The sequence below is a fragment of the Phlebotomus papatasi genome, chromosome 1 (genome assembly GCF_024763615.1).
Source record: "Phlebotomus papatasi isolate M1 chromosome 1, Ppap_2.1, whole genome shotgun sequence".
Taxonomy (NCBI): Eukaryota; Metazoa; Arthropoda; class Insecta; order Diptera; family Psychodidae; genus Phlebotomus; species Phlebotomus papatasi.
Window position 1 is genome coordinate 26,289,726 of NC_077222.1, and position 114,147 is coordinate 26,403,872.

General features: G+C 32.9%; 3 protein-coding genes across 3 annotated transcripts; 1 reads left to right on the plus strand and 2 right to left on the minus strand.

The window, feature by feature from the left end:
- The first annotated feature begins 645 nt into the window (after nucleotides 1–645).
- On the plus strand, nucleotides 646–2,998 carry LOC129798330 (hexamerin-1.1-like). Its single transcript, XM_055841437.1, has one exon. The coding sequence runs from the start codon at nucleotides 678–680 to the stop codon at nucleotides 2,826–2,828; it is 2,151 nt and encodes a 716-aa protein (XP_055697412.1). The 5' UTR covers nucleotides 646–677; the 3' UTR covers nucleotides 2,829–2,998.
- A 5,744-nt stretch (nucleotides 2,999–8,742) lies between these two features.
- LOC129798348 (uncharacterized) lies at nucleotides 8,743–107,973 on the minus strand. Its single transcript, XM_055841465.1, has 6 exons — nucleotides 107,438–107,973; nucleotides 30,175–30,255; nucleotides 16,033–16,124; nucleotides 13,430–13,540; nucleotides 12,991–13,260; nucleotides 8,743–9,717 (listed from the first exon to the last, which is right to left on the minus strand). The coding sequence occupies exons 2-6, from the start codon at nucleotides 30,239–30,241 to the stop codon at nucleotides 9,340–9,342; spliced, it is 918 nt and encodes a 305-aa protein (XP_055697440.1). The 5' UTR covers nucleotides 30,242–30,255; nucleotides 107,438–107,973; the 3' UTR covers nucleotides 8,743–9,339.
- LOC129798334 (hexamerin-1.1-like) lies at nucleotides 24,522–26,888 on the minus strand. Its single transcript, XM_055841443.1, has one exon. The coding sequence runs from the start codon at nucleotides 26,846–26,848 to the stop codon at nucleotides 24,716–24,718; it is 2,133 nt and encodes a 710-aa protein (XP_055697418.1). The 5' UTR covers nucleotides 26,849–26,888; the 3' UTR covers nucleotides 24,522–24,715.
- Nucleotides 107,974–114,147: the final 6,174 nt, after the last annotated feature.

The window sequence follows — 114,147 nt, forward strand, 5'->3', positions numbered from 1 at the left end:
TTTCTGAGAAAATAAAATGATATGTAAAAAAAGAAATTTGAACACACATTTAATTAAAAAGCATAAAATAGATCACTTATGGCCTCTATATACTAGGAGAAATTTCTGTTAAAAATGGTTTTTTAAAGAAAATATTCCCTATCCTTGTAGGCAGAAACGTCAGAATTTTTTTAAAAAAAAAGGCAATTTTTGATAATTAACATTTTGAAAATAATGTAAAACATAGTTATAATATTTTCTAATCAAAGCTACGAAATTGAAATAATCAGCAAGTGTAACATTTGCTAATTAACATGACGATTTATGCAAAATTCATCTTTCATCTTTAACTTATTTGACCCCTAAAAGTGTGTGTCATTTAATTTAAACACGCGAGAGAAAAGGTCACTGATTGCATTTTATTGGATATGGTTCATATTCCACGCAATCTCCTCCACCCTCCTTTAAATTGCACGGTTGTCGTGTAAAACTCTCCAGTGATATTGTAATCTGAATTTTTGCCGGCAAAATGTTCACAGAGAAATAGCATGGAATGTATACATAAATGATAACCTTTTTTCTGGCAATCAACACGTTCGATTTTTGCCACGGAGTAAGTAAATGATAAAAATGTCCAAAAGCAATTGGATGGGAATATCTGGGTGATTTTGTGGGTATAAAAGGTTGTGGATGTTGGGATGGATCGTCAGTCAGTCAAGATGAGAGCCATAGCGGTGATCTTCGCGTGTTGTGCTATTGCACTCGCAAGTGGTTATTATATGGTGAAAGATGTGAAGTACGCCGATAAAGATTTCCTGTACAAGCAGAAGGCCATCCTCGAGGTGCTGCAGCATGTCCATCAACATGAAGTTCATACTCAGCTGTGGGAAGACTCCAAGCAATACGTCATCAGCGAACACTTCAATGACTACACCAATATGACGGCCGTTAAAGAGTTCTGGACGATGTACGAAGTTGGTATGCTGCCATTTGATGACATCTTCAGCATCTTCAGCGAGATTCACAGAACACAGGTGATCAGCCTGTTCAATCTGTTCTACTACGCTAAGGACTGGGATGTCTTCTACAAGTCCATGGTATGGGCTCGTTTCCACATGAACGAAGGCATGTTCGTCTACGCCTTGACCGCTGCCGTACTCCATCGCAAGGACATGAGTGGAATCATCCTCCCAGCTCCATATGAAATCTACCCCTACTACTTCTTCAACAGCGAAGTCATCACATTGGCTCAGCAGTATAAGATGCAAGGCTTCTACGGCATGAAGAAATACGGTGACATCTACACCGTCACCATCCCATCCAACTACACCGGCTGGTACAAACACTCAAATCCCGAACAGAAGATCTCCTACTTCACCGAAGATATCGGCCTCAACAGCTACTACTACTACTTCCAAATGGACTATCCCTTCTGGTTGGGAGGCAAGGAATTCGGTCTCTATGCCGATCGCCGTGGTGAATTCTACCTGTACCAGTATCAGCAATTCTTGGCCCGTTACTACCTGGAACGTCTATCCAATGACATGGGCATCATTCCCGAATTCAGTTGGTATGAACCCATCAAGACTGGCTACTATCCCGACCTTCGCTACTACAACGGTGTCTACTTCCCAACCCGTGAAAACTACTACAACTTGTACACTGAGTACAACTACTACTACATTCAGATGATTGAGATGTACGAGCAGCGCATCATGGATGCCATTGATCTTGGCTTCTTCTACCTGTCTGATGGAACCCGCATTGATCTCACCAAGCCCGAGTCCATTGAATACCTTGGCAATCTCTTCCAGTCCAACCCTGATAGCAAAAACACCCGCATGTACGGATACATGGAACTGTACGCCAAGATGCTCCTATCTGCCTCACCTGAGCACTTCGAAACCTACAAGATGATCCCTGGTGTTATGGAACAATTCGAAACTGCCATGCGTGACCCTGTCTTCTACCAATTGTACAAGAGATTCATCAAGATCTACTGGCAATTCAAGGATCACCTCCCATCCTACACCTACGATGAAATCTACTTCCCAGGTGTTAAGATTGACAACATCGAGGTTGACAAGCTCGTGACCTACTTCGACAAATTCGAAGCTGACATCACCAACGCCGTTGATATTGAGGTTTACGATGAGAAAATGCCCATGTCTGAAATGAAGAAGTTCGGAAAGATCGCTCACTACCAGGGTGAGGACTTTGTCATCAAGGCCAGCCAGTACCGTCTCAACCACCTGCCATTCACACTCAAATTGGACGTCACATCCCAGAAGGCCATGAAGGCTTTGGTAAAGGTCTTCCTTGGACCCAAATACGACACCTACGGCAACCTGTACACCATCAGTGAGAACCGTGAAAACTTCTGGGAATTGGACAGCTGGATTGTGGACCTCAAGGTTGGCATGAACAAAATTGTGCACCAATCAAGCGACTTCACATGGTTCGTCAAGGATCGCACCACCTACTACGAACTCTACAAGTACGTAATGATGGCCCTCAAGGGTGACTACAAATTCCCTCTGGACATGAGCGAGGCCCACTGTGGTTTCCCAAGCCGACTGATGCTACCCAAGGGCAAGAAGGGTGGTATGCCATACCAACTCTTCTTCTACGTCGCCCCATACGTTGCACCAAAGGTTGAGCAATTCACTTCCTACGATGAAATGCTAAGCTGTGGTGTTGGCTCTGGTGCTCGCTACAACTCCGCCTATCCATTCGGCTATCCACTTGACCGCGAGATCAACGAAGTGTACTGGAACACACCCAACATGATGTACTACGATGTGTTGATCTTCCACAAGACTGACACGGAAATCAATGCTGTGTACTAAAAATCTCATTCAACACCTGATACTCCATTTATCTCCCATCTGTGGAGAAAAATTGACGTGTGACCCCCATTATAGTAGTTTTAGTTCTCATTAAGTGTGCAAGATGATGCAATGAAAAAATCTACAAAAAAAGTCGCAGGAGAAGAATACGAAATAAAATGTAAAATATATTTTTGAGTCTTTTTGAAAAGTTGGACCTTCTTGGGGTTATTGGGTTTCTCTTGTTGTCATGATATCAGATCAGCAATATTTTAATTGATCTTTGAAGAATTCTCAAAGTAGGTGTATCGGCCTCATTAAACTGAGTCTAATTTTTTTTAAAGAATTAAGGACGCGACAGAAATTCCAACAGGACATACTGAAATGCCCTTTATAGCCTGTATAAGGCTTTGTTCTGTATAAGGCTCATTCGCCATTCCCACAAAGAAAGTAACCAAGAATCCTCTTAGCATTAGGATCATCAATTAGCGGTCTTTTACATCAATTTCCTTTCCCTAATCCTTCAATCTGAATCCTGTTTGGCAATATGTGATTGAGCTGTGGGGTTTTGCTGCAAAAACTAACATTGATCTAGATCTAGAGATTCCTGTCAAAGGTGTTAACTACGTTACGAATGCTACCCTTCACATTGACCTTAAGATACCCTTCGTCAAAACCGCAAGATCAAGAATCAGTTAGAGATACATAAGTAGCTTGGAAACTCACCCAAACCAATTAGTGGTAAAGCTTCGCCCTGAAGTGTTGTGAGATTAAGAAGAGGTCCTTAGGATCTTTGGCAGGCAGAGTTCGCATTGGCGAACCTGAGATTGATAAAATGAAATTATGTGACAAATTGTAATAATTACGGGAGTAAATAAAAAAATCTTTACTGCTAAATCTTACAGGCTCAATATTCTCAAGGATCAGTCTAAATCTGTTTTTGTGCTCTTTCTTTAGGAGCAGAAACATAAGTTGCATCATTCTAAGTTGAATATTGTCAAGAACCATTTTCTTACAAAATATTTTGTACTACAAAGGACAAATGTTATTCTTCAAATATACCCTTATAAGGGCTTCAGACCTAAGGTTTAGCCATATGGCTTAATCTCCTTAATTTCTTATCAGTCAGGATTTTCCAGAAATTTTGAAATTTTGAAATTTTAAAATTCTTTTTCTTATTTCTTTTTTTTATTTCCAAAATCCGAGGTAGGATCAATAATCCTGGACATTAACCTTTAGAACCCTTCCAACGCCTATTCCGGTGTAAACGTTTTATAATAATTCCAACTCTATAAATCCAATTCATTTTAAATTAGGGTTTAGACATACTAATTGTTTCAATTACAATTTCTTACTAACAATAAGATAAAACAAAAACCTTTTAAAAAATATAGAAAGAATACAAACAAAAAAATTAAGTAAGATTCATAAAACAAAAAAATCATTTTATACCACAGACTTACTTTGCATTCTGGGTTCTGTCTCAGCTTACTTATAAATTTAGGTTTTTATAAATAATAGTCATTTTCTAAAAATTCTATTATTAAAGTTATTCAAAAATTAAGTTAAAAAAAATCAAGAATAATATATTTTTTATGTATGGAATGCAACGTAGGTACACTTTTAAATTGTTAATTAATTTTAAGGGAAACGGGGTGGCAAAGTGTCCGAAGTTTTCCGAAGTGCTCGAACTCGAGACTTGGATGCTATACCTCAAAAGATTTCCGGCATTTTTTACCGTTTACTGGTTCACAACCGATTTAAACTGATTTATAAGTCACTCAAAACATTGTCCAAAATATCTGAGAAGTAATATAATTGAATTTTGTTATCCGTTAGGAACCGGTTTATTACCGATTCATATAATTTTATGATATCTCCAATATCTAAATATCGAACGAAAATGTAAAATTTTGTGAGAACGGTCTTTACCAATTAGATTTAACAGATTTTTTTAAACTAGCTTCAGTGCTAATATTAAAAAAAAAACAGTAACTATATACCAATAAAGGTTACAATTTTACAAAGGATTCTTTTATATCTTTAAAAAATATAACTAAAATGTGAAAATTTAGTAAAGACAGCAAAAAATCAGTTAAAGGGATAGAATTTAATCTAGATTTTGGTATACATATTTAATTGGAAGATTATGAAAATCCATATAATTTAAAGGAAAAATATTCAGCTGATTTTTTCTAAATAATAAAAAAATCAAAAAATTGAAGAAAAATAATTTGAAACATAAGATTTACAGAGTTAAAGGTAATATTCAATGAATATATGAATTAATTTTCGATGAAATTCATACAAAATTTTAAAATGGTGGTAATTAAACATTTCAAACATCTCTTATTCAAAAACATTTAAACGAATGAAATTAGAATGAAAATATTTTCCAATATTAACCTTTATTAATTTTAAGGAATTTTATGTTCTTAATTTTTTTTTGAAATCATTTACTATTTCAATTTTTAAAATCATTCCTATATTCCTGGATTTTCTTTTGACCAATATGCTGCGGCCTTAATTCTACTATAAAAAAAATGATTTTTTTTTACAGGAAAAAAATTTATCTTAGTCAAATATTATCAAATGAATGTTAATAACCAATTTAACAAAACTATTTCTTACTTTTTATACAGAAGAATATCCTTTTGATAAATTTTTCTTGTAAATTTGACAAAGATTTTTTCAGTACACTGTATCTACTTACGTTTACCATCTTTTGTCGAGATTCCTTGATGCCAAAGATGCTGAAAATGAACACTATTCAGTCAGATTGAAAATTCAACATAAATTTTATTTTAACTTATTTCTTTAATAATTTCATATTGTTTAATATATATTCATCATCATTTTCATCGATCTCCATGACAACAATATTTAATCTCACATCGCTTAATGACTAGGCAAAAAATTTACACAAAAGTCATTTCATCTTTCATAGTTTATTAAATTATCTTCCTCCAATGTCATCTGGCTTTCAACTATTACGGCAAATTAATTTACACCTGATTGAGTTTAATTTTACCATAAGATTAAAATGGGATTCTCTCTGATTAATTCACTCTCTCATAACTCGAAATCTCTGTACAGATTTTGATCGGATCTACCATCGATGGAGATTCCGAGATTTATTCAAAGTGCGATTGTATCACATTCGTACCATTCTACCCCCATTAATTCCCGCATTTAACTACAGTTCCTTACAATCAATTAATGAGACTTCTTGCAACTTTACCATAATACTATAATACGTATTTTGAATATCATTTGCTTTATTTACATTTACTATAGAATTTATCAAATCATCTCAACACACTTTACAGATACAATTTTTTTTTTGGACTGAATGTGGTATCCACAAAAATATATATTACACATCTTTATTTAATAACTTTATCAGTGTTTTTTTCCATGTCTTTCATTTGATTTTTTTCTCTTCATTTTGACTTAATTTGTCGCAATTTATATCGCAAATTGGCAAATTGAGATTTGATAGATTCTTCCGGTCTTTTGGGCTGCATATCAAAATCAATTGAGTGAAATGGATGGGAAAATTTATCAAGATCTTCTCCATGGCTCCATAGCACAATCTCTTCAAGAATCTTCCATTCTTCCCCCATATAACATTATCATTTTCATATAACATAACATTAAAGAAAATGGGATTTTTCATCCACAATTATTATAAATTTTTTCAATTCATGGCTCTATTCTGAAAATAAATATTGAAAAATTGCTTAATTCTTCGCAAAAAGAATTGAAGTACTTAAGGCAGTAAAATTACACTGACCGTCAAATCCTTACGGTTGCTGCGTATCATCGTTTATTACGAATTGTATACTTTCTTTTAATAATTTATAGCCAAATTCGCAAATATTAAAATTGTTTATTACATTAGTTTGTTGACAATAAAAAACAAAAAAATCTTCATACTTTGAATCTGCAACTTAGCAAGGGCGCGAACCTCATTGACCATTTATTAGTGATAAAATAAATCCAAACACAAGTATATTTTGATTCTCCAATACTGTCTTGGATAAAAGGTAAATGGAACTCTATTTGCACAAAAAGTCGTTGAAGTTCGAGAATTCAAATTCAATTTCGAATTTTCATACTAAATTTTCGAACAAGATGGGGAAAATTTATCAAATATCACACTAAAAATCTGACAAAAGAGTTACTCAGTGATTATGGAGTGATTGAGTAATGGGACAAGAACAGTAAGCGTCGTTGTTCTGTTTTATTCCTTACAATAATATGAAGACCGTCACATTTTGACACTTGAGCACTTCGAAATTCGAACAGGATGTATCTCAGCCACCTTGCGGTATTATCAAGAAGTAAGAAAGTCTCTTTTTTGGCTTTTCAAATAGATTTTCGAATTTTTCAAGATCTACTTGTGGATGGTAAGATTCTTTCCGTACAGAAGTAGATTTTGAAAAATTCGAAAATCTACTTCAAGATCCAAAAAGAGACTTTCTTACTTCTTGATAATTCCGCAAGATGGCTAAAGTATATCCTGTTAGAATTTCGAAGTGTTCAAGTGTCAAAATGTGGCAGTCTTTACATTTTTGTCAGGAAAAAAACAGAACAACGACGTTTACTATTCTCACCCCAGTATTTAATCACTCCATAATCACTGAGTAACTCTTTTGCAAGCTTTTTAGTGTCATATTTGATAAATTTTCCCCACCTTGTTCGAAAATCTAGTATGAAAACTCGAAATTAAATTTGAATTCTTCGAACCTCAACGACTTTTTGTGCAAATAGAGTTCCATTTACCTTTTATCCAAGACACTATTGGAGAATCAAAATCTACTTCTGTTTGAGCCTAATAAGTTCCAAACCTAAATTCAATGGAAAATTAAAGATTTCTTTGACTACAAAATAATCCAGTAATTTAAAAAAAATAGCTGACTTCCATTAGCTTTTTAGCTAACACAAGTCTACAAATTCCATTTGACAGATCTCCAAAGTGAATTTGACGGATTGTTCCCAAAACGTTAGAGTAAAGAAAATGATCTACTCAAAAGAAATTATAGTTATTAAATAACTTCCGTTAAATAACCGTTAAATAACTTCCCTGAATGCTTTTATTGATGATAATAGCACCGAGATCTCTTTAATCGACTGAGCACGATAAGGGTTTAAGTAGAATCAGGCTTATCCTTGAAGATATTTAGCTTCCAAAATTTAACAGTAAATATTTTTCCTGAATTGTCATACAGTAAGGGCTTAAAATCATCGACTTGAGGTCCGTCCATAGAAATTCCTTTATATAATCCGTTACCACAAAATTTTACAGGATCAGTCTCAGTCTATTTGGCCCCTTAAGTCGGTCGGCTTGTGTTAGCTGAATTGCATAACTTCCAAATTAATCAGCTTTGCCAGTGAAAAGTTAGTCACCCTAAGACGAAAACACTTTTTTTTTATTTTGCCCAGAGTTTTCGATGCCCTTCCAGCCACTGAAGAAGACTCCCATCAGGATCGAAAGCTCTGGGAAAAACCAAAAAAAGTGTTTTCATTTTAGAGTAACGACCTTTTCACTAGCAATCATCGGAGATATCCCTCTGGAATTTGCTTTGTATTCTGCAATTCAATTGATTGTTTTAATTAAGGTTGATTATGTGAGAATTCTGGAAATGTTATCCGAATACATTCTCTGGGGATTTATTCTGGATCGAAGTGGAAATTATCATTGAGCCAAATTCAGTGAGAAAAGTCACAAATCGTAACATAACGTCGCAGATTTTGAAATACATCACTGTATTTCTATGGCATTAGGTTTAGGTAACGTTAGCTTACCTAAAGTCGTTTATTTGAAAGATTTCAGCCCTATTAAAAAGACTTCTCGTATGACAATTCTCATAAGTTTGAAGAATCCGCCCCTGGGCAAGCCTTCAGCATAGTCAGTATGAGAAGTTTGCTTAGCATAGTCGTTTATTTGAAAGCTTTCAGACCTAATCTCAATAAAAGTTCTCTTATGACAATTCTCGTAAGCTAACAGAATCCTCCCCTAGAGCAAGGTTTCAGTGTGAAAAAATCATGAAAGCAATTCTATTTAGAATTGTCAGTAAAATTGTCAAAAATATGATTCAGTTGTACATGACAAATGTCATGACAAAACTCATCAGCGAGAAAAGTCATTGACTTCAAAAGATGTAAGAACAGAGTCTCTGTATCCACAGGAATAATGCATAATTTAATAGATGATTTTCTCTCACATGACTTTTCTCATTTTGAAACTCATCAGTTACAATTCTCATGAATTTGTCGAATTCGCCCCCTGAATATAAAAACCACAGAAGACTCACACGTCTTATTTACCATATTTTATTTTATTAATATCACAAATTAGAATAATAAACAATTTTAATAATTACATTTATTAATCATTGATTTAGAATTTGAAAGCAACGTTTAAGATTCAACGGTCAATGTTATTTTGCCTTAAATATCTAAGGTTGCATGGATATTAATTTTCCTTTAATTTTCCATTGTCCTTGTCATATTTGTCCTAGTTGTATCATAATGCTAGAAATTGATGAAGCAAAATAACGAGGACAAAGAGACAAATTGGCGGTTGCAATTTGAAGTCATGTCCAGTGAGGGGTGAATTGTCTGGATCCCGAGGATGACGCGGTGCCTCCAGGCCCAGAAGATTTGGTGAGATTGTTGTCATTGATTTAGTTGTTATAGCAATTTTCTCCTGTACGCTCTTGTGGTAAACATTGAGGATGGAAACTTCGCACAGTAGACTTACAACTGTGACGGGTTGAAATTGTGGATTTGATTTGTATATTGCTTGTAACACTTGACTATGAGGATAGATTTCTAATGTGGAAAATGTACCAGAACTCTCATATGCACGATACGTTACTCGTTGGGATGAAGTTTTATATATCTGAAATCATCAGGAAGGGAATATTATGGCTTCAAATTCAGTGAGACGGCTTCTATAATGCTCAAAAGTATCTATTTTTTTCTTCTTCTACACACGCCAACACCCACAATTTACGTGTGGCATAGAGAAATTTGTCAGGGAAAATACATTCTAGAAAAATCACAGTACATTTTCATCTCAATTTTCCTAAAACTCTTACACTTCCCTGAAAATCTGTTGATCCACTTTGCTTAATTTTGAAGAAAAATCTCAAAGGCAAATTTTGGCTTATCAAATACTTGACCTAACTCAACCCGCAATAATACTTATGCTTATCTTTATGTTTGAATTCATGGTTAATACTTATTTGAATGCCTCTCAATGCGATTAATTTTGTAATCCACATAAATATTGACCTAAGAGTTCGTTTGATTTTTGGGAAAAATGATTAACACTCCACCTTCAAGTAAAGTTCAAGCAATGACAATACTCTAAATTACTGTAAGGGGAGGTGGGGCTACTTCGAGCTGTGGGATTACATTGTTATACGATTTTTCGCATATTCCTAAAGGAAACTGGGTTTTAACATTATGTAATTTGGATAGACAAAACAATTGTGGATCTGAATAAAATAAATATAAGGACTAACTTCATTTAGAAAAAGGCGAAAAAATTATATATCAATGTAGCTGAAAGTAGACCCACCTCCCCTTGTTTTTTTAATTGTTCAATAAATAATTTTCAGACTATATTTAAGTATTATTAATCGTGTCGAGGCATAAAATTTACACATGTCTTGCCCAAAAACGGGCCACGTCAATGGCAAGCGAACTTGCCGACATCAAATCTCCTACTCCACATGGGGCAGGGGACATTGGACAAACACACAAGTGGGGGGTGGTTTGGATCACCCCACAGTCACACTATATTTAATGAGCTCCACCCATAAATTCCTTAAGATTACATAGTATTCATAAATTTTAGGTAAGTAGTAATTTTGGATAATTTTGAGTTCTTATTTCACGATATTTATTATAGATCAGAAATGAATTTTATCTTTGCATTTTAGAAGGAAGTTTAAAAGATTCTGCATATGACACAATAGGCCACACCCCTAAAACACTTAATTGACTAGCAATATCTTCGCTAAGATCAGAAATTGTCGTAACTTATTTGCCACTTAAATCAGCAACTCAATTGAATTTGAAGAATTGATCAACAAAAATTGCTGATTTCCAGGCCGAGTACACCAATTGCTTATCTAAACGACGATATTCTAACACTTTCCCCTTTTTAAAATTCTACAAATTCTTTAATCAAAAACTCTAAGCCACGACCTTAAAAAAATTAAAAATATTTTGACGCTCTCAATTAGAATCGAACCGAGGATCCTTAAAATCGAGTGGAATAATAATAAGGGTCTAGCCATGACTTTAGTAAGACGGTGTCCAAATTTTAAATTAAGCTAACTGCTACAAAGATCAATAATTCTCTCGAAAAACCCCGAAAAAATAATTCTAATGTAATCATTACTTCATCTAACGTCAAATTATGGGTTAAATGTCTTGAACGAATCTCCAGGAGAGTAACATTAGACTTGAGTAAGTTGGAAAAAAAAATTTATAAAAAGTATGAATAAAGAATGGCTCTCTCTTTTGCTCCAGTCACTGATGAAGGCTCGGAGCCTGAGCCGAAAGCTTTGAGAAAAGTTGATGAGTTTTCCTTGAGAGATCCCATTTCCCGACGATTTCCGGTTTCCACATCAATATAGTTATCTTCACGTCGGTTTTTGCTTCAGAACAATTTAACAAAATATTTTTTTCTGTGTTGGACTTACAAAAGACTTGTAAATCGTAGAACTCGCTAAAAAGTTCATAAAACTTTCCACTTTTTATCAAGTTATACCGATATACTAGATTTTTGTAAGTTCCCAATAAGATTTAACAAACATTCACAGACCATTTTACTATATATTCTTTTTCATGTAGTTTTTCTTAAAGGAAATTGCCTTTTAAAGTTGACAATAAATATCCCAAAGGAAACGCTTTTAGATTAAATGGACCTTAGGCTCTAAATCGTTGGGATAGCAATTAAAATCTTTAAGTAATTTTACAAAGAGTGCATATTAGCTTTTCTTAAGGAAAAAGAATCATTTAGCTTGAAGTTTCTTTTCAAACTTCCTGATTTCTACAAAATTTTTCTTGAATTCATTTCCTCATCAATTTTTAGACAATTTTTTTTAAGACTTTTCCTTGAATAAAATGCCGAGTTACGGATCAAAAATAGAATGGAAAGCTATCTACTGGTTCTTAAAAGCTTTTCCGAACAGTTTTCTTAAAAGTTCTGATTTTGAATATTCAAAATTCACAAAATTCGAACACAAGAATAAGCGGAACTATAAATAAAATAACTGCGAATAACAATATACCGTGTATCGTTCTAAGAATCACACATTTAGAATACATGAGGATCACATTGAATAATGGTGTAATAACTGAAATTTTAGATCTTGGTTTTCTACAATTCAGGTTCAATTAGGCCCCACCCATTATTAAATTTGTAAAGTCTAGAGGAATGTAGGTAAGGTTCGCATACAGTGAACCTTAAAATGATGTGAATTTTCTCTTTGTTTGCAAAGATCTGGTTTATTATTTAGCTCTTTACACACAAAGATAAAATTCGCACCGTTTGAATGTTCATCATGTGCGAACCATGCTTACATTCCTCTATTCGTCCTTCGAAGTAACCCTTGAGGGACTTTGAACTATTACCTTTAAGGATTTTTCAAGGACAAATATTAAACAGCCCTAGAGAGCATATTTCTCAACCTATTGAAGTCATTTTAAAGGTGTTTAAAATTAGCATCACAATTCACAACAAGTAGGGGGAGGTTTCCAGGCTTCGCGGTTCGGAATTCGAGCACTTCATATTTTTCCCGTATTCCTGTAATGAATCTCGCCAATCTATGACAATATATTTTAATAGCTACTCATAAGTCTCACATTTCCGGGAAAATTAGGTCAAAATTATTAAAGGTACTATACAGGAAAAATATCGAGTGCTCGAAGCCAGAGTGTGTGCGAAGGCTCAAAGCCTTCCCCCTAGTTAATTTGTTAGAAAAAAAACCATTCTTTTTTTTTTAAATAAGAATAAAGTTCTTGTCTTTTAGCTTCACAAGGTTTTAATCATACGCCTCAAGTGTGGATATATTCTTCTCTATGCCACTGTACTTCACTCACAATTCTTCTCATCTGACACCGCAACATAGGAGCGAAAAGTAATTTTGAAACTTACTCGTCTACCATTCATGTACCATGTGATATTGGCAGGTGGAAAAGACACCCCGATAGAGCAATGTGCTTTGAAATTTCCACTGGGTGCCACAGTTTTCTTATCAATTTGCATTATTGGCTCCTCCTTAGGAAGTTCAATCACCATCATCCTTGCACTCTTCATGGCTGTATGGAAGAGTGGTGCATCTTCTGAGACTTCACATTCAAATTGACCCGTTAAATCACGCGTAACACTACGCAATGTTACAGAATGTTTGTCTGACATGTTGAGCTGTATGGATTATACAAGAATTGTCTGCCATTAGACATCAAACATGACGACAAATTGGAATGTTTGCAAAGGGAGAGCAAATTACTTGTGATTTAATTCTATCTATGTATCAATTTTAGATATTGGAGTTTGGGGAAAAATAGATTGAGAGATAGTAAAGTGAATTTACATCAACAGAAATTCCAGACACGGGAAATACTCGTTCCGGTGGAGATTCCTTGGGGACATAGCTATAGAATTCCTCCTTCTCGAAGTACCATCGTACAGAGTAGAGGGATGCCTGGGAGTAGAAAAAAAAGACAGAGTACCATGGTAAAATATAATTGCAGTTTGTATGCAATCTATCTATTTTTCAATGCCCAGGAAATACATATAGTGAAAAGTATTGAAAAATCATAGCAATAATTTTTGCTCTTTTTTTCTTTTTTTTTGCTCCAATCCAATTTTCTAGCAATTTTCCTTATCCACTCAGAAATGGATGTGAGTGAATAGATTTCAGTGAAAATAAATTTAAAAGCTTTCGCATGGAATTTATCAAGATTTATTTCCAGACAAATTACAACTAAATCAACTGATAAATTGCCTTCATGAAGGAATAAATTATTTAGAAGCTTTCGAACAATAATTTATTTATACTTTTATTTATAGATTTTTTCTATTTGTTGTTTCAAACGTTTTTATTTTTAATCCAATACACATTGAGAATAATTTTACGGAATTTTGACGTATAAAAGAAAATTGCCCTCAATGTGTGAAGACCTTTTTTTCGGAATTTTTAAGTGACATTTGCTCAAGACTAAATTTTAGCCACGCCCTTTTAGTAGGGGAGGCGGGGCTACATTGAGTTGGGCATATATTAAAAACAGTTTTTTCGAATATTTTTAAAGTAAGCTGAAGCTTCCCATAATTTATTTTAGAACTACAATTGTCCTGTCGATATCTAAATTAAGGTAAAGTGTCCTCGCTCGACCGGTTTCCCCGACTCGACCAGTGGGTCAATTTTTGAATGTTTGATCGGTTTGATGGTCAATTTCTATGAAATTGTCACTGATTCGTATTATTTATGTTATAATTGTCCTATTACTGTTAGATCATACGCTAAATATTACAGAAAATATAAATAAATTGAATAAATAACTCTGACGGTCGAGACGAGGAACTCGTCGAGTGAGGGTACTTTAGATGGTTCGTACATAGTAAACCTTCAAACGATGCGAATTTTCTCTTTGTTTGCAAAGAATTGGTTCACCATTTCTCATGTCGTCTCATGAGGTTAATAATTATCCATAATATAGCTGAGGAATGACGAACTACATATGTCTCTTCACCCAAAGAGAAAATTCGAATCGTTTGAAGGTTCACTGTATGCGAACCATGCCTACAGTCCATTAAGGTTTTATCTTAGAGTTGAGAGACTAATGATGCTATTCTAACGTAAAATCAACCTGCTTCTTAGCACTTTACTGCTTGGAAAGGCTTCTACATAATCAACATTTAAAACAGCCGCGATGAAAATCAACACAAAAAAGTCGATAATACAGGAGGATTTGAGAACAGTAAAGTTTTAAAAAACATGTACATTTTTCATTGGAATTGCACCATAATACTAACGACCGGAACTGTTCTGATAATATCTTACGCAATATAGGGTAAAGGTACCGGCAATCGAAAGTGCTCCTTCGATCGTCAGATTATACCCGAAATATTGCTCTAAAATAAAATGAACTTTTAAAAATTATTTGCAACTTTTCACAATTGAACCCAAGTGCTTTTGCGTTATCGACTTTTCCTTTCATTGGTTCCTGTCCCGACTGTTTACCCCAGCCTTCGCCGTGTTCCAAGAGTCCCAAGGAGTCGTGACAGGCACCAACACAAAGAAAAATTGGTAAGGCAGAAGCACTTAAGAACAGTAAATATTTTAATTCAAATAGCACCATTAGTTCACATTTCATTTTCAAAACTAATTTATTCATGAGAAACATGATAAAATTTGTGGCAATCCGAGGTAAAAATGCATGCTCGCAATTTTACCTATCTCTTACTATTTTTTTAATAACTAAATATAGAAATTTGCAAACATAGTTAAATGGATTATTAATATATACTAATTAACTTATACAAAAATATAAAAAAAATGTTCTGGAGTATTTTTAACTAAATATGTAGCCTCTGTTTTGGCATTCCAATCCGTAGTAGTGCTCTTCAGTTTATTATATTTGAGACTAAACTATGTCAAAATTCAAATTGGCATATTTAAACAGTTTACAATCTGGAAAAGTTATAGTATTTGTTTATCCCCTTTTAGTTTTACAAGCTAATTATATTAAATTATCTCTTATATTACTCTCAAGCCCTCAATAAAGATTAACTTTACTAGTAAAAACGAAATACCTTCCAATTAACGCTAAATTAAGTGGTTTCGGGAGAATTGCAAATACCTATGTAAGGTAATTCAGGAACACGACTAAATCCTCCGCAGTGACATTTATACTATTAGTTTAAAGGTTTAAACCCAACTGAAATGTGCAATAAAAGGTGCCAAAGCTTCAACACGACGAGCAAATGGAGATGAAATGGAGCTTTCAATAATAAAAGTTTAGAGTTCTCGTGAGGGAAAGGCTATTGGACGAAAACAGTGCATTATTTTCAATTTTCGTTTCAAACAATTCCAATAGCAAAAGTAGAATTTCCCAGAAGGGTTGGACAGGAGCAAAAGAGCAGAATCGATTTATTGCAGACATACGCATTATTTTTTCTTGCTTTAAAACCTACCTTTTCCAAGTCGTACTGACATGAAAGAGTAACAGCATTGCCCATTATGACGGCATCTGGTACAAATATTTTTAAGTCTTTTAAGCAAAATACTGTGAAAAAAGCAGAAATAGAAAAGAAAAATTATTAATATTACTGCCCTGTCTTCGGTTCATTTTTCAATAAAAAAAAAAACAATACACAATAAACCTTTCTTTTTCTCGCTGACGCATGAAAAGCTGGAAAAGTCTTATAGGGGCAAGGAAAAAAATATCAATAGGGAGGAAAGGTCGATTTGGTGAATTTATTGAGGAGTTATGGAGATAAAATGAGGCAAAAGATAAAATTGTGTGAATGTTAGAAATAGAAATATGATTACATTTTCTTATTTGGCTTTTCTGTCTAGCAAAACACTGCCAAAAGATCATGTCTGTGAAATTTCTTTTTCTCCCCAGGACAAAATCATCACAAATAATATTTTTGTGAAAATAAATTCACTTTTTTTTCTCCATCTAGTTTCTTTCATTGCAGACCAAAATCGAATCAATCAGAATGAGATTGAAATCACTAGCCAATAATTACACTTCATGGTGACTTTTCACATTTTGCTTGCTTTTGCCAATAACGAGTCTGGGAAAAGTTCACGTGGAAATTCATTGGCATGGAATTGGTCTTGCGTGCGACCAAGGCTTAAACTATAAGATTGTTAATCAAAAGATTTAATTTTCGGATGAATAGCAAGTTTTATTTAAAAAAAAAAATAGTTGCCATTCAACTGATATTTCGCAAGCTCCTAGAAAACATAGAAAAACATCGAATATGAGTTACGCCTATTGAATTTTGAGAGAAAACTTTTGGCAATCAATCATAACATTAGATATCATATTATTTTGAAGTCTTACGTTATTTAATTATTGACTAAATCTTACACTATTTTTGTTGTAAACATTGATTTTTACATCCAACACTACTTGGACTTATGTCCACCATTTCTTTAGTTGACAAAGATCCCTATCGTTCATATAGGTCACGTTCTCTGAAGTCTAATATCTAATAAAAAAATTTCAGTGTTTATAACTACGCCATGTTTATTACTGCCCCAGTTTCCCCTAAATTTGAATGTATTAAAACTTAATTACTTTTATTCTACGATACTATGTTTTCCAAGATATCACATTTTAAGTCAATTGGGAAGACATCGCCTTATAAATCTTCGTAAAATATCGGAAATTACCTTGACATCAAATATTCATTACAATCTACCTGTAACTTCTTAACTACCAATCCAATATCAAAAAAAATATCTAAATAAAATTCTAGAAAAAACATCTTATCAATAATAATAAACCTTTCATATTTCGATTCATTTGACGAATGACATATTAAATAAAAACAGAACAATACAATAAAATTGCATTAAAATCGAGAATTAGTCAGCTAAGGGTTGTAATAAGTACAATTATGAAAAGCTCCCCTAAAGTTCTAAATTTGTTAACATTAAAAAACATCGAAATTAATCCTTGCCCAGTACTTAAATAAAAACATCGAAAAATATCGTCAAATTCTTGGTGGAAACGGACATTATTCTTTCTTTTTTACTAAATTAATGTTAGAACAACTGAAGAATAAAAGAATAGCATAGGAGAAAGTGGAGCTCTTTAACAAAGGGGTAGTCTCAATTTTTTGCAAGGAATGGAAAAAACGGACAAAATCTCTATGTTATTAAAGGGTAGGCGAGTCTTATAATTCTCTTTTTTGCAACTTGTCACCGCTTTACAGCTTAAACGGTAAAAGATATTAACTTCCGGTCTTCGGTGACCCCCAAAAAATTATTACATTCAGACTTTTTTTTTTCTTTTTTCCTAACTCCCCTCCATCCCATCCTTAATCCCGTCCAAAGTTTTTTGGTTTAGGGGAAAGTGTCCATGCTTGATATCATTTGAAGCTTCGTAATGACTAAATTTTTCCTATGTTTCTCAATAAACGTGACTCCGCAATATATTTTAAAAACTGGTCACTTTTCCATAGTTTTTAAAATATGGTTGCGATGAGTCACATACATATTGTGAAACATAGAAAATTTAGGGATCTGGAATTTTTTACACTTTTGTTTTTCCCAGTTTGTCTTTGGAATGTTTGTCTTCGGTAATTTTTGTTTTTTGGAAACTTTGTCTTTAGAAATCTTGTCTTTCATATATTTTAAACAAATATTTATTTTTTACGCTAGTAAACCTGTAACCACCAAAAGACTATTCCAAAAAAAAATAATTCAGGGAGATCTTTATCTCGTGAGTTCGAGCATTCGGCAAAGATGGGGCGCTTTTCCATAAATTTTTATTCACGCATTTTATTGACGGACTTCGATCAATACTGAGACAACGGATGATGGATTTCAATATCGATTTTTTCATTTTGACATTAATTTCCTGCAAACTTCGCTTTGCCAACCAAAATACGTTAAATTCAAAATCGAAATGACATTTAACAGACATTTTAAACAGAATTCAATATTTTCCTATCTTGATTTTTACTTATACGAAAGTTTTTTCTTCAATTTAGAATAAAAGGTGAATGAATGACAACCAAAATTATCATTTTGGAAAGGTAAAGTCGTCTCTTTCAAGTTAGAAAAAAAGACAGAAAATGGAAAATTTACGTCAGTTTGTGTTTTTCATTTTATTTTCATTTTCACTCAGTCGTGGCCCCTTTTATGATCTTCATTCCCAAAGACAGCGAAAGAAAGATGATTGTTCTGCACATTTCAAAGGAAGAACTGAACAAGAAGAATTGAAATAAAAGGGAAAATGTGGAGTGAATTCCCTGTTTTTCCCTTCAGAATTTTTCTCTTTGCAGTTTCTTCTTGTTCCTTATGATGATGCCATAATGTTGGGAGGCAAATTTATACACCTACCACTGTATAAGAGCCAAAAAAAAAGAAGGAAGAAGAGACGAGAGATGGTAGCAAAAAGGAAGGTACACTTTTACCTTATATTTTATACTTCTCAAGTATGTAATATCCCTGTAGAAATATCTACATATGTACATAAGTTGTGTCTGCTGAATGGCGAATTGATTGACTCCGTGTGTGCGAAAATACTTTGGAATATGAACACAGATGGAAATTGAATTCATGTTAAATAAATAAAGTGGGAAATTTATAGAAAATCACGTTGAACTTAGCATTTTTCTATGCCATGAACCTCACCCAACTAAAGTCAAACCATTTACTCAACCGAATGTTATGTATGCATAATGGTAAGAACCCCATTCAAGAAGAGGAGCATATTGTTTCTTCTCTGGCAAGAATGTCTGCTCTTCCCAGTATCTACCCTCCAAAACGTATATATTTTAAGTAATTTCTGAGCACTTTTCTTCTTGCTTTGTCATCCAAAAAAGACACATTTTCCCTTGATGTGGTTTGAGGAAGACAGCAAGAAAAGCCGCCACGGATGAATCAATCTCGCAGTAAAACTTTTTGATCACTCTGATGAGTTTTTGTCCACAACACTGTTTCTCAATTTCAATCCAGCAAAAAAAATGCTGGATTATTTTCAAATATTTTATCATAAGGATTTTATTCTCCCAAAGACAAATCTTCCACTCCGATAACCTCATTTTTCTTCCCACTCGATGGATACTTTTGCGGAGTATTTCAACGAGAAAAGCTTCCCTGTTGGATGCTCAAAAATCCACAAGGAGAGCTTCTGGTAGAATATCAGTATACTCCCATTCTTAGTGTGAAATCCACTCCTTGAGGTTTCCATTTCTCAAACTCGAGAAGATGTTCTTGGTACTGCAACATGATTTGCATCAAGTTGGAATGCACGGGAGAGCAGGGCTACTTAATACAGGCGAATATTTAAGATCAAGAAATTTTCATGATACCCAAAATTTTCATCTTTTTTCTCTCAAATATTTTACATATATCTTTCTCATCCTATCTGAAACTATGATCAGAAGATGAGTGATGTCATCGTCAACCTAAATTAAATTTGGATTTAAATCAGAAAGAGTACAATTGGGATAAACATATGAATTACTTTTGAGAAAGAAAAGTAAGAAAATTTCTATTTCATGAATTTTTCCTATCCGAATGCCTCCAGCACACCTTTATTTAAAACATTTAAGGAAAAATGGAATATGAATTTAGATTTCGTGAAATTTTCTTTTAATGCTCAGCTTCGAAGATAAGCATTTAAAGAGCTTCAGATTTGAGGTTTAGCTACGTGACTTAACTTCAACAATTTCAATACAGACAAAGGACAAGTTTTTAGAGAAATTTTGACTTATCATATCAGTACACAAGTAGGGGAAATTGCCCATGCATGATACCATTAGAGGCTTCGTAATGACTAAATTTTCTATGGTTTACAATATACATGTGACTCATGGCAACCATATTTTAAAAACTATGGGAAAGTGGCCAGTTTTTAAAATATATTGCGGCGTCATGTTTATTGAGAAACATATGAAAAATTCAGTCATTACGAATCTTCCAATGATATCAAGCATGGGTACTTCCCCTACCTTAGTTGCAGGTGACTTTACCTCCTTTGCCTAGCATTTAAGAATAGCCTTCATCGAAATAGCCGTAAATCGAATCGGGGACAACCAACCTGAAGTATCCACATCTACGGCAATTAATCTTTGAGGCCCTTAGAATTCATTCCCCCTTAATTAGTAAGGGAGACTGGGGTAAAAAGTCACAAATCTAAAATTTCAAAACTCAATATCTTCCAAGATAAAAAAAAATAGCGGCTATTTTTTTCCATTGATGGCCAGCATAGACCTTCTTCAATGTCGTAAACTTCTTAAATTTGAACAAGGAATTTAGAAAATAAAAAAAAATTGAAAATTTTAGTCCTACTTTTGAAATATTTTCCTTACAGCATGTATGAATTTTTACCTACTTATTTTCCAAAATTGATGCACCGGTCCTAAAATAATCATAAATGATTTGGATTCTTTGAATACGAAGCCGCTATCCGTTTTAGCATTTTCCAAGGATTCATTTCACCAGAAATACTTTTATTAAAAATGACCACTGAGGGTAAAAATTAATAAAAGGCATGGGGCAAAAAGTAACAATAATCGAAGCAGAGCGCGTAATAAAGCAAACCAAAATGTAATGATTTTACCCCATGACTGATACAATTTGCCACACCATTTTTAAGAATGGTCACAGAATTACCTTTTAGAAAACGGCTCGACAAAAGTATTTCCTTACAAAGTAAAGGAAAATTACTTTCACAAAGTTGTAGAGCGGTAAATTTCCTATAAAACTGCGCTAATTAGAAATTTCTGGGGCATACGGGTAGCTCGTTAAAAAAAATAAAATCGATCACTCAGAATAAGAAACGAATAACTCGCATTTTACATGCAGACTATAGGTTTTTTGAGATCTATAATCCATGTAACTTTGAAAATAATTATCTTTCAAGTATAACATCGCTCCTTGGAAATTACAAGGGGTCAACTCACTTTTTTGCGATTTTGAGATTCTAATGCACTTAGAAAGACAATTTAATACATTTTTAGATGATAAAAGTCATTAAATTTCGTTATTAGAAAAGTTTTTCAAAATTTTAATCTTTTTGATTAGTTGCATAATTTTGTTTGAAGTAAAGAGGCACAAAATATATTCATCGTTCAAATTTTTGTTAAACAGGGGACTAACTCAAGCAAGTTGATCCCTTGTCGTTCTAATTTCAGCAAAATTTATAATTTAGAACGACAAGGAGCTAACTCATTAAAAACATATTTTGAAAGGTAAAAATATAAAAGTTTTGATGCTTATATTAGTGCTCATATGTACAAGTAGAAAGGAAATAAATTATTTTTGTTCAGTCATTAAATTGAGATACTTATTTACACAAAGTTGAATCTTTCGTGCTGTCTCCTGAAAAATTGCCGAAAATTAGATGGCCCCTTGTAATAACCAAGGAGCGATGTTCCCAGGGAAGTTAAGGGATATAAAGAAGTATCCAAAAAGCGAATAAAACGATTTTTGTAAAAAATCGAGTTGTTCGACTTATATTCTGAGTGGTCGGAATATCCATTTTGTGACTTTTTGCCCCAAATTCCCATATAGAGACACTTTCATGAGTGACATTATACACCCAACGAAACTTAATTAAGAGGGTAGCATGACACGGATGAGATGTATATCCGATCATCTTAGAATTTTTACTACAAAATAAGTCTGTATACCAGAAATTGTTCTTGTATATTTTGTGCAAAAAAACTAGGCTGATCGGATCTACACACCACCCACTTCATGCAAACCTTTTAATTGAATATCGTTAGGTGCACTCTTGTAGACCGTTTTGAACTATTTAACCCTTTTAGGACGATTGGAAAACCGGTGTCCCATAAAGAAAATAATTTTTCCTGACTACCTAAAGTTTTTTCTTTCTCAAGTTTGTACGTAATTGCAAAGTACAAGGTTGAATGAATCTAGGATATTTTTTTCAAATCTCCAGCTATTTGCTATAAAGTAAATATTTAAGCTTAAAAATGGCGAATTTTTAAATTCTCATATTGAAAAATTATTTTATTCCAATTTTTTCAAGCAAAACCGTTTTGGAAAAAGAAACCATAATACTTAGGGTAAGTGTGCCAAATTTCGGCATAGTTGAATGCAAGCGCCAAGGTCTCAAGTTTGAAATGTAATATCTTTAATGTCATCTCGTTTGTCGAAGCTACATTTTTTGTTATTCTTTTGCATTGTATAATCTCTAGAGTATGTAAAAACTAAAAAATCATGGAAATTCAAGGAACAAAAAAGTTGGCCGGAATTGCAAGCTGTCCGGAATTTGGCACACTTACTTATACATAATATTTTTCATTAGACTGAAAATTATTATTCATTGGTATAGTCAGAAAAATCACTTAAATTTTTAGGCTATTTTTGTCCCTATCACTCGTAGAGGTAAAAAATGCACCGAATCAGACTCTGTTGGATTTTCCAAAGTGAGATATAAGACGTTTCCTTGATTTTGTTTATCGGTTAAATTTTTATTGTTGATTTTCGGTCCGTAAAAAGTGTCTCGTCGTTAAAGGGTTAAGGCTTTCATCTTAGCGAAGGCGGTTCATGAGAGTGTTTCAGAAAGAAAACTTACAGAACCTTCTTCCGGAAACGAAGAATTGGTACAAACTGCGCCCTTTAATTTTTCTTTTAAAATTGATTTGCTCGCTCAACTGTGCTTTTTGCACTTTTTTCGCCAGTCAGTGTAATCATTAAATTCAATAAACTTAAAAAAATCAAAAACATATTTTAGATTTCCAGAATTACCGTACTGTTGTAGTGTATAATATTTTTAGCATATGCTTGATGTAAATTCAATCTTGTTGTGAGTACCTGTGAGACCATGGAAAATTCAAATTGAATAGTTTTCCCCTGAGTAATTCTTAACTGTAAGACACAGAAAAGTTTTCCCGCTCCATAACTTGGAAAATAGTCTCACTTCAGACTCGACATGAAAATGACTTGGTACAGAAAGCACAATTGGCATTGTATTGAGGAAGAACAATATAGATGTGAGGTCTAAGTTCAATTATTTGATACACAATCTTTTGCTGTTTTGCTGGGGAAAAACAAGAAATTTAGGTTATGCGAAAATCTTCCAACTCGAAAATCCAATTGTTCAATTACATCTTAATTAAATCACCGACTTTTCCGCACATTTGAGAAAGGCTGCGTGATTGAAGTCGATGTGCGGCAACAAAATTGAATTAAGAACTAATTTTGGAGTTCATCATTGGAGGCCCTCCAAAACTACTGGGACGCATTTTGGCTGATTGAATATTCCCCTAATCAAAGTATCGACATACTATAATTCCTGGATCTACGGATGTGTTAATGGTGTATATCCCATCAATTTGGATTAGCAAATTCTCCGAAACCCGCCCATTGTGTGCATACCAAAATATTCCCATAGCGGGATTTCGTTATTTAAATTTTAGAAGTATATCAAATTATTTGTCGAAATTATTCAAGCAATGCATTTGATACTTCAGAGAAAATTGTGTTTGTACAATAAATCAAATAAATGCAATGCTTAATAATACTTTAAATAATAGTGCATTGAATTCTACTTAGAATACTCGTAGTGAAATTGAATTTCGCAAGTTTTTTCTTTTATTTATTTTATCTATCGGAAAACTGAATAACGGAAAGACTTGCTAATATTAAATTTTCTTTTTTGGAAAAGAAAACTAATTATACAGTGAATTTAATTTAAATTCAAGCATTCAAAATCTTTTAAATCGTTAAATTTAAACACAAACTGCGAATGTTTAAAAAGAATTTTGAAATGAAATCAATAAATATTATAAACAACTGTTACGGTTTTGTGGAATATTCGGGAAGAGTGCCAAAAAATTTTGCTTTAATACGCGATATATAAAAAACACATCTGTTTATAAATAGCTTTTCCATCTCTTTTGTTGAGGTTGATAGAAAAATTCAAAAAATCAACGATGCAGAATTGAATTAAAACCACATACAATTGAAATTAAATTCTTTTATTATTTTCTTCTTGTGCTTTCTCACCACCCATTTGGATGACTTCATGCACAGCGATATAATTTACTGACCAGCACTTCTAATTCATTTTTCACTAATTGCGACAATTTTTTTTTTGGATTTTTCGTCTATGATTGCTTTTCTTGTATGATGTGGCGTTGGTAGAGTTGATCGTATTTAGTAGACGGTGTTGACGTCAGCCTCCTTCTTGTGGAAAATGAGGACATCCTGGTAATACATGTTAGGTGTGTACCACACGTACTCGTTGATTTTCCTGTCGAAGGGATAGCCGAATGGCAGGGAGTCCACATAGCGAGCACCGGAGCCAACTCCAGCTGTGATGGTGTGGTCATATCCGGTGTACTGGGGTACACTGGGTGGGTGGTAGGGGGATACAATGAAGTAGAACTGGAATGGCATACCACCCTTCTTGCCCTTGGGGAGCATCAGACGGCTGGGGAAGCCATTGTGAGCCTCAGTCATGTCCAGAGGGAATTTAGTCTCGCCAGAGTAGGCAGTCATCACCCATTTGTAGAGTTCGAAGTAGGTGGTGCGGTCCTTTACGAACTGGCTGAAGTACATGGAGTCACGGACGATGACGTTCTTACCAACAACGAGATCGTATGGGAAGACATCCAAGAGGACGAAGTTCTCACGGTTTTCATTGACGTCGTACACAACACCGAACTCATCAACCTTGGGACCAAGGTAGACACGAACCACAGACTTGACAGCCTTGTCAGACTGTACGGTCAGTTTGACAGTGAAGGGCAGGTGGTTGAGACGGGTCTGGCGAGCCTTGATGACAAAGTCCTCACCCTGGTAGTGAGCCATCTTTCCGAACTTCTTCATTTCAGACATGGGCATCTTCTCATCGTAGACCTCAACATCGACGGCGTTGGTGATATCAGCATCGAACTTGTCGAAGTAAGTTACGAGCTTGTCAACCTCGACATTCTCAACCTTGACACCGGGGAAGTTGATCTCATCGACTGTGTAGGATGGCAGCTTGTCCTTGAATTGCCAGTAGAACTTGATGATTTTCTTGTACAGCTGGTAGAAGAGTGGGTCACGCATGGCAGTTTCGTATTGTTCCAGTACACTTGGCACAACATCATAGTGACCGAAGTAGTCGACGGTGCTACCGAGGAGCATCTTGGCAAAACGCACGACGTACTTGTAGTAGCGGGTGTTGACAGAGTCAGGGTTGGACTGGATCAGGTTGCCAAGGTATTCAATGGAATCGGGCTTGGTGAGGTCAACATGGGTACCGTCAGGTAGGTAGATGAAACCAAGATCAATGGCATCACGGATACGCTGTTCATAGGTCCAGAGGGTGTCAACATCGAAGTAGTTCTCCTCGGTGTAGAAGTTGTAGTAGTTGGGGCGGGATGGGAAGTAGACACCGTTGTAGTAGCGAAGGTTGGGGTAGTAACCAGTGTAGATAGGTTCGTACCAGCTGAATTCGGGGATGTGGCCCAAGTCGTTGGACAGACGCTCAAGATAGTAACGGGCGAGGATTTGCTGGTGCAAGAAGAGGTATTGCTCACCACGACGGTCCTTGTACAGTCCATATTCCTTGCCGCCCATCCAGAAGGGATAGTCCATGTGGTAGTAGTAGTAGTAGGCGTTAAGGCCAACATCCTCAGTGAAGTAGGAGACCTTCTGATCAGGAGTGGTGTGAACGTACCAGCCGGTGTAGTTGGATGGGATGATGACGGTGTAGACATCTTCGACCTTCTTCATGCCATAGAATCCTTGCATCTTGTACTGCTGAGCCAGGGCGATGACATCGCTGTTGAAGAAGTAATAGGGGTAGATTTCGTAGATGGCAGGGAGTTCAAGACCAGCAAAGTCGGGACGATGGAGGACGGCAGCGGTCAAGGCGTAGATGAACATGCCTTCGTTGACGTGGAAACGGGCCCAGACAACGCTCTTGTAGAATGTGTCCCAGTCTTTGGCATAGTAGAAGACATTGAAGAGCGACACAACCTGGTATTGGTGAGTATCTTCGAGCACAGAGAACACTTCATCGAAAGGAAGCATTCCGTGCTTGTAGATGCTGTAGAATTCCTTAACAGCCGTCACATTGGAATAGTGGTCGAAGTAGTTCTCGAAGCTGAATGTCTTGGCCTCATCCCAGAGTGTTGTGTGAATCTCGTGTTGATGAACATGTTGTAGGACTTCAAAGAGAGCCTTCTGCTTGTACAGGAAATCTTTGTCGGCGTATTTCACTTGACCACCCGGCGGCACAACGTAACCCAGGGCCAATGTGGCACAGGCCAGCACAAAAATTGTGATGGATCTCATTCTGGATTCAACACAAAAATCACTCTGATACCCAAACCCAGCCTCCACCTCAGTATTTATACTCTGCCCAATGTAATGACAATCGAAGGTTATCGCAAAATTCTCCTTCTTAATCACTTTCTCACTCTCTCTCTGTTTCCCCTCTTCACTTTACAATTACCTTATCACCCCGCAAACATTTTCATGCGGTGCAAGATGATATTTTCGCCAGACACAATTAATGTTGGGGAGATGTCACAAACATACCCAGATGCTCTGCTCCTTTTTTTTAGCTCCATTTTGGGTCGATGGTGAAAGAGCAAAGTTACTGAGAAAGTTACTTATGTATAATTTAATTATCATACTCCACAATTGCGATTTATGCCAACAAAGAGAGAAAGACTCACGCACAAAAAAGCTCATCATTTTTAGTCCAACATAGTACAGGGCGCTACTTTATTTTTGGCTTGGTTTAAAATGTAGGTTCGTCTATTAGCTTAAATGTTTGCATTGCAATTAAAGAATTCTAAGAAATCAAAAAACAGCTAAGAAGATATAATTGAACTTAATTTAAATTATAAATTGCTAACTTTTCAAGATTGTCAATTTTTATAATGTACAATCCAGTACATCACAGAATCTATTTACTAAATTTATAATACCCTGAATTTAAAATTTTCTTATTTAGACCTTGAAGTTTTCAGTTTGATCCTCTTCAAAAACCTTAAGTACCTCATTTTAACTCAAAAATGCCGCACTAAACGTTTATTTAAATTTAATGCATCCTAAGTAAAATATTTCACTGGTCTTCTAGTTCAACGGCCACGTAATATCAACTATTCTAATCAAATATTCTAAATGTTATTATATTACTGCTCGAACTCTAATAGAGAGCAGTTATATAATCAACTTTTTTTCAACTTGTGACTCGCGAAACGGTAAGAGATATCAACTTCCGGTCTTAGACGTAAATCCCCATTAGTCAACATTATCTAGGACTGTCTTTTATCTTTTTCCCCCTACCCCTCTCCTTCCTATAAAAAACCGTGTTTTTGGTTTATTTCGAAAACAGATCCTACGATTTCTTTTATTTTCGAATATGTTTTCGAGGTAGCCCAAGGTGAAAATTTCGTCCTTGGATACCTATGTTCGAAAACAATTTCGATATTTAATTTTCGAATATCAAAGTTTAACTACTTTGAAGCGCCTATTTTTCAACAGATTTGCTTAAATTTGGATTTTTTTGAAAGATCTTGAAATTTTCAATCCGACTGCATCGGATTTAATCAATAAGTGAATCGATAATAATATCGGTAAATTGGTACCTACTTTTCTTAGAGAATTTCCTATTTTGAAATGTTTTTTTTTCTAAAATTTGTCAATCAATGTAATCGGTATTAAAGCGGTATCTACTCAAAAAGCATTCGAAAAGATAATACACGAATAGCTCTTTCTCATAAGTTCGAGCACTTCGCAAAGCTCGGGTGCTTTTTTTTATTTAAGAATTAAACTTTTAGTTCCTATACGAAAAATGTAAATGTTATACGATTTTTTAACGTACCTCTTTTTAAAATAAAATAGGGGAAACTGGGGCGCCACCAGACATTGCATAGTACTAAAGTAACACTAATTTTTATTTCTAAACTGCTTAGACTATATTGACTATTTCTTCAGTGAACAATCATCTCCATAATGCCTATAAATTTCTATAAGTCTTGTCCTCTGAAGTCGAATATCCGATTACAAAATCGCACTGTTTGGTGGTACCCCGTGTTTGGTGATGCCCCAGTTTTCCCTATACTGTAAGGTGTCAAAAGTTTGTTGCCTCAGGTATATTCGAAAAACCAAGCGGAAAAATAGAAAAAATACTTTAAACATTTATCTTTTGTAATTTGCTTTCCTATAATCCATAGACCTTATTTGCATATTAAAAAAAAAACATTTTATTTCATTTAAAAAACAAATAATTGATTGCTAAAAGTTGAGCGCTTTCCATGCGCCAAAAGTTTGTTGCCTCATTTGGAAAAGTAACTAAAAATATTGAAATACGTGCAATTAAGTTCTTTTAATCCGGGTATGTTAAATGGATGTTTATTCATATAAAATGTGAGAAAAGTTTTGTCAAATTGGTAAATAAGATCTTTTTGACAAAATTTTAGCAAGATCCATTTGTGTGCTCAGCAAAACATTTTTTTCTGAGTAGGGGAAAGTAATCACCCTTCGAACGTTCATGCCTTCGAATAATGTGAATTTCTTTTGTTTTTCGTAAGAGATTTACACTAAATTATCACGGAATTATCAACAATTGATGATAAGCCAAGTAATATTTAATAGAAATGTGTAAGTCTCTTAGGAAAACTAAAAGAAAATTCACTTTATTCGAAGGCATGAACGTTCGATGGGAGAGTACTTTCCCCTAGTAGGGGTAAGCTTTCAGTCTTCTGATTCGGATTCATTAAACAAAGATAGGAAAACTATGAAGAATTCGAAGCCAGAGTGTGTGCGAAATCTCAGAACCGCTCCCTATTGATCAGTCAACACCTGGGAAACCTCGGATATAGGCTGTGCAGTGAAAGCTAGCGACAGTTTCAATGTAATTCTGAAATTCGATCCCGAGACACATGCATCATTGATCGAGTGTTCTGCCTATCTCTTCCCCTTTAATAAATTCTGTAAAAGCCAACGTGTTTTTTAACATTCATATTTTTTTATGTAATGCCATCATTATCTCAACTTTTATCCTTGGGACAGAATACCCGAAGCACACTGCAGCATCCGCCAACACAGAATAGCCGCTTCTGATATGATGTATTGTATTAAGCAGGGAAGATTTATTCCTATTTTTGGCTATAAATTTAATTCAGCCATGTCAGAGGGTTGCAAAAAATATGAATATTTAGTAGGGAACTAATTAAAACATTATGGTGATTGGAAAATCATAGTAAATCCCCATGGGAAATAACATCAAAGGATATTGTTAGTGGTGTGATTTCCATACAAAAGCCTACACGTGCTTCCACCAAGCTTCATCTGTTCGTTTTATGAGGTCAACAACCGCAAGAGCACTTTTTATGCTGCCTTATCGTCTATGCTCCATAGTTTCAAAGTCATGTAATGTTCAAATTTCAGACATAAAGGCATCACGAGATATTCACACAATTTTTTCTTGCCTCATACCACATAAGAAAAACAACATTAACGATAAGGAATCGCAATTTTTTCTCTCCTTTCTCTAAAAAAAAAAACAAACAGAAAATTATTGTTTCGGGGGAGATGCAAAAAAAAGGTGGTGTAAGTTAGAATCAAAAAAAAAATAATAATATGTGAGATTGTCCAAATTAACTCACCATTAAGTATCACGTCTGATAGAATTGCCCAATAGAATATGAAGAGATATTTCTTCTTCCTTATCATTGTTGAGACGGAGTCTGCAAATACAAAACAGTAAAAAAAAAAAGAGTGAAAAAATGTTACTGATATGCAATTATCAATTGTTTGTTGTTCCAATGCTAACAAAAATCCTCTTGGTTACATAATTTGAATGCATTCCATGAAATTCACACAATAATCATCGCATGATTCTTTAATTTCATTTTCAATCATATTTCTCCATTCACTGGGCATATTTTTGCCATTTTAAACAGAACTGATTATTCTGTTGAACCAGGATCAGCTTAATCAGGGAATTTTTGCCAACAACATAAAATTGGGTTAATCTTGTTTGTCCGGTTGTTCTGTTTTCTCCCCTCGATTGCATGGCAGAAAACCCTTACCGCAACCTTTGACAAAGATATCTCAAAAAATATGCTTTCCTTTACATATTCCCATACAATTTATACTTCAAAGGCATTTGAATGATAAATTTGTAGAGCTCTCCATTCAATTGCATATTTTTATGAGGTAGCTTAATCTCTCTGACCCTGCTGCAATCAATGCCAATGTTAGACAATATTATCACTGAAGCTATTTTTATTCTGGATGAATAAGACAATTATTTCAAAGTTCGTTGATGTTTCACTTCAAGATCACATAGAATGCGTAAGACGATAAGAATATCAGAAGGTAATTATTTAAAAAAAAATCAATATTTTAAGAGTAAGACAATCAAACTCGATTAATAGGGGCCGCTAAAGGGCGTAGCTTTAAGGGACGAAAATGTATTTTACTTTAATTAAATTTAAATCGTAACGGCAAGAATAATATTTTACAATTAAGGACCTAAATAAATAAATCTTTAATAAGACAATTCCTTAATTTATTTCCAGTTTATTTTGTTTTTCTTCTCAATGAACCAAAATTAAATTGTTAAATAAAAAATAAAAAAAAGTTAAATAAAAAACCTAAATAAAAAAATACTTCAAAGGAAAGACAGTCTAAAATTTCTTCACTAATACAGATTTAGAACATTACCAAATTTCACAATAATTAAACTAAAAAATTGTTATATACCTTTTTTTTTAATAAATTATGAAAATTAAGAAAAAACACCAGAAATTGAGAATTAAATAATTAAAGAAGAAGGACGACAATAGACTAACCAAAATCCCGAAAAGCCACAATCCCAAAAAGACAAAATCCCCAAAATCCCGAAAACCAAAGTCTCGTGAAAACAAAATGCCGAAAAATGCGAAACTTCAAAATTTCAGAAAATTAAAATCCCGAAAATCAAACGAACCAAAACCCTGACGAAAAACCAAAATCCTGACAGCCAAAAATCCAAAAAAGCAAAAAAATCACGAAAAGGTAAAGTTTCAAAATCTGAAATCCTAAAAAAGCAGAAATCCCGAAAAGCAAAAATTCCAAAAGCCAAAATCCCCAAAAACCCAAATCCTGAAAAACCAAAATCTCGAAAGCCGAAATCTTAAAAAAGCCAGAATCCCAGAAAGCCAAAATCCCGAAAAGTCAAAGTTTCAAAATCTGAAATCCTGAAAAATTGAAATCTCGAAAAGTGAAATCTCGAAAACCAAAATCCCGTAGAGCTTAAATCTAAATTATTCAAAATTCTATAATTATACGGAAAATATAGAATTCGGAATTTTAGGTTTCATAATTTTGGCTTACGGAATTTTAACGTTCAAAATTTTGGCATTCAGGATTTCGGCGTTCGGAATTTTGGTTTCAGAGATTTTCACTTTTCGGAATTTTAACCAGGGCTACTAAAAAAGAAAAGCCATATAGCTAATCCAAAAGTCCAAAGACCGTTTTAGGGTATTAGATAGTCTAGGCTGTCTCTCATTAGAATTTTGCCTATAGCGATCTCAGAGTTATCATTTCTGAAATTTTTGTCTTAACAAACGTCCCCTCTTTTATTCCAGTTATCCTTTAAAGCCTCTACACACTAGGAGCAATTTCTTTTAAAAAATACCTTTTTAAAGAAAATTTCCCCTATCCTTGTAGGCAGAAATGTCAGATTTTTTTAAAAAAAAAGGCAATTTTTGACGAAAATTGCTTCTAGTGTGTAGACACCATTAGAATTTAGAAATTTTTGATAAAGCTTACCGGCTTATTAACCTGGAACTACAATAAGTAACTTATGAATGTTGTTTAAGCATTTTTTGTAACTTGAGAAACCAATTTAAATTTAGTACAAGAAATTTAGTACCTAATAAAATATCGACCTGCTCTATGGGAAGTCACTGAAAATCGGTGGTGATATGTCTTACCACTTGACCGCTAGACCAGTCTCACGAAAGTTCGGGATTCAAAACTTAATTGAAAATACGTAGCAATAGGAATTTTGACATTTTAGAAATTGCTAAATTTTAAAAAGATAGAGATATTCTGAAAAGGGATTAGACCTGTAGTTTTAGAACTGTATAAGGTCAAGGATAACTATTCTGAAACGGTCTTATGCATTGAATGTTAATTCTCTATTGAACTGAAATTACTATCTGAAATAGCCCCACTGGCTTTACAAATGTTAAATGTTATCTATCAGTTATCAGTATTCGTTAAGTATTGAATTATTTCCAGTATGGGCTTAGTGAGTCTAAACGACAATTTCATTCTTAAACAAATCTATTAAAAAATATATTTAAAATAAAATAATGGGGCAGTTTCGAACGTCTTAGTCAGTCATGTTATTCTCCATAATCTTTAGATTTTTTCCTAATAAATTAGGAATATATCACTACGACTTGTCCAAAATAACGTAAGAATTTTAAAAATATTTTTAAAACATTATTACAAATATTTGGCAGATCGATTAAAAATGTATCAATTTTGTCCTAGTTATGTACCCCTCGATAACAAATATCCCGCAGAATTAAAATTGACAAATCAATAAATTTACATCAAAGAAACGAATATCGAGAGGAAAAAAAAGAAACAAATAACTTGTACAATATTTCTCGAGGCGCTCCTTGGTAATTTCATTTATTACTCAATACAGAAGCTTATTGATTCTGTAATTCTGAGCTGCGTTACGACAATGGGAATAAGTTCTCGTAAGACTTCCACCAAATTTATAACTCATCTCAACAGTTAATGGGTACTTTTAATTTAAATACCAAATACAGAAAATTCACGTTCTCTCCCTTCAGTGTAAATATTTCCTTACAAATTGCTTGGTCTTTTACAACCACCGAATAAAACTATAACGATTGTTGGAAATGGAAGCGAAATCGTGAATCATATTTGATAGAATGAGATGATAAAGCACCTCAATTGCACATTTTGATATTTTATTGAGAATTATCAAGTTGAATCACACAAGAGCCATAAACAAGTAATCTTGCACGAAAAGATGAAAATCAATATGAAGAATTATAGATGTAGATCGAGAATAAGAAAATGAGAAAAAATATTTATTCTTAGATCATAAATTATTTACGGTGATGATAAAAACATTAATTACCCTCTCTGTTTGTTCCGGGGAAAAAATTAATCAAGATGTTGTGCATTTTATTGGACGCATTCATGAGGAAAGAGTGATTGGAAGTCTTGGTGATTTTATTACAAATTTACGGATATAAATTGGATTTTTTTTTCCTTGTTGATTTCTCAACTGAAAAAATATCGCTTGAATTGAAGAAGAAAATTCTCAGAGGATTGAATTGTTGGAGTATGGGACAATTGGTTGGGAAATTGTGAGTAGAAATGTCGAACTTCTATTTTATATTAGATGCGATAAGAGAGGCTAAATGCCAGTTTTTGATGCCAAAATGTGTACTAATTCATATTTATGCGGTTTGTCTGTTGACTATTTCAGCCGTAGCAACATAATATAAACCAATAACCACATTTAGGGAATTGCCTCATTGAGTAATCGAAAATTATTGCCAGTGTCTCTCTCATGAAATTGATTAATCAAGTGAAAATTGAGTAAAGATATTTCATCTTCATGCTCTCACATCCGACAAGACCGCAGAAAAATCTCTCTATTCCAAATAGCGTCCCATCATACTACACATGCCCCTGTAAAAAATGAGTCCGCGTCGTCCCACATAGTTCCTATGGAAGTGAGTGCGAATGTTCCAAATATTTGCTCAGAAAATTCCACGTGAAACGTTGCCTTCATACGTTTTCTTATCATTTCACCTCATTGAAAAATTTCATTATTCTAATTACGGTCTGAGGTCCACGCTGTTTCGCGGAATTTCTACGGAAATGAGTTGGAATTTCCTTCGATTCTCGTGGGATAATTCTACGTAACACGTTAATTTTGGGCGTTAACTTGTTATTCCTCTTCGTCGGAAAAAATCCTATTCCAAATAACGGCCAATCATCCTACATATACCCCTGTAAAAATAAGTCCACGGCGTTCTGCCACATTCCAAGGAAATATGTTGGAATTTTCCAAGATGCTGGTGGAACAATTCCGCGTCACATGTTGCATTCGCACTTTTTCTAGTCGATTTTCTTCTTCGAAAAATTCCGCATTCCAAATAACTTCTCAGCATACTACACATATCCTTGTGAAAAATAAGTCCGAGACCTTCGTCGGAATTTCCATTGAAATGGTCTAGAATTTCCTAAGATTCTATAGTGAAACAATATCTCATCAGATGCTCTCTTTACAAGTTGTCATCACATTTTTCCTCGTCAAAATATTTCCTATTCCAAATAATATCCCATCATACTACATATATCCCAGTAAAAAAGAAGTCACCACATCTATACAGATTTTCAGTGGAAATGGACTGGAATTTTCCAAGATTCTCCTGACACAATTCCGCATCAGGTATTCCATTCGCATGTTCTCTTGTCATTTTTCCTCGTCAAAATATTTCCATTTGCAAATAACGTCCTATCATACAACACATACCCCTATAAAATTTAAGTCGCCGCTGTTCCATAGAGTTTCTATGGAAGTGGTTGCAATTTTTCGATATCTTATATAGAATTCTTTGTGAAATGTTCCATTTACACGTTTTCTTGTCATTTTTCCTTGTCGAAAAATTTTCCTATTCCAAATAACATCCCATCATACTACACATACCCCAATAAATTCTTTCTGTTCCGCGGAGTTTCCATTGATGTGAGTAAGAATTTTCCGATTTTTTCCACGGAACTATTCCACATGAGACGTTTCATTTGCATACTTTCTTATCGTTTTTATCTCAGCGAAATACGAATTTGACATTGCAAATTACCAAAAAGTTTTAAAAGACATTCCTCAGTTCTGAAATGGAAATGTCTTGAAAAGTACATGGAATTTTCTATTCAGTCGCTCGGAAATTTTAATATACTTTTAAAATTCTTTTTTTTTTAAATCATTTTGATAAATCCCATAAGAATATCAATATCAATTTCTATTTCTTAATTCAGTGCGTGAATGGAAAGAGTCAATAATATTTTCAAGAAATATCATTCGATACGATACATTTTTTACAGGGGCATTTATATGCTTCCTCGAAGAGGCTGATGGATGATCGTCAAAGTGGAAGTATCAATCTATAGATCATCCTATCTTTTCAACTTATATCCACCAAAGTCTTCCCCAGGCAGCGACTCTGAGCTTTTACGGCGAATTCATAACCCAGCGACACTGCTGCTTCAATAGCATCCCTCCCCAGAAGCACAAAAGAATAGAGAGAAAAAGGCGCAAAAATATATGACTAATGTATGTATTACATAATATCGCCTAATACGAAAGGGAGGGAGTGGGGTATGTATGAAAGTACATTGAAGAAAATATATGGAATATAGGATTTTATGGGGTGTCCTCCCATCCCCTCGAGGTGGGCACGTAAACCTATAACAATTCATAGACTCACCATTTCATTGGCAAAACCACTCTCTCTCGCCATCCCCTAAACCCAATCGGCCAAGCCGTTGATTACTTCTTCATTCGCACCCATATATTGGGCAGTTTTTGGGCCAGAAAATGTTATAAGAGCCTTGTGAAGTGAGCCCCATGCAATGCATGGTGAAAAAGGAAAAGAGAAAAAGATGGAATATGAATTTTGCGGACGTGAAAATAATACATAAAAATTATATTAAAGGTGATGTCTTCAATCATAATAAAATCGAAAGGACTTCTCACGCAGAATGAGAAATGATTGGATCAGAAGACACAAGAGAAACCCACAATTACTAAGCTAAAAGTTCATTCTCTGTGGCATTTATGCCACAAGAAGAATAATGAAAGTTGAAGAGAAATCACATTACGAATCAGAAAATAGTTCTCGTTTTTCGGGAAGAGTGCTAAGAGATTTCTGAACGTACAAAATTTGGTGTGATTGAACGTGTAAGTATTTCAGGTTACCCGAAGTTCTTGAGAAAGAGAATTCGCACAGGAATTTCATAGACGAATATTGTTTGACCGATTTAGTTGTAGCAGTTAAGAATTTAAATTTGATTAATGATACTTGAAGATCAGTCCTCTAGCGGGTAATAATCAACTATCTCTGATACTTTCATAAAATATCTAATAGGTTAAGGGGGGAGTCTGAATTAGAAAAGAAAAAAGGGTGGCAAAGCGTCACAGGCTTTGCGAAGTGCTCGAACTCGTGACTTACTTCAGAAATACTTTCGCATAATCTACCATTTACCGGTTCTCAACCGATTTGAACCGATTCCAATATCATTCAAAAGATCTTCCAAAATTGTTTGAAAAGTATCGATTTTCGGATAAAAATTAGTTATCAGCTATGAACCGTTCATCACCGGTTCAAAACCGATTGGGACCGGTTCAGTTTTGTAGGTAATTCTAAAACCTTTCCAGCGAGCCCAAACATTACTCCATTCGCGTGATAAATGCGCTCTCTAGAGCCTTTTTAATCTTTGACCTTGAAAAACCGTTATTAGGAATGATTCAATGCTATTTTCGTGTAAGGACGAAATGTTGGCTTGGGTAATCTCTAAAAAATATCTAAAAATGAAAAAAATCGCACGACGCGTTTTCGAACAATCCCAAAAAACATTGTTTTGTAGGGGATGGGAAGGGGTGGAGGGAAAATGAGGGGCATGTTAACGATCCTTGTATCGACTTATGCGGGAGTCCCCCTTAGGTCTCAAGCCGCTATCTCTTACCGTTTGGCCTCTAGAGCTGGAGACAGCCGAACGAACAGACAGACAGAAGTACAGACGGACAGACGGACAAACAGCGTGACGACATTTCTCAGAAATCGTCTGAAACGTGAAAATTCGTTGACAAGAGTGGTCTCCGGGGGGTGGAAGGTGAAAATTTTGAGGGGGTGAAAAAATCGAGGGATTATATATACTGTTCTCTCCGTGAAGTTCGAGAAGTAATTAACTGTTTTTTGTGACTTTTTTAAAGAAAAAGGAAATGACTTAGGTAGAGTAAAGTGATACAAGTTGGACATAGTGTTACAAGTTGGACAATTCGCCGGTACAAGTTGGACATGGCCTTTTTCTTGATAAATACAGTACAAAATTTGTTTTTAAGCACAAGGAACCAAATTATAAAACTAAAGCATTAAAAATATACAAATAAAAATGAAGTACTAAATTTATCAAGAAAAAAGCCCTGCCCAAATTGTACCATTGTTCAATTTGTAGCACTTTACCCTATATGATATATTTGGTGTAAGCTTATATTTCAAGGATCTCATTTTTTTTTTCGAAAAAAAACTGTAACGAAATAACGAACCAATAAGGAAAGTTCACTGAAACATCTCGTTACAATAGTCGCTAATGTGCAGCTCATAAATCTTTTAAAAAAGATCAATTTTACAAGCATATCTTCATACTTAAATCAGGAAAAACCGGAGAAAATTGTGAAACCAAAACTTTTTAATTATTTCAAAAAAAAAATGTTTTTTTTTAAATAAAATTTTCATTTTAACACGCCTTAAAAAACGAGAAATATTTTTGTCAAACACCTTTAAGATTCAACTGAAAGAAAATTTAATTCTGAAGAGAATAAACCTTAATTTCCTTCGGTTCATAATTTTTTTTAGAAGTGCAGAAAATGCAATTGAAAGTTTTGGAGGAGTTAATGGACGGAAAAATAGTGGACGGAAATCTCTTGATTTTTGCTCTTTAATTTTTCACCTTCTTCACTATGTTTCCAGAATGGATGTCTTTTCCATCGGGATTCAAAATAAAATCAAGAGATTTATTTTTTGTCCACTAGGGTAAATGTCCTAATTTAAAACCATTTCCAGACGCTTTATCTTTGACAGAAGATTCAACACTTTAAGTTCAATTTTTTTCTGAACAGAATTATACATAAATTTGTTCTTTGACTCTTCTAGAATGTTACTGTTTAGTGAAAATTCTTAAAATATAATTAGAAAACTTCTTAAATACAAGGAAAACACACAAGTGCAGAATGCTTCTATTGGAAACAAATTAATCCAAATGGAGACAAGGGAAAGTTTCTAATTGGAGACAAACAGTGTAAGTGAAATCGTGACGAAAGGCTTCCAAAACCTTATTGAGTTGCTCTTGAGTGCACGTTTGTTTGTCTGGCAAAAATTTACGAACAAATGACAACATTTTACGAACATTTTTTGTATGTTTACGAATAATTACGAACAAATGTTTGTAAAAGTACAAAAAATGTTCGTCAAATGATCATTTTACAAACAATGTTTGTGAAAAAGGTACAAAATTTTGCGAACTTGTTTGTGAGTTACATGATTCACGAGCATTTCGTAAGTCCTCCATAGGATTTCACAAACATTTACGAACAATTTTACAAAATATTTTTTTTCTGTGTAGTTCTAATACTGATTTATTAACATAAAATGTAATATTTACGTAAGAAGTTCAAAGATGTATAAATAATGTTTTTATTACTTAATTTTTAGATTTTTTCTATTCAAATAGATTTTATAAGTTTACTTACTGACGTAAATCTTACCTCGAGAAAATTTCGTAAGTCTTATTGGGAAAACATTAAAAAAAAATGGAATTATCTTTTGGACCAATTGAGGTAAGAATAATTTCAATTATTAACAACGTTCTCATGACCTAACTTGTACAAACACTATAGGAACATTTTGCTACTTGGGTATCTTCTCTTCCTTGGTTATGACTCTTAAGTGGGAATTTGTGCAAGTTTGTTTCTGATTAATGTGGATATAAATTGCCACTCGAATTGATCTGAATGGTGTTATGGGTTAGATATGGTAGACAAAAGGATAATATTTGCATGTAATTTATGAATATAGAGCCTGTAATGCCTTGTTTTGCCGCTGTAAATCATGCTTAAGAATTTAAGGACAATAAATTGAGAGAGAAACTAATTTTCTCAACCAAAGACTTAAAAGGAAGCCACAGATTAAAAGTTTTCTTGAAAAAGCAAAGATTTCTGGGAATTAATCCTAACTTTAATTGACTGAAACATGATTACCTCTACCTGAAAGAATTAGAGAGGTTATTAGGTGGGTATTAAGTGAGATTTCTAAAGGACAGTCTCATCTCTTTTTTCGAATACATTTTCTTCCTCAAAGGATTCCTAACTAATTTTATTTAACAGTCCAGCCTATGGTGAAAGTTGATCTCAGAGGACACTTTTCTATTCACTTTGATTTTATGTGTTTGTCCGAAATGCTTTCATTAAATCCATGTAAAATATTTACATCAAGAGAGAGAAATAGGGGAGATCGGAGACAATGGGAAAATCTCATGGTTGTGATGAGGTTTTTTGGGTGAGAGAAAATGGCACAAAGTGAGATATATGAGTAATTTAATATTCACGAAACATTTTGCGAAACTTTGTTTAGTTTATTTTTCATGCAACATGGAGAAATACAGGGATAGTAAATGCAAATGAATTACAATTTTAAAACAAATAGCATTTGATATATGTATTAACATGGCTTTAATTCACCACACAACGGAAATTTTCTTGCTGTGTAACAAGAGTTGGGGAGAAGTTGCATTAGCTGGGGGAATATGGTGAGTGTACTCACAAAACTCCAAGAAAACCAATCAACGAAATTTAATTTTCACTTCATATTTGAACAAGTTGTATTTGAATTATTTCTATATGGAAAATATTTTATATACTGCATTTTCGTGTGGTCTCGAATCCCTCCAATCAGATAAATTTATGCATGGATAATATTAGGAACATCGCACTTCCAATTCATGTTTTATGGAAATTATTATCACAAATAGGGCAATTCAAATAATTGAGTTGAGACTCTGAGACCAAATACCAAAATCATACGAGCAGACAGCAATACTCTCAATAATATTTAATGAGATACACATTCCTGAAGCATTGGCATTATAAATATATTAGAAATATCTCTTGGACTGTGAAGCTTTGAAAAATAAATAAACGTGCTCAAAAGCGTTCTTCATAACTGCTTTGGCTAGGCGCATCTAATACGTAGCAAAACAATTCAAAAAATATACCTGATTTGCTTCTTTCATCATTATTTAATTAATTAGTCTTTTAGATGAAGTAAAATATTGTTTTTTAAGAACAAACATAAATCCTTTAATATTTTTCTTGATAGAAGAAAGTTTCATTAAGAAATTGAAAAATTATTATGATACTAAATATGGATAACAAAATTACGATTTACTGTTGATTTATGTTTAAGTGTGACTTTTTGGTAAGTATCAGCAATAAAATTTAGCAAAAGCAAAATAAAGAATTTATCAAGGAATTTATTGTTTTCCATTTGTCGTACAAATATTTTAAACTCGTACTTGAATGGCACATTTTTTTTAGGTGCAATTTGGATTTCTGGTAGAACTTTATAAAAAAAAATACAATTTTCGGAGTATTTTACACCACGTTTTATCTTGTAAAATATCGAAGTAAAAAAAAACTCTACCGTTCAAGTATAAGATAGAGTTTAACTCATCACTTAACAGGAAATATTTATTTTTTGACGTCAAATGAATAGACTCTGAGAAATATTGCCCACCGAAAAGTATGTTTTTTTTGGTCAATAACCTTTTCCAAAAATCAGCACGGAAAAGCAGAATTTTCAATATTTTGAAATGAAAATTTCACAAAATATAACTAATGTGTTCTACTTTTATATGCCTAACTGTGTTATCACACTTGCACATTAAAATTTTAATATGTTTCACATTAATTGTCGCTGGTGAGAGTTCAAATGTATAAGTTGTGTGTTTGAATCATTTTATATTCAAAATTTGGTCTATTTGTTGATAAAAAGGTAGACTTGACCGGCAACATTTGATATAAATTGATTTATAGAATTAATGCGAAAAATTAATGCGATTTTCTCTTTAATTTTTTAATGTGAAAAATATTTATGTTTTAGGTAAACTTAAACTTATTTTTGCAGGCCAAGTCCACTTCTTAATCAATAAATAAAAAAAACCCAAATATTAAGTGCCTCAAGACACAAATAACATTTTTGAACGCTCACAAGCGACAATTAATGTGAATCACATTAAAATTTTAATATGCAAGTGTGATAACACCGTAAGACAGTTGAGGGATCCTAAGGTACTAAGAACATCCTAGATGTCCTACTAAAAAAAAGGTTCTGCAGTTTCTGACTAAAGCAAACTTCATGTTGTCTAGCAATTGTATCTTTCGAATAAAATGCAACTTTTCAGCACTATCTAATACTCAATCTGTAAGGTACCTTTCTTCCTGTTTTGAGAAGTATTAAGTGTTCCTCTCTGTCTTGTTCCAGAGAGTCTTTATCAAGGACATCCCCTGCTCATCAATTACCATTGCAATTGCAACGGTTTCTCCGGATAATCAAGGATCTTTTTCTTTCTCCCTGACATTATTTTAATACACAAAAGTGCCAAATTACATTCACAGAAAAAATTTGTGAGATATTTCTTAAAACTTTCTTTGAATACAACACCAAATTAAATCACTTTTCTCTCCTTTTGTTTTGAATATTTTATAAGATTTTTCACATATATTTTTTATTCACCTAAAGCCCATAAAGCGATGTGTATTCTTTGATTTGCACTCCGCACTTATTAATAATTCACAAATTATACCGAAAATTCAAATAAAATACTTTGAGGTTTTCATAGTAACTTCCATAAGAAACAGATAAAAATAACATTATGTTGATTTCATTTGGCTACTTGGGATTAGTTTGTTTTACCTCTTAGGAATCTGAGATTCTTTCAATAGAATTATTCAGTTCAGCATAATCAATAAATTCGTTATCAAATTTCGAAAACTTCTTATATATCTTTAAGTTTAGTAATACTTTGGATTAGATTCGAATTTCAGTACTCAAACTAGAATAAAATCAATAAAATTGAATAGAAAACTTAATATGCTTATCCTATCTTAGTACAGTAGACTCTCTCAAATTCGGACATTTCGGACCGAAATGTCACCCGAATTAGAGAGAAATTCGGGCATCAAATTGTTTGAAATGCAACGATTTTTTGTTCTTCCGCATACTCATACTAAGTTTACATACTATGGTAAATTTCATGAAACCCCCCTTATAATGCAAAATCACATCATAACTAAGACGAAACGTGCCAAATTTCAGAATATAGTAAAGAGAGGTAATCCGGATACTTTTCATTGAGTGCGACTTTAATGCTTGTTTTTGGACTGATGAAATATTTTTTTCCCCATTCCAAATCAATAGAATTATTCTTTGTTTAATTTAGAATCATAATAGAAATAGAATTTTAGCAATAATATTGACGAAAATTAATAAAATTACGATAATATTAGTATATGCGCAAGAATGTTACTGCGACGCTTTTATGTAACTCCGTTGAATTCGATCAAACTCGGATGCTCATTTTAAGGAAAAGTTTAATGCATAAAAATGAGAAGATATTATTTCAAAAACATTTTTTAGAGTTTTATTCCATCAATTCATTTCATTAATTTATTATTTAATTATATATATTTTTATTTATTTTAAGATTGCACTCAATTCTTTGATTTTTCCTCGGTTTTCTTGGCTGACTTCCTTCCACGTTTTTTCTTTTCAGCTTCAATTGGCATTTGAGCCTTTTCCTTTACCATGTGTTTCTCCTTTAGTTTTATCTCCTTTTCTTCTGCCCTTATATTTTTGTTCCTCTCTCTGGTCAACTTCCGTTCAGCAATTTCTTTCTTTTTTTGTAAATCCTGCCTCAATTTTTCCTCCTGTTCCGCGATAATTTCCTCGGAAGATACAATATACTGGTGTTTCACATTGCTGGCTTTGACCCTCTTCTTCTGACGACGTTTTGGAATTTCTCCTGGCCAGAAATAGCATTGTTTTAGTGTGTCGAAGATCGGTTGAGTCTCAGAAGTTGCAGAGAGTTGGTTTCCAGGGATGACTGGATCATTTGAAGGATTATTGTCGGTGGCCTGATCGTGCTGGTTATTGATAATGGACTCCTCTGAATGTTGGAAAACATTTTTCGGGAAATAAAGACCAGCATAGAAAAGTGGCCCATCCATCCAGCCACTCTGTGGTGACGTTCCCATTTTCCATCCTTCTGCGTTGTGAATGGCAATTTTTGGAGTAATGTCAGTTTTATGAACAGCCATTGGAGGAGCAAGTTCGCCAGTAGCTGACACCCTGAGGAGTACTGTGATACATTGCTTCGGTCCTGAATTTTTAAGAGATGGAACTACACGTGAACCTCTCCTGAACAGTACATTTCCATCTTCCGGTGTCAAAAAGAAGGCACTTTCGTCGCAATTAAAAACACGGTCTGGTGAAATGCTCAGAAGGTTGTGTTCTGTGAAATATTTAAGACAATTCTGAAACCATTCCGTGAGGTCTTCAGCAGTAACAGTAGCTCTTTCCAATGAGAAGGATTTTGGCTTGCGCATGCTGAGCTCTGGATGACGCTTAAGAAAATTCCTGAACTAAACGTCTCCGGGTCTTCCAGCTGTAAAATGGTTTGGAATTTTGTAGACCTCACAGATGAGTTTAACGCTGTCCAGAACTTGTTCCTTCCCGATGGGATGCCAGCCATCCGCACATCCCAGGATCCATTTGACAAGTTCTTTTTCCTGTTCTTTTGAAAGAATTGTTGGCCTTCCATTGGGGCACTCCTCTGGGTATTTGCCGGTCAATTTGTTGTGCAGTGTTGTTCTTGGGACATTAAATGTTTTGGATGCATATGCTATGGTAGAACCATCTCGTACACACTGCAAGGCATTCCTAATACCTTCCTTAGAGTCGGGCTTGTCCTTATAGGTCTTTTCTTTTGTTCCCTTTGGCATCTGAAACAGAAAAAGAGTCCTGAACAATGCAAATTCTGAACCAAAACATTGACTTTCACCGCATCCGACATGCATCGAAATGTAAACATTCACAAAAATCACTTATTTCTGTATGAATTATTTATATTATCAATAAACTCTTACTCACCTTGTAGATCAATAACTACACTAACTTTTATTAATAATTTTGATTGCAAATAATGTTTTATTATATAGAAAAAACACTAAACTTTTTCCAGCGACGAGCTGTCAACAGCAAAATTTTCTCAGAAATTAAATTTTTAGTACACAACCCAGCTGACCCGAGCTTAAAAAATATTTCTCTTACCCACTTATTAAACCGATAAAAATATAATTTTTGGTTTTTCTTAAAGTAGATAAGTTATAATATGATACTTCAGTAATTAATTACAGAAATATAAATATAAATTATATTTTAAGTGGATGTATCGGAGTTAAATCGGTCGCGGCATCCGAGTTTTGCAATCGTCGGAGTTACATGGCCTTACTATATTATCTTCAATTGAAAACTTAAAAAATGTCGATAAACTTTTTTTCAAATTTAACTGATGCCCGAATTAAAGAGTAGCCCGATCTTAAAAGATCCGAATTATCGAGAGTCTACTGTATGCTATCCGTGCAGTCCAGGCACATTGTAAGTAATCGAAAAAATCGGTCTGTAAAAACGGAAATGGATTTATTTCAAAACCATTAAGAACTGGGTTTGAAATATTTTAAATTTGTACGAAATCCCGTAATTTACCCAGAGTAATCTAGTCTCAGCTCTATGATATTCGGATTTCGGGTATCCGGCACTCCGATATAAATAGAAATGACAGATGTCAGACACCCAGTACTGTCATTTATACCCCGGACCCAGACATCTGGATAACGGAGAGTAGACTGCAATAGACCAAAATTTTATAAACTAACCTTAAAATATATCTTTCTAAACTGCAATCTAATTGTACTAGGGGAAGGCTTTCAGGCTTCGCACACAATCTGGATTTTATCACATCATATTTATCCCATATTCCATTAATGAATATGACCTATTTATGGCGTTGTATTCTCTTAGTTTTAAGACACATTTCCCGAAAAAAAATCATCAGATTCATTAAAGGAATGTGGTAAAAATTTAAAGAGTTTGAAGTATGCGAAGCCTCAAAGCTCTCCCTTCAAGCACGGAAACCTTACAAAATTTTAACTACTGAGAATTTTCTGAATTCAGGATATTCGAAAAATCATGCCCTATTAAGTATGAGGACGATCGTAGATGGTTGACAAAGTAGCAGCTTGACAGTAGCTGTAATTAGGATAGAATCACAGCTAAATCATCAAACTGATATAAGAAGCTACAAGAGTTTTCCGCATCTTGCGCAACATCCAACATTCCATGATGATTTATCTAATTGTAGTCTATTGAAAAGCTTCTTTCTAGAGGAAAAAATTACATAATCCCTTGTCCAAAGTGGAAGAGAGAAATAAAATATCGGAAATGATTCCGAGTAATCAACAACAATATGTTATGGTTGATAGTAAATTGGTGCGATTAGGGGATTCTCCAGCTCATGCCATCTAACTTGAAGAGATTTTTGGGGTTTGAGAAGAAGGGAATCGGAAGTACCATTTTATAAGATAGCACTGTGGCAGAAAAGGGTCTGTCTGTGTGGGAAATTCAGTGTAGGACGATAGAGGGAAAATCTAACTTCCTGCCTTTTTGCATTGAAAGTGATTGGAGATCTCTAGACGAGAGTTTTCAACTTGACCTATCCTCTCGAGACACGTCTAGCTATATGATGATCAAATGTCTCCTGAAAGTGCCAGGTGAGTTTTCAAGGAGCTACACAAGAAATCAATATATGAAAAGTTTCATTTCCGGAATGCTCTTGTTGATTGCCCTATTTTCACTCAAAATTCTTCACAACATTTCTACCGTTTTGCACACTTTCCTCAAAATGCAATACCACCTATATCACATTCTTGTCACTCAAATTCAAATATGTACATATGTGCAGGAAAAACAATATTTACATACAACTTAACTTCAAGATTTCACATTCAACAATTTATTTTCGCTGAAATTTATGCAAAGATTTTGTTGGTTTTGTAATTAATGAAGATGTTTTCTATACAACAAGCTTTCACCAGGCGCCTGCATATTTAATGTGCTTTTTCTACATTTAAATTTCTTCAAAGTAATCTTACAGTTGAATCTGTTTTTAAATTAAAGAATATTATCTTGGAAAATGTTTTTCCTAAAAATATTGCATACCCTAGTTTTTCTTTTGAATAGCTTAGTACTGCAGTTTCTCTAAGAAAAATTTTATAATTTATAGTTTCCCTTAATCCACAGAAATGGGCTAAAGAAAGCCCTAAAGCCCATTCTGTTTACAATCTTAATTCTTTTGTTTTTGTTTAGATGATTTAATAAAAAAGGTATACCATCAAGAACTTTGAATTTTTATCCACTTCTCATTTTTACGATTTTGTTGAATTGACGGGAATGATAACCAAAAAAAGTTATCGACCGAATAAAACGGATAAACGGAGGAATAAAATTTTATTCTCCTAATGCCTTCGGCAAACCTTTTAGATCAGGAAAATTTCATGAAGTCGAAATTGGAAACTCTTTCTTTCTTACACGTTTTGCGTATGTGTGTCTCATTCTTTCGCTCTCGAAATTAGATTGAGGTAAATTGACTTTGGCGTGATGTTCAAAAGAAGAAGAAGAGTGCGAAAGAATGAGATAGTCATATGCAAAACGTTTGAGAAAGAAAGTGGTTCGAATTTCAACTTCATGAAATTTTCCTGACCTAAAAGGTGTACCGGAGCCATAAGGATTGATTTTTTTTCTATTTGAACTAAACCAGTTCCTTTAAATTCATTTCTTTATATTTTCTAGTATGTAAGGGCTTTGACAGACCTGAGGATTAGCCGAGAGGTGGCTTAGCGTAAATATATTCGAAATAATAATTAAATTAAATTTCCATCATTTACCGCTAAATCGTGTCGCGGCTTAAGTCGTAAATGTGTCTAGGGCATAAGAGTCGAAATTTTATACAAAAAAAGTTTTTTTTTATTAATTCCAATTTATTGGTTTATGAAAATTTATTTATTTTTTATTTTTTTCCAAACAAGAATTACGTGATGCACACTTTCTTTGACAAAGCGGTCCACTATACCACTCATTAGTCCGCCATTTTGTAAAATTTTATTTCGTAAAAAAAATATTCAAGCACTTCATTTATTTAAAGCAAAATATACCAAAACTGTCAAGCTTTGTCTTTTCTTTGAATTCTGAAAAAATCGCAGAAAACAGTTAATTTTGGCTTCCTAATGAGGGTAACACCCTTAAGCAATTTTTCTAAATTAAAATAATTTTGAAATAAAATAGAAGTTTAGATGAAGAAATAGTAGAAAAATCAAGATTAAGATTAGGGAAGACTGAGGCAAAAAGTCACAAATCGAAAAATTCAAAATTCAGTATCTTCCAAGGTAAGAAAGATAGCGGCTCATTTTTTTTTCTATAGATAGCCTCCATAGATCTTCTTCAATGTCGTAAGTTTTTTTAGAATTCGAACAAGGAATTTAGAAAATAAAAATATCGAAATTTCAGCCCTATTTTTGAAATATTTTCCTTGCAGAAGATAACAATTATTACCTACTTATTTTCCAAAATTGATGCACTGGTGAATATTTTCTAAATAATTTGGATTTTTTGAATACGAATCCGCTATCTATTTTAGAATATCACAAAGGTTCCAGAAATTATTTTATTAAAAATGGCCACTTGGGGTAAGATAAGATAAGATTTTGCCAGGGGTCAGTTCTCCATTTCGGATATTCCGATGCATCCAGGCCACCAATTGGGCCCCTTATGCTTCCCCACTCCTATTCTATCTTATCCCCCGATACGGGTACCCGCTCTATATCGCAGCTCTGTGTGGACAATCAGTGCCGTTACTATATCACAGCATCCCTTCTCGGTGTGTGTTTGGGATCAGTGACAGCGAATATTTGTATCGACTGAAGTACCACTTTCATGTCGAAACTCGTTTTCGTACCAGCCTCTATTGTTTTAGGCGGTTCACTTTTTTGCCAATATGCACCATTGACATTACTATTTATTCATTCACTGGACGAATTCAAAGCCGATATGGCATGAGAAATCTTTTTCTGCTGCTGCTCAGCTTTGAACCCCAGACCTCGCAGTCATAGAGCTACTACTCTATCCACTGACCCACTCGAGGCCCTAGCTACTTTACTCTATACTTTTGTTACTTTTTACTTGGGGTAAAAAGTAAGAAAAAGTATAGAGCAAAAAGTAACAAAAAAGTGAAGCAATTTCTGATGTCTCACGGCGAAAAGAAACGTCATTATCATGTCTCGCCGCTTGTTGCTTTCATTGGTCAAACGATTTGCAGTCTTTTGTGTGTTTTTTTCTAAAATAGCTTGAAAAGCGCTTTTCTCTTTTTCTCACTTTTCTCGCAGAGAAAACAGTGTTTTACAAAAACGTAAATGAATAAATTTTCTATGAAAATATGTCCTCTAGGTATTTTTTCAAATTTACAGAAGTTCGTAATGAAACGAATCAAAATATGATAATACCCCATGTCTGGTACTATTTGCCCCAGCATTTTTGAGAATGGTCACAAAATTACCTTTTAGAAAATGGCTCGATAAACGTATTTCCTTACGAAATAGAGGAAAATGACTTTCACAAAGTTACAGAGCGGTAAATTTCCTATAAAACTGCGCTAATTAGAAATTTTTGAAGAGCTCGAGTAGCTTGTAAAAAAATAAAATATCCGTTTTGTGACTTTTTGCCCCAGTCTCCCCTAAGGTTTGTCTATATGTCGGTTATTCCTTTAGGAACCGCTATATTCTAGTCACTTATTTAGACAATTTAGAGCCATTTTTTAACTTACACTCAAAGCGGTGAACCCGCTCTATGTCACAGTGCTTTGTATGCGTTCTGATATACACAGAACAGTACTGCTTTATATCATGATAGACCAGCCACGGATTGGGGATCTGGACAGTAACTTGTATCCAATGGAACTCTGTAATTACTTTTCCATTCAGTCACTGGACGAATTCAAGACAAATGCTAAAGCTGAAAAATTTGCAGCTACCTAGTCTAGAACCCGAGCCCTTACAGTTATAGAAACACTACTCTATCCAGTGATCCACTGAGGCCCAAGAAAAATCTTAAATTAAAATTAATTCTGAAATATAATTAAAGAATATGAAAATTTTACAAAAAATGAAGTTTCTGTTAATGGTCCTTGGGTCCACTTATAGCCGATCCCTCAAAGCCGAAGGTCCCAAAACACTATCTCTAACCATTTAGCTTTTTGGTTCGCTAACATCCAGCCAAATGAACGGAAGCTTTGGACAGAACTTCTGACGAATATCTCGGTTGAAAATCACATTCCCCCTACGTTTTTTTTTATAAATATTTTAAAACTTGTTAAAATTTCATAGAGATATTATTTTATAATTTTTTTCTGGATTACCTTAAATGTTTTAGTTTAGTTGTTAGATGGGATAATCACAATTATCGTTTACATCTTGAACTTGGCTTAGAAACTAGAAAAAATTGTATCTATGTACAATACAGTAATACAAATTTTACAATGAAAATTTCCAGTGTTTTGAGAAGGAAGTCGTTCTTGTATTCAACGCTGATTGTTAAGTTTAATGGTTCACACCTTAATTGTTCATTTGAACAAGTTCTACTGTGAAAATTAAACTATGGAAAGAAAGTTTGTGACTTATTCAAGACCCCTCATTGTCACTGCGAAAGGTGAATTCAGTGGTAAAGCGCTTTGAAGGCAAATAACAAGGAATTCCTTGTGATTTTCTCAAGTGAAATAATGGAAATAAATATCTGTAAAACCATTTTCTTCTGCAGCATCTCTTCCCAATATTCCGACATGAAAGAGAAAAAAAAGTTCAAAGGTTTGCAGTGCTTTTGAAGGGAAGTGCTTTTGCACAAAAAGGAGTCATTCGTTCGGTAAGGATGCCCGCCCTATTCAACACTTGTGTCTCTGTTTCACTTATATGTGTTTAGTTTTCCTTAGCCATTCCTCCTTCTTTGTTTATAAGTCAGGGCATTTGGGTGTTTGGGGAAGGGCAGCATGGAAGTTTGCTGGTTATACCAGAACCATATCAAATGAATGGGTGGATGGATATCAATAAACGGCAGGAGACATATTGTCTGACTCACGGACTAGACAAATAACTGTTGTCGATTTGGCGCTTTAGCACAAGAGAGATCCTTTTTGCCATATCCAATCCCAAACTACCCCCCCCCCCCCCCCTCATCCATGTGAATTGTGCCTCCCGTCAGCCATGAGATATATAAATTTTTCTTTCGCCTTTAGCCCCCCTCAGTCCTAAAACTTACGACGATAGCCTCCAATGCTATATTTACTACTTCACACAGATTGCCGGAGATTCTCGAATCGGCAAAAATAATAAAATCCAGCAAAACTCCCCTTTAATATATTTGTTTTCTATTAGAATCATCCGACCGTTGAGAGAAGAGAACTCAATGGACCATCAATAAATAAATGTCGTTTTTCCTCATTCATCCAAACTCAACGGATGAGAAGTGATTCATCCCACCTAATGCCCCCGAAATTTCAAAAAAAAAGGGGAGAAAAGGATGTTTTTGTGGGCGGAAGCGGAAAACTGAGGATGTAAATTTACCCTCCTAATTCCGCCACTAATTAAATAATATTGATGATAGAGAAATCAACTAGAATGATAATTAATTTCAGGCCTCTTTTTTTATATTCAATCTCCATCATTCGTGCCTTTTTGGTTATTCACGCAGATTTTTTCCCATTAAAAATTTTTTTCTCACCTTCAGCAGAAAAAACGACAAACAAACCCATTGAAGAAACATCCCCTTAGGCTTTACAACATCCCTTTAAAAAAGCAGATAGCAAAATATGCCGAGGTTTGACAAAAAAAAGGTATATTAAAGAATTATTCCATACCCAATATACCCGACCGTTGGAAATTTCTGCATTTTTTGCACAAAACTTCGCAGCTCCAGAGGAAAAACGGTGACCTTTCACCCCAATTGCCATATTCTTCCATTTCGCAACATACCGAAAAAACAACCACTCACAATCTCCATTCTTGCGCTGCTCCAAATCGACGGTTAAGCAAAATGGAAATTTAGTCGTATTGCCTTTCTGTTTTCATTTCGTGGAAACAAACACTGAATTCCAACTAAAAGTGGAAAGTGCAAGATCGAGGACATTTTCAGAATTTTTCCATTCATTCTTGATTGGAAAATTTAAGAAAAGCAATGATAAGCTTACGAGATATGTGATTCATTGCAAAAAATCCTAGAGCATTTTAAATAGAAATGGATACCAAACTAATTATAAACCGAATTTCGAAAACCAAAAGGGAGGATATTTTAATTCTAAGTCTCCTTTTTGGAACGAAAATCCCCCAGCGAGCCTTACGTTGGTTAATTTGTGTTTATTTTTCTTTCAGTGTATTATCTCTGAACTTTAAAAAACCTCCCTCTTCAAAAGCTTTGATTAATGATGTTCGAATATTTCGGACATTACAGAAAATCGGAAAATGCTGATTGTTGCAGTATGTTGAAGTTTCCCAAACTTCTTAAGAAACTTGTTTAATTGCTTAATGTTATCATCTTCTTTCCGATTACCACCCTAAATAGAAAGTCTGCAAAATTTTCTGTTTTACCCGGATCACACTTGAATAGATTCCTTACGTTCAGAAATAAACTTTCCGTTCTGAGAACGCCCTCCGCTTGAGATTTGTATTGTACGAATTCAAAGGTATAAGAGAAACCTGCTTAAAAACCCGTTGGACGTTCAAAAATTTAAAGCTCGAAATTGCACAAAAGTGAATAAAGTCCATGTAAAGGATATTTATTTTAATGAAATTAAATTTCAAAGGACATTTAACGCTAAATGATCGAATATGCGATCTTACACTTTAGTCTTTCGATCGATTTTCGAATAGATTTGGCTTTGAAGTTTGAAGACAGAGTGTATGTGAAGACTGAAAGCTTTCCCCTAATACAGGGTGGATAAAATTAGTCTGCACCATGGATAGTTTTCTCAGACTCACCGATGCTTAACTCAATCGTGTTCATTTCGTAATAACCTCGTATAGAAAAAACCAACAGAAATTTTCGAAAGTGTGATACATTTCGATTTCTGAGAAATGGCATCACGCTGTTTGTGCATCTGTCCATATGATTCGCTCGGCTGTCGCCAACTCTAGAGACCAAACGGTAAGAAATAGCAGGGAGGCTTCAGTGGACCTCCATAAGGTAATCCAAAGATCGTCAACATGCTCCTCATATTTCCTTACCCCTCCCCCTTACCCTCCAAAACCATGTTTTTTGGGATTGCTCAAAAACACGTCGTTTGTTTTTTCTTTTTCATTTTTCTAGTGTTCTAGAAAGTGAATTCCTTAACTGAATGAAGTTATGTTAAGGCTTGTTGGAAAGGTCTTGGAATTACCGATATGATTGAACTACTTCCAATTGGTAATGAACCGGTAATGGTCCGATTCATAATCGATAAGTAATTTTTATCATAAAATAAATTGTATTACTCCTAAGCTATTTTGGGTGACCTTTTGAGTGATTCAATTTGTTTAATAATTCGATTATGAATCGGTATATAGTGCATTATACGAAATACTTTAGAGTCACGAATTCTGGCATTTTGCAAAGTCTGTTTTTTGTAGTATTAGAATAAAAAAATTAAAGAAAGAATAAATAAACACATAAAATTATTAGAAAATTAATTAGGCAGAAACTTTCATGAAGATATAATATTTTCCTAATTAATCCGAACCAAATAAAAGTGCGGGCAATGTATTACAACTGATTCCAATTGTAATTGTTTAATCATTTCAATAAAAGAGCTGCAAATGGAAGAATAGTGATAAACAGAATAGAAACAAGGGTCGAGGTAAAACTTTTAAGATGACGTAACTTTAAATAGCAACGAAATTAAGACCGTTTTATAATATTTCAAAACTTTCTCTACATCTCATATTGGATATCAAATTCAATTACAGAAGCAGGAATTTAAAAGAATATAAAAACTTTCGAGCGATTTTGTTCACGGATATAGGGGAAATTGAACAAGTTTGATCAATAAACGTCTTTTTAATTTTACAGGGAACAAAAGTGACTAAACGACCTTTACTGAAGGGGTAATTGCAAATCACGGAAGAGGTTTGAAAACCCAGTAATAAAATTTAGTGACTCTTTGTAAACAAAGCTTTCTTGTTTTCCTACATTTTTAACAATTTATTGAATTTTAACCTAATTAATTAATAATAACGTAATTAAACTTTATGATATTATAAATAATTAATAACTTTGGTGGTAAAAAACAAATAAAAAAGAAACATTCATAAAATTCTAAGAATTTCCATTAAAATGAAAGTTAGTATATGTTGTGTACTAAAGTTAGCTTATATGCTACTGAAATTACCACAATTTTAAAGTTATGATAACTAGTTCTTATTCTCAAAACTTTAATCATTAAGTCAAGTCAAATGTGTTGTACTTTTACTATAGACCACTTTATAAAGTTTGCAAGATAAACTTAAAATTTGCATGGTAATATATATTTTTTATTTCTTAAATAAATTATCAATAATTTTACTATAAAAAGAATATTTTTAGTAAATAAATTAAGCTCTCCATTTGATTAGAAACTTCTCATCCAAAATTAGAATCACTCACTGAAATTTTACCTCTCAGACAGTTTATTTTTGCGTGAACCTTTCGAAACATTCCTTTTAAAGTGGCAATGACCAAAATATTTTCGAAAATCTCTGCCCTTCATAATTAACTGTTTTATGCTGTGAAATGAATGCTTTTCAATGAAATAACTGGAGCATTCCCAACGTCGTGCGAATGATTTCTCAACGAGTTGATTAGTATTTGATGTTTTAGGGGAAAATGGAGCAGTTTCATACATAGCTGTCAAAAATAAAGAATTTTAAAATGACAATGTAATTCTTGAGTAATGTTGTAGCAGGACTGTTGAGCCTAGAGAAGTTAGAGGGAGAAAGCCCGTCCTGACGAAGACTCTTCTAAGCCAACGGTACCAATCACTGTTCAGCTTGGGTAGTAACATTGAGGGGTGATATAACGGCGGCTAACTTCAACTTACGATATCGCTATAGTTCCGCTAGATGGGGTTGAAAGTGCTCGACGAGTTATTCCGAAGGGCACAATCGAATCGGTTCCTCACTCGGTCTTCACCAGTGAAGCGAGGAGGATGCTAGATTCGTTACTGTCTTAGAATGGGCAAAGGGGCTCAATTCTGGGAAGTTAGCGATGAAGGGTGCTCCATAAGGTTCTGGTGTGGGACCTGTAGCATTCGTACTACAATGTATTGTATATTTTCAAACATCCAATATCAAAGAGAAACTTTTTAACACTGAACCTACCAAGACTAGTCAAATTGACCGGTTTATTTAAAACTTTTTAAAATTAAAACATATTTAAATGATACAATTTCGTTATCAGACTCTACAAATTTCCTTAAATATCCAAGATTCTAATATTTGCCAATATTTGCCCCATATGTAATATATTTTTCTGTGTTTAAATTTTATTTTTTTCGTCTTTTTCAATAAAAATTTTTTGGGTATTCTACCTACCGCAGTTTGTCATTTTCCCGAGGGCGCTAGCAAAAACGAGGAAAAACGATCGGTAGCTTTAGTGTTAAACTTAAAACTTCAGCCGCTTTAAACTGCCCCACCATCCCATACATTGTTTATCTCTTTCGAAGCTGCGTTTCCTATTATTTCTGCGAGTATGCGATGATAAAGTTTAAATAGAGAATATCAAGTCGGGAATTCGATCGATTTGATGATTGTAGTTTGTGATGACCTCAAGAATTCAACAGAACTTTCGCCAATTGAAATACTTCTCTCGCTCTACACACGATGTTTCCAACATTTAATAAGTGTCCTCTATCTCATAATTTTTATTACACTCGAGAAAGTAAGAATTTGTGAACTAGTTTGAGATACAGAGGGAAAATAAATATATAAAAAAAGGATAATACCTTAAGTTAGTATCTTGAAAAATATAATATTACCATAAAGTGAAAAGAGTTTCGTGCAACAGATACAGATGAAATCTTTTCTTTCTTCTAAAGTTTTTTGAGAGAAAAACTCTATAACAGTACAACGAGTATAACAATGCCATATGACAAAATTTTACGACTTGAGAAGAATAAAATTGAAGAAATACAAAATAAAAAAAGTGAGGAGAACTTTTCGAAGTTAAAACGAAAAATGTACCATTCAGTTCATTAAAAAAAGATACAGGATCCATTGAATTCGGATACGATAACGTCCATCGCCAAGCTATACCATTGATCCGTCGTCGGAGTTTTCGTTATCGATAAGTGTAAGGACGGTCGTGAGTATAGCAACCGATAGTTGCTGTTATCCAGCACCTGCTAAAGATAATGGTCAAATAAACTGCAAAAGTCGAGGATTCATCAGTAGCTCGCGAGGCTCGCAATGATGATCCAGAAATCCATAGTGTTATTGGATCACTTAAGGGGTCTGCGAAGTTTGATGATCCAGGCTGTAATAAGGTAGAAAGACTTTGTCCCTGTCGACAACTGCAGCAATCTGCATTTTTATCATCTTATCCCTGTTTCTTAAATAAACAAGTGAACAGAAACGGAACATTCCATAGATATGGATTGGTTTTCAAGCTCTTTGACAGTGTTAACTTGTAGCATTTCGTCTTTGATGACCCTCAGCGCCCAATCCCAGTCAGCGTTACTCCTGATATTGCTTTTAATTGATTTATTATTGATTGCTTCCTGACCTTTAGGACAAACCGGAGTGGATCTTTCAGATATCACCAACAAATGAACTGGGGCACATCTTCAAGGTTTTGGCTTTGCAAACTGCAACTCTCCTAAAACCTGAATGTCTTTTCGTGTTCTTTTCCTCGCCCTAAATTAAGGCTGTGCTCAAAATTGTACCTATAGACCCGTTATTTAGTAGCCCTATCGCGGCCGAAGTTGTATATAGGTCTCCGAAGATCTGAAAGTAGACGATTATCTGACCCCTTTCAATTGCTAATTTAGTTTAAGGTTGCTAGAACCTCAAAGTCTTCAGGATTTTTTCGATAAACTGGATGGTTAATTCCCAGTCTAAGAAAAAGATTACTTATTAATCATGTTTGTGGAATATCCACGGCTGTAACAGACCTGGAAGAGGCTTGTCCATTTCTGGAGCAAATTTTTGTAGCTGGAGCTGGGGCTGAGATAAACTTCTATTGGTGTCCGACATAGCGGTTCTCTTAGTACTCTGAATCATTTTCTTACGACTAGCCTTGTGTTGCTTATATTTAGAGGATCTCTTGTAGTTGGTAGCATTATCTCCCTCACAGCTTACTCATTTTGCAGTAACCTCACGGGGCGTTCTGGAGCACTCACCACGAAAATGATCTTCGAAGCACTTGACACATCTAGATTTGTGTAAACATCTTGACGAAGCATGACCAAATTTCTAGCAGTTGAAGCACTGCGTCAGGTTATCCTTCTTCTTACGGGATCGTCACAAAGACTCTTTCTCACAGAAATAGGATATTGTCTCAGTAATTATTTGCAAGACACGTCCGAACTGACTAAATGCTTCATTTGTAATAAATCTTTCAATTTTCTGGAATTTTTCTGTAGTTGCAATTGTACATGAGTAGCTTGCAATAATTATAGGCTATAAAGCGAACAATAGCATTTTGCCGAAAATCACATATAAAATTGCGGCAATATAGAGTATGAAAATCTTTCTATTTTAGCCGAGACACACTCAAAGGAGATTATAACAGATGGCAAGGAGATTTTATCTCTGGAACGAACCACTAGAGGATATTTTCTATGTTGCATTTGGAATTGTACATTCTTCTGGAGTTCATGATATACTAATTATCCAGTTTATCTTCAAAATAAAATTACTTTAAAGCTTCCTATTTTCTCTCAAGGATCACTTAAAACATTCAATGACTCTTATAGCATTGCGTTCTTTTAAATTAAACCAGTTCATCTGAATGAGGATAGAATGTGAAGAGGTAGCAAAGAGATCAAAAATTCTATACACATTGACTAAATTGTAGTAAGAGCAGTAAGAGCAATTTTTGATGTTGAATTCTTTTCTTGCATTGCAACTCTGAGCATTTTGTGATTGTAGCCACTCTGCCACAAAATTACCCATTTTCTTGCGGTGTCACTGGAATTAGAAAGGAAAGATTGGATGGATGCAGTGAGGGAGGATGGAAGCATTGAAAGCACTTTAGAGATATAGAGTCGCTTCTTGAATGAGGGACCAAAGTGCAAATATAAATAACACGATGTTAGACACTATTTGGAGCTTAATGTACCATTTTCTTCTTCAGTGTATAAATTCTTATGTAAGGGAAACTGAAGGTAAGGAGCACTGTATGGGGCAGGATAACAACTTGAGTGGCGGAAATTGGGGGGTTGGAAAGTGGAAATAGATGCTCCATCCGTATGTAATTAAATAAAATGTAAGTGAGTAAGAATTGTGCACTTTGGTGAGCTTTTCACTCTGTCCCCAAAAAAAACTTGTGTTTTTGGGGCGGTAAAAACGAAGAAGAAAAAAAATGTAGTCCACATTGAGATGTTTTGCTGTGGGTGGGTGGCTTAAGGGAGAGGAGCAAGTAAGGAAAAACGAAGAAAAATAATGTGAAATTGATCACATGGGACCAAGAAGGACATTGGATTCAATGAATCTTTCACACGACAAAAGACATTTTCCCATTAATAACATTTCTCTCTTACAGTGCAAAGAACATAATTTCAAGAATCTTTTTTCTCTTCTCCTTTTTTTTCTTCCCCCGTGCCCCCTCAAACTCCATATGCCACCCATCTCGTCCCTCGATGATTCGTAAATCACTCCTTCAAGGAGGAAAAAAGGAGCACAGAGAAAAAGAAGTGGATGATTCCAACAGCAATTGCATTTTCTCAGCCCTATATCACTCCTAACACTAATTAAGTATTAAATTAAGAACTTGGCACTTGGATGGTTCAAGAAATTCACCAAATTGCACCATGATGAAAAAGAGCTAAAGAAACTCCTTTTCTCTGCAGTTTTCTTCAAGGAACGATAAAAAAAAGTGGAAGAAAGTGTTTGTATTCCAATAGAATAAAACCCTCCACCTTTTTTCCTTATGCTCATATCTTTTTCGTGGAAATTCCTCTGTTGATGGTGCAACAAGTTGAAAAAGAAATTACATACTTTATTGCAAACAAAAACAAGGGAAACTTTTCCTGATGTTAATTGCGAGAATAACATTACGTATTTCGCAAATGTATTTCTATTATTGTGCTTTCCCACATTTAAGCCTTTCACCATCCATCAACATGATGAGAAGCTCCACATTTATCCCAAATCAAATTGCATTTAATCTAAACTTGTAGTACTAGCAATTGAAATTCTTCTTGAATTTGCGATGCATCCAAATAAATAGCAATTAATTGTACACTAGCGAATTACAAACAAGACTGAAGCTTTAATTTATGAAACACTGAAATTGTAATTATTGCTAGTTTAAAAATTTCGTCTGTCTGCGTCAATATTTAGTATACAATGCTGTAAGGACACTTGAGAGAATAAGAACCCATTTGGAGGCACTTTTGAGACAAGAGGAAATAATTAACCACCCTTGTGTAAAGTACTGAAATATGACGCAAAATTTATCTTTTAAACAGGAAAATATGACACAAAGATGGAATATTTTAAAATAAATATTTGTGTAGTTACATAATTTCAGTTGATGTAAGTACTATTTCGTTTGCTTATGGGCTCTGCACAAAACTTTACCTTGCAATGGAAGATTTTTTTTTAAATAAATATAATTTACATTGCAAGATGGTAGGTTAAAAGAATTGTTTCTTACCCAGATAATTTCTATTAAATTAATCAGTGTATTCACATCTGAAATTTGATTGACGATTTAAGTATCACGATTAAAAGGTAAATAGCTTTCTATTTGAACAAAATGTCATTGATATTCAAAGATTTCAAATTCAAATTGAAATATTCATACTAAACTCAGTAAGAAGTCGCCAAACTTGTCGCCAAAGGAGTTATGGTGCTATTCCAATGAAAAATTAAATTGAAATTAAATGAATAATCTTTACGTTGGTTCCTGTCATGACTGTTTGATGGTTTTAGAACACGACAATAACTGAGGAACACAGCCGTGACAGAAACCACCTCAAAAAAAAAGTCGAAAACAGAAAACCACATGAGAACCGACATGTACTAAAGAAAATGGTCAAAAGAAAAATTTCCCGTTTTCATTTTTTATTGAAAAAGCACCATTAGGGTAAGGGATCACAATTTTGACCAGTTTCTTATTTTGGACACTTTGAGGATAAAATTGGACACTAAAAATAAATTGATTAAATTTATGGATTTATATTCCAATATTTGATGAATAATGAATTCTATCTAAATATTTGTTCTTTTTGGTAGATTTTAACACTAAATTCGTTAAATTTTGAACATGATTTGAGTTGAAATTGCTTTGTTGAAAATACAGTGTGAGTAATTGCTTACGAGAAATATGACAGAACTTCGTGTTTACTTCAATCTTATTTAGCTGTGGTGAAGTACTGACAATGTTTCTTGGCTTTTTTTTTTGAGTAATATTATTGAATATTGTCTTGATTCACGTTAGTAGTGATTTGTACATTTGATCTGAAGTGAGATTTGCCTTGTGAATTAGATTTTTCGTGTGAAAAATGGGAAATTTTCTAAGACATTCACCAGTGAGGTGATGGTTCTTATTTTGGACAGGTGTTTTTCTCACGAAATTTCGTGAAGTTTTAGCTTTTGTGACGACTAGGATGGACAAATGCCTGGAAAAACAAAGGAGCATCATCTCTACAAAAGATATGTAGCGAGAAAAGCCTTGAATGCTCCCGGAAAGGCCAAGAAATGAGCGAATCCGCACGTACTTGGAGTACCGAAGTCAACTCACTTTAATTAATGATATAGAATGTTTCCAGACTTCTTGTGACATTATACGTTTCCCTTACATGAACAGGAAGAGGACTTGGTAAGATTGGTTCATGAAATGAAGGAGAATTGGCATCTTGTTGAGGCGGATTTGCTGTCCAAATATTGAGCCAAAGTGTCCAAATTAATAACCAAATTGTCCAAAATTCGAGTCAAATTCACCTCTACATATCAATTCATTTTTAAACGTATTAAGACTAATTTTAGTAAAAACAAAGAGAATAAACCCTTGCCAAGTTTCTAAAAACCCTTCTGAGTAATATTATTGAATATTGTCTTGATTCACGTTAGTAGTGATTTGTACATTTGATCTGAAGTGAGATTTGCCTTGTGAATTAGATTTTTCGTGTGAAAAATGGGAAATTTTCTAAGACATTCACCAGTGAGGTGATGGTTCTTATTTTGGACAGGTGTTTTTCTCACGAAATTTCGTGAAGTTTTAGCTTTTGTGACGACTAGGATGGACAAATGCCTGGAAAAACAAAGGAGCATCATCTCTACAAAAGATATGTAGCGAGAAAAGCCTTGAATGCTCCCGGAAAGGCCAAGAAATGAGCGAATCCGCACGTACTTGGAGTACCGAAGTCAACTCACTTTAATTAATGATATAGAATGTTTCCAGACTTCTTGTGACATTATACGTTTCCCTTACATGAACAGGAAGAGGACTTGGTAAGATTGGTTCATGAAATGAAGGAGAATTGGCATCTTGTTGAGGCGGATTTGCTGTCCAAATATTGAGCCAAAGTGTCCTGAAAAGAGAGTAACAAAAAAATCAATTATTATTGAGAATATCGCACTTCAAACTTTAAACATCTATGCTTATAAGCAGACTGTACAAAATTAAGAACCCTTACCCTACTCGCTTCTGTTACAGCTGGAGTTTAAATAATTCAAAGATGACTTTCAAAAGCCAATGAAAAGTTATTATTTTCTCGTCTCGTTCGCACTTTGAAATTCTAAGAAAAATTACTTCAGGAAAAATGGAAAGTAAAAAAAATGTATTCTTTGGTTTGCGAAGCCGATCTTCGAATATCTTTTCTCTTGGACAAAGTCCGACTGTGGGCGTTGGGAGTAAGGATTTTTTAATCATAAAGCGAGAAGTAAGAAATTGGTTGGACCTGTAGCACTCAAATTATTACGGCCACAACGATTTATCCTGTTCTTCAGAGAGGCACTTCGTCAATTTTCCAATTTCCCATTCGAATTCGATCCCATACATGGAGTTCCGCTTTCAAAGAAATTCTCGGGACCGAAAAAGGCGCGTCCTTATACGAAAATACCGTTGAATCAATCCTAATAACGGTTTTTCAAGGTCAAAGGTTAAAAATAAAAAGACTCTGTAGAGAATATTTTCCAACCGAATGATATCATATTTGGGTTCGTCGGAAAGGTCTTGGAATTCCTGACAGGAATTCCTCACGCTTTGAAAGATTTTTTGGGGACCGAAAAAAAGCCCGCAAATTAACTCCAGTGACACAGAAAAATTGCATACCCACAGGAAAGGTCTTTGGAATAGTTACGGAAATGCCGTGATGTATGCAAAACATTTTGGGCGCCAATTTTTCTGCCTATTTTCGGCGCCAATGGTTCATAAGAAATGTATACAAATTTACCACGTGAAAAGAGCTCCCAATAGACAATTCATATCAAATTCTTTCAACCCGTTTTCACTTAAGCCGGAACTACCTGTTATTTATTGTTTGTTGTTTAGGGACGACCCTCTCTTTAAATCTAAACTTAGAGATTTTTATTGGCTTCCCTTCAGCAATTGTCTAAATTTTGTCAGAGGACTTTTGGGTTATATTTTCGCTTGATTTAAAAAAAATAGTGACAACGGAATTAAAAGAACTGTAATATTATGAAGAGGAATGATAAAAAATTAAAAAAATAACATAGAGAAAAGTAATTTAAAAAAAAAAATACGTCAATGCACAATAAGTAAAAGAATTAAACATTTTTCTCTGAAAAATACGAAATGGTCAATAAAATTATCCATACAGGTCAGTAAATAAGGGGATAAAAGTGATCAAAAATCACTTTAAATTAGATTGCCAAGTATTATAATTTCTCAGTTTTATTTTGCCAAGAATATTTCATTAAAAATTTATAATTCCCATTTTAAATCTCTGCGCACAAAATTTTACTTTTTTCTGGCAGTTTTGCCAAAATACAATCTGGTTAATCACATATAAAACAATAATGCTTTTACTGATTATGATATTTATTGATAATTATGTTTTTTGTTTCTGTTCTTTAAATTTTTTTAGACTGATTGCCTATCTGTTGTTTCATTGAAATATAAAATTATGCAAATATATTTATAACTAAAGTAAAAACATTTGTGCACACCCCATAACGTATTGCGCACTAAATGAGAATGCATATTTGCTAAAATTCTTTACAACCTCACCTTACACGAAATGCTTAAAATTAGTTCCTTAAAAATTATAAAAAAAATAAAGTAATAATTAGAAGAAAATTAAACTAAAAGACTGTTTAGGGGAGACTGGGGCAAAATTAGTCAGCAAATAATTTTTTTCTCTATAATTTGTGGAAAACACGTCTGAAGTATTACTCACACAGAGAAGTGATTTTGAGAAAGCGGTGTTGAATTTGGGGTTGAATTTGGTGTTGGTGTTGCTTGAACACCAACCGTTGTACCATTCACATCAAATTCACACCAAGTTTTGAATCGAAGGTGTTGTATGAAATACTTTGGCGGTGTTGTAGAAACTCCGCCACAAAAATGTCTAAAATGGTGCAACAGTAACACCATCAATTCTCTATAAAGGTGACAACACCATCTGGTGTTCTGTACTATCCTTCGTGTGCTCTTTTCCCTCCCCGCTGCATCAGTAACAAATTGGCCAGTGAAGAGTGCGGAAGTGATGTTACGCAATTTTCTTTGCTTAATCTCAAGTGTTAATTGTCTTATAATTAATGCATTTTCGGAAAGTATTTTATTTATCGATAATCTAATCTAAACAATATTTCGGTGGCAGAAGTGTTTTATCTTTTGTTTCAACGGGGTTTTCCAGTGGAAATTGTGCAGAGATTTCTTGGTGAGTTTACCCTTTGATTACTCATCCATATCAGGAAATTACCCTTCAGTATAGATTTCAAAAATCTCATTTTTTTTAAATTGTGTTAATGCATTCCTACTGACATTTCTTTTGCAAAATTTCCAGCCAAACTGGGCGAATGGCGAATTTAAAGGCAGGAGACTAAAAAGGGCAGTTCGAAAGATGTCTCAGAAAAAGTGCAAGTATCTTCATCAACGATATTAAAAAGGGCGAGATTTTTACCATCATCATCATTATTTTCAACTTCTTATTACTTGGGGTCGTGGAGATTTTTACTGAGGTAGGTAATTTGAAACCGAAATTATATTTATATCAATTTCATTTTTTTAAATTATTTTTAATTTAAGAACCATGCATGATTTTACTATTTTTTCATTCTAGTTTTTAGTTTGTTTAACCCTTTATTCTATTCAAATATTTTAAAACAAAAAAGATATTTTAATAAGAAAATCTTCGTGTTTCATTTAGGAAACTTACTATGTTGCTGCGGCGAAAAATGTCGAGCCTTCGGGATCAGTTTTTAACAAATTTAGGAACATTAGACATTCCTAAATAAAAAGGAATTCTTGCTAAAATCGATCGAAGTAAAAAAAGGCTCCTAAAAAGAAGGAAGAGGATATGGAAGATATTCCTGAATTTTATGTTTCACAAGGTATAATTTTCTTTTTCTAACAAAAAATTAAATGTTTATTTCTTGAAAATTTACTATACTTTTTATATGTATTTCAGATGAGGAAAGTGCTTTAAGCTACACTTCAACTGTGATGTCCAAATGGGAAAAAAAATTCCCTCTTGCTGAATTGAAAGATAAATGGGCGATTTTGGCCACTTCGTACGCTTGCAAATTGGTAAATATTCTTTTTAATATATATCTTTCAAAATATTATCACCGTATTTTATAATTCAGTTTATTATTAACTTAATTAAAATTATTTTTTATTCCCTTTATTTCTAGATTAATTTTGATAGTGAGGAGTTGTATGCTGATTGCAAGCCTCTCGTGCCTCTCGTGAGTTCAAAAAGATTTCTCAATATACAATTTCCCAGTTGAAAATTTTCGAAGAGGAAGAGAACCCCACAGATCCAGGTAAATTATAAAAAAGTGATTTTTCATGTTATTAAAACTTTTTTCACAAAAATATGTGATTAAAAAATATTATTAAAAAAATGTTATATTTATATTATATTTAATGTAAATTATGTAGAAGTAATCACAAAAATATCCTCACAGTTATATAAAATATCTTAAAATCAAAATATCAAAATTATAATTTTTCTTTTATTAATAAAACAAAAACTGTGATGGACTGCAAATAAACTTTATGAAAAATTGTGATTAAAGAATATTAATTAAAAAAAAATAATGTTATATCATATTTAATGTAAATCTGTACAAAAATTGTTCTATTAAAAATATTTATCAGAGATATAAAATTCGTGTTTCATTTATTTTATTTCGATAAGGATATGAATTTCGATATGGGAGCATTTAAAAAATTCGTTATATTTGAAAAAAAGTGGAGGAAAATTCACACTTTTATTGGTGTAAAACGAACACCTATATTTTCTTGAGATGGCGTGATACAAAATCCACAATGGTGTGCCAACAACGCTAAATTTGGTGTTAATAATTGGTGTAAAATTGGTGTAATCAGAAGCCCAAAGCCGGTGTTGGTTGCTTATTTGGTACGAATTGGTGTATTCTGAACACCGAATTGGGGTTAGTTGATTTTGGGGTTGAGGTTGGTGTGTCCGGTAACACCAATTGGAGTTGTCATTCCACTAAAATTTCTCTGTGTGCTGATAAGTATTTCAATAAGTGAATTTCTCAATATTTTTTAAAGTAAAACTAGAACATCCGACTGCCTAAACCTATCCCGGTCTCCCCTACAAAACCTATAACTTGAGTCGCATATTTTTAAAAGAATTTATCTTAACAATATTCTATTAGTTAATGCCTAATTGTACTACAATCTTTCTCAGTCTTTGATCAATCAATCAAAAATTCCATTGAGTCATAAATACATCAACATTGATGTAAATCGTTGTGAAAAGGACAATAAAAATGCGATTGGAGTTGTAAAAGTGAATTTCCTGTCAAATGTATCAGAATCTCAGAATGAATAGGGCTTTTGTGGTAAATATTCAACCGCAAAACTCTATACTCTGGGGAAATTTCTCATCTTTCAATTCTTTCATTTCACTTTTGTATATAAAAGGCTTTACCATCCCATCAAAATTCAGAATTCAAGCATATAATATGCTCCATACCATATGGATAAAAGATGATAGAAACGGTTTTTTCGTTATATTTTTTTTTGCTTGATCAAAGCAATTTCAACATTAATAGGATAGTGTAGGATTTTATTTTTGTAATATGTTTTAGAGATAGACATTCCAAGGGGATATTTTAAAGATTTTTTATCACATTTCGAATTAAAGCTTAGAATGTGAAATGAATTAATAAAAAGATTTATCTATAGGTGGATAGTATTGACTTTAGAAAAATAAATGGTCCACAGGGAATTTATTCAAGTGGAACCTATCAAATGATACCAGAGATACTGATATAAACAATGAATATATGGAAAAATCTAAAATTCTGATTGTTATTTACTTTACTTGCTCTCCTGACTCATCTTTCAACCAAGACATTTCAACCAATTTTGATCAATAACAAGACCTAAATACAAGATCTTCAAATAAAATTTGTACATGTCTATTGAATAAAAAAAAATCCTAAACACAATTAAATATTTTTCTAATAATTACGGAAATTTTAAAATGTTTTACTTAAAATGTTAAAGTAAATTAAATTCTTTTTGGTTATTTCGTTAAATAGTGAATTAATAATGTCTAAATTGAACTATAGCTGTTCTGATTTTGGTTTCGAATTAAACTAGAAATAAATACAAATAACATCTGGGATTTATCGATTTTGATAAAAAAAACTTATTCCTATTTAATAAAAAATATTAATAGGAATAATAAAAGATTATCTAGAATATGTTCTATATATTTCTAGAAATCAATACCCAAAATAGTATAACGGGGTTAAATTTATTTGAATCTGACTCATTTTCATAAAGTAAATAAATCTTTAAAAATAGTTCAACCACGTGAATCTGCCCTAATTACCCCTAAAGCTAATATGATAAATAATTAATCGGATGTATCAAATTAATTTAAATTATAAAAGACTTTCCTTACCAAGAATTGTTTTAGATTTTCCAAAAATAACAAACTTTCAAATTAATTAAGGTTTTAATTTAATTATAAAATCTTCAGTTTAATTAATTCCAGTAATCAATTAATTTCTTAAACTGGGTTTAGTAAATACGACAAATTCAATTTTTATACAATAAAATGAATATCTATTTCTTGTTTTTACATGAGACTTTTGCAATAAAGTCGTAAAGCAAGGGCTCATAATTTGGGACAGCTTACAATTTCGGACACTTTGAAGATAAAGTTAAAAACTAAAAATAAATTGATTAAAATTTTGAAATTTCCGTTGTATTTAATGAATAGGGGAATGTAGACATGGTTCGCATAGAGTGAGCCTTCAAACGATGTGAATTTTCTCTTTGTTTGCAAAGAGCTGACTTACCATTTCTCATCTTGATTCATGAGCTTAATAATTATCTATCTTATGGCTAAGAAATGACGAACTAGCTCTTTGTAGACAAAGAGAAAATTTACGTTGTTTGAAGGTTCACTCTATGCGAACCATGCCAACATTCCCCTAGTGTATTCCATCATGATATTTTAGAAGAAATTTACGTTCAATTTTGAATATTATTTGAAATAGAATTGATTTGAGAAAAAAGCAAATATTTACGAGAAATATCGTAGAACTCTGGACTTATTTCAGTCTTATTTAACCGTTGTTATAGTACTAATATTTTTTCTTCAATATTATTGATATTATTAAATAATTTAAATAGTGATTCGTTCATTTGAACTGTAATCTGTAATGAAATTTGCCCTGTAACTTATATTATTCGTGTAAGAAAAATAAACAATTTTGTTACAAATCACTATTAGCACTATGATTCTTATTTCGGACATTTGCTTTGTTTCTAAAAATTGTTTAATCTTTTACTCTTCGTAATGACTAGATAGTGCAATTCAAAAAATAAAGAATTATTCCTGTGAATGAGATACAGTGCAAAAAACTTTAATAGAGTTGAATAGGGCAAAGGAATTACGAATATATATGTACTTGAAGTGCCGAAGTCAACTTTATTCAAGAAATCACATGAAAAGTTTCCAGGCTCATTGGAACATCTTACAGCCCCTTTTCATAAACAAGAGGACTCGGTAAATTTTGTTCTTGAAATGGACGAAAATAGGATTCCTATTAAGAAATATCAGCTGTCCAAAATTACAAGCAAGGTGTCCAAAACTGCAGTCAAATGAATGGCTATACTTTTATGCTTTTTAAACGTATTAAGAATAATTTTAGAAAAGAAAATACAAAAACGAAGACAATAAACTGTTTCTAAGATTCCAAAAACAGCACTTCTAAAGATGAATTTACAAAAAGAAATCAATTTTTATTGAAAATATTGTATTTTAAACTTAGGACATTGGCACTTATATGCACCCTAGAATTAATGAATTATCATATCGGATGTTTAATTAAATTTTCGCGGTTCTGGTCTTATTCTGGGCATGTTCGGACGCATAATTCATATTAATTAAATATTATTGGTGGTGGATACCCCGAAGAATGTCACTACCTCATTTGATGTCACCTTGAATTAACTGATAACGCCTTTACCAGTATTGTCTGATTTCAGCATTTAGGCTTGCAGATCGGCTTTCTTAATCTTCTTTGGTCCTTCAGTCCTCATATTGAAATCGCTATTTCTAAAGGGTTTAGATTAGTTTTTAAGGTTGTTTTTGAATATGCATCTTCCCGGTAAGCTTCCTCATGCAAACGATCTTCTTCATTTTTTTGTTTAAAGTCAAACCAGATATATTTCCGAAAATCCTGCTTTTCTGGGACAAAACAGAACATTTCCAATGCTGTAAAAAAACTAATGTTGTTTATATATTGGGGTGTGATGTATAATGCCTTATAAAGCCTACTAATAATGCTGCAAGATTATCTTATAAGTGATAAGGGAAGGCTTTCAGGATTCACGCATACTAGCTTCGAACACTTCATATTTTTCTCATATCCCTTTAATGAATCTGATGAATTTTTTTTCAAGAATTGTACGACTTGAGACTAGGCCACAGATATGTCAGGTTCATTAAAGAATATGGAAAAATATGAAGTTTTCGAAGTGTGTGCGAAGCTTGACAGCCTTCCCCTATAGACTGCTGCAAATAGGCTGAGATAGCACCATGTGACGATTATTGCTTAAAATTAATTCTCATGCCGAAAACATATGCTAGAGATTTATTTTATCAATAAATTATTCTATACAGAATGTTTAGTCTAAATATTTAAAGCGGAGCAGAAAAACAAGATAATTATTTTGAAATTTTTAAAATCTTTTATCCTTTTATCGTATTTATTAAGGATTAAATAAATACTGTGTAACAGTCAGGCAAGTCGTCCCACGCATACTTTTCGTACATTTGAAGGATATTAAAGGATTTCAAAGGACAATCTGGAAAATTGTAGGGAAAATGAACAGATAGGGATATGCTTTGTTTTGGAGGCATCTTGCTTGAGTTCTCCTCCACAAATCATTCTTGACATCAACGTTCTAAGATGTAGCTTTATTGAGATAAAAACAATTCTCTTAGAGTAATTCTACTGATTACTTAAGAATTTTCACCTTTAAATGTTGTGTAGCTTTCCAATAAAAAATTTTCGTACTGTGCCTTAATTTTCAGGACATTACTGTATTTCTGTATGTTCTCAAGTGTATAATTTCCATGTGATGATTAGCGAAGGAGTGAGAACAGGAAAAGTGCGAAAAGACTCGAGGCACAACACTTAATTACATGTTTTCTCTTTTTTTTAATGATACTTTTTTCCTCCCCAAATATCCTTCTCCACTTTCAGCATAAAAATAAAATATTAGGAAGTTTGCCGTCTAATGAAGACGTAAGAGAGAACACATTTTGTCTTCAGTACTTAGGAAAAAATTCTTGCATTCATCCAACATATTTTTCATATCTCTCCTTTTTTCACAAGACTTTTAATAACATCACTGTGAGTCTTTATTTCCAAATGGAGCACAAAAAAATGAGGGGAAAAGAAATATTTCCATCAAATGAGTTTTTTATTATTATTTTACCCCATCTCAGGAAAAAACCACGAATAAAATAATATTCTGAATTTTACTGATGCTCTGTAATTTTTTTACTGGATGGAGGAAAGGGAAGCTGCCAGATAAATTCCGGGTTCACGTGGATATTTTTTTTTAGAGGAAGCGCGGGACTGACGACGCACATTTTAATGTGAACAACATAATATTTTGCTTGGGGGTGACTTAATTTCCTTCCCATTCCCCATGTGTCTAACAAGAGTGTTCCCCTATCAGTAGGTCAAAATCTTCAGTGGGTTGTTTTCCACCAGTTCACTCTGTGGCATACATTAAAGGCCGAAGGTTAATTATGATTTACAGCAATTATTGACACTGTATTCAGAGAAAAACATACCGCCCTCTGTCCCCTTCCAGAATTTTCCTCAGACAAAACCAGTGGAGCAAATGTGATTTTGCCATTAGATTAGTAAATATTCATACAAATAGCCAGATTGTGTGGAATAAATTTCTACAAATTTCCCATGGAGAAAATTGAAATTTTCCCCTTTATTTGCGTTGTATTCTTGCATGCTGAAGCAATGTTACATAGAGTCCAACTGTCCCATAAATATCCATCCCAACAATTCTCCCTTGTATAAATGATAAGTTATATTGTCTTTAATCCATTTTTGCAACACAACTGTGGAAATATCCAAATTCTGGGAGAAAAAGTTATAGAGTTCTCAGAACAAGAAAAAGGGATCAACTCTTTCTGATTTTCTGAAAACAGATCCTGACAAATCCCACGATTTTTTCCATTTTCAAATTTTAATGAAGATTTGGTAGACATCACACAAGTCAAACATGCAAAAATATGGTAAAGAAATTTTATACCGCATAGAAAAACGTTTTAGTCTTCTTTCTTCTATTTACTTAGCTTAATAGAGATCTACAAAACCTAACAATGATCAATAAACCTTAATAAGCAATTTAATTTGTTGATTCCAACATTTTCCTTTTACAATAACTTTAAGTCCCACAACCCAAGTATCAACACCTAGTCCTCACGAGGTGAATTTTGGTAAGTCCATTTTAACTTACTTACTCTATTGACATAGTGATATTGATGTACAATAGTTTTCTTACAATATTTCTATGTGATATGGTTCTACTAACTAAGTGACGCAGCAAGTCATCAGGACGTTATTTTGAAGTAAATCTGACGTATAGGTTTAGTCATCTTGGAAGTTGTATTGCTATCAGAAGTGAAGAATTTTTAAGAAGAAATACAATGTTCAATTTTCTAATATAGGACCTCTTCGATAACTATCGAATTTAAGCATAAATGTTGATAAAATTTACTATGCAATATTGGTGATGAGGTGCAAATATTTATTAAACTTTTCAAAAGATTGTATCAGTAAATGTACATATATTTGTTATTCTGGGCCCAAGGACAAGGAATTATCCACTGCTTAAAAATTCAGAACACGGAGCTCCATGCTCCCAATTCCTCGATCGAACCCAGACTGACACCTTCGGACCTCTGTCCGAATTTTACGAAAAAACTTATTTCGTTAATATTTGTATATTCCTACTGGGCACTTATAAAACTTTTATTTGAATGACAAAAATTTACAAACGAATTTACAAAATTTTACAAACATTTTTGTGTGTTTACAAACATTTACGAACAAATGTTTGTAATAGAACAAAAAAAGTTTGTCAAGTAATCATTTTACAAAAGTAAAGTACAAATATTTACGAACTTTTTTGTGTGCTATACAATTTAGGAGCATTTCGTAAGCCTCTAATACGAATTCACAAACATTTACGAGCAATTTCACAAAATGTTTTTTTTCTGTTTTCTGACGGAAAAATTCTTAGTAATTTTCAAATAATGACCGATGGATTTTTAATAGATGAACCAACTTATACACATTGAGAATTCGTATTGTGTTTATGTATCAATTTGCAAATATGTGTAATTGCAAAAGACGTCCTTCTCAGATTTAAAACTGTCTAAATGCAAAATACAAATGAAGTAAAATTTTAGTCATTCTACTGACGTAGGGTCAAAAACGTTTAAATAAACAACCTAATAACCTATACCTCGTCTCTATTCTCGCGATACCATGTGAAAATCTACAATTCTATTTAGAATTAAATGAGGAAAATAAATAGGATTTTAGTAAATATTTTCTAAAGAAATGGTAATAATTAATATAAAGGAAACTTTAAAAGAAACAGGACGAAATTCTGTTGGAAAATCTCTAAGTCAGAACTATTAATTAACTAGTGAGTACATCTGGTTAATGGTAACAACTTTTATAAACTTAAAAAAACAATAATTCAATTCTAATTTTAAATGAGATTTTACTATCATAAATTCTTCGAAGAACTGGAAGTACATGGATTTTAAAGAAGGAAGCTTTGCAAGCTATTCTTGTACTGCGAATGCGGGTAACTTTTTCCTTTGTGGCTGACATTTGCAACCCCTTTCTTTAAAAGGTTACGTGGGTCAAAAAGACTAAAAACATCATATTATCCAGATTTTTTTCTACATAGTAAAAACCTATTAAATTTAAGCTCTTAGGTATATAAAAATGCAACATTTATTTTAAAATAAATTTTCATTTACATTTTCTTTTTCATTCTATTTAAAATCGAAAAAACAAATATTTCGTGTTAGTAGATGAGTTAAACTAGTCCTTGAATGAAGGATTTTATGTTTCCTTAATCACAATTTATTTTACAAGACGAAACGTGGTGTAAAATACGTTAAAAAAAGGTCAAAGTCGTCGTAGCTTGAGTCGTGCGAAGATAGCGCTTTCCCCTACAAAAATCTACGTTAAAGAATTTTTCTCAGAAATTTATTTTATATATTTTCCACGTGAAATAAAAATTCTATTTTATCGTAGTGGACAAATCCTCATTACATTAAAAGAATATTTGCAAAATTTAAAAACGCTATTGAATTTTAATACTAAATCTATGAAAATAGAAGGTAATTTTATTAATAGACCTCTTAGTATTAATTTGGAAAAAATAAAAAGTTGAAAATGGTCAGCAAAAATTATATCTAATCAGAAAATAATTCGAAATTATCAGTAGAAAGTAAAATTTGGTCAGTAAAAAATGAAAAATGAGCAGTAACTTTTTGAAACGTTTTTTAACTCTTCACTTACAAAATTGAAGATTTTTTACTGCTCAGTTTAAATATTGAGTTTCTTTCCTGATCATGTTTTATTTTTTACGGATCACTTTTATTTTTTAACAACCACTTTCAATAAAACACTGCTCTTTTTTTAATTTTTTACTACCGTATTTTTAAATTTCTTACAGACCATTTTTTAATTTTTTCCCGACCAAATTTTGGTTTTTACTGCTCATTTATTCGATGCCGTCTTAATTTCGTTAATTGTTGTTTGACTTTGCGGTATTTTCTGAATTTATTGTAATAAAGAATCAAATGATTTTTTATCTATCAATGTTAACTGTTTAATACTAATTATTTAAATTAATTAGATTTTAACCTAAATTAATTTACTTAAAAGTCTTTTTTTTTATATGGCTCCAAGTTTTTCTTTCTATTTAAAAAAAATAATTTTTTTTTTAATTTAAATTATTACAAACACGTTTTTAACAACTGCTGCAAGTTTTAATCATTTGTTGATTTTGATTCTTGAATACTCTTTAAAGTTTAAAATGAATAGAAGCACTGGTAGTGCAATTTTTGATATTTCTAGTCTCGGGTAGCCATTTCAGTGCTCAATATGTGGAAAAAGTTTTTGAAGCAAAAACTTTTCCACCTGAAAAGTTGTCACGCTTATAGAAGCGACAAAGTGTCAAGTAATATTCTAGGATTTGCATTTGACGAGTTTCACAAACAATGAAAATGAAAGGATTACTGTCATAAAGTTTTCTATTTTTCACCAAATATTGCGTGAAAAAAAATCTACTTAATTTTCTTTAGGGAGTTAGAAAATTTCCATAAGATTTTGTACTTTAGACACTGAAATGCTAAAAGGCATTACAACGCCAGTCAATTAAAGATGTTACAATATACTGGAAAATTTCTTGTTTTCCGTTATTTTAATTACACCATAATTATTTGTGCTGTATATTACTTTTATAATTATATAGAGAAATTCCTTGAGGCTCTTTTCCCTCTTCCGTGATCCATACAACTGACAAATCCTTGTACTCCTCGAGCCAAAATCTCTCTTCCACTGTACAAATCATGTCTAATTGAATTACATGACTTCGCACAGTAAATAATTAAATAACATTGAGATTCTGTTTTGAAATTCAAACATGCATGTGTAATTAATACTGATACAAGTAGGAAGGTTATGGAAATAGGATCGCACTATATCTTATGTACCTTGTGCAGATTATTTGTGCAATTCTGAGATATGAGTGGCAATATAGTTGAAAGTATTAAATTTATGTGAAAAGGATGAATAATATACAAGGAAATCCAAAATAATTACGAAGCCTTTCAACGGGAGAAACCCACAACTGCCAAGTTGTTAATTCACTGCCATTCCTTATCAGCCAATTTTAAGGAGAATGCCTTTAATTTCTATTCAACATTTTGGACAAAAATACACTTTGACAAATTGATTTATTTTATACAATTTTGCGTCAACTTAATTGAATTTACCCCATTCATTATTGTTACGTTTGTCTCTTTATTGCTAAATCTCAGACGAAAGCTATGAGCTATAAAGCAGGAGGAAGAATTTCTTACACTGAGAAAAAAAAGAGGGTGCGATTAACATTTTTTCCTCATAACATTAACACTTTTTAGGTGTAAAAATATATCAACATTTTTTAATGTTAATTTTACACCTTTTTAAGGGTAAAATGGGTAAAATTAACATGAAAAAAGGATAACTTTAACCCCTAATACACCTAAAAAGGGTATTATTTACACCGATTTCGGATCAATACTGCAGGGTGAAATTAACATTTCCGGAATGTTATTTTAACTTTTTCGGATTTCTCTCAGTGTAGTTTCAGGACACTATTGCAATAAAAGACTATCGTAAGTTTATTGAATTTGTCCCCAACTGAGTTTAAAGACACAATATTGCCTTTGAGACTTAATGCTGTCATTTTCAACTTGAAATAAAAAAGCATTTAGCCAGAATCATAGAAAAATCACTATAAACAAAAATAATATTTGAGGGAAATACTCCGGGGCCCATCAAGCATAATAAAAAGTGAAGCTATTTTTCACTTTTCTTTGTAAAAATTTTGCAGATATTGCACCGCGACTTAAACAAATTTGCTCGTAGTTCTTGTATTATTTCGGCGAGCATTATGAAATATGTATTTTTAGATAGCTTTTAATGCACGATTTCGAAATATATCAAACTGATAAGTCAATTCTCTTTTGGAATAAACTTGCCAATAATCTTCAGTGCCTCTATGCAAATACGTATGGATAAATAAAATGTCGATAGGCCCCTGGAAATACTGATAAAAACAATAAAAAATAAATTTCATACTTTGTCTATTTTCTCAATGGAGTTTATAATAAAGTTTATAAAAGAAAAAGCTATGGTACTGAATCATTCATTGCTCATAAAAAATGTGATTCTTTCTGTAACCCAATATTTTGCATAACAGAGGAGGGCTTTCTAGCAAAAAACCTCACGTAGATACGTTTTAAAAACCTGGTAATCCCAAAAAAATATTTTATAGAACACTTACTAAAAAATAAAGCAAAATATTAAAGAAATATTTAAATTTATTAAAGAAAAATTAAAAATAAAAATCAATTAAAATTTGTAATGAAAACTGCGTAATTTATTTATAACAGTTTGTATAACAGAATATCCACACGTTAAATTAAGTGATAAACTTTTACATAAGTATTATTTTTTACTTTTCAACAAATAAAATAAGGAAAATGTTATAAATTTGTAAAAAAAAGTTCATTAGAGGAAACTGCTACACCACCGAACATGGGGTAGCACCGAACAGTGATTTTTATTTCTAAACCACTTGGACTATGATGAACATTTCTTCAGTGGACAAGCATCCGTATAATTTCTATGAATCGATAAAGGTGTCTTCCTCTGAAGTCTAATATCTAATTAAAAATCACAGTGTTCACTATGGTCAGTGTTGCCTCAGTTTCCCCTAATGATATTTTTTTACAAATTTCGAACATACTCATTGTTTTATTTGTTTCAATGTGAAAGATATTACTTAAGTAAAAATTTATCAATAAATTCAACGTCAAGATGTTCTGTTATACAAACTGTTATACGAAAATTAAACGCTGTTTCCACTACAAATTTTATTTGATTTTTAATTCAGTAGTACAAACCCCAATGGAATATTTGTTCATTAAATTGCTCAAACTCAAACTCTTTGGGAAAACCAAGACATAGGCCTCAATTCTGAGACCAAAATCAAGATAAAAATTTCAAGCTGTCAAATATTTCCAAAGTAAAGATTTCGTATTCTGACGCGAAGTATTTATGGAATTTTAAAATGTCTTAGCTAAGAACCAAGATTGCAAGATTTTCCACACTTAACAAAACGTCACTTCTGACAAATATCTTCATTTCTCTGTTGAATTTGTTGAAATTTCGTCATATCAATTAGGAAAATTAATTGTAGAACGTATTAAAGAATAAATGTGAGGCCATAAACGGGAGTACAGGAAGTGCAAACCAAACTTATGACTTATGATAAACCAAGATGTGACTATTTTGCAGGTATACTCAGGGTGGCGTACTTAGATATGTACATCTAGAAATACGTACCATTTCGATTAAAATACGAGGTCAAATACAGTATTTTTCAAATTAATTCTCTTTTTGTACCATCTCTTATAGAAATATTCCTCATCAATATAATCATTTCCATATGAAACTCTTCAAATTGTTATTATCTTGAAAATTCCAAGCACCTCCGTTATTGCGTTATTACTCCGAAAAATTACGTTACTATATGACAATTTTCATAGTTAGAGATATAGGCTTTCGGTCTTTGGTAAAAGTCCTAAAATTATTTCACTTATTCTGCAAATGCAGGACAAAATCGACGTATAACTAACGATCCTATAATTCAGATAATTTATTCAACTGCATATAACTTTTATAGGGGAAAGCTCTCTACCTTCGGACGATTTATGCTTCGCACAAATCATTTTTTTTTTCAATGTGTTATAAATAAATTTGGCCCATTATAATATTATATTTTAAAAGATGGTCCAATGCCTCAAATTTTAAGAAAAAAGCTATAGGGGAAATGCTTCTAATTTTGTCCAGTTTCTTATTTTGGACACTTTGAGGATAACATTGGACACTAAAAATAAATTGATTAAAATGATGGTTTTTTATTCCAATATTTGATGAATAATGAATTCTATCTAAGTATTTGTTCTTTTTGGAAGATTTTAACACTAAATACGTTAAAATTTGAATATGATTTGAGTTGAAATTGCTTTGTTGAAAATTCAGTGTGAGCAATTGCTTACGAGAAATATGACAGAACTTCGTGGCTTACTTCAGTCTTATTTAGTTTTGGTGAAGTACTAACAAAGTTTGTTCGCTGTTTTTGAGTGATATTATTGAATATTCATTGAATATTGTGTTGAATCACGTTACTGATGATTTGTACATTTGACATGAAGTGAGATTTGCCTTGTGAATTATATTTTTCGTGTGAAAAATGGGAAATTTTTTAAGACATTCACCAATGAGGTGATGATTCTTATTTTGGACAGGTGTTTTTCTCACGAAATTTCGTGAAGTTTTAGCTTTTGTGATGACTAGGTTGGACAAATGCCTGGAGAAACAAAGGAGCATCATCTCTACGAAAAAGATGTAGCGAGAAATGCCTTGAAAGGTTCCCGGAAAGGTCAGGGAATGAGCGAATCCGCACGTACTTGGAGCACCGAAGTCAACTCACTTTAATTAATGATATGGAAAGTTTCCGGGCTTCTGTGACATTCTACATTTCCCTTACATGAACAGGAAGAGGACTTGGTAAGATTGGTTCATGAAATGAAGAACACTGGGCATCCTATTGAGGCGGATTAGCTGTCCAAATTTACAGCCAAGTTGGACAAATTAATAAACAAGTTGTCCAAAATAAGAGCCAAGGTCACCTCTACTTATCAATTCATTTTTAAACGTATTAAAACTAATTTTAATAAAAATAAGACGATAAATAGCTTGCTAAGTTTCTAAACAACCCTTCTGAAAAGAGAGTAACAAGAAATGTCAATTAGTATAGAAAATATCACACTTCAAACTTGGAACTTCGATGCTTATAAGCAGACTGTCCAAAATTATAAGCATTTCCCCTAGGTGAATTCTTTAAGGAACATAGAGAAAAAGTTTAATTGTCCGAAACTTGAGTTGTCCGAAAGTAGCGCGCTTTCCCCTATAGGCTTCAGTATAACACTTTATTATTTTATTTACTTTGCAAGAAAAATGTATTTAGTGTATATAACACAAAAAACGCAAAAAACAATTTTTAAAGGTAATTCTTAAGTTTTTTAATGTTTCCAAAATTAAAATGGTTATTTTGGTCTTTCATTTTATTACAATCCGAAAAATTGAGCGAATGAATTTTATATTCAACAGCAAGTGTTCTAAAAAACTTACATCACAACAATATCACAAGATTTTAGTAGTTGTATATTCTAATAAAAGAATAACGACCAACAAAGGTCCAGTGAGTGGAAATTTTCTGACTATAAGTAAGATTTAAAGTTGAAAGAGTGCAAGAATAGAGAAAGATGTCTCATAAGTTATGCTTTTGTTACGGTCGTCTATCAGAAATTTCATCCAATATAGTCCAAATATATTATAGAGACAACATATTTTCTCTAGAAATATCTTGTGTGTCCTTCTTTGCTACCGAAGGACATTCTTAGCAAAACTTACTATTTTCCGCATGTAAATCATTGTCTCTGAAATGAAGATTCTCAGAATATGTCCTGTGCTCTTTCTACTTCACCAAGGAAATGTTCACAAATTGGAAGGAGATTATTCAGGATTTAACATCATTTTGACACAAAATAAATCTCCATTTGAGCTTTAAGAATATGTTTTATTTTAAAGAGGTTGATATTAAATGTTCTTATAAAAGTACACTAAGGAAAAAATGTCAATTTAATTAAGGATTTACAAAAAATATTTTTTTCATTCAAGAAGAGTAAGGTCACAGAATTTTCTAAGATAAAGGACAAGGTGTTCCTAATAATATTTTATAGTATCGTCAATTTAATAAAAGGTAAGTAAAGCTTGTATCAACCATGATGGTTGGATCAGGACCCTATAAATATAGCAATAAATAATTTTTGAAAAATCATTTTGTTTTAGGGTAACGATTCAACCTTCATGGTCGATACATGATGCTTCACTTACCCTTATGTCGACAAAAACACTAATTTATATATTTAATACCTTCTAATTTAGTTATAAATTCTTAATGAATTCTTTAAAAATTTATTATATATGAATTAAAAAATAAGAAATTCAGAATTGAAGACTCACTAAACGTTATTTCAAATTTGATGATCTTCTTAACCTCACCATAACCTATCGCAACATGAACTATTACTATCCAAAAATTCCCAAGCGACTAATTTATAACGTAATTATTAGGGGAAAGCGCGCTACCTTCGGACGACTCAAGCTTCGAACAACTTAATCTATTCTCTGTGTTCCTAATGGATTTGACCCATCCATGGTTCTTTTCAGGAAATTTCAGACACTGGACTAGCTACTAAAATAGGGTCAAATTAATTTTAAAAAAATATGGAAAACCTAAGGGGTAGTATTTTGGTGGAATTTTGAAATTCTGCAGTTTCGAATTTGTTGACGTCACACTGTATGTCCGTTTGTTCGTCTGTTTGTCCAACCGTTACCACGCCTAGAGTCCAATCGATTAGAGATAATAACTCGAAACCTGCGAAGGACCCCCCTCCCACAAGTCGAACCTGAGACCATGAACATGCCCCTCATTTTTCCCCAATCCTTCCACTCCCCACCCCTCCAAAACCATGTTTTTTGGCATTGCCCGTAAACACGTCGTACGTTTTTTTTTTCATTTTTGAATACGTTTTAAAGATTACTCAGGCGGACATTTCATCCTTAAACGAAAGTAGCGTTGAATCATTCCTAATAACGGTTTTTCAAGGTCAAAGGTAGAGTTGGTAAATTTCATGAATTTCCGCCTAAGTAGGTGGTGACTGCTATGAAATTTCTGAAATTTTACCATTTATAATCAAAGGTTAAAAAGTTCTCTAAAGGAGAGCGCATTTCTCCACCGAATGGTATTATGTTTGACCTCGTTGGAAAGGTCTTAGAATTTCTAACAAATCTGAACCGGTTCCAATCAGTTCGAAACCAACAATGAACCGTTATTTATTGTTATGTTATTTATTGTTATGTGTATTTAAATCATGCGAAAATACTTGTGAACTGTAAGGTATCACATTAAGTCACGAGTTCGACTGAGATGCTTTGCCATCCCTTGGATTATTCATTTTGATAGTTGTAAAGCTAAAAGTAAATAAATAGTCATTATTACGTCAACACTTCTACACTAAATTTACATTCACTTTAATTGCTGTCAAACTAGTCATAATTTAGTCATTCAGATGACGTTGACTTAAACACGTTCGTATGACGTCTTAATGACTTTATGCCCTACCTAAATCATGCAGTGCCATTTGGGATGTTGACGATGGCAAAGTCAAACAAAACATTCATTCATTTCAATATTTTGTGTGTGAATAAATTAAATTCAATATTGATAAAAAAAATAATTATCGTTGTTCGAACTTCAATTTTGTCAATTTATGTACAAAAAAAATTATGTTATACATTATTTCCATATCACTTCAACATGAAAGCTGATGAATTCCAAAAAAAATCTGTTTGTTCTATAAAACAGAGAATAATGAAATTCCTTTCACCAATTTAACTTTGCCCAATATTTAGCTAAAACCAGAAAGTCTGCATAATGTTTATTTCACATGTACTTTATAATTGTATCGCCTATTTTCTCCATTAGCTCAATTTTCAAGTGAAATCTAGCAAAAAAGAGAGAAAAATGGGAATTTTACCAAAATGGGAGAAAGTGAGAAAATTGTGGGAAAGAGTCCTCCACTAAACTAACAACTTTAATTTTTTTTTGCCCTCACCACATCTCCCTACATAAAGCACATTGTAATAAAATAAATTACTGTGAGTATTTTCTGAGAATGTGAAGAATTTATGCAAATTCAAATCTCCGTATCGCATTTCCTCGTCCAACATTTTAAAGTGGACATCAAGTTGATATTCTTGAAGGATATTATTGTATTATTTAAATCCCCTTTCAACATTCCATGGCGTTTCATTGCGGAATTTTTGGGAGTTGTTTTTTTTTATTTTATTTTCAATGCTTGTTTCCTTATTTTTTTCTTTTTTCCTTTCTAAATTCTTATTCACCATGGCAATTGTCAAGAATCCTCCACTATCCACACCATCCTCAACCACCTTCAAGAGACTGACAGAAATTTTATCTGCGCTTCTTTCAACTGTGAAAGCTCGAGTGCTTTTCGGTATGCTAGAAAAAAAAGCTCCCCGCGAGGTTCTTTACACAATCTTTGTACTTTTCGTCACCTAAGCAATTTTTAGGGAACAAAAAAGAAATAGCTGGAGAGAATGTGAATAAGAAAAAAAGATAAATAAATTTTAAAAGTGTTTTTCTTCAACTGCAAAGCAATAAATCATTTGGCAGTTGGGTCGGTTGGTGAAAAAAAAAAGAGTTTTTCCACCACATCAACGAACAGTGCCATCCACCCACAAAAGCAATTAATTATTTCTCCAAGCACTATTTTCACTGCGAATACGATGGAATATCCTCGCTACGATATATTCCACTTGGACACCATTCACTTGCACCCCACGAATCATTCATTAATGGTGTTAGTGCTTTCAGGACATAACACTTGATTCTATTTTGCACACGCAGCTTTTTTTCCACACTTGTCGCAATAAAGCTTTGGACAAATGTTGGTTTTGCTACACATTCGTCTGTCCACAATAAGTGCTTTTTCGTTCAACCGGACAATTCACGTCACAGGACATTTAAATACGAAGCACATCTCAAAATCAATTTGATTGAAATGAAGAACCCAAAAATTCAAGGCATTTCATTCATGGCAAATTTGAAAGTTCAAACATGAGAGCTTTTCAAAGTTAACATCACCGCACCAATTTATTATAATAATACAAAGTATAGTATATCCAACTGCGACCTCAACTGATACAAGCATCCCGAAATTGTATGAATGCATAGCAAATGGAGAAGATTCCCACCGCAAGAGAGCTTAGTGATTATTTTAAATTTAACTTCTCAAATATTTCACCGCAAGTTCTTCTCCTTTATATCAATGTTGGCGGAAGCTCAATAACAATGACTTAACCACATTCCGTCTTAAGATAAAGAAAATTCAGCTCAAATTTCACAAAATGGTGATACACGAAAGAGTGGCAAAGCATCTCAGCGCTGTAGAATGCTTGAACTGTGATTTTCAATGCTATGATCTTACATAGGATGAAGAAAATGGTTTAACGATTTAACAAGTAGGGGAAAACGCGCTACCTTCGGGCTACTTAAGCTTCGAATAACTCATTTTTTCAGTATGTTTTTAATTAATTTGATCCAATATGATAATGTGTTTTAATAAGTATTCCAATAATGTCTCAAATTTTCCTGAAAAGAGCCATGGGTCAAATTCATTAAGACGTAGAAAAAAAATAAGTTGCCCGAAGCTTGAGTCGTCCGAAGGTAATGCGCTTTCCCCTAATGCAAAAAATATGAAGTAAATCATTCCGCTACCCAAGTAGCAAAAAATTGTTCTCATGACGAAAACTTCAGTAAGTGTGACGTAATAACATAGGCCATATTTGAGAGCCTTGAAAGCTATATGCTTGATAATGAGGAATCGTCAAAAAGGTACAGTAGACTCTCAAATTTGTGTAGGGGAATATAGGCATAGTTCACACACTGTAAACTTTCAAATGATGCGAATTTTCTCTTTGATTGCAAAGAGATAGTTCGTCATATCTTAGCCATGAGACGAGATGAGAAATGGTACACCCCAAATAACAATTTGGAGTAAGATTACCGTTGGATGTATGTATTCTGGATTCCAAAATCGGATCGTATGACGGTCGTCAGAGAGTCGAATGACGGTAAATGGGGAGTAATATGACGGTAATTACGGAAGTCATTTGGCGTCATAATAACTCTGAAATTACTCGCTTACTACTAAAATACGACGCCGACTTCCAGAGTCTTCCAGTGTCCCTATAAAAAATCTTCCCCTCAATGGGTATTTCTGAGGGGAAATTTTATTTTGAGGGAAGAAAACGATAGAAAATGTGAAGAATTGTTGAGAAAATAGTGTCTCCGATGGTAGTACAATACAAAGTTGTGAAGTGCACTTGACGTCTTCATTCAAAGTGCGTACGTGGATTTCGTACCCATGCGATGTTGGCGCGTCATTTTTTGTACGGAAAAATACCGTCATTTGGAGTCGCTTTTGTTACTGCATGGTAAAGTCAATTTTATAACCGTAAACTAACGATTATATTACTAATTCGATCTTGAACTATACGTAACCAATTTTTTTATATAGCACTTACGAATTCAAATAGTATTTTAAATCTCGGTAGAGTTGGTAGTGCCGAAACCTCTGTATATAAATATTATAAAGAAACAAAGAGTAAACATGATCGAAGAAGAAGTATTTCTCTGCGTAGGATGACATCACAGTATTTAGTAACCATTACGATCACCATTACGTCAACACCTCGACACAAAACCTACTTCTATTTTGATTGTCATCGAACTAGTAAAATTTCAGCCATTCTCAAGTATCTTTAAGAATGTTCATTTGACGACATCATTACCTTAATATCATGCCTATGGTCATGTAGTGCTGCTTGGGTAATTAATTCAGTATCCCTCTGGGTTTTTCAATCAATCATAAGGAAAGAATATTCACAGAAATTTAAAAAAAAAACAGAAAGAAAATTGTGAATTACAATTCTAGCTGCAATAAATTTTCAAATCATAAAAAGTTGAACAGATATTTTGTACAGTAGACTCTCTCTCAATTGGGTATTTTGGGCGAAATGTCATCCTGTTTATCGATATATTTTGACGTCAAAGCCTTTGTAAATTCCACAAAAAGCGCTCAATTATAAAGAATCACGATAAAATAGGAAGAACTACACCGAATTTGAGCGAATTAGCTGCATAAAACGTGAAAATTGCCAACAAAATTTTTTGCCCGATTGAAAAAGAGCCGATTGAGTGAGAGTCTACTGTAAAAACTATTAAAACGAAAATGTATTATATTTTATACAGTAGATGCGGATAAGTCTGCACCCTTGTTTTTCACAAACTTTTCTTTTATTTTAGCAGTGAAGGGGGGTCTTTATTGATCGAACATAATAGATAGGATCGATGAAGATCATCCTTAAGTACTTGAAATTGAGAAAAGGTTACGAATAGCATGGGGCAAAGTCACCCGGATCTACTGTACGTTTTTCTGTGTTTTTTTAGCCCATTCAGTCTATGTACTAGAAATAGTTGAGATAGACTGTTCATATTTTGGAATTAGTTTCTTACAAATAATAGATGAATTTTTTGAAAAGAAAAAAAAATTATCTATTATGGGGGCGCGGGGAGCCGCTGTCAAACACACGTCAATTTCAATTCTTCACATTAATTTATTAAAGCTCTATTGATTTAGATAGAGTAAGAGGACGAAAGCCAATTTTAACAAATTCGACGGGATGTCGAATTTTCCATCCGCCTTTTTGACCAAAAATTTTGCATGACTTTCCGCGAAGCGAGAAAAGAACAACAAAATGTATTTCCATCTCTGTCGGGCTATTTTTTCCAAGTAATTGAAGGACTAGATAGAGTAACTAGACAGCAATTCGGATATCAGTTGCCCAGGAATAAATCATCCAAAATCATTCAATTTGCGTATGATATACAATACCATGGTAACACAGAGAAATCCAAAAAACTTAAAATAACATTCCGGCAATGTTAATTTTACCCTGTACTATTGATCCAAAATCGGTGTAAATATTACCCTTTTTAGGTATTTTGAGGGTTAAAATTAATCTTTTTCATGTTAATTTTACCTTTAAAAAGGTGTAAAGTTATGAGTTAAAAAGTGTTAAAGTTATGAGGACAGAAAGTTAATCACATCCTCTTTTTTTCTCAGTGAAGGAATGGGTTAATATAATTTTTTTTTTAAATAAATATCGAATAATAACGCAGAAATGCTAAATCTAACCTTGGATATTACCCTTTTTATTCCCTTTTAAACCTCAATGGAATGTTTCTACAAAATAAAAGCATTTCACTTGGTTACTTTGGAATTATCCTTCATTCATTCAGCTTAACTTGTGGACTTTCAGAGAATAATGTACCCAATTCTTCCACATAACATTTATAAAAGGAACAGTCCAAAATGGTTAAATAATGCTTATATTAAGAGCACTTGATGCCAAAAAGGCGGCATATAAATGCGGTAAATTGTTGTCTATACTCAGAAAAAAAAGATTTGTCAAAAGATTTGTAGATTTGGAGGTAAATTTGTAACCTAACAAACTTTGGAGGTAATGGTTTGTAGTTTTACAGCCGAATTTGTAATTGAGCATATTACAAATAAAGGTTTGTACAGCTACAAACTTTGGAGTTAAAAGTTTGTAACTCATTCATTTTACAAACAAAGGTTTGTTCAGCTACAAACTTTGGAGGTAAAGGGCTGTAACTATTAAAGTTTCCATTTTCAATATTTTTTGAAATTTAAACCGATATTATTTTTAATAATAATAATGAAAATAATAAGAAGCCATAAAATAGTAAGTAAAATTATTTTTTCAAGCAGTTAATTATTAAAATTACGTGATGTTCCTTCCCAAGTGAGTTCTTTATTTTTAATATTTTGGCGAAAAATGAATGCCGAGTAGTAAAAATGGTTGCAGATTTCTTTCTTTTTTTGACAGATTCTTGAATTAAAATAATTGATTAAATAATATGTGAATGATGTGAATAATCACAAAAAATAGACAACTCAAAACAAGATTTTTCGTACGCAATTGGTATTGGTTTTCAATTTATAGAAGGAAATATATAAATCAAAATATCAAACACAAGATTTTTAAGGTCAATTATATATTTTCATAACAACAATTAATAAAAAGTTACAATTTTTAAAATTATTTTTTTAATTCCATTGGGAAATTGTTTAATTTCCGCACTCACACTTCCCTTGGACTTGCATGTTTATATTCAGATGATTCGATCTATAAAATTCCAAGGCTGATGGGATTGTAGCTTAGCTGTTGCTTACGGACTCCTAACAACTATCTAGGATGCAAAAGCTTCACGCGAGTAGACCCCTAAACCACGGCGTGACTCTGCTAAATCGTACTCTGTTACCAAGATTTCGTCGATGTGTCCATCCGTAAGATAGATTAGAAGCTCTATAGTGATGCCTCCCTCTGCAAACATAAGGAATAATTAGAGAAAATTACAATTTTTACAAAGTGAGGTTACATCGGAAAAGATACTTCCGTACCGATTAATTGCGGGTATACTACATCACAAGTCCTTTCCACACACTGTGCATGAAGCACAGCATCGGTAATTTAAAGATTACCACCCAAAAAACTTACTTTCTTGCAATTCTCTTTGAATAAATTGTGTTATATTTGAAAAACTTTTACACTCGCGCACACCGTAACAGAAGAAATATCGTAGAATGACTATGTGTCACTGATATTGACTAAAACTGGATTTGAATTCAACGTTTTGTGCGTTTACAATATGTTATCTAAAAATAACCGGGTTTGATTTTATATGAAAGAACGCTACTTTAAGTAGGTTTTCAATTTTTTTTTGCCATTTTTGTAAAAATAAATTTCTAATCTAAAGCTAATTGCATTTAAATCTATTAATTTAGACAAAAACAGGCAAATATCTGAAAGAGAAAAAAGTATTCACTATTGTAAACCCAGTTCATCCTCTGTAGTCCATTTCTCTCACTCACACTCACTCGCACATGTAATTTTATTAAAAATTAACCGAGGACCCAAGTAATCCGCTTTTTTATATGTTGAGAGACTAAAAATAAAGAAATAAATAAAAAAGTAATAAATATTTCATTACAGTTACAGCTCTTTACAAATAAGTTTGTTCTAGAGCAAAAGGTTTGTAAAATAGGTGATCTACAAACCTTTAACTCCAAAGTTTGTAGCTGAACAAACCTTTATTTGTAAATTGAATGACTTAAAAACTTTTAACTCCAAGGTTTGTAGCTGTACAAACCTAGTTTGTAAAGATGCTCAATTACAAATTCGGCTGTCAAACTACAAACCTTTTTACAAACTTTTGTATTGGAACCACATACTACCTCCATTTGTAACTTTTTATATGGAAACTACAAAACTTTAACTCCTTTTCTACAAACTTTTTTTTTCTGAGTATTGAAGCAAAGTCCTACAAATTATGGTATTTTTCCAGGAAAACTTTTACCTTCACCAAAAGCATTAAATAAATTTTATAGCAATATATTATCACCTCAGTAGTGTATTGTCGCTTGCAGGGCCACATTCGTGAATAATTTTGATAATTTTGGCATAAAGGAATATCAAAATTTCACCTGGTTAATTTGGAGCATTTACATGGAAAAAAGTCATTTAATTGAAACAATTGAAATGTGCAACTGCAACGGAAATTCACAATATCTGTTTTCATTGAAAATTTTAACTCGGCTATTTCTAAACATTTGTGTTTGATTTGAAAGAGATTTGTTTGCATATTCATTCGCGTTTCTGTCAGTGATTTACAATGGTGCTCGTTGGGAAAAACAATTGTCAACAAATTCCATCAACAAGTTTTTAATTGTGCAACAACATCGGTCCAGGATACAAAAGTGGAGGAAAAGGAGAAAAAAGAATGGAAGAGACATCGACCGATATCGACAAAACGGAAATGTAGTATAAACATCCCACCCTCGAGTTGGAAACGTCAAAGTTTACTCTATTGTTTACGCAGACCGGAAATGTTACACCATTTGGATGGAGGGTTTTGATGGGAGTGATAGCATAAATTTGGCGGGATTTGAGGGCTTTTCCTTTAAAGAATAATTTCGCCTGATTTATATTCATGATTTTGAAGTCTAAAGAGAGATGTTATGTGAATTTAACAATATTTACAGCATTAGCTCAGATTACATTGTATTTGGATTTTCAACGGAAAAGGGTTTTCGAATTGAAAATTCTAGGCAAAATGTATATTAAATGAAAGGATGAACATGATTTGCAAGGAATCATAAAGGATAATGATGATTTGCAAGTCGGCTCTTTCAATTCAATTTATATAGTCCCACTTAACTCCATCCATATCAACTTAATCTTAATTAATTAATATCTCTATCTCTCCTCATCAAGGTTTCCTTTGAATACTCCAAAACCATATCTTAAACCGTTCGGCTTGGAAACCTATAATACGAAATAGGTCTTCTGATTATTATAAATTGCAATTATCTTTTGTGGTCTTGATAATTATATAACCAAAGGAATAACCCTTTTTCTGTGTATTTCGTGTTAAAATACATTGGGAGAACGAAAGATCACAGATTTAAGTTAAAGATTCAGTATCTAAATTAAAGGTCTCTTATCCTAAATCAAAGGCTAATGAGGTACTATTATCAAAATTTTCTGTATTTCAAGAATTGAAAGGTTTAAAAGGTCCTCCAAACTAGCTTCAAGAGCAAAGAAAAGTTTGATTTCCATCTCAGCTTCGTTATAAGAAAGTTTTTATTACATTTCACATTAGGCGGTTAAATAAATTTTACACTTTAAATTTAAAGATCTTTATCGGAGAATACGAATCAGCCTTAGAGAGCCGATTTTCAGATTTAAGATTTAAAGATTTATCTCAGAATTGGGGGAAAAGTCTACGTTCGGAGTAAACATTTCGTATTTTCTACGAAAATTATGTAATGAAGTCCTATCATCTATTTTACGTCAATTGCAAACACAAAATAGAGATTTATTCACTATGATCTGTTGAAAAACGAATTAAATAGTAATAAAATAAAATTTCCACACATTATACTCAATATAATTTTATCTTTTTCAGGATTTTAACCATACGAGATTTTGACTTTCGAAATTTGGGTTTTAGGGCTTTGGTTTGCACGACTTGGTCCTTTTCAGGATTTTGGCTTTAGGGATTTTAACTTTCGGATTTTGTCTTCAAGAATTTGGTTCCTTTCAGGATTTTGACCATTCTAGATTTTGACTTTCGAGATTTTGGCTTTCAGGATTTTGACCTTTCAGAATTTTGACCTTCTAAGATTTTAACTTTCGAGATTTTGGCTTTCAGGATTTTGACCTTTCAGAATTTTGACCATTCGAGATTTTGACCATTCGAGATTTTGGCTGCCACTAGTTTATCCAATTTTTCGTATTCTTGTTCTTCTTTTAAATACCACAGCAAAATCAATATAGTTCTATGCCATTTTAAACGCAAAGAAGTATGAAATGTACATGCAAAACTTTAGAGAAAGTAAGGAATGTGAATTTCGATTTTATGAAATTTTTCTGTTCTAAAAAATATAAATTGATATTGAGATATAAAATTTTTATTCACGATTATTTAACTACTCATAATTTTTAGAATGTACTGTACAATTTACGGTATTTTAAGATTTTTGTTTTTTGATTTAAATAAATCGAGAGCCAGACACAAAAACTGCTAAAGGTGGATTTCAAAAAATAAAAACATTTTTATTTTTTTTATTTAAATTCCGTTTTAATTCAATTTTAATTTCTGAAAAAAAATCAAATTTTTTTTCTAAATTTCCTGATTAACGTTATATGGAAAACATTATACGAATATAATTTAAAAAGTATGCTATCCATGTTTTCAACAAAAACCTTATTATCTAATATCTTTTATTCACTCTATAAACTTTGCATTCTCTGTATTACCGTCAGACTCATCAGACTTGTCTACCACATTAAAGAACTTGAAACTTCTTGGGAAATTATAAAGAGCGCTTTGCAGAATGAACAAAAATGAATCCTAATTTATTGTAACATGCAAATTATAATTAAAAATTAAAACAAAAACAGTAAAATGTATTTTATTTCCACCCTAGTTTTGAGAAGTATCCTAATCTGCATATCTTTCATAGAAAATTGAGTGCACTTTCTAAAATTTTTGAATAACATTTGCATTTACGACCCGACTGGTATAATTTACACATTTTATAAAGTTTTTGAGCTTAATTAAAAGTTTTTAGTATAATAGTAAATTCGTAGTGTGACTTTAAGGGCCGCTTAGAATTTACTGGGTCGGGCAGAATGGAGCAAATTTGCTTATGAATTGCAAATTTGGTTTTGAGAGAGTTTGAGAACGTGACGAAAAACATTAAAACTTAGTACTTAATTTTAAGAAAATCTTAAAATTCAGATAATTTTTAGAATACGAAAAATTGTAAAATGAAGAAATTATTATTAATTGTATCGAGACACTTTATTTGGTATTACAATGTAATATCATTACAATGTGCCTCGTGTTGGAAGAATCTGCTGATCGTAGATCACTCAGGAACGCCTTCCCCGTAATGAATGCTTCATCCGTGCTCCTGAAAGTTTTTTGGGCAGACGCGGTGCATTTTATTACGTTTTATCACAGTGAAAAATGTCTTTTTCTCGACATTCAGTTGTTTGCACCGGGCGGGACTCGAACTCACAGCTGTGAGAGTCGAGTCAGAGATCTCACCGCCCAAGAGCCGACGGTCTTCCCTATTGCGCCACTGAGATCCCCAATGAAGAAATGATAAACATCTTCGTTTTATAAACAAACTCAAAATAATTACTTGGAACACAAAAAGGGGAACCTATAATCTTTATCAATTTTATTACCAATAAAATATAACTTTATTTTAACTGGTTTTTATTGTATCTAACCTGAATTCTATCCTACAGAAATACGGTCATCCGGATATTTTTAAATTTATGTCTAACAATTTGACTTACTGTCCTTACTGTTATTTTGATCAATTTTCAGAGTATTTAAAGGAACATTAAAGAAGATAACATTATGTGTACTAAAAATGTTTTATTCAAAAAGCAAAATTATTAACAACTCAGATAAAGTTTTATTTGATTTATTTACGATTCAGCAGACTGGATATATTTGGTAAAACTGTCAGATAAAAAATAAAATTTGGTAACCAGAAAATTAAAACGAGAATAATATTTTTTTAATGAAATATTCTTGGCAAAGGATAAGGAGTTATGATACATCTTGGCAACCTAATTATGAAGTGATTTTTGACCACTTCAAATTCCTTATTTACTGACCTGAATGGATAATTTTATTGACCATTTCGAATTTTTTCAGAGAAAAGTGCTTAATCCTTGTATTTATTGTGCATCGACCCATTTTCCATTAGGTTTTTATCTGGTATATTTTATTTTCTTTCATTTTTCATTTTTCTCCTCTTTCGGGATGGTATTTACTACTTACTGCATATCCCCTGTTTTTATTGGTTCCTTTCATATTCTGAACATTTACAGCTTGAGTTTTCCCAAATGAAAGGACAATGGATGATCAATTTCGAAAGCCAAGGGCAAGGCCACTTCTTCTTCTGTTCGAATTTCGAAATGTCCCGAGCGTCAATATCTTGTCAATCTCATCAGTTTTAAAACCGCCGAATACCTTTCTTAACATTTTAGCGTTCTATTTAAAAAAAAAACTAAAATCTTGTGTTAAAATTTTATTGGTTTTATTAGAAAGTTCAAAATTGAATTGGCATTTGAACTTGTCGAATTGAATTGAACTTGTCGACAATTTGTGCAAATATAGTGCCATTGACCTTTTAGCCAAGACACTATTAGAAATCCAATGGTCTGTTCGTTAAAGTGCTGAAGAAGAAAAAGCGGAACAGTCGGAATTTCCCAAGAGAAAAGATGTTCGAAAATCGGTTTTCAAAGTTAATGACAAGACATCTTTCCTTCTCGTTTCGTCCGGGTGGCGCTTGAAATATTTCTTATTCGAATTTCGAACTGTCTCGAAAGTTTTAACATTGTGAAGGGGAGAATCAATACAACGAAGCTTATAATGATCCTATATCATTGTAATTTCCCTTAATTACTTTCGCAACTTTACGCGAAAATTTGGTTTGAGAATGTGCAACTGAGTTCAAATTAAATTCTTCGAACATCAACAACATTTTTTGCAAATGAACGACTAATTCTAGCCGAGACACTTTCGGATAATCAAACTTTGAGTGTGAGCACAAGGAATGTAGTTTCAAAAGTTGAAATTTTATTTACTGCCTGGAACTTTGTAAAGCTCTCTATAATATTTCAAATTATCCGCATATTTTGTATTAAGCTGCCAAATTGAAACTTTATTAAAACAATAAACTTATCTCAATATCAGTGTGAAATTTAGGATGAAGTTTAACCTCTGACTCCTGACTTTTCTCACATACTTGTTCGGAGATTATGTTATTTACCATCTGAAGGAAAATTCACGTATCTTTGAGGGGTTTCTTTTTCATTTGGAACTTAATGTACTTGTTAGATGGTTGCCCTCATAACAACTCATGAGGAGGCCCATGAATAATTTGAAGCTTTTCCTCACGCTGGAAAATCTCATTGAGGGGATCTAATTGAAATATTACCCAGTATGTGCAGAGTATATAAATTTGTGTGAGCTTTTGAGGTGCTGTTCCTTTGTTGGGGCCGCAGGTATAAATGGGCACAAAATGAAAAGAAGTTGGTATAGAGACGTTTTTGGTGAAAAGATCAAATATGCTTAAGGTTCTTTTTCTGCTTTATTTTTTTTTTCATCCAAAAAAGAACCATGAATGGTCGAGTGGCTTTCATGGGTGATGGCATCAAATGGTTTGGCATTTAATGATTAAAAAACGAAAGAAGAGGAAGGATTTTCCAAGTGAGCTTGAAAAAGCTCCACATTGATTTACATCATTAGGAAGAGCTTTTTTTTCTTGTGCAAAATAAACAAAATTTTTCTTGCACAAAAATACCCTTAAAGTTCACTCAATTTTCTCTTTTTATTCCATCGGGGGGGGGGGGGTTGTTGTGTAGGAACACAGTTTGCATTTTATTGGGTAATTCTAAGGGGTATTTTCAAATGAAAAATTATGCATAGAGCTAAGTTTGCAATTTACTGCTTTTCATCCCACATAATTTTCACCTCCCCAAAAAGGCACCAAAGACCGAAGTAGCACCACCATCGTTGCTCCTTTTCCATGGCTTTTACACTACTGATAAATAAATTTACAACTTTGTGTGCTAGATGATATCGTTCGGCAATGAAAAAGACACGCTTGTGGCTGAAGTGAAATTATTGGAAAATTTTCCCGTCGAATCCCGCCCCGTGCTGAAGGAGATAATGAGAACTTTTCGAATTATATTGGTAATTAGGGAACTTGAGTCAGGAAGATATTGCTCCCCTGGCATAAGAGCCCAGGGAAGATGTCGTATGGTAAGATGCTGGACGAGAGAAAAGAGCTTTTCGCATCCACAAAAAAATTATAAGAAGAGAGGAATTAAGACAATTTTCACAGCATGAAGAATTGGACATTTTGAATATGTTTTGCCAAAAGATGCTTTTATTATTCTGTGCCACTTCTTTTCCTCCTTCTACCAACAAATTGCCGCTTATTTTCACACGACAGTCTCTCCATTGTAATTTCTCGCCAAGGGTGGAAGATGTTTGGGGGAAAAGTGGGTGGGTGAGCAAAGCTTTTCGTCTCCTCCTTAACCCCCATGCAGAGGGTCAATCATATGAAAATTACAAGTACGTGTTCTGTTAGAGTATACCAAACCACAAGAGCACAGAACTCAGCAACATAAGAAAATTTACTGAGGGTTTTATGAACCGAACAGATTGAAAGAAAACCTTGAGAACTTTTGAAGAATTTGCGTTTTTTTTTTTTTTTTTTTTCAAACAAACATAAGATATTTTTACTAAATAGTTTTGAGCTAAAGAAATATATTCCTCATAAATAAAACTATTATTCCAATAGGGGAAAGTGAGGCACCTTTGAAATTGGATTTTTTCATCTATTTTTAAATAAAATTGAGCCTTATCATGATATAATTTAGCTGCACAAACAAATTGAGAAGCAAAATCACATTATGATATGGCTCAGTCCCACTTAAACATAAGAGAAAAATCCCAGTTTTAAAGATGACCCACTTTCAAAGGTGCCCCACTCCCCCTATGATGCTTCTTGAATAAATATTTTGGTCAGTAACAAATTCTAAATTTTATTATTTAATGTGCTTTACTTTTTCTATTTCAGTTTTTCTCTTTTCTTTCTAGTTATTTTTATTTTCATTTTTTTTTATTTTTCTTAATTTAACCTGCCACAAATTTGTAAGAGGGAACCACCCTATTTTGTATGTTGTCAATAAATTGAATTGAATTGAATAATGTATTTTCCAAATCCAAATTTAAAATAGCTGCACTACATTGAACAGTATTTCAACACTCTGGCTTCGAACGCTTCATATTTTTTTGGTTCTGTACTAAATTTCGGCATAGTTGCATGCAAACACCAAAGTCCTCAGCTTAAAGTGTAATATTTTTAATAGGATTTTTTTGTCAATGCTTTTTAAGAAATGCTCTCTGCAACCTTGCAGATAGTTTATCGTCTTTGTTTTCTCTAAAATCAATCTTAATATATTTCAGAATGAATAAAAATATAAACAAATCTGTGGGTAATATTTCGGTCACCTTGGTTCTCATAGTTCCTTGCCCTTCGGGAATTCTTCCAATATCTTTTTCACATTATCACGTTCGTAGAAGCGACATTTTTTGCATTGTATAATCTCTACTAGTGTATGCAAAAACTAAAAGTAGATAGGAATTAAGGAACAAAGAAGTGGCTGAAATTGCAAGCCGGCCAAAATTTCATTCGCTCACCCTGTATCTAGTCTATTTCCTAAAGAAATTAAATCAGATTAATTAAAGAAATACTGGAAAAATATGAAGTGTTTGAAGCTAGAGTGTGCGAAGCCTGAAAGACTTCCCCTACATAAACAGTAAAAAGGAAATTACAAATTTGTTGTATATTATAAGAGAAATACGTTAGAGTTCAAACTTGGGATAATGTTGATGATAAAATATTGTCGAAAAAGTAATGATTGAAATAGTAAAGGGATAGTCTAGTTTGTATGTCTTTCGGGGGTTCAATCTGGGGTCCATCTCCAAAGTATTAAGAGTGAAATAAAATCGTCTCTGAATAGTAAAATAAATTTAATCTAAAGTCTCTAAAATATCAGTGTTTTATTTAAAAGATTATATTCCCAAAAGTGGAATATAAAAAAATTGTAAAAATTGTGAAATATTCTTAGGAGACGGAAAATCAAGAAGAAACTATAATTAACTTCAATTTTTTACTGATCAATCTTCTGATTTACTGGATTGTTTTTCATATTTAAAATAATTACATCTTGATATTCTTTTCATAAAAAAATATTTCCCCTACTTTCATGCTTCAAAAATAAATTATTTTCGAAATACCAATATTTATTTTCATGATTTTTATTTCAAAATACTGCTCAGACTGCTGCATCGGCTGCATCAAAACATTTTTATTAATAAAGTTTTTTTATAAAGAAGTTTTTCATGAAGCAGTATAATCTATTATTTGACCTTTCGAAGGAATATTTTTATTAAATTTCGGACTAATATCTAAAAAAAATTAAAAAAATAAAATTTCGTGTTTGAGACAAATATTTTTACAAGAAATTTTAATAATTACGATCGGTTTAAAAAGCGAAGATTCTTATTTTTCCAATATCTGTATAAAGGTTGCGACTGCTGCTGTCTTACTTCCTTAGACAAACGATAAATATCCTAGCTCGCTCAAGAAACATTTTCTTCTATGTATTGTGTTGTACAATTCTCTAAGCAAGGAATTATAGAACCAATAACATTTTTAATCTGCTAATAACGTTCTTGAAATAAATCGGGAATTTGAACACAAAATTATATATCATTATAAGGCTTTTGAAGATAGGGAAACGCCGATACGTTTGAAACATTTTTATTATGTTTTAAATTTAAGCATTAGTTCCAAAACCCAGAAAATTATCTTGAAATTTTGTATAGCGCTTACGTTTAGTATTTAGTATACTCACTAATATAAACTTTAGTAAAATAACTCAATTAGAGTTTTTGTCACATTTATTTAAGTAATCAAATAATAAACCATCGCCTCTCAAAGATGCAGGCTCAACCCATAAAACAGAGTTTAAAAATTATTGCTAAACATTTAAAATCTAATAATAAAATTATACGAGCTTGAAATTTCCTCATTTAGAGTCTGGTAAGAAGATAGGAAAGCGTTCACAAAAGTACAAAGTATGTAGCTCACATCAAGGTAAACCAGATAACTAAAAAAAACGGATAAAAATTTATTTGTGTAAGTTCGATATTAAAAATATCTTGGTGAAATTTTTAAAACAATTATTAATACCAGTTATGCATTTTTCCAATTTAAATAGTAATAAAAAATAAAAAAAAAAATATTCAGAAACGTTTTCTCTGTGGGAGACCATTTACAGAAAAATAGCTCAAGATGTCTCGATCTCACAATAAATCCTTTGATATTGTACTATTTCTAAATTTATTTTCGAGTTTGTTTTGAAAAATCGCTGAAACATTAATTACAAAACTAGAAAAGTTTTCACAATTATTTTAAGAATATTGCAATTGACGATTTAAAAGTTTAAAACTAATATAAATTTGAGAATGAATAAGAAATTTTACACAGAGAAAACAAATGGCTTAAATAACTAATAGAAATCGAAATTAGTTAGATTACATTTTTACTGTTTTGCGCAATAAATTAAAAAAAAATGTAAACAAGTTAATAGGTTTTTCATAACTATGAGATTGAAAAATTGTTTTATACATATTTACTGACGTAATAATTAATGCAAATAATAAAAGAGGTTATTTCGTATTTAAATTTATTATAAAATAAATATTGTATTTATTCTTTGATTTTAATTTTTCTCTGATTGCTTGTAGAGCACTTTAATTTTTTTTAATCTACTATAGCCTTCTGATACCTATGACTAATGTTTACAATATCAAACTCCTGTGGTATGTTACACGTTAAACATAAACAAAGAGCAATTTACCAAAAACTCAAATTGACAATGTAACCAAGTAAATAATATTGTTATTTGCAAAATTATATTTTGTAGTAGGTCTAAAATTATTCAGTTTATTGTCCAATATTTTTTTCTTTTAGCATTATCTTTTTATTGCGTAATGAAAACAATATAAGTTGCTGTGAATTTATATTAAACCTCTATCAAGTAAGATCGCTCCAAAGCGAGCATCACAAAAAAGACAATTTACTTTGATAATACAGTTTTAATTCATTTAACATTACTTTAGTGAATTTGATCATAGTATTACTGACATTAGTGACATATCTTTTAAAAACAAAGGTAAACTCAGTAAATGAAAATTTGTACGCAGCTGCGAATAAGTTTTCTGATATATGCCCTGACATATTTCTGTTACAGTCGTTAGACGGTTAACAGTAACGATTTTCCCTCTGCATGATGGCAATATTTTTTTCCCGCGAGGGGCGCTGGAAACTGTTCTCAATTTTTAATTTGTACGCAGCTGTGAATAAGTTTTCTGAGCAAAACTTCGTTCTGCAATTCCGCAACTTTTCTTCTTCTTCCTTTTTTAACGGCTATCAATCCTATTAGGTGAGATTCTTAACAATCTCACCTACTATAATCCTAACAAAATTTCATGTCGTCCGATCGACCTCAAATTTGGCCAAAATGTGTTTCGCCACTTCCTGATTCCGAATATATATGTGGCTAAGTTACGTTCCCGGCCGGCCGGCCGGCCGGCCGGCCGCTCTTTGGAGCTTAATAGCTCCTAAACTAAAAAAGATATCGACTTGCGGTTTTCGGCAAAGGTTATATATCGGGTGAAAATTGCAACTTGGTGCATAGACCCCCCACCCCCCACCCCTCCTTCCGCCATTTTGAAGACCCCCCTTTTTTTGTTTTCTCAATAGCTCCGCCCCTATGGCATTCAGCGGACTCAAATTTTAGTATGTTATAGCTGGGCCTTAGAGCTTTCCATCAATACCAAACTTAAGGTCCCCCGACCCCCCTGACCCGAGCTATAAGGGTCCAAAAAAAATTTCTTAAAATGGCCATTACTCCGGTTCTAATTGTCAGAATTTAAAAAGTGAGAGCTTTTTGGAAAGCTCTCGTGAAATGCCACTTCCCCTTCTAACATCGCAAGTTCATAAAACCACCGCTAGGGGCGCTTTTTTTAAAAAGAAAATTTTTAAATCTTATAAGTTAAATAACTCAAAAATTCCATTGTGCATCGGGCTGAAATTTTAGTATGTTGTAGACGTTGATTATACCTATCAAACAAAAAAAACCTTAAGTCGATCTAAAACCCCTGACCCGAGCTATAAGGGGTCAAAGTTCGAACATTGACCGGCCTCTATCTCCGGTTCTAATTAACATAGCGACCTAAATTTTACCTTTTTGGTTTCGTCTCGATGAGCACTTTCAGATGGAAGTTCAAAAAGTCACCATAGGTGGCGCTGTGATAGCGTCAAAATTCATCGAAATTCAAAGTCACTTTTCTCAAAAACGGCATTGTGCAAGTTAATGAAATTTTAGTATGTTGTAGTCCAGTCTGGGACGTTTCCAAAATGGTGCGTATGCGCGCTGTGGTTTCAATAGAACCGGAGATATGAGGGGTCAAAGTTCACGAAATTCAAAAAATCATATATCCGGTTCTATGTGACCGATTTTGATGAATGAGGGCTTAAACGAAAGATCTCACCAAATGCTACAACTTTCTAGAATATTTGAACTTCGTGGGACCAACACCAGGGGCGCCACAGTCGAAAAACCAATTTCAATATCACATAACCTCAATTATCTCGACTGTCGCTGAACCGATTTTGATGATTACTTCGACATAATTGTAGAGCACATTTGTCTCTACATTTCGTCCATACATCATTTTCCGCTCAGACTACGCTATCACTCCGATTTTGCCGTTTAAGTGTGAAAAAATTGATTTTTCCAATAATAACGCTTTGAAACCACTCAGATGCCAATTTGACTGCCTCTACTCCACCAAGACACTTAAAATAGGGTTTTAAATGGAAAGTCCCACAAAATACAACAATTCTTTGATATAGTTGAAGTTCAACAAATAACTACTTGGGGCACTCTGGATGAAAAGACGAGTTAAGAAACAAAAAACCTCGATTATCTTGACTTCTCAGTAATCAATGAGATCATGTTCTATGGGAAAATTATAGAGAACATTCTGGTCTACATTTCATCCATATATCACTTTTCTGTCAGTTCATCCAAATCCTTGATATTTTGGTTTAAATGCAAAATTTGTATAATTTCACGAATTTGATTCAAGATAACTGAATGGCGTCTCCCAACTTCAGCTCTAAATCGAATTTGCATGCACTCCGAGCTAGCTCACGTTAAGAATCTCACCTACATAAGCCGGTTAGGATTATCTGTCCCTTTAATCCTTCTCTATAGACAGCATACCCTCGCAGTATTTATATAAATAAAATACATAATGAAAACAATGATTAAAAATTCTACCATGTTGATAATTTTAGAGAAAATATTCCAAGTTCATTTAGACAGAACGAAATCTTGAGGAAAGTGCCGAAAATTTATGAAATTTTCTATAGAAATTCTTTAGAAAATTCTGCAGAAATTTCATATAACGATCGGATCCACCTTAGAGCAAATTTCTGCAGAAATTCTGCAGAATTTTCGGCAGTTACATTTTCAAAACTGATGAATTTCTGCAGAATTCTGCAGAAATTGCCGGGTGGGTATCTCTGTTATAGTCGTTAGACGGTTAACAGTAACGCTTTTCCTTCCGCGTGATGGCAATATAATTTTCCCACGAGGAGCGCTGGAAACTGTTCTCAGTTTTAATTCTCAAACATGCAAACATTCTTCAAAACTTAAAGAATTGCTTGAGAACGCTTCATTAGTATCTTTTCATTTTCAAATGTTTTAGGAGTCGTTCTATTATAATACGAAAACACCGTTAAATCATTCCTACCCGCCTGACTCAGGATAAGGGGTCTTAGAGCTAAGGCCTTAATTGATACTTAACTATAGGCCTTAATTAAGTCCTTAACGATAAAATCCGAATGGTAGGTTTTAATTGGTTACCAAAATTTAGAAGTTTAATGATGTATTAAAACATAAAACAGAAAACAAATGAAGTTTTGAATAATGCTTTGTACGATCCCAAGCTTCGTAATGACTAACTTTTTCTATGTTTCTCAATAAATGTGATATGACAATATATTTTAAAAACTAGGCACTTACACTTAGTTTTCAAAATATGGGTGCGATTAGTCACATTTATTGAGAAACATAGATAAAAATAGTCATTACGAAACTTGGGATCGTACAAAATATGGGCACTTTCCCCTAATAACTTTAGTTCCGCTTTTGTGCGTCCACTGATCAAAAGCAGTGCCCTTTTCGTATATTTGGTAAGGAGTATTTTCATTGGAGGTGAGAAATATGTCTCAATTCAGATCTTGGTGAGATATTTAGGTCAGACGGGTAGAAGCGATTTTTCGAAGTCAAAGGTTGCAAAGGCTCTATAAAGTGTATTTATCGACGGTTTTAGGCAAATTTGGTTCCATTGGAAAGGTCTTGGAATCCTTGATAAATCTAAACTAATTCCAATGGGTTATAAACTTCCAAAGAGCAGATAATCAAGTTCATCTGAAAATCAATTTGAAGTTATTTTCAGTCAAATATTCAAGTGAGCCTAAATATTAATTTACTTCTCTTTTAAGACATTCCAAGAATTTCTTAGCTCACATGAAAAAAAATTGGTAGACAGAATTTCATCCCTAATTTATAACATTTCAACAATCTACCAAAGTTTAGATTACACAAAGAGGGAAATTCGTTGAAATTTGCAGAATCATGTTTCACAAACTATAATTCACCGTTGAGAGCACCATAACCGCTAATCACAGTGCCGATTAATTTCATATGAGCAACCCCCCAGTTTCATCGCACACGAAAATTATCCACCCCCTGGGTGTTATGTGTAGGTCGCCACTGTGGTCTTTCGGTGGTGAAGTGTGGGGCGGCAGAAAGAATAAGGTTGATTTATGGGAGAGTCGTTTAAAACAGTTGGAAGCATCTTTCCTATCATGAGCTTAATAATCATCCGTCAGCTTCCAAGTGGATTTTTGATATGAGCATTTTTCCTTTCTTTTGTCTTCTCCATCACCCAAAAACCACCCTCATTTTTTTCCTCCTACAATTAATTCCTACAATGTATCAAATATTATATCTATGGGAAATGTGTGGGATTCGATGATGGTGTTGTGTGAAATTTCCCGCCAAAAGTCTCAATTTTCTGTCTCAGAAGGAGGAGACATTACTCAATTTCCTCAACAGCACCAAAATATACACCAATTAATTGTTGGAAAATATGACAAATTTCCCCCCAATCTTTCCTCACAAATTTTCCGCCGGCGAAAATGTCAACGGATGTTGAAGGAGAACAGAGGGAATAAAAAAAACGTTGTAAAAAGTTGGAGATTAATTCACGAGCAAATAGCCACTTTAAGTAATTCCTCATTCTTCTTTGCAGCGATTATCCAAATATTTGTTCAAATTTTCACACTCCCTGTGTTGAATTTTTGCAATCAATGTTACATAAGTTTTCCATCTCGTCAACTCTCTAATCCGCAAACTTCAGCTTTGACAAATTAATGCGCTTTTTTTCGTGACCGGCTGCCTGCCAAACTCCTCCATGAGGACTTTCTTTTTTATTTGACCTATCTCCCGCTTTTTCTTGCTTTTTTGTTGATTCTCAAAAATTATTATACTGGGTAACATCAAGGAAGAACTTTTATAGTGAAAAAATCAAGAAAATTGTTATTAAATTACATTAAACCTCGGTACATTACATCTTGCACATAAACAACGTTTTAAAAGATATATGAAAATTTAAAAAGAATTTTTAAAGTTTTTTTTATTAAATTTTCAAATAATATACTCGCAATCAAATGTGTTTCACTCATTTTGTACAAAGGAATTTTTTTGCAAACTATGCTTCTTGTAAAGTCATTTAGTAAAAAATTGCAATTAGAAAGAGCTTTGTATTTTCCGTTCCTACGAACATGTCACAGTGAAATGCACCAAAAGCTAAAGTAAATTAAAAGAAAAAAATATCTTAAAATGCTTAAAATTGTTTGTATGTGTATGTTCTATATAACGTAATTAATTTTATTTCCTATTTTTAAACCTTTTTAAAAATTAAACGCTTTTTGTGGAATTAACCACACAAAAATCATGATTGCTAATGTACTCCGCAATGGCTATGAAATAACAACATGATCCATTAATTGGTTTGCAAATAATCTAACTAATAATAGGTTTATAAGCGTTCAATTAATTGTAGGTAATTTAGCAACATTTTGATTTAGTTACGAGTACTAAAATTGACAATAGAGCAACAAAACCGGGATCTTACTGCGTTTGAAGATAGGATGCTAGTTTATAGCATTATAAAATTGTACTAAAAATTTTTGTGGTACTTCTTTGATAAGTAAACATGTCATAATCAACAAATCAACAGATTAATAAGATATATCATGAAAACGAACTTAGATTTCGTATTTTCTACAAAAATTAGTAATAGTCGAACTTCACTCTTACGCCCTTAGAAATATGAGTTTGATTAATTTCTAGAATATCTCTTTCTAAATTAAAAAATTAAATGGGATCCAAAGATAAACTCCATTTCTAAAGCAATAGAGAAAAAAACATTGCAATAAACAATGTATACAGAGGGGATTCCTTGCTATGTTTGCCTTGAATACAGCCATTCAACAACTTAATGCACTTGTTCATAGCTTGGAATTTTTCGTTTCAAAGAACATATTTCAGTTAAATGTCCCAGTGACACAACAATTTATGCACTAAGCAAAGTACTAACATTCCTACATTTTTTTACGATTTCTCTATTTCTCTATTTTTAAGCTATTGTATTCATTCTCTTTCTTTAAATAGAATAATTTTTTTAATATATTAACTATTTGAAGTAGATCTCGTGAGTAGAATAAACATTTATTTAACCATGACCAAATTTCGGTCAGCTTGCAATTTCGGCCGCATCTTTTATTCTTCAAATTTCCAAGAATTCTTAGTTTTTGCGCACTCTGGAGATTATACAATACAAAAAAAACATAAAATGTCGCTTTTACGTACGAGATCATGTCGACCGCTCAGAATATGAAACGAATAACTCGTAATAGGCAAATTTTGCAGAGTATAGGATTTTTGAGATTTAAATTCTCTATAACTTTGAAAATAATTATTTTTCAAAGTATAATATTCACAGGGAAGGTAGAGGGTATAAAGAATTATCCAAAAAGCGAATAAAACTATTTTTGTAAAAAATCGAGTTGTTCGACTTATATTCTGAGTGGTCGATGTGAAAAAGACTTTGAAATAATTCCGGAAATGCAAAGAACTATGAGAATCAAAGTGTCAGAAATATTACCCAAAGCTATGACTATATTTTTATTCATTCTAAAATGAATTCAGAATGATTTTAGAGAAAACAAAGACGATAAACCATCAACAATATTCCATGCTACATTCCTTAAAAAGCAGTAACGAAAAATCAAAAATAATAACCAGAAATAGGACATGTATATTTCTTAAGGAAAGGATCACATGTTTCTTAGTGACTTGTTCCTGCGATAATATCTCTTTTGCGTCTGTGTAATTACCCCAAGTGTGTCTTGTCTAAAATGAATTACCTAACAGACTTTCAGATTTATTTCAAAGCATTTCCAAATTGTTTAAGCAATTTAGTATATTCTATTTATGTAAAATGGATGAATGGGAAGTGTATTTTAGCCCATATCTCAAAAAAAAACTCAAAGTCCTTAATGGCAATCAATATTACTGGTTTTTCAAAATCTAATCAATCCTTTTCCCTTCATATCCAATTCAAGAAATTAGAAAGGTTATTATATTGTACCGACTCAAAAATATATCAAAGACTTATCAAAGCAAACGTCGGACTTGCAACTTGAACTTGCGGTCAATTTTCGTTTCAAATAGGTTTGGCTCGGCTTTGATATTGATATGGTTTGTCTATTCAAAGGGCTTCTTATTACTGAACACAACCAATAACAGTGTGTTGTCAATGAATAATGCGTATTCTCAAAGACAGAGCCGACCATTAGACAACTCTCAATCTGTAGGGGAATTCTGTAACAGTCTGACAATGCCACATGACAAATTGCGTTCGAATCTCAGAAAAGCTTTTTCAAAATAGTGATTCTGTATACATAACATTTCTGGCAATACAAATGACAATGAATTTCATTACAAATCAACCAAGGCAACCTGTATTTGCAGAATGTCACTAAGAGATTTCATTGAAACATCAATTACTTGTATTTTCGAACTAATGTGATATGACAAAAAAGCTCGAATGGCATTGTCAGGTTTCGAACTCACAAGTGACGGAAATCCCCGATGACATAAACGCTCCAGAAAGTATGCAAAAAAATCAAGGTAAAGCTTAAGTAGCGAATTATTATCAAAAGGGGGATTTCGAATCAAAATACCCTGATTTAGATCAACGTAGATTACTCAATCTAAATAGAATATAGTTGGCCTAACTTACGGCACACAAAATCACCGTCTCATTTCGAATGATAAAGCTACTTAGTCAACTGTTATTTTTTGTATTTTAATTTAGATTACAAAATTTTATTTCTATTCACTGAGAGAAATCCGAAAAAGTTAAAATAACATTCCGGAAATGTTAATTTTACCCTGCATTTTTAATCCGAATTCGGTATAAATATTATGCTTTTTAGGTGTATTATGGGTTAAAGTTACCCTTTTTCATGTTAATTTTACACTTAAAAAGGTACTTTTACAAAACAGGTACTTTTTTTGTACAAAAAGGTACAACATTTTTAATTAAAATTAAAAAAATGTTGATATATTTTTACACCTAAAAAGTGTAAAAATTATGAGGAAAAAAAATTAATCGCACCCTCTTTTTTTTCTCAGTGTCAGTATGTTGTCAGTGCTACATAAATTTTATACAAATTGTGTACGTTTAAGTGTGCTGTTTCGAAAAAAGTCGTACATTTTTTATGAAAAATGTACACACGGCTCTTCGTTATCCGGGTGACAGCTGCCAAACACTGGCGGTTGATGTATTCAAAATTATTTATACTAAACATGAAGTTTTTCCTGTGTGAATTAAAGTATTATTATCATTGTATCGAAGTTTTTAGTACATAATTGTGATAAAAAATGAAACATAAGCACACCATGAAGAAAATTCTCTTGTTCTTCGTCAGACAGAAAATAAATTCACACAGCACAAAATAGGAAAACCGTTGATCATTCAAAAAACTTAAATGTCATTTTGTCCCCCAGTCAGCCGGATAACGAAGTGTACTGTACGACCTTTTTCGGAATGAAAAGAGTATTTATAATTATTTCCATTTTGTGATTTCCTAGATGTTTAAGCATTAAGATCAATTTGAAAACTTTGCATGATTTTTTTAGAAAAACACTTCGCGATTGCACTTCGAAAAAATTCGAAATAACATAGAAAGATCGACAAATTTACAAGTACAGTTTGAAAAATTCGAAGATCTATTTGAAAGGCCAAAAAAAAGAGATATTCTTACTTCTTGATAATTCTGCAAGGTGTCTGAAATACATCCCCTTCGAATTTCGAAGTGCTATGTGTCAAAATGTATAAGTATTTACTTTGTTGTGAAGAAACACACAAAGCAATTACATTTAGTGCTTCGGTCCCATTATTTATTCACTCCATAATCACTGAGTAACTCTTTTGCGAGCTTTTTAGAGTAGTGCTTCATAAATCCCACCCATCTTGTACGAAAATTTGAAATTGTATTCGAATTCTTCGAACATCAACAATTTTTCGTGCAAATAAGAGTTCCATTCAGCTTTGAACCAAGACACTATTGGAGAATCAAACACCACTTGTATTTGCACTGATATGTTTTTATAACAACCTGACTTTATTTTATCTAAGACACACTACGGATATTATAACAGTCAGTATGAAAAAAATTATCCAAGTAACGAACCACAAAAGGAGATTTCCCAAGACTCACCATTGCATTGCACAGTCAGGTCTATTTCGAAATACCCCCATTTAGAAGAGCCTAAACTGTAAATTCTTTTGGAATGTATACAGAATACTTGAAGAAACTGACTGTTATTCCATCACGCTGTGAAATTACCACAGAATTGACAGAGGTTGGATATACACGTAGTGGTAGGAAATTTTTTCTGCTTTCTGACCCTTCAATTTCCTACCTTTCCCACTAACACTCTATATTCCTCCAACCTAACTCTTCCCTTCTATGTAAACATCAATAATTTTTGGGCGGTCGTAAAATATAAAAATCCTTCTCTTCCTTTTTATATAAATTCACGGACAGAAGAACATATTTAAGTGTTTAATATAATAAGAAAAATTACTTTCGTATTGCTTTAGAATGGATCAAGTTAAATAATAAAGTGCTCGCATAATATTACAAGTGTTCCGGGTTCGAATCCACTCCAAGTTCTTAGGATCCATTTTTAACACTGCACTTAATTTCTCTAATTACTAACTCTTTTTGAGTTTTAACAATGAAAAAAGTCCATTTAAAAAAAATTAATTAACAATGATGTTTCATTAGTAACTTCTCTGCATTTGAGCTCATTATTGAGATCTGTGCTCAAATATAATATACAATAAAATATACTTTATAGTGTAATTTTCCCACAAAGGCCTCTGCTAATACTCCTCCGAAATTATTCAGTAATTGTTTGCCGAGTTTTCGAGGAATTTATCGCACTATTTATACACCATTCGGTGTTGAAAGACGATTAGCTAACGATTGCAATTTAGAACTGTTTGTATATTTTGCATAAGCTCTAGCAATTAAACCGATTAATTTACACATGCAATTTGCGTAATTAAATATTTATGTACACGCATGGAGTGTATTTAAATGCTGTATATTTTGAATATATGTAATAGTGCAAAATTAAATGTTGCTTTTTTGTGCTCATCACACAATAACTTTTGGCTAATCGTTGCACATTTTATTTAATGCTTCAGCAACATAACATATAATATTCTCTTTCGAATAGGTATTTTTTTTTCCATTCGCTTTGCTGAATTGTAGGTAAATTGAATTTTATCTCTGAGAATACTTTTTAACACAATTTTCCATCCGAATGTACCATAACATATGTGGTTTATGGATAGGGAGCATAGGAAGAAACGGGTGAATCATCAGCATCAAATGCGCAACCGAGTCAGGAGATCAGCCGTTTTGTGTGTGAATTTCATGAAAAGTGCTCAAAGAGGGAAAATTGCTAGAATATGTGGTTGGTTGAGGGAAATTCTTTACCTTTTTTTTTCTAGTTCCAACAACTTCACTAAAACATTATTAAATTCTCTCACATCATCCTCAAAGGTGAGATGTCTCTTGCTTTTTTATTTCTTCCGAGTTTGCCCCTATTCACCTCTTTCACCCAGCTTTTCAGGAAAACTCCCGTGATAGTCTCCAGGCTATTCACACTATTTCCGGTTTTTTTATTCACCAACTTGTCAGGACAAAAAAAAAGCAGTTAAATAATTTTCTGGTGGTCTCTCTGCTTCTCACACTAAATTATTCACTTTGCTTGGAAAACACTTTTGAGGCCAACAACAAGAATTTCCTGAGGATTTCCTTGTGAATTCGGTAAAAAAAATAATTCTCACCGGAAGGATATTTTTTGTCTGTCACGTGGGCAATTTCCTGCTACATATGTCACTACGGATAATTGAGGGAATTGTAGCCTCTGGCAAAAAAACAGCCTCTTGAGGATAGGGACACTCCGGTAAATCCCTGGGCGGGAAAACGATGCGAAAGGTACGGAGGACAATACGAGACTGAGACTGAGCATGTGGCAGCAGTGAATGGTTAGTTGGGAAGCACGAAAGGCATGGGGCAAACGAGAGAGAGAGCATCGAAATCTTAAACGCAGCACTAATGTTGTGCGCATAGAAACCCCATGTGAGGGATCCTCTGGTTTGGCTCCCATCCTCCAAACGAGGAAGCAAAAAAACACTGCTCAAATCGCTACAGAAAACACATCATTCACAGAAAATTCGTTAGTTGAGTTGAATGGTACAGTGGAAGGGGCAAGGATTCCGTAAGAATTCCCACACTAGCCACAAAAAAAACAATCGAGAAGAAAAATTGGCAGAATGCTCGAACTAAGTGTTTATAACTCATTTAAAAAGCTTCCTCAATCATCTTATGTTGTCTAAAAATTACCTAGGAATTACACAATTGGATTGAATAGAAAGGATTCAGTGTGCTCATTGTCAAAATTTGATTCTCCACAAGTGTCTCAGCTAAAAAGTAAATAGCTTTTTAATTGACTAAAATGTCGTTGATGTTCGAGAAACTCTTAGACGTCTTCTATACGGGGAGATTTCGAAATGCACCCCACTGTGCTATGCACCGGGGAGTCTCGGGAAATCTCCCCTAGTGGTTCATATCTGAGATAAATTTTCTCCACCTTCTGTTATAATTTCTCCAAGTGTGCTCTAACTAAAATAGATAGTCTAGAAGACTTTCTATTTTATTTCGAAACGTTTCAAAAGTCAATCACACAGTGTTTTACAATCAAAGAATTTGTTAAAGTTAAAGTTAATATTTATGCCTGGTAACGAACACTTCATAAGGAAAAGGAAATGAGGCACCCAACCTCTACATCAAAACCGTCTTACCGCAGGATTTTAATGCCAATATTGTTGCTAAATTAAGAAAATATCCTAAGTTTTTATTTTTCTATATATCAATTGTATTCTATTTAACTATTTCTTTTTTTTCTATTTAATGATGTCTAGATTATACGATACATTTAGAAGAGAGATCGATACCGTGTCCCCATTTTACCTGCTTTTCGACTTTTGATAATTTGAAAATAGATCGCGAGAAAAACATCTCTTGAAAAACAAAAAAAAATTATTTGTAATCGATTAAAATGTCAAAATATTTGAACATAAATAACTGGAGCTTTCGAAGAGGGAGATTTTAAGCGCAAAAAGATAAACAAAAATGCATCGGTCTAAAGCTCAGTGGGGGACTTTTGTGTCAAAATGACGATTTCGAAATAAAATCTCCCCTTTTAGATGCTCCCTTACTGAATTTCGAATGAGGTTATGAGATCAAGTAGTAAGTTTCTACATGACTCTTATCAAGTGCTTCGCATTATCAACTTTTCCTTATGTTGGTTCCTGTCTCAACTGTTTTGCCCATTTTCCGTCAAGTTTCTAAACCACCAAACAATCGTGACATGAACCACAGCAAAGAAAAGTTAATTATGTAAAAGCATATGAGAATAGTCATGTACTAAAAGTCCAGGAAAAATATTACCGCTTTTAAATTTCTTCTTTGAAATAGTACCACTACTCAGTAAACTGAAAAATTAATAGCAAATATTTACAATCTCATTTGAATAATCGAACAGGAATTTTATAATTCTATAAACTCGATACTTTGATTTTTCTAACAACAAATTGACGACTGACACATGGTCTTCCCATTCACATCTGGAATTTGATTCGCCAATAGTGTTTTGTTTGCACAAAAAGTCGTTTATGTTCGAAAAACTCAAATCCAATTTCGAATTTTCAAAACTCAATTTTCACGGTGGGAAATATTTGTGAAATGTCCCACTAAGAAGATATTAAAAGTATTACTTTGTGATTAGGAGAGGATTACAATGAAATGAACTTGTTGCTTTGGTGTTCCAAAAACAAAGCGAAAACGGATACATTTTCACACTCGAAACTTTTCGAAATTTGAACATAAATTACTTCAGCCTCGAGGTGGACAAAACGAGAAGTAAAAATGTGTTTTCTTCGGTTTTCGAAAGCGATCTTCGAATTTTTAAAATTAATTTTAAAAAAATCGATTTCAAAATTTACGTAATATCACAAAAAGAAGTTGTTAAAGGAGTTACTAACTCTACTCAGTAGTAACCATCGTAACCTTGCTAAAAGAAAATGCCATGAAATTGAAATTTTGAAAGAGTTCTTTGGTTAGTTCTCTGATAAAATTTAGAAGCTTTACAGTATGAACCCTATCTAGAGAGGGCACTCAAATCGGGAACAAACACAACAAATTGAAGATTGACACAGATTTGATAGTCCAGCTACTTCGAACAGAAAATTCTTGATCTACTACGCTGATGATGACGATACAAGTAGAAATGTCTTTACTTTGGCTTTACCAATCTTCAAACCTCTTCTGTTGGGGAAACTCTGGCTGTGAGCGCTCGGATTAAGGATTTTTGGGAATCTCAAAATGATGTTCGAAAAATTAAGACTCAATTCCGATTTCCCAAACAAAATTTTCACACAGATTGAGAAAATTTATAGAGCTTCACACTACAAAAGGTTTTAAAGAAGTTATTCAGTAATTATAAACATTGTTTAGGGATTTAAAGTGAAAGTATTTGCGAAGAGGAAGAATTTCGCCACCACGAGGACGAAATGAGACACTGAGATAAAACTGGGGTGCAATTAACTTTTTTCTCTCATAACTTTAACACTTTTTAGGTGTAAAAATATATCAACATTTTTTAATGTTAATTTTACACCTTTTTAAGGGTAGAAATAACATGAAAAAGGGTAACTTTAATCCATAATACACCTGAAAAGCATAATATTTACACCGATTTCGGATCAATACTGCAAGGTAAAATAAACATTTCCGGAATGTTATTTTAACTTTTTCTGATTTTTCTCAGTGAACTTATTGATAAATAAAAATTATAAAAGTGTAAACCCGAACACGTTCAAAACATTCAAAGGTTTTCCATCGTTATTAACCTGCTGGAGCTTGGAAAGCAACGCTAAGACGACCATGCCGTCAAGGTAATGTAGGTTATTCCTTAGTTAAAAGTATATTACACAACACACACATTTAACACGGCTAGTGATGTGTAAGGTCCTATTTCATATCTGTTATTTATTTATTTAATTACTTATTTTTACCAGTTGATATAAGAAAAAAATTTTTTTTTTATTGATCGACGATTTGGTATTTTTGAATACATGGATGAATGTATTTCGGTTCTCTGAACATTTGATTTTGGTCAAAATAGGCCTCAAGGCCTAAGACCTTGGTAAGGGGGGTAGGTAAGGGGGGAAACAAAAAAAAAACAACACACACATAAGATTTTGAAGCTCTTAAAATTTTCAGTAAATTTGGTAAATTTAAATTTATATATTTAAATAAAAAACATAAGAATTTTAATTATTTGAGCTGATGATAAAATATATTTTCCTCTGTATCATGATATTAATGCTGGCAAACCACTTCATAGAGAAATTAGGCCTTCTGCCAAGCGAAATTTTTAGACATGCATTTTTATTTTTTTCTTATACAGGGATGAGATTGTCTATCCCATATTCTAAAAGGTATCACAATGCAATAAAGCGTTTTATGGAAAAAAAAATGAAACACTTAATGCCAACTTTAAATTGACTTTAAAAGGTTTCGAATTCGAAAAACTTTCTTCTTCTTTAATAAAAAATATTAAAAATATAAAATAATAGAAAAAAGGCGTAAAGATTTAAATTAAATATTCAGTGTGAATATTAAAGATTCACAAAATTTTTCCACGCGCTTGAGAACTGTTTTCACCTACAAGCGGCGTTGCCAACTGTTCTCAATTCCTAATTCTTAAACTTATAGTTAAAAATTTCAAAATAAAAGTAATACACAAAAATTTTGTAACACTTAAAATTTTTTGAACAAATTGGAAAACAATTATTCTCTCTCTATAATCATCATCATCATCACATTCAACTATGCTTATCCTTATTGGGGTCGCGGGGGTCGCGGGACTCCTTCAATAATATATCATTAAAATTGATTAAAATAAATTATAAATATTATTTACTGACGTATGAAGCCTAATTTATACGCTTTATAATTTATAATTTACGATCAGATTTAATTTAGTTCTGTGACATAAATTATATCAAATTTTGAATATAAATATGCTTTATCCTAATAATTTCAATAATTTTACAAATTCAGACAAATTCATTTTCATAGAAGAATTCGCAGTTCCAAACGAATAAAACAAGTTGCCAAGAATTCAGGTGAGAGTAACAATCCCTTCCTCCGCGTGGAGGCGCGATATCTTCCCACGTGTGGCGCTGGCAACTGTTCCCAATTACATATATATTATTCAATACTTTTTATTATTGTTAAAAAAAACTTGACATTTTACTTGTAATTAAGTTACCTAATTGATTTTTTAAATTGTCATAGGTGTATTAAAAACCTTAAGTTAGGAAAAAAATTTCCATAACTCAATATTCAAGAACTTTATATATTGCTTTACTTTTGCGTTCGAGCAATAAAAGCTCCAGACCAAGAAACCTTCCTCACGCGAAACGTTTTGTGTTTTTTTTGTATTCTGAACACCATTCTCTCCCAAAAATCGCAAGATACTTTCCAATCTTCCTTTGACGTCCGTTACCATCCACAATAATTGGCGATAGAAATCTCCTGAATTTATTTAAGCACTTTTGCATTTAAATTAAGTTCGACTTTATGGTTTTTAAGCACCGCTGAGAGAAAAAAAATAATTCTTCAGTTAGAACTTTTCTTCCTGCGACGTTTCTCGCTTCAACTCATGTTAAGATTTTCGATAAAAGTTAACGACAGAAAAAAAAAGTTCGAAACTTCATGATTTTATGCAGAAAGTCAAACAGATGGATAGTTTAAGATGTTGGTGAGAATCTGGAAAGATTCTGCCTTAAGTCAATTTGGCCAATGAAAGAAAAATTGTGGTTTCCCGAAGAATTTCTGCTAAAGAAACTTTGTAGTAAAATTCTTCATTGCACAAGATATTTGAGGAATCGGAATTATTACCTGAAAGTTGTTTTTATTTTTTTTTAATAGTTAGACTTCAAATTAAACAAAACTATAAATATAAAACTCCCAATACTAGGTATTGTAGTAAAAAGAACATTAAGGCCAACAAAACTCCCATACAAAACAGTTTTGTCAAAACTCAACAGCCATTGTACACCAATTTGCAGAGTATTACTCACATGCAATTAAATATTTAATCCTACAAAATATTTTAGTCTCATCGTGTTTTCTAATTGGATAAAACTTTGAATGCTTTCAGTCTCTAGCCAATCAACGTGGCGGAACTACAATATTTTATGGCATGGGATTAAATATCTACCTAATTACATGTTAATAGTGTAAAAAAATCTTTAGTTTTATTATTAAACTGTTTTACATTTTCCGAAATTCCTAAATTCTGGAATACTTGATTTCTGAATTCAGAAAATCGCTTGCACTCACTTATACGACTTATTGGTATAGTATGCCTCATTTTGACATAAAGGAGAATGGGCAAAAATGTATGAAAGATGAGCTATTTGGCATTCACGCAGACGGGACTAGGCGCATTTTATAGGTAATGGTGTAGAATGAAGAACAGTCAGATGACCCAATCGTCCTTAAAGGGTTAAGCTTTTAATACATGCATAGTACGTCCTAAGATTAAAGGCTATCGAAAAATCGTTTTTCTATACATATTTCTGTATCGACAACTTATTTTCTTGGTATACCACTATACCCCTATACATTCTCATTTCTTCAATCGACAAGGATACATACCTGTAACATCTATGTAATCATATAGGTATCATTCTTTGAAGTCTAATTAATTTAATTTAAAAAATCGCAGTGTCTAACTACCCATGTTTACTATATATCCAGCTTCCCCTATAATTGATTTTGATTTAAAACATCACAAAAAAAATTGGAAAAATAATATCAGACAGTTTTTCCTAAGTGTAAGCAATTTGCTTCTATCTGGCTATTGACGAAAACTTCTTATAGTATAGCGTATTACAGGCCTTACGTGAGGAATGACCTCCAAGTAATAAATACATAAGACTTACCTTGGATTACTGACTTAAATAATGCATCAGAAGCTCCGTAACAAGAAGTCGAAATATGTCAATAACTTTTTGGACTTTTAGTTTTTAAAAAATAAAACATTTCAATCTTACATCCAAACGCTA

What these genes read in the sequence shown, in the direction of transcription:
- LOC129798348 (XM_055841465.1), bottom strand. Translation starts at nt 30,241, where the DNA reads ATGATAAGGAAGAAGAAATATCTCTTCATATTCTATTGGGCAATTCTA. An exon ending in ATCAGACGTGATACTTAATG is followed by an intron (nt 16,125 to 30,174) that starts GTGAGTTAATTT and finishes CTTTTTTCACAG; the next exon opens with TATTTTGCTTAAAAGACTTA. An exon ending in GGTACATGAATGGTAGACGA is followed by an intron (nt 9,718 to 12,990) that starts GTAAGTTTCAAA and finishes TGATGATTTCAG; the next exon opens with ATATATAAAACTTCATCCCA.
- LOC129798334 (XM_055841443.1), bottom strand. Translation starts at nt 26,848, where the DNA reads ATGAGATCCATCACAATTTTTGTGCTGGCCTGTGCCACATTGGCCCTG.
- LOC129798330 (XM_055841437.1), top strand. Translation starts at nt 678, where the DNA reads ATGGATCGTCAGTCAGTCAAGATGAGAGCCATAGCGGTGATCTTCGCG.